The 114,367-nt window shown below is 35.6% G+C and overlaps 3 protein-coding genes across 9 annotated transcripts; 2 read left to right on the top strand and 1 right to left on the bottom strand.

The window, feature by feature from the left end:
- Positions 1 to 2,692: 2,692 nt before the first annotated feature.
- On the top strand, positions 2,693 to 10,485 carry LOC128242153 (uncharacterized). The gene is made up of 4 exons (XM_052959219.1): positions 2,693 to 2,920; positions 6,540 to 6,674; positions 7,604 to 7,735; positions 10,169 to 10,485. The coding sequence occupies exons 1-4, from the start codon at positions 2,779 to 2,781 to the stop codon at positions 10,342 to 10,344; spliced, it is 585 nt and encodes a 194-aa protein (XP_052815179.1). The 5' UTR covers positions 2,693 to 2,778; the 3' UTR covers positions 10,345 to 10,485.
- Positions 10,486 to 18,741: 8,256 nt separating this feature from the next.
- On the bottom strand, positions 18,742 to 35,329 carry LOC128243296 (low-density lipoprotein receptor-related protein 12-like). Its single transcript, XM_052960979.1, has 13 exons — positions 35,106 to 35,329; positions 31,774 to 31,800; positions 30,971 to 31,112; positions 30,271 to 30,488; positions 30,020 to 30,154; positions 28,564 to 28,746; positions 27,498 to 27,632; positions 25,898 to 26,010; positions 25,454 to 25,697; positions 23,343 to 23,462; positions 20,898 to 21,011; positions 20,351 to 20,476; positions 18,742 to 19,893 (listed from the first exon to the last, which is right to left on the bottom strand). Exons 1-13 carry the CDS (start codon positions 35,143 to 35,145, stop codon positions 18,773 to 18,775), a joined length of 2,718 nt encoding a protein of 905 aa, XP_052816939.1. The 5' UTR covers positions 35,146 to 35,329; the 3' UTR covers positions 18,742 to 18,772.
- Positions 35,330 to 37,501: 2,172 nt separating this feature from the next.
- LOC128242495 (uncharacterized) lies at positions 37,502 to 113,132 on the top strand. 7 transcript variants are annotated; one of them, XM_052959658.1, is made up of 19 exons: positions 37,502 to 37,581; positions 43,723 to 43,829; positions 61,517 to 61,614; positions 62,096 to 62,196; positions 68,505 to 69,975; positions 71,204 to 71,316; positions 77,899 to 78,009; positions 92,381 to 92,482; positions 93,189 to 93,294; positions 93,771 to 93,978; positions 96,288 to 96,416; positions 96,943 to 97,033; positions 97,648 to 97,819; positions 98,561 to 98,584; positions 99,873 to 99,941; positions 100,476 to 100,566; positions 101,937 to 102,041; positions 102,411 to 102,612; positions 108,917 to 113,132. In XM_052959658.1, exons 3-19 carry the CDS (start codon positions 61,524 to 61,526, stop codon positions 109,163 to 109,165), a joined length of 3,435 nt encoding a protein of 1,144 aa, XP_052815618.1. In that variant the 5' UTR covers positions 37,502 to 37,581; positions 43,723 to 43,829; positions 61,517 to 61,523; the 3' UTR covers positions 109,166 to 113,132. The 7 variants fall into 7 exon arrangements, with proteins under 7 accessions (XP_052815618.1, XP_052815621.1, XP_052815620.1 ...); XM_052959661.1 differs by lacking the exon at positions 43,723 to 43,829 and having other exon boundaries at positions 37,528 to 37,581; XM_052959660.1 differs by lacking the exon at positions 37,502 to 37,581 and having other exon boundaries at positions 43,503 to 43,829.
- The last annotated feature ends 1,235 nt before the right edge of the window (positions 113,133 to 114,367 follow it).

Raw genomic sequence — 114,367 nt, forward strand, 5'->3', positions numbered from 1 at the left:
ATGTATTTTTGATATAGTTTGTTCTAGGTTTTACAACAAAAAGATCCTTGTTATTTGAAGAACGCAAGCTATAGTGCTCATTTTGGGCAAATGTTAACAATTCTGTGAAGGAGTCAAACATTTCATGCTTTTGAAAACAAGTAATGAAAGATGATAATAGCACCTGTCTTCAAAAGATAGCAACCCTGACTGTTTCAATATGTTTCCACAGTGGCTAGTTCCCGACTTCATTATTAGCTTAATCGCTCTTTTCTGAATATTAGTGATTTTTGTGGTATCTGAGGAATGAGTAAGTCCCCAGACACTACAACAGTACTCCATGTTTGACATGATATATGCATTATCATACAATAATTTCATCTCGTCTGTAAGATAATATGCTGTTCTTCTTAGAAGTTCCAATTTTGAATTAAGCTTATTCACTACAGTATTAACATGTGTATGCCATGACAATGTCTGATCAACATGCACCCCGAGGACCTTTTGACATTTCACGTTTTCTACTGACAATCCATCTATTGATAGTTCAAGTTGCATTGCATGTTTTGCCTTATAATTAGAACATAGAATCATACATTTGGTTTTTGATGGATGGATTGACATATTATTTGTCTTACACCAACAGTTCACATTCTTAAGGCTTTTCTGAAGATCTGATTGAATGCTCAATATACTTAGACCTATTTTGTATAACCAGGAATCATCTGCATATAAGTCAATACATGAATTGGAAAAAAAATAAAGGCATATCATTGATGTATATGAGAAAAAGTAAGGGACCGAGTATTGATCCTTGAGGGACACCCGACATAGTTTTCATTTTCTCAGAATTCATGTTGTTCCCTTTCACAAATTGCATCCTGTTAGTCAGATAGGACCTAAATAATTTCATAGACCTTTCTGTGAAGTGATAACGTTTAAGTTTGTGTAAGAGTATTTCATGGTCAACTTAGTCAAATGCTTGATCAAAACACTTCAATTTGAAACAGAAAATGTTGGCAAATAAAACATTTAAATTTTAAAGAAATGTTACATAAGTTTAAATAAAGATAAATTTGGAAATTAACAATTTACCGTTTATTTAAAAAAAATGGTTATCCCGTTTTTCAAACCTTTTCTTGATATTGAAGCTGAATGTTCGAACACCTGCTTTCATACCAAACAAATTACAGACGAAAACAACTGTTCGAACAAAAATAGAATGTTATATCATCGTTCAAATGTATTTTGAACTGTTTGTCGTTGTAATTCAAAGTTCCCGAAAAATTCATACAACAATTTACATATTTACTGAAAAAGAAATTTTTACCCCACCAACGCATCAAAATTTGTCCATAAACTAGCGTGGTCTTCACCATTACCTGGAAATCAACCTGTTTAAGCAAAACAGACTGGTGTCTGATAGTAAGATGACTGAATACCCATGTATCATGAAACAAACTCTAAAACTAAGAAAACTGTTTTATATCCAATGATTATCCGATATTGTTTTGCTAACACATTCGACATTTCAAATGTTCATTCAATATATGGCGGCGTAGTAATTTGGTAATGTATTCATGCCCCGCTTAAAATAAAAGTGTTTTTGTAATCTTTTGGAACATGGATGCACTAATAAAACTTCATCGATTACTGTTCATAAAATATTTGCACTAATAATAATTAACTCGTGATCACAGAAAAACTATATTTTCACGAGTGGCTTCCGTTAAAATATGTATTTCTATGACACTCGTGAAATAAAATACGACCTTACACTGAAATAAACAAATATCCTCTATTTACCTTAATTTTACAATGCCCCCCTGTATCAGCTAGTGCTATCTGTGTGTCATACGACACGTGTGTGAATAGGGTTTTAACACTCCCAATTATTCATTTTTCTATTTCACATGCTAATAACGTCAATGCACATGAATTTAGTTAACATGCACATGCATCACTGGTGAGAAGGGCAACGCCCTCACAACATGTGACTCTTCAGCATCAACACATCTTTAAAATCGCTATTTCTGAATATGTTTAAGTACGAGGACGGTAATTGTACATGCAAAGATACTTCATTCTACAAACATTGTTATGTGGGTTTCACAGCTCTATATAAGCGTGTATAACAATACGACTAAAACACTGGAAACATACGTTTTACACTTTAGGTGCCTTATTTCTTCGTGGTATATAAGTTACTAGTACTTGTAAAACACGAGCGCCGCGGAGCGAACGACGTTGCTCGCCCGATGGTTCGAAGTACGGACGTTTTTCAACAACCTAGAAAGCTGTACATGAGTGTGTGACTTGTCTCTGGCAACATCAGTACCACGTTTCAGTTGATTATCTGATGTTGAGTTATGGCCAAGTTTAACGTGTTTGCATTACGGTGACCAGGACAACGACGCCACTGCTACTACACTACCCCGATCTGTCTCCTCGAAATACCGACGAGCGAAATATGATCTTCAACATGCAAAGAAAATTTATGATTGAATTATGTTTAATGAATCTCGTTCACAATGTATGATGTCGTGTAAAAGTTGATTGTTGTTGATAGATGACAGGAGTATGGAACAGTATAAATTTGATTGATTACGATAAAGTTTAAGGGCTAAAATTGAATAGGCCTATCTGCTCTCCTATTTTAATTTTACTTACAATATTAACGCTTCCATCCATTTTCTGTGCGTTTAGCAACTACGTCAGCTAACTTAACAGCTTCATTATATTTTGTACAAACACTCCTCGTTCCGTGTAGACTTGTTACTATTGCATGTCTATATCACGATGGAAATTACAGTTAGTGTAGCTTTCTTTGTTCTGTATTTATGTTCAGTAAACGCGCATGTTACTAAGAGCAATGGATATGGATACCATTTACCAAGAGGAGGAAACAACATCATCATCATCAACAACAACATCAACAGATGTAAGTTTTACAGCTTTGGAGGAAAACAAAGATTATTTGAAAGTTATTTCAATTGTTGTGAACTGTCGTCAGTTGTTGTCACCAAACGTTCTTATTATGCGCCGTTAAATAATTTACTAATTACACCAGACCTCTCACTTGAACTGTTTTAGATTGCCAACCCGATGGGAAATACCGAGTCATTTTCGCCCTGTAAGCTTCTTAAGTTAGACATCCATGCTTTTCAAGTCTCTTCTTCAAGCTTCGAGCTTTTGTTGTCATCATCGTGCTGTCGTATTATCGCGTTTTTATCGTCGTACGATCGCGTTTTCATCATCGTACTGTCGCTTCTGAGTGAAAAAAATGCTTATTAAGTACAATTTATTTATCATTGTTTTAGAAGAAAACGCATATAAAAGTGCTTTGAAATAGAGTCAAGTTTAGGCCGCTTTATTATGTTAATGTATAAATAAAAAACATTGATTTATCATTGTTTTTTTAAGAAATGCATGAACAATTGCTTTGATATAGAGAAGAAATTTAGACCGTAAAGCCGCTGGGCCGCTGGGCCGCTAGGCCACCAGACTTCAAAACCACGCCCCAATGCCGCTATCTTCACGCCGCTAGGTCGCTAGACCGCTTACTTCACGACATCTTTGCATACCACCTTAATAACATATTGGCTTAATGGAAGAGCCTGTTCTCCGACAATTCGTTACCCAGCGCCAAATCTACTAATCGCCGCAAGTATGTTTATTAAATATGTAACAAAAATAATTTTCCGTATAGGGTGTTAAATATAATAAAATATTGAAAAAGCAAATATAGCTAAAAATAATACTTAATTTTGAAGAATGTAAAATCGTCTAGACTGACAGCGTTAACATATCGATATTATAAACAAAGCTAGAAAATCTACACGGTCTTAATAAAACATGAATTCGCGATGTTTTTTTTCTTTGGAGAAGATATAAATTATATAGCCTTGTTGAAAATGGAGGTCCGCGCAATTTTAACAAATGCCTGGACGAAGCCTGTAGCGCATACACGCCCTCAAAATACAACGTACTTCATGTTATGACCCCATATGCACACATTTACGGTCAAATTCCAACGTTTTTCTCGCTCGCTCGTATGAATATTTAATCATATTTATTTATTATACCCCCTGTGAATTGTGGGTTCTATAAGAATCACGCGCGTCGTCACATCCGTCCGTTCCATTTTTGGTCCGGCCTAATCAGATTTTAAAATCATTTGGCGGAAGTGACCTACATAGTATAAGGATGTGTCACGCACAAGATCTTCAAAGTCAAGGTCACAGCGACCTGCTGAACACAGTACGTGTTCGTCCATCCCGTTTTTTGACGTCCCGTTTTTCCGGTCCAATGTTATATTTCATGGTCGGATTAAAAAAAACATATCTGGCAGAATTGACCACCATTGCATTAGGATATGTCACTCATAAGAACCGTGTCCTTACCTGAAAGGTCATTGTCATTGCAACTTTCTGAACCTGGTATGTATCCGTCCGTTCCGTGTTTGTCCGGTCCATCTTTCTCATTAATGGTGGCATTTTAAAATCATTTCGCAAAAATGACCACCATAGCATGAAGATATGTCGCGCACAAGACCCATGTCCATACCTTCAAGGTCAAGGCCGCAGTAACCTTCAAAGCGTAGTATGTTTTGCTACATAAGCCTTACTGATAAAAGTTTGTGTTTGTTCCATATCTCTCTCAGTCATGGTCGGATTTTAAAAATATTATGACCACCATAGCATGAGAATGTGTCGCGTACAAGACCCGTGTGCCTTCAAGGTCAAGGTCACAGTAACTATGAACCTTATATGTTTCCGTCGGTCCGTCCCGTTTTTGTCCGGTCCATATCTTCCCATGCATGGTCGGATATTTATCGGACACACAGTGCTCAGGGTGAGCTTTTCCCATTGCTCACATTCCGGCATCCGTCCGGCGTCCGTCAATAATTGCCTCAAACGACATTTTCTCCTTAACTGCTAGTTCAATTCAGACAAAACTTCACTGAGACGTTCCTTAAATGGTGCTCTTTCAAAAAAAATCAAAGACATTAATTCCATGCATAACCCACAAGGGTGCCAAGGCAACCAAAAGGGAATGCCATGAAGCCTAGAGCTTAGGTATTTGGTGTCTTACATCGTACAGTGGTCCCCTATCAAGGCTGTTCAAACTGGCCCCGTTCCTGGGTCACAAGTTTCTTACATACTTATACAGGGAACTCTTTGAAAATCTTCCTGTCTGAAACTGCTAGGCGCACACCCGTGAAATTTTGCATTTATCATCATACAGTAGTCCTCCACCAAGGTTGTTCAAATTTTACCCGGGGACAAAACTGGCCATATCGAGAACAAGAGTATTATCTACACACAGGCTACAAGTAAAGGCAGGTAGATGGTATAAGCCAGTAGCTAATCGTTATACAGAAAGAAAATGTCTAATGTGCTCGAAGAAGAGAATCATTTTGTTTTTTCCATGTAAACTCTTTACTGATAAAAGAAAAAAAAAACATACAGAAATAAGATAATGTTTATATACATATTCAACCGTGGTTGTGTATTAAGCAGCTGACAGAGAATAAAAAGACACGAGCTATTTGTTAGTAAAACAGACTGTATTTTATTAAATAACCCGGCAATAAGTATTTTAGTCTGTAGATGACCCGGCTAAATACATGTCTTTTAATTGGTAGATGACCAGGCCATATTTCTTAAAGTCGATAAATAAACGGGTCATAAGTCTTTTTTGTTGGTAACTGACCTGGTCATATGAGTCTTTGAGTCGGTAGATAACCCAAGATTTTTAGTCGATGGATACCTAGCCATAAGTGTTTTTAGTCGGTAGATTATCCGGCCATAAGGCTTTTTGTCTGTGCATAACATAAGTCTTTAAGTGGGAAGATAACCAAGCCATATGTCTTTTAGTCGGTAGATAACCCAGTCATTAGTCTTTTAGTCGGTAGATAACCCAGTCATTAGTCTTTTAGTCGGTAGATAATCTAGTCATTAGTCTTTTAGTCGGTATATAACCCAGTCATAAGTCCTTTAGTCGGTAGATAACCCAGTCATTAGTCTTTAAGTCGCTAGATTAGCCAGCCATACGTCTTTAAGTCGGTGGATAACCCAGCCATAAGTCTTTTAGTCGGTAGATAACCCAGCCATGTGTCGCTTAGTCGGTAGATAACCAAGCCATAAGTCTTTTAGTCGGTAGATAACCCAGCCATAAGTCTTTTAGTTGGTAGATAACCCAGCCATAAGTATTTTAGTCGGTAGATAACCCAGCCATGAGTCTTTTAGTCGGTAGATAACCCAGCCATGTGTCTTTTAGTCTGTAGATAACCTAAACATGTGTCTTTTAGTCGGTAGATAACCCAGCCATAAACCTTTTAGTCGGTAGATAACCATAAGTCTTTGAGTCGGTAGATAACCAAGCCATAAGTCTTTTAGTCGGTAGATAACCCAGTCATATGTCTTTTAGTCGGTAGATAACCCAGCCATAAGTCTTAAAGTCGGTAGATAACCCAGCCGTAAGTCTTTTAGTCGGTAAATAACTCAGCCATAAGTCTTTTAATTGGTTGATAACCCAAAAATGCTCATCTTTAACAGACGGTTACGGAGGTGTTACATCAATGGCACAGATGTACTGCTCCTACTGCCAAGCCAGGGGCTGGACCACGTGCATGCAGCGTTTCTGTTTCGCTGGCTTCGGCCCACCCCCAACTGATGTCTCTGGTTATGGAGGTAAGATACCACCATTCGTCAAGGCTCAAAACGTTACCCCACTCGCTCTCTCTGGGTTTTGTCGTTATTCGTACTGCACGGCACAAGGCTTGCGTGTCTGCAGCGAGCGGTTCTCTGGCTTAAAATCACTGCATATGTCACTTGCAATGTTGAGAAGGTGAACAGTGTGCATATATGTTAAAATGTTACCCAGTCTTATTCTGAGGTGTGACAGCACAGCGCTTAGTCGTGGGTTGGAGTATCTGAGATGAGCGGTTCTGTTTCTTTGACTTCAACCAATCCACCACTGATGCTCCTCGTTTTGGATACATGAATAATAGTGATCTCCATTTTGTCAAAATGGTACTATTACTCTCCGGGGATGACAAATATCCTTCAAACTTTTCATTCTGCCAAGCCACTGGCTGGAAAATCTGCTTGGAGCGTTTGCGGTTCGTATTTTCGAGAAACACCCCACCACCACTGATATCAATCATGGTTCAACTTATAGGAGTAACAATATTGGCCAAAATGTTACTCTGCGCACCTTGGATATGACAATTTGTCCAGACGTACTGTTTGTTATTGAGACAGATGGTACTTTTAAATGTCAAAATGTAACGCCGTTACACAATGTCAAAATAATCGAGGTGAAATGGTATGGAATGGTACGGTATGGAATGGTATGGTATGGAGATCGTAAGGACTTGAGAGATCCGCCATATGTCAAATCTTACCCAACAAACATGTTGAGATTGATTAAATGGTCGAGATGGATTGGTTATTGAGCTAACCTCCAGATTTATGTCAACATGTTTCTTGTCGGTATATAACCCAGCCAAATGTATTTTAGTCGGTAAATAACCCGGCCCTATGTATTTTAGTCGGTATATAACCCGGCCATATGTATTTTAATTGGTAGAGTACCTACTAATGCTCATTGTTTACAGGTTACGGAGGTGTGACATCAATGGCTCAGATGTACTGCTCCTACTGCCAAGCCAGGGGCTGGAGCACGTGCGTGCAGCGTTTCTGTTTCGCTGGCTACGGTCCACCCCCAACTGATGTCGCTGGTTATGGAGGTTAGTATAGTGAGATACCTCCATTCGTCAAAGCTTAAAACGTTACCCCCCCCCCCCCCCCCACACACACACACACTTTCTCTCTCTGTGTTGTGCCGTTATTCATACTGCACGGCATCGGGCTTGCTTGTCTGCAGCGAGCGGTTCTGTTTCTCTGGCTTAAAATCACTGCATAAGTCGACTTATTTATATTATAAGCTTTCCGTGATTAGTGTTATTACTTATTACTCATTATGCCCCGCCCCCCTTGAGCGCCATGTTGTCAGGGTTTGGGCTATTGAATGAAATTTGCATGGACCGAAATGGCAGCTGAGTTGTCATTGACATTGGATGCCTTTGAGGCAGTTTTAAGTTTGTGGGCGATGGGTGCAGGCATTGTCGTGTTATCACACAGACATTTTTTGCGTTCAAGGTTACTGTGACCTTGACCTTCGCCCGATGACCCCTAAATACAAAATGTGTCATCTACTGATCATGCCAAACCTTCATGTTGATGAACTTAGGTCCAGGAATTGTCACTGTGACCTTGATCTTTGACTCTATGACCCCTTAAATCAATAGGGGTCATCTACTTGGTAGGCGCAACCACCTCCAAGTCGAGTTAGAGGGCCATGGGTGCAGGCAATGTCGAGTTATCACTCGGACAACCATTAAGCATTCAAGGTCACCGTGACCTTGACCTTTGACCCGATGACCCTATAAATCAAAAGGGGTCATATACTAGTCAAGCCCAGCCTCCATATCAAGTTTGATGACCATAGTTCTAAGCATTGTTGAGATATCACTCGGACAATCTTTGACAACTTTTTACCATTAAAGGTCACTGTGACCGTGACCTTTAACCCGATGATCCCGAAAAGCAATAGGGTCATCTACTGGTCAGGCCCAACCTTCATGTCAAGTTTGATGACCGTACGTCCAGGAATTGTCGAGTTATCACTAGGACTAGCTTTGGTCTTCCGACGGAACGACCGACCGACCTACCGAACGGCCGACCGACATATGCAAAGCAATATACCCCCTCTTCTTCGAAGGGGAATACTTATTGAGGAATACTCGCGTATTAGACCGCGGGGGATTTCGCAATGATTCCTTGTCGACACTGTTCAGATTAAACACGAATTCCTCGTGCTATTCCTGCTACCATTTAGGATGACGGGTTGGATTTCGCGAGGAAGAGGTATTGTTTACATTTGTTTGTGTACTGGAAATTTCGATAATGATAGTTGTTGACAGTAAGCTATGACCATCCGAAAAAAGTTTTTCATCATTTTTATTGTATTGGAAATATCGATACTGATAGTTGTTGACAGTAAGCTACAAGGGATGATCAATAATTACGTAGACCACAGACATTCGTCGCCTGAAAAGGTGCCCGCATCGAACGGCACTTGCAGTGAAGACATCACCGGCGGTTGAGCGGTTGAGGGGGTGGCTGTGACACATACGATGTCGCCGACCCGACCTGTCAATGAGCTGACGGGCGGATAGACGTTCACTTACATGAGCTATATTGTTGGCATTCCTCGAGCCCCGAAGAATATCTCCGTTGACTTTAAGAGCGGCAGGAAAAAGCATTTGAACATTTCTAGCACCACATTTTTTCTGTGCGTCCTTAAAATCCGCTCATAGCTATTGCTTGGCAGTGCTTATTTCAAACGGGTAGTCCGGGGTCCGCAATACTATTGTCTATTAAGTTTCCTTTCATCGACTTGGCTTTGTTTTCTATTCTTTTGTACACAAAAGGCGACGAAGGCGGCTCTCAATGACATCGGCGGACGCCTTGGAATAAAACAGACATTGTTCAACATTAGCCAGTCTGTTGTGTATTGGGCTGGTGTAAGTTATAAGATCAAATAAACAATCCAGTTAATCGGTCAACGACATTCGTGTGATATCCCTAAGCGAAGGTACCGTCTCGGAGAACACTGACCATGTCCGCCATGATGGACGATTATACTTGCCGATATCCGGACAAGTGTCCGGACATGAGCAAGCGCTTGTCGCTCTACGTTTGCGTTTCTTTTCATTTTGCCAGAAAGGAGAAAATCTGTTTGAAGTGCTAGCCGTTGTGTGATCAACCCACAAAGAAACCACACTTGATAAATCCTGTTGAACACTAAATAATAAATAATTTGCCTGGGGGAGACACCAGTGGCCGCCAGTAACCACGGCCGATAACTACACCCTTATATATTATTATGGAAGAGCATTTAAGCACAAATTACATCTTGCTTTATTACTTTTACATCTTGCATTCTGACTTTTACACTTGCATTATGACTTGAAAATCTTGCTTTCTCACATGTACATATTGCTTCGTGACATCCTCTTATTTGACCAAACCAAAGAAATTACCAGTTGTATACCGGCCATTGGCAACATATATCCAATCATTCATGCAGTTATTCTCTCTCATTTGCTTCTTTCCAGGTGACTTCTTATCCAAACATATAACGATTGGAATCTGCAACTATTGCCGAAACTTTGGTATCTGGGACTGCGTAAACCTCTTCTGCTATGGCATCCCCGTGTATAGCCGGCATTATGCCGCCAGCAAACACAGTGGACGCCATTCACAATCATACTATGGACATCTGGCTGGTTGACCACTTTAACATGTGTATTCTTCTCCAACATGTAATGACCGATACCATTTTACCATAGAACAAGAAACCCCCAAAACGGCAAAGATAAAATACTGTTTAACATTGTAAACGTAATGTGTTTTTCAAATAAAGAAGCTTTTGTTAAAAAAGGATTTTCGTTTATTGAACTAAATGTATTACATTCAAATGCAAATTATGCATACAAGTAGTCAGGAAATATGTCACAAATTTAGTTGGAGTGGTATCGGGCTGTTTTCAATATGCAGAAATACCAAAACAAAAAATGGTCAGTAATTAGGACAACAGCATCTGAACAGCATCTGCTAATTTGCTAAAGTAAATACCAAAAGTGATAAGAAAAAAATATAATATATAGCTTTATATAAAGGTCTCGCTTTCGGAAGGTCTTTCACAATGGACAGACTCTGGTCACGTTAAAGTAAATCTCGCTTTGAAAATGCCTATTACCGGCGGTAAAATTTAAATTGACCTTGAAAGGTACAAAAACCAATCGCATGTTTTAAGGATAAAAACTATGAAAGAAAATGATTGATTCATAAATCTGAAGTCATAATGTGACTCATTACGGATTTCTATGTTCATATAGATTTTCTTTTATAGTAAGTATTTTTGTTGTTGTTGCTGTGGGTTTTTTTTTTGTTTTTTTTTGTTATTTGGTGTTTTGTAAAATAATTTTGTCTAATTTTCTACCTTTAAAATTACTTTCATCAATCAAAATGAATGGTTATTTATGTTAAATGTCGCTAAGTACTATCCAAGCAGGATATGAACACATAACAAACATGTTAAATGTAGTACAGATTGGTATGAAAAAAGACATGAAGATTGATACAAATAGAAACCATAAAAAGAGATAATTCAACAACATATCGACACTTAAAAAGAAACAATTCGTTATTATTCGCAGGTATACATACATGCACGCACGCACGCACGCACGCACGCACGCATGCACACACACACACACATACATATACTTTTTAAAAAAGGTGAGCATTTTCTAGAGGCGTGAACTGTACAGACCATTAGAGTTAAAGTACTCAATTTTACAGGCATTTCTTATTTCTTTAATGAATTATAAATACATTATTATAACATAAACATATAGATTGTAGTTATTCAGCATGAAACCACTTCAGAGTAGAAAATGATATTCATCTTCATTAGTATTAGTTAAACATGCTTCGCAATATATATCTACAATGAATATTTGGTACCTAACATGGATTAAACAGTACTATTTGGCCATATTGACGTGGATTAATAACCATAAATGGTGTTCAATGTTGATCTAAATAAGATCACAGAACGTTGTAGCGAATCGGATAACGTGTTATAAATGAAGAACCTGTATAGTGAATAAGTCCAATATATTTGTCCATACAATTGACTGACGTACTAAGTTGTTTACTGCATCCAAACCTCATGTTATGGTGTTTGTCAAATCGTAAGATTATTATGAACGTTCTTGAAATTGTTGGCCATGTTTTATTGACTAACAAGGAAACGATTTGAGCACTCAACCTGAAGGGCGGTGACAGGGCAAAGTACAAGAACAGACTGGCAATAAGATGTTTATAAGGCACTGTACTGTTGAATCTCTGTTTTAAGTACGATTACCGCACCGAGGAGTCTTTCAAGGAAACGGACAAAGATGTTGCGTTTATATTCCGGTAACGTGACGTTGACGCTGTTTTAACCGATGTTGCGTTGCATCCATTAATAGTATTATGTGATATCAGTTTCACATAAAGAGGTCATTGCCAACTTTGGAGAAATCCGCTGAAGCGAAAGTGCCTATAGAGTTATATAGGGAAAATATGGTTAAACAGTTCTCACGACTTAGTCTTTCAACAGATCAACTTACTTCCTACATATATGTTAGGATAATTCTTGTCCTTGAAGATGATGGTTTTGTATTAATTGTATGATTTTTACATTTTGGTCCTTTTTAAGGGTTTTGTTGGTCATTAAAAGTTACATTGAAATAAGAAGGAGCTAAAAATTGTTTTGCTATTTAAAGTTATTATAGACATCCGATCGCTTAGCTTCCAGCGGATTATGATGCAGATTTTTTTTCTCTTTCAAATGCACTTTTCGAAAAAAATGATTTTTTAAATATCTTTTGGTCCTTTTTGAACAATTATGTAAAGTTTGTAGAAAATCGATGCCCCAAATTGTGTATTCAACTGTACGATAATGGTTTTATAGCCCTCCCCGCGGCGTATTCACAGCAGGATAGAAATAATCCATCGGCACGGTTATGACACTGGGTATGACATGTGCAACGAAGTTTGTCATTTATAGCAATAAAATTATTCCATAAGTATTTCGGATTTTTTTTTCCTTTTATCATTATTATATAATTGAAGTTATATATGATACTCGATTATTCATTTACATTAGTAGTTAAGAAATGTCATTTAACGTTTTTGTGTAAAAAAGTAAGTAATATATTTATCAAAAATTATTCCCATTTTCAATCGCAATCACTATTAAAGACAGTTAAAACGTAACACTTTCCTTATAAAATTTTAATGTTTCAAGTTTCCGATTGGCAATTTTGAAAATACATTTGGGCTACAAAACATAATAAATAAGGGTATTCAAAGATAATAATTTAAATATCTACATCGAGTCAACATGTTCGTAAGTAATGCTTATTAAGTTCTATTAAACATTTTGGTCTACCATTTGCAAGCACTCAACCAAACATGTTTGTAATTTATCGTAAATATAATTATTTTGATTAGGCAAGAAATGTGTTACATGGAATTTTGTCAGCATATTTTTAGTAACGAGTGCTCTAGGTTTTCATTATGTGTCAAAATGCCATTAAATCAACGTGTTGTTATGGAATAAAAGGGTATACCTCCTTATTGTCAATACAACATCAATGGCATTTTAACTTGTATCGTTAAAGACCGGTACTAAATGATAGCAACTGCAGTTATTATTTCATTTCAGCTGTTCCTTTCCGAAATTTCACACCCAATTTTGTGTTACTCTGCTATTAGAAAAATTACCACACTGTTAAATTAAAGCTGTGGAAATGGCCCAAATTAAATGTCTTGATAAACGATCCATTATACACTTTAACAAAAATACACGGAATATAATATGTAAAGGAAGTAAGTTTATCAGAGATGATTTGATATTTCACTTTATCAACTAACGTTTCCCCCTATAGAACATCTCCACCTAAATCTAAAATCGCCCAAAACTGAAATTTTCTATCGCAATTTAAAATAAAAAGACGGGTCAACTTTATGACCCTCATAGATTATAACAAATACATAACCATGTTATTTGAAATAAATAAGGCAAATAAAAAGTGAATTTAATTTTATTTTTTTAAATTATAATGAAGAAAGTATAAAAAAAAATGTTGTTTTTTTGTGTGTAAATGTTTTTTTTTTTCGTTCTTAAACGCACTTTTAAAGCTGCACCCTCACAGATTGACATTTTTTATATTTTCTTTAGCTTCTGTCTCAGAATCAACCTAGTTTTTGGTATCAATGCCTTCAATTCAGTCATATAATGTAACTTACAACAGATCTCAATTGTAAAGAAAACTGCCGGAAATTTAATTTTTAAGCTATTAAACATCGCTCTTCGAACATAAATATGATAAACGGTGATCTAATATTGTCAGCAGTCTTGTATCACTGGTTTCCAGACATTTACGCAAACAATTGGCTCATTCCAACACAAAAGAAGTTGCCGAAAGGGTCATTCTGTGCGAGTGCAGCTGTAAGTGCCATAGTGGCTTTCTAGAACTCCGTGATAGTTAAACATGGCGGAAGACAAGCACTTTGAACAATTTTGGTGGACGACCACATTACATGCTAAATATCTTAGGCCTACTCAATCGCCGTGGTACAACTGTTTTTCATACAGCTCTCGATTACATAAACTGTTTTGAATTAGAGACACCTAAAAACCATTCTGATGAAATTATTTCAAAATTGGAATCTTTTCTGACAAGACATTAGCAACTTTTCATTATTTAAAGACATGTTGAGAAAACAAGCACCCCATGACAGACTCAATTATTATTAAAGGAACGATAAACAAATTCGGTAGATGGTAACACCGGGAATATGAATAAGTTCAATGCTGTACCAATATGTTCTTTTTTTCGGACTAACTGGCTTGAATTGAAGCAAAAGGTCTCCCAGGTCACAGAAAAAGGAAAACGTTTTCACCCATCGTAGATCTACTTTCTGATAAACGATGTGTTTTTTTTGGTCAGAAAATCCACTTTTAACAGCATAAAAATTAATAAAACCCTTAGACGGACTGTCGGGTACCTGTGCCTGGCTGTCTACTTTCAAAATACAATCCAATCTAAATAGAATTAACATTAATAAAACCCTTAGACGATGTGTCAAGTACCTGTGCCTGGCTGTCTTCTTTCATAATACAATCCAATCTAAATAAAATTAACATTAATAAAACCCTTAGACGGCGTGTCAAGTACCTGTGCCTGGCTGTCTTCTTTCATAATACAATCCAATCTAAATAAAATTAACATTAATAAAACCCTTAGACGGCGTGTCAAGTACCTGTGCCTGGCTGTCTTCTTTCATAATACAATCCAATCTAAATAGAATTAACATTAATAAAACCCTTAGACGATGTGTCAAGTACCTGTGCCTGGCTGTCTTCTTTCAAAATACAATCCAATCTAAATAGAATTAACATTAATAAAACCCTTAGACGATGTGTCAAGTACCTGTGCCTGGCTGTCTTCTTTCAAAATACAATCCAATTTAAATAGAATTAACATTGATAAAACCCTTAGACGATGTGTCAAGTACCTGTGCCTGGCTGTCTTCTTTCATAATACAATCCAATCTAAATAGAATTAACATTAATAAAACCCTTAGACGATGTGTCAAGTACCTGTGCCTGGCTGTCTACTTTCAAAATACAATCCAATCTAAATAGAATTAACATTAATAAAACCCTTAGACGATGTGTCAAGTACCTGTGCCTGGCTGTCTTCTTTCATAATACAATCCAATCTAAATAGAATTAACATTAATAAAACCCTTAGACGATGTGTCAAGTACCTGTGCATGGCTGTCTTCTTTCAAAATACAATCCAATCTAAATAGAATTAACATTAATAAAACCCTTAGACGATGTGTCAAGTACCTGTGCCAGGCTGTCTACTTTCAAAATACAATTCAATCTAAATAGAATTAACATTAATAAAACCCTTAGACGGCGTGTCAAGTACCTGTGCCTGGCTGTCTTCTTTCATAATACAATCCAATCTAAATAGAATTAACATTAATAAAACCCTTAGACGATGTGTCAAGTACCTGTGCCTGGCTGTCTTCTTTCATAATACAATCCAATCTAAATAGAATTAACATTAATAAAACCCTTAGACGATGTGTCAAGTACCTGTGCCTGGCTGTCTACTTTGGTGTCCTGTATTATACTGTTTAAATTGTGGCACGTGATCTGACTGCCATACGTGGTGCTAATTGAAAGGTCTCAACATACATGTCAATCCTATGGGCTAACCCAAGTACCGTAAGTGTTCAGGTCAGCTTAAAAAATGATATAAGCAAACAGACCAATTTTTTTAAAGCACTGTTTAATCATGAAGGTAACACATTTGAGCACTTGGGTATATTCCAAGCAATTTGATAAAATAGTAATAATAAACATAGTATATAAGTATATAAACAAACAAGACAACAAAATAAAACATGTACATTGTAACAAGATGGGCTAAACAAAACACAGTGGGGAAAACTAGTTATTTCTTTCAGGTTGTTTTCATTTATAACTGCTCTAATTTCTGCTCTACAACACCATAGTGGTACATTTGATAAGAATTTGTTCATAAAAAGTTTGAATTGTTTTAACAGTAACCACAGCTGTCATTTAGTTCTACCAGATGTGTACATCTACTTTTCATTCTATTTTTTTTCAACATAGAGTGATATGCATGTTAATCCAATCTCATTCACAGTGATCTCCCTTGAAGAACTAAATTACTGTACAACAAAGGGAAGTTTGATGTAAGAGCCATTCTGACTTTTGCGAATTAAATCTATGATCTTGTATAAAACACATTGAATAAACAATAAGAAGAAATGTTAATATGTAGGAACATGATTCTTTACAATCACTTTGGCCTATTGATATCAATAATTAGTTAGCAACACAAAAGATAAAGAAATAGAGGATAATTATTTGTTTCAGTATCATAATGTAATATAATTCATCAAGTGAGCATCAAAAAAAACATACATGTGTCACTGGATAGCCACAAGTGAAATATTCATTTTTTGGTGTTCAGTAGGTGAAATATATTGCGATCTTGCACTGAAGCAATTTTTCTTGGTATCATATGCCCAATACTGGTATTTAGACATTTAATTGCATTCATTTAATCAAAAATGTGTCAAACTACATGCACAAGTAACATGGTTTCAGAAATGACATGGTTAAAATTATGTCCCAGTCCTGTGCGAGTTTGTAAGTGAGTGCAGGCCAAAATTGCAAAATGGTGAAAAATACCAAATTGATATTTATACTGTTCGATAAATCTGTATAAACCACTGGAAAGCATAAAGCCATACATTTTGTTAAGGGCATGAAGTCATGTCCTTTCCATTAGAAAAACTGTAAGGGCATGTACATATAAAACATCACATAACAATGTTACGGGTAAAAAATCCCCATATTTTACACATAAAAGTTCACATTCATGGCATGTTTTGAATATAGAAGTTTTTGACCATCTGAGGATATGATGGTTAAATGCATATTGATATGATGAGATTTATAAATCTTCAAAATGTTGGCAAGTATGATATAAATAATTTACATTACTTTATCCAATTTAATTTCCTTTAACATGATTGTGATGAAAGCCAATGCTCCGAATGATTTCCTGTTCAATCAGTTCAAGTGTTCATTGTGAAAGCCATGAGAAAGATGCCCTGGTGGTATGAAACCCTGAACCTCTTGAGTGAGAGGTGGACACATATACCACTACACATATTTGAAACATTTACATGATGAAAGAGAAAGAATGTCCAGATCAATTTAAAGGAATGTTAGGTTTGTTTTACTGACCTGAATATTTTAGAGAAGGACTTCAAAGGTGTAAACACAATGATAACATTTTAACTTTAAAACAAATTAGGTCTCAATAGATAAATATGTTAATTATAAAACATTACTAAAGACATTATTTTGTACAACTAGAAATTATGTCAATATATATAATCTTATAACACATATTGGTAACCATGTCAAGTGCAATCAAGAAACAAATGGAAAGCTGTAACTTTAGTAGAGGAAAAACATACACAAGGCAAAACAGATGACAAACAAGAGCGCCACACAGAGAAAGCCAAATGCTCATCTGTTCAGGTTTTTTTCACAAAAAGGGCTTTACTGAACAATTATTCAAGGCCTTGTGCTATACCAAGATGCACATTGTCACTAACAACATGTGTACCTAGTTTCATTCGAATATCTTAAAAGATTGTAAGTTATAGCCACACTTTAAGACACCGATGAAAATGACACTTTTTTTCTTGAAAAATACAGACGGGCTAAAAATGACTTTTAACCTGTGAACAGCATTACCATGATTTGTAGGATAAGGTAACAAAAATAAAACATTCAGGGGCGGTATTCACAAAGCAATTTTAGGGTGAAATACATCTTAGATTATATATCAGAAAAAAGTTCTTGTAAAATCTTATTTTTTTTTCTAATAACAAGTCAAAAATGCTTTATGAATAAAAAAATATTTCTATGCATTATGATAAAGAACAAGTAACCATGGGAAGTGGCAACTGAAGTGTTAGTTTTTATATTATAATAATTATATTACTGGTCAGGGACACCTTCTTGCCTGGAAATGGATAAGAGGTAAGAGTATGCTAAAAGTTATGGTGAATGCTTATTTCTAACACAAGTTCACATGCTTAACATGCTCATTGAAATCCAGTGAAGCAACAGTGAACTGTACCGATAATTCCCCCACTATCTAAAAATATATATCAAAAAAATGTTTTCAACTAAACAATTACATATTTTATTTCTTTTTATTTCCTATAAATCTGAACGTGTTGCTCTTTTTAATGAGTAATTTTGGATGAAATATACTCCATTCTGTTGTGTAAAAAAGATTTGATAATCCCCCCAAAAAATATGGCACAACCTGGTGCAATTTCAATTTTGAGGATAAATTGCTGGTTTTCAAGGAATTTTTTTCTGTCTTGAAACTTCATTTAAACACACACTTTCATTTGTATAAAAAACAACAAATAATAATGCAATTGTTAAACACAGGATTAACAAGATAGGCAAATAATTGGTATGGGTAAAATGGTCCCTAACCAGTAAACAGAAAACAGTGATTCTAAGAGTGAGAAGTTTGGTCCATTGGCTGCATAGGGACATCATTTTCACTGAATGTCTCGGAACCAATGGAATCCAAGGAGTTGCGTGAGATATTCCTCATCAGCATTGATCCAGAAGGGACAGATATAAGGGGATTTGTGTGACGAGTGTCTGGTTTAGGAGTCGAATTCCTGGAATTGTCATGGTCATCATTATCAGAGTCCGAGGAATCATCGTCATCATCATCACTGCTGTCTTTCACCATCAGGTCTGTCGGTGAGCCATCTTGGTTTTCCCCACTCGTTATGGAAGCACTAGCATCAGTGTCTAAACTGGCATTATCACAGTGACTTTGGTGCCTTAGACCCCTGTCAAGTTCATTTCTATGTAAAGGATCTCCAAGTATACAAACATCATCTGATTCTTCCTCACTCTCACTCACTCTCTCCCACTGTGCTGATAACCTCTCACTCACTAAAATATTCTCATCGTCATCATCAACAGCAGCATTTGTGTCATTCATTTCCACCATTTCATGCCCTTCAGCAGAGTAACCTTGACCTTGAATACCGTTATCAACATCAAGGTCATTTTCAGTGTCAGATGAGTCAGATTCACTTTCAGAGGGCAGTAAGTGAGTTGTAGACGAAGAGTCTGTAACATCTATATTATTCTCATTCAGATTTTCCTCATCAATCACAATCAGCTGTGGGCCATTTTCATGAATAATATGGTTGCCATTTCTATCCCCATTGTTATTGCTATCTGCATCATTTTGGTCCACTAAGCCAGCATCTGGATTATCTCTAGTTGGCTGGTTCCTAGACCTTCTTCTATTTCCTCTACCACTTCGTCTGGATCTTCTACTAGAATTTCTCAGCTGATCTAAATATTCTTGTTGCACCTCGTCAAAATTCCTTGAGGTCAACATTGCCTCATGGTAGGGAGGTGGGGCACGTCGTCTCACAAGCTCGGCGTATAGTCGTCCCATGGGATTTTCTATCCTGTGATGGGGGGAGATGTCAATGGCTCGGAGAGAGTACAGCTTGCAGGAACAGCCCACTAGGATCACTAGTAACAGTGCACAGATCATGGACCCACAGATGGCTGCAATTATCACCCGCTTGGTTGTTACCACACCTAGATAAAACATTCAAGGTTAGATTTTTGCTCAATACCATTCATCATATAAATTTATTTTAGCTTGACTGTGATGAAAGCCTTACTTGAAGCAGTTGAGATTATTTTCAGGGTAGAAATAAGTACTGGTGTCCATTTATAGAGGCCATGAGAAAGTACCCTTGGTGGGAATCAAACCCACAACCTCTTCGGTCAAGGCAGACACCTATGTCAACTCTCACTTATTTACCAATACCTTTTGAATACATTATATAAATATTTTACTCATCAATCATATGGTATCATTTACAGTAATCAATAACTCAAAATCAGGACCAGTCTAATCCATAGCAAAAAAAATCAATGAAAATGTAATTTTACTGGAATTGCAATGTCAAAATCAGTACATGCCAAAAGACAAGAATGGCATAAAAAAGATACACAAGAAAAACAGTAATTAAAACAAAGTTTCACTTACGCGGACACTCCTCTTCATCGCTGCCATCTCCGCAGTCATCATGGTGATCACATGTCCAGTTCTGGTAGATACATCGACCATTCCGGCACAGGAACGTGCCATTCTGACTACCACACTGGGTTGGAGCTGAAATATGGGAGGTACCATTTTAAGAGAACTTGCAAGGGGATGCTAACAGTTGCCTGTTTCTACTAGTTGGACCTAGAAAAAAAAGGAAATATAATATGTCATGAAAAAATATCTTTGAATACCAAGTTTATATTGCAAAAAAAATAAACATCAAGGTGGCAAAAAGTTTTCAACACTTTCATGCTTCTATGCTCATACAGGTTTTGTAAACAAAAGTAGCCTGATACAGATTTTTCAATAACCCTTCCTGTTTTATCACTGTTGGATATGGAAAACAGAATTTATAGGCATATCAAAAAAAAAATCAAACTCTTATAATTGGTAATGAATTGGGTCAAATAGTACTACACACAGTCTCAAAGAAATATACATGCTGTCTACACTTGCATTGGAATACTAATGAATTCTATGTACTTACAACAGTTGTTTTCATCCGCATAGTTTTGGCACTTGGCTATTCCGTTACATCTTTCAGAGGGGTGGTAGCACTGACTGATGATTCCACAGAAATAATAATCAGGTTTGCATGTGTCTGAAAAAAATCATGATTTAAAACTCTTTGTATAAAACTGAATGATAGCATCCATAATATAACTTACATATAGGAACTCATTTCTTTTCCATTACTCTTCTTATCCTTAATAAATTTATGCAACTTAAAATCCATTACAATTTGACTTTAACTGCCATTCTATATATAATTCTAACAAATGAAGATGTTGATCAAATATATTATTGAAGAGGAAGACTACCACAACTATTCTGGCAGTCATATACTGTTATAATATAGCCAGCAGTCATATACTGTTATAATATAGCCAGCAGGCATATACCGTTATAATATAGCCAGCAGTCATATACTGTTATAATATAGCCAGCAGTCATATACTGTTATAATATAGCCAGCAGTCATATACTGTTATAATATAGCCAGCAGGCATATACCGTTATAATATAGCCAGCAGTCATATACTGTTACAATATAGCCAGCAGGCATATACTGTTATAATATAGCCAGCAGTCATATACTGTTATAATATAGCCAGCAGGCAAATACTGTTATAATATAGCCAGCAGTCATATACTGTTATAATATAGCCAGCAGGCATATACTGTTATAATATAGCCAGCAGTCATATACTGTTATAATATAGCCAGCAGGCAAATACTGTTATAATATAGCCAGCAGTCATATACTGTTATAATATAGCCAGCAGGCATATACTGTTATAATATAGCCAGCAGTCATATACTGTTATAATATAGCCAGCAGGCATATACTGTTATAATATAGCCAGCAGTCATATACTGTTACAATATAGCCAGCAGGCATATACTGTTATAATATAGCCAGCAGTCATATACTGTTACAATATAGCCAGCAGGCATATACTGTTATAATATAGCCAGCAGTCATATACTGTTACAATATAGCCAGCAGTCATATACTGTTATAATATAGCCAGCAGTCATATACTGTTATAATATAGCCAGCAGGCATATACTGTTATAATATAGCCAGCAGTCATATACTGTTATAATATAGCCAGCAGGCATATACTGTTATAATATAGCCAGCAGTCATATACTGTTATAATATAGCCAGCAGGCATATACTGTTATAATATAGCCAGCAGTCATATACTGTTATAATATAGCCAGCAGTCATATACTGTTATAATATAGCCAGCAGTCATATACTGTTATAATATAGCCAGCAGGCATATACTGTTATAATATAGCCAGCAGTCATATACTGTTACAATATAGCCAGCAGTCATATACTGTTATAATATAGCCAGCAGGCATATACTGTTACAATATAGCCAGCAGTCATATACTGTTACAATATAGCCAGCAGGCATATACTGTTATAATATAGCCAGCAGTCATATACTGTTACAATATAGCCAGCAGGCATATACTGTTACAATATAGCCAGCAGTCATATACTGTTACAATATAGCCAACAGTCATATACTGTTACAATATAGCCAGCAGTCATATACTGTTATAATATAGCCAGCAGTCATATACTGTTACAATATAGCCAGCAGTCATATACTGTTATAATATAGCCAGCAGTCATATACTGTTATAATATAGCCAGCAGTCATATACTGTTATAATATAGCCAGCAGTCATATACTGTTATAATATAGCCAGCAGTCATATACTGTTACAATATAGCCAGCAGTCATATACTGTTACAATATAGCCAGCAGTCATATACTGTTATAATATAGCCAGCAGTCATATACTGTTACAATATAGCCAGCAGGCATATACTGTTATAATATAGCCAGTAGTCATATACTGTTATAATATAGCCAGCAGGCATATACTGTTATAATATAGCCAGCAGTCATATACTGTTACAATATAGCCAGCAGTCATATACTGTTACAATATAGCCAGCAGTCATATACTGTTATAATATAGCCAGCAGGCATATACTGTTATGTATAGCCAGACTTATTTCAGGTTTGATCTAAATTTCAACTGAAATAATATGTCACATCCCACAATCATGGCTCAATGTCAATGTTTAATAACAGGAGTGGCGTGGAGGGAAGATCATCACTGCTCAGTTATTTACAGTTGAAAAAAGGGCAGAATTCATCAATTATTAAAACCAGAGTTATGTGTCTTGCTGTACATGTGCATTTTGGTTCTGGCAACATATGTACCAATTTTCAAAGACAGACAAACTTAAAATGAGTAAATGAAATATTTATTTACTTTATTCCAAAGGAAACAGTGATTTTCTCTCATGGCTTTTGTCTATCGGCCAAAATTCCATGGTACCACACTTACAGTAAGTTTCCAGTTGATAGAGTTTAGATTTTAAGAAATGTCATACCACAGTCCAGTTCATCAGAACCCTTGAGAGGACAGTCCCACACGCCATTACAATGTTGGTGGGCCTGGTCGTAACACTCACTTTCCCCGAAACATTCGTGCTGGGTTGGCAGGCATGTCCCTGTGTTCAGTAATCAGTAATTATACTTATAGGACCAAGTCCCTACTCTTGTGTTGTGTTGGCAGGCATGTCTGTGTTAAATAATCAATAACTGGTGGACCAAGTCTCTACCCTTGTGCTGTGTTGGCAGGCATGTCTGTGTTAAATAATCAATAACTGGTGGACCAAGTCCCTACTCTTGTGCTGTGTTGGCAGGCATGTCTGTGTTAAATAATCAATAACTGGTGGACCAAGTCTCTACCCTTGTGCTGTGCTGGCTGGCATGTCTGTGTTAAATAATCAATAACTGGTGGACACAGTCATAACATTCATGCTGGGTAGGCAGGCATGTCTTTGTGTTCAATAATTGGTCGACCAAGTCGTAACATTGAACAGTCCTAAACATACCGTAAATCAAATTGCATCATTGAAGAATAAAGTACTAAGAATACACTTCAGTTAAAAATAGAGGGAAAACCTCTTCCTAACAGCATTATCCTGACCCCTTCAACTATTACAATGGGGAAATACTGTTCTTTACCTTTGCATTAAAATCCTAACCATGTTTTCACCAGACAACAAAAACATTAACATATATAATCTTATAACTCATACTTTCATAGGCCATCCCCCGTTATTACACACTAAACTTAAGTTGAGCATTTTGTACATCGTTTCTATGGTATATTTTAAAGTAGTTTTAAGCTATATTCTAATGTCAACATTTAACCTACTTTAGTATGTGTACTTTAGTGTATATTAGGTGTGTTGTTTTAACCTCAATAAACAAGAGCCGTCGTAAGACAGCGCGCTCGACTACGCCGCTTTGACTTAGAATACAATAACGATGAAATAATACCAAGTTTGGTCTCTTTATGTCAAACCTAACTAAAATCATTCGATACATAAGGTGACTTTGATGCTGCCCTCCCACCAGCCCGCCAAAACAATGATGCAAGTCATTCAAATAACTTGATTTCCCATTATGAAAATGTGGTTAAGAATATACAAATATGCCTTTCAAAGGAAATTAAAGAAAAAAAATAAAAAAAAATTCAAGAACCACAATTTGTATTTAGGCTTAAAACGGAGTTATGTTTCTTGTTGTAAGATGGTCGTAAATAATTTTTAATTTTGTTTAGTGCATTTAATGAACGGTATAGAAGTTTTTTTTATTAAAATCCCAACTTCCCCTTAACTTTTACTTGCCTAAAACTTTAACCTAAGTCAATCAGGGGCCATAACTTGTAATAAGGATTTGGAGTTATGTAACCTCATTGGGTGATGGTCCTGAACAATTGTGTGAAGTATTAAGTCAATTGAATGAAGGGTATAAAAGTTATTAAACAATATCCCAACCTGCCCTAAAACTTTAACCTAAGTTCCATAGTCAATCAGGGGCCATAATTTGTATAAAAGATAATATGCAGTTATCTAACCTCATTATGTGATGGCTCTGAACATCTGTGTTAAGTATTAAGTCAATTGAATGAATGGTATAGGAGTTTTACGTGAAAATTCCAACTTGCCCTAAAACTTTAACCTGCCTTAAAACTTTAACCTAAGACAATCAGGGGCCATAACTTGTATTTAGGATAATATGGAGTTATGTAACCTCATTGTGTGATGGTCCTGAACAACTGTGTGAAGTATTAAGTCAATTGAACAAAGGATATAGAAGTTATTAATAAATATTCCAACTTGCCCTAAAACTTTAACCTAAGTTCCATAGTCAATCAGGGGCCATAATCTGTGTAAAGAATAATATGGAGTTATCTAACCTCATCATGTGATGACCCTGAACAACTGCGTGAAGTATTAAGTCAATTGAATGTAGGGTTTTGGACTTATAAGTGAAAATCCCAACTTGCCCTAAAACTTTAACCGAATGACGACACTGGGGCGAGTAGTATAGCCCACCCATTCTTCGAATAGTCGAGCTAAAAACAATCAATCATGCAGTAAAACATCCAGAAATGACATGTATAAACTTAAATAAAAAAATCAGTCACCTTTCATCTGATAGGTGAAATTAAATCCTTTGGCGAGTAATGGAAGGTTTCCAGATTTGAACACAATGTTAAGCCATGAGGATGTGCTAACGATGACAGCGGGTGGGGGAACCTGGCTTGTGAACGTTCCTATCTCATCGTAGGTAAAGTCCGGCCCATCGTAGATAGTCACTGATGTGTGGTCAGACATGTCAAGGTCAAACATCACTTTTCGCAACTGGATTTTAGAGCTCATTGGAGCTCCCTAAAAGAGTAACTTTTCTTGTACATGTATACGATATTTTCTGTGAATATCTTTAATAGTTTCTGAAGTTTTGCCAGTATTAAAGCTATGGGAGCTACTCTTCCTATGACAATGCTAATGCTTGCTGACAATTCCAAAATGTTTTCCCATGAAACAGAGAAGCCATTAAATAAAACTCCAAAATAAAAGGTTTTCCCTACCAGCTGGTGGATGACCCATGAGCAGTTGGAGTTGGGCAGATATCGATCTGGAAAGTGAGGGGAGGAAAACCAGCCGATTCTTTCCTCTAGACGACGGTTACACAAGCTTGATGCTGAAATACAGATTACTTTCTACTAACAGATGTTGTAATGATTAGGTGTTTTCTCTGCATAGTTTATCCTTTAATATGAGTCTATTATTCTGAAAATGTCCTTGAAATCATAAATTTTTCTTCAAATTTAAAAGTTACATCATTCCCCAAATAAATTTTCTAGTTCATATTTTGTGGGGGCTAAGGCAATTTCTCCAAATAATACAATTAAGCACATGCTATACATTGTTTTCAGGTTTAAATAGCCATCACGTATGGTTCTTTCTTGCATACCCGACGTGTGTTTCCGGTCATGTGACCAGTGCTGGAAAAACCCATCTTACATACCCCATGTAAGATGAGTCATGCGCATCAACGCGCCACTTCTTATTTCTTTTATTGTATGGTTTATGAAAAATATATTATGCCATTTCAATAAAGCGCAATCAAATATATATGTTTGCAAGACTTTTAATTCAAATTGAAAATAAATAATCATAAAAAAAACGCTATTTTTAGTTATTTAAAATTTCTGCGCTCTATGACGTCAGTAAACAACGTCGCACGCGCTTTTTTGGTGTAATTGTACCAAAGTTCGTTTTCTACGTCATTTTTTCCACAAATTGATAAATTAAGATATGCAAGAAAAAATATCAATCATGTTTTTCCGGTCCGGATCCGACCCTCGGGCATGCTGCGTGGCCGGTAACTCGGCAAGCCTTGTTACCGGCTTACGGCTTATTTTGTTGTAACTCTTACTTGATATCATCTTAGTATGAATTCTACTTATAAACAAATTTAAAATGATCAGAAGTATCTGTGATTTTAAATAATTTCAGGTACTACATTTCTGCAATACAATTCGGGAAATGGCATTGCTTTGTGGTATTGGACTCATCACTAGAGCAGGACTGGTGAAATAGGTTGGTCATTTTTTGCTTTTTTTACTGGAAAAATGTGATAAAAAGAATCTGACACTGATCATCAAATAATACGCAATTATTTTCAATCATTTATTCATTTATTTTAGTGACATTAATTATTTACCATTTCTTTTTCTTTCAATGACAGGAGCGATGCTATGACCAAACACAAGTGAATGAGCATCTACAATATCGTAACTTACTTAAATACTACATGTATCAATTGTCACTGACGTATAGAGCATGCTTCATGACATGCCGTTATGACATAGACATCACTTCCATCATATTGATGTTCTTCACAACTAATGAAAACATTCAGCCAAAACTTCAAAGGTTTAAATCAGCCAATAATTCACTATTTGTGAGGAAAATGAGTTTTGCGGATGAAAAAGTGATAACATCATTTTGGTGAAGTATTGTGCTTTATAAGAAGGCAATAATTGCTATCGGTATATTTATAATAAAAATGCATTGCAATCATTTCTTTTTTAATCCAATCACATGGAACAAATACTTGCTGACTAGATCACCCTCATCCCTATCCCATCAGATCATACTGATAAAACACCATCACCCACTTACAGCAGATACTAGGGTCTTCATCCTCCTGGTGTTTACAGTCTGCGTGCCCATCACATTTTAGTGTGTTGTGAAGACAGCTGTATTTTCGTAGTCCTGGTTGGTAACAGTAGATCTCCCCATAACCACACTGGTGATCTGATGGAAAACATTTATTTTATTGGTTAGGGAACACTGTTTGCCCGTACAAATTATTCACCCACCCTGTAAAACCCATGTTAAACAATTTAAATTTGATTGAATATCATACAAATGATATTCTCTGTTCAAATGATGCTCAATTGGGAAATTAACATTTTTCTCTGAAAATAATAAATTTACCATCAATATTGAAATTGGACCAGCTTGCAGTCTGTTCCTTTCAGCGGGGAATATCCATTTTTAACATTTCAACAAAATGGAAAATATTTCCCCTGCATATTTGTTTTAACAGAGCAACATGTTCAGAATCTTAGAAAATAGATAGTACCGTAGTTATTGTAGGCAATTGTTTAAGATTTGTTTTTAAAAAGTAACATTTTCTAGTTAGTGAATTTTTATTGGTCATTTCAGTGGATTTTAATGGGTATGTTTGTCCCATGATATTGTTGTTAAATAAACCTTCATTAAAAATCTTAATTTGCTAATTTCTAGATCAAGAGCTGAACTTTTTCAATGTAAAATTTCATTTGAACTTATTCAGTTCTTCTGTAGTAATTTAAGAAAAACACATCAATTTCTGGGCAAAAAAGGGGTTCCTAACAAGAACATAAATAACAAAATTTCACAAACGTTTTTTAGAGTCTGAGCACCCATCACATTTCACTAGAACTCACTGTGAATCACAAGCATATTGTAAACTTAATCTTATACTTAATGAGTAACTATTTATTTACTATGTAATGAAATGGGCCTTACCAAGAAATTTGTTTACTCGCTAATCACATTGAAAATTTAGGTGCTCCAGTGGCCCATATTGACCAGTGTTAGCTTTGATATATTTCCGTATAATCCACATATGAGAAATATTCCTTTCGAATATGTAAATAAATATTTCAGAATAAGATACCCTCTAAACTTGTTGACCTACCACAGTTGTTGTGTTCATCGGCCTCGTTGATGCAGTCAATATTTCCATCACACAACATGGCCGTGGGGACGCATGTGTAACGTTGGATCTTTAAGATAAAACACTTCACACACACCTGGTAGCCATGCTGGGGAGGCAGGGTCTGTGGACTAATAACATTGAAAAGCCCACCAACAGGCTTCTCTGGAAAGTGTAACAAAGTACATGTAGTTCAAGCATTACGTGGAAAATATTGTCTCTAAAATTAAACTAGAATGTGGTTTAAAGGCACAAATATCAATACTGAACAAACACAAAGCAAGAGACATAGTGCTTTAAAACAATAAACATTGCCCTTATATCAAATTACCCTCATTGGTAATAAATAAATCTGAGACTGAAAAAAGATTTTCAGATTTAAACAAGAGGGCTTTGATGGCCCTGAATGGCTCACCTGAGATGAGAAGAAAAACACAGCCTTTAAACATTAGTTGGGTAATACGCCCAGTTGACATAAAGTAGGTGATAAGTTGGCTCTGCGCCCCAGTATGGAGTTGAGATTATTTGAAATTGACAAAGATATAGTCTAAGATCACTACTTACCAAACACCTACTTTCTAAGATCAGTACATACCAAAAAACCTAAATCTAAACCATACACATACTGTGGAACAGTTTTTCAGAATTTCTAGAAGCTTAAGTATGTGAAATTGAGTTTCCTGTATCTAAAATACAACTGAATAAAAAGTGTACTTCAGAGAGATTTTTAAAATGTATAACAGGTAGTCAGCCATTTTTTGTTGTTGTTAAAGGTCAATCAAGACTCCTTGTTGTATTTTCGTAGATGGTCACCCAAGCCATCCTGTTAAATTTCAATAAATTTGACTTTAAGAGTATTCAAGGAAATGTTTTCAGAAAAACAGGAAGTTGGTCAAAGGGAATAATTTTAACAAACTTGATGGTGGACTACTACATGATGATACATACAAATTATCAATGGTCAGGGCCTAGCAGTTTCAAACAAGAAGTTTTTCCTATATAAATATGAAAGAAACTTGTCAGCCAGGGTTTTGACTCCAGGGCCATAATTTGAACAAACTTTGTAGACCACTAGACAATGTAACACACACAAAATCTAAGCCTTAGACCTCTTTGTTTTTGTCAAGAATATTATGAAGTTTTTCCTTTCGGTTGTCATGGCAACAAGAGTTTTGAATGGAGTTCATTTTCTTCAACAAATTTGAAAAGGTTTGAAAGTTTCATCAGGCAGTAGAGGTGTTGTTTAAAGCAATTGTTTACGCTGGACAAACACCAACCACAAACCTAGAGCTATGAAGTTGTTTATCTGAAAACGAAAGTCTAATAGCACATTTATAAAAGGCGTTCATTTGATTTTGCTAAAATTTTCATCTAAAAGCAAAAGGCTATAAAGACAAGGGACAGGGACCTCAAAAAGTGAGAAACCTGTGTTCTATACCTGTGGCTGTGGAATAAGGCAGGTCACAATTGAGCTCATCTTCCATGTCCCTGCACTCTGCGATGTAGTTACACCTCCAGGCCTCCATGTAGCATGCACCGTCTGAACATCGGTACTGACACTTCTCACTCTCACCTGCGGAAAAATTGGCTTCATTTTCAACATATTTTTAACAAATTGAAGAGTATGTTCTGTACTCCAAGTATTTATATCAACTTAATAGTACAAATATTTTCTTCCTTGTGACTCACTTGTGACAAATTCCAAGTTAAAGGATGGAGCAATATGGTCAGTCTTGTTGTCCCTTGTATACCGGACCCAGACATGATCACGGATAGACTGGTACAAGATTGGAGTGCTAGTGTGGTCAAACCCTGCAGACTGGTTACACACAAAGTACTCTGGCATTGGTCCTAGGTAAAGGTTGTAGCCAGACTCGCAGGCGCTCTTCCCAAAGAAGTGTTGAATCCTAAAATAGAAACAAATGCTCGTTAGTAGTATTATATACATTACAAGTCCTTATGGATGTGCCAAATGTGTATCATTTAAACATCCCTACGTTGGCCAAAACAAAATAGATTTGTTTCCAGTTACAGCTTGATAAAAATATGGGTTGGTAGGTAGGGGTTTTTAAATTTTGATATTTTGTACTAGTTCTTCTCATTTCATGTCAGATAACCATTCATGTTTGGTTTAAATGCTGCATTTCCCTGTGGTACCTATCAGTCACTGGTTATTCAAATCAAACAAACTAATTGCCCAGCATTAAAGAGAAGGGTCAGTAGGTAAATGCAAAACAAACCTATTTTTGTTATGAAATAAAGGATAAATTTGATGTAAAGATAAGATAATTCTCTCTTAGTTTCCTGAAGATAATGGAAAGATACAAACTTTTAATTAAACTAAGTGCAAAAGGACTGTTAATTAATAAATGTATATTATGATGCCAACCTTATAGTAATACTGCTTCCATATGGTGCCTGTATTCTCCACAGCTGGCAGAGATGGGTGTTGGTGAGGTTAGCTTGTGTTGAACTGATAAGCCCATGGTCTTCCTGTAGCTCTACAATCCTATCCCCATCACAATGTAGATCTGATGTGTGCAAAATAACATAAGCCGGTTACCATTTTTGCAATAAAAAACATGTTTACTTCTTGCTGTGTTGTCAAAGTGATCTGTGCCAATAAACATGTTTGCACACAGAGAGACTTCCGATATATAGTTTTTAATGGAATTATTTAATACTTCTTTAAAGTTCATCACAAAATTATGACCAACAATTCTTATATTGTTTACATTTACAATTTGTGGTATACATTATGCAATTTCACCCAGCAGTCATCTAAATTAAACTTTTGGATGAACAAGCCCGAATTCTTATACTCTTGCTTATTGGCATCAAATTTTTTAACAAACCCTTGAACAAGCCCTACTATATATAATTCAGAACTTAAGCAAGCGCAGATGAGCAGAGCTTGTGTTAATTTCGACTACTAACCCAGTGAGTCCACAAACTTTACAGTCCTTGAATTCATCATATAGGAACAAAATATGAAATGTACCATACACAGTTTTGTAATGAATGCATCAATAATTTTTATCTTGCAAGCAAATTGGCAATAGTCAAACAACAGCAACGTTTTATACTCATGATGATTTGTTCCTTAGTTTGGGTCAACCTTTTTCTTACCTGTATTTTAAGTGTGAATCGTTTATAATTACTAGGTAGAATTTTCAAATAACATGTATTTACCTGTAGATTCTGATATAACAGCACCAACTGAAAATAAATAAATTATAATCATTCAGTAATTTTTATACTAAAAAATATTTATTTTATTATTTTTAAAAATTGTAAATAAAACTTTAACAAATTGTTTTATAAACATTCATGTTATAATAAACTGATTTGATATTATATCATAATTAACAGTAGTAAACTTGATCAGGGTTCCCCCTGGGTTCTAAAAAGTTGTCGCCACTTTTTCGCGGGGGGTTAAGGGGGCCCCGAAGGGTCAAGGGCAGCGCCCTTGTGGGGGTTCCGAGGGGGCGAAGCCCCCTGAAGCTCATGGGTTTTAAGCATTTTAAGAGCCTTAAATTGCATTTAATTAGCACATTGTCGTGCAGAACATAATATAATATTGTTGTACATGAAGCACAAGATATTGTTATTGTTATTCTATTGATAAAATATATGGACAAGTACATAAATTAAAAAAAAAGAAACATTGCCAAAAAAGCGATATATACATATACATTTTTGTATGTTGATTTCAATCGAATGCCTGCATACAAAAGTGTCATAGAATTAAAGAATACAATTATGAAATTATGAGATAAACTTAAAATAAATGGAAACTTTAAAGAAATATACATTGTCAAACTAAGGCCATACTGTCCGAATAAAATAGTGTCTACTCTTTACTCCAGCCAAGTTATTATCAAATGGGATGTAGTTATATTTATTTGTAAGCATACCCAATGACTTCTGTAAATCTTTTTAACACTTTTCAAACTGCTTAATTGCTGCATTTATAGCAATTACATATTGCGACATTTGCATATCACATGTCTTTCCGACAACCGAAAATTGCATTTTTAAAACTAACCCGTTAATTACGCAACAACAAAACTGTTAAGCTAAATCTTAAAATTGTTTGCTAATAAGAGACATACTAGTTAAAGGATGGCATTGTTAATCCGTGAAAGCAATAAATTTCCGCAATAATTAGCGAGGTGTTGACTGGGCCGTGACTGCTTGCCCTAATTAATGGATTTGTTGTCGCACCAGCAGATGCGCTTGATTTATGACAGTGACAGAATCGATTATCAATGCAGGCCGCATGGGCTCTGCTTACGTCGTTTTAAGAAAATATTTAGAAAAAAAATATCCTTGTCTCCATAAATTCGCCAAATTTGAAAAGTTGTCGCCACTTTTGCAATTTTGTCGCGAATGGCGATCGCCAGCGGGAACCCTGCTTGATTCCTGTATAATATAATGAGATCCCTTTAGTCCTAACTTTGCTAAATTGCTTACATATTTGGCAGACATGTGACCTCTACTTGCAATTAGATAAAATTACCGTTTGGAGACCAACATATTGCCATATCACTGTCCTGATAAAATATATCGCTTTCAAAATAAAATGTTAACAAATTTGGCCTTCATCATCCATGTGATAACGTCCCGGACGTCCGGGATTGTCCTGGAAATCGTATCTCTGTCACGGAGTCATGGAGGGTGCATGTTTGTCCCGGAAAGTCATAAAAGAAACGAAAAAAATAATCTCGGAATCGGAATCGATTATCTTCATTTTACCAATGTAAGTCAGCTATTTTGCCTGTCCGGGACACTAGTCGTAAAACACAGGACATGTTGACACTAATCCGTTAATTGGTACGTGTGTCGTCGAGGTCATCGTCAATCACCCGATAAATGATCTATCGGCCTATTGTTGTGCTTAACGAGTGGGGGAGGGTTCTTGTATACAAATTCATTGTTTTCATATGGATTTGTTTGGTCTTATGAATGATAGCTTTTAATTGATGAATTGATATTTTTCACACATTTTACCAACAAACGAGCATGAAGGTAAGTTCAAAGAAAGTGACAAAATGAGTTAAAAAACAAAATTAATACACGGAAAACATCCCATATTCCTTTCAAATTTCAAAGTCGATACGTCGTTATACTTTAAACAACTTACGCGTCCATAAGGAATTTTAGTGTTTTGACCTTTTTTCCGAACTATCGTGTGTATTTTTACGCCGAAATAAAACTGACGATATGGGGTTTACAGGTGGTTATATAGAGTGCTTTAATCACGTGACCATGGTAAGTCACGTGATCGCTTTATACAGCCGATTGTTGACACGTCCCTCTATCAAAATTATATGCATCTCCAAACGGAAAAAAGCTCATCGACTGGAAAATCTTCTTTAACGTCTGGAAAATATTGTGTGTCATAAATTGCAAACGTTTTAAATGTGATGAAAAAATAAATATTTTGTAACGCATGTTCTCAAAAGCGCGGGAAAACAGGTGCCCGTATAGTTGTTTATTTCCTGTTTTGATGAAACCGAAAGTAGACTGCATATCCTCCTGGTTAGCCTGGGAAAATATCTGGTGGTTTTATTTTTTCAAGAAAATGCAGAAAAAAACAACCATGTCAAGTAAAATATACGTCTTGGCAGTCAAAATAGGTACATTTTCCCGACTTAAAAAACGACTAAAATAGCCCCAGATATGCTATAGAATGCACCACAGACGTTCCCCATTTAGAAAAAATTCCGGACCCCCCTAGTGTGCGTTGACATTACGACGAGTGTCCCGGAATCGACCCAAGAAATTATCACATGTATGCCTTCATATTCAATTTTTATATTTACAAAAGGGCCATGAACCTGTGACTGCAGTCGTCTCATTCAAGGGATATTTATGAAGATGACAAACTGTTACACACTGTGTGTAATAAGTACATTGTAGATGATGTTTCAATCTTGTTAATTGCACCATGACATGCCTCATGTCGCTTATAATGACTCTATCATTTGACAAACTTTCCCACAAAGCATAATATCCTTAATGGGTGGAGCAAAAATTTTGTCATCAAATCAAATGATTAGGGCTAGCAGAAACTTGTAGGTTAACAATTCTGCATGGCCTCAAAGATGCACATGCATCCTGTGACGTCATTCACTTGTATGCTACATTTCAATCATTAAGCGTATTAGAACAGCATTTTTTAGAAAACTACACAACAATTGAAGATGACTTTGCAACTACTTTGTGTTACTAAGGCATGCCTGATTATCAATCACTGTAAAGAAACAAGAGTTTGAAAAGTGTTAGTTATCTTGTGCTGGTTTGTGACATCAACAAGTTAACAAAGCAATTTTCAACTTATTCCAGAAAAATACCGTTTTTAATGGAGTGCCTAGTTCAACAAAACCACTTCAGAGAGACACACCTCAAAAACAGATACTTTAGTACAAATAAAGCAATTAGAGACAATCTGCTCATTCTTCAACTTTATTATTTGAATATGTATTTAATGCCTTTTAAAATGCCCGACCATGAATTACCTGTCAACACCCATACTGTCAAAATGACAATAAAAGGCATCCTGAAATTGTATTTAGTGATACTCTAAACCCGGACATAAGGGAATCACATTTCAACAAGGAAATATAAGTTAATGATCAACATATAGAAATAAATATATTGACATTATAACGACTTAAAATACAAATATTGTCCCATTAATAATGAAAATGTTGTTTCTATTATGTTTTTTTCTTAATTTAATTTCCGGGATCAATTAACCCAAAGGAAACTAAATTACCAAAAAGAAAAAGGTACGTGACGGGGCAATTTTGTGCTGAAACTGGGAGTTACATATTTTGTATTATTGGTCCAAGGTTGATGCGAGAAATAGTGAAAAACAACTTTTATTTTTAAAAGTTATAATTTAAAAGAACTTATTAATACGGCTGTACGTAATGAGGTATACCACCTCCACTGAGCTATGCATATTATAGTCACATATTAGTTGGAATGTAATGCTGGTTACCCATATCACGGACCTATATAAAACATGGATTGGTTGAAACTTTCAACGTACGGAACCATTTTCCAATTGAGATATTCAATACTCACTGATATCAATTATCAGATTGCAAAAAAGTAAATTGTCAAAGACTAACATAAAATTAATATAGTTGTGTAAGGCGCATAAGGTTACTTACTGCGTAATGTATCACATCGCTTACGACACAGCACGGACCTGTACATATGGTTAATAGGTCCATGGACACATGTATCTTTTGCAGTTTTTACGTATTTTTGCAATAGGAAATTCACTGGTTTTGGCTAACACTTAATTCCCAGTTAATCAAGTTAGAAAATAGCGTCATTTTGTCAAGGTTTTCTCAATAGCATGTATCAATTTGCTTTTAAATCATTCTCAAATAATTCATTTTATATTAAACCAAACGTGCCACTTAAAATGCATAGTTATAAGCTTACAAGGACTGTAATATATATTATATATATATAACTCGTAATAGTGACAAATGGTTTTATATAATGATGTTCCGCTTGAAACTATTGAGAATTTAACTTATTTTCGTTATGTTTTACCTGAGACCAATAACAACCCTACCCACATAGTATACTGCATGACATTTTTTGAATCACCCTACAATACCTGGAAAAGGCTTAACGCTTAAAATGTGGAGTGTGACACAAAACAATTGTATTTAAAACCAACTTCAGTAAGTCAACTGTCATTCTCGTACCAAAGAGCGACGATGCTATGCGTTAGATTTATCATTATCAAACCTCTGATAAATGAGAATGGTCAACTGCTTGATGCTTTCGTTATTTATATGTTTATCTATGCTTGTGAAGTCTGGACATTCATAATGTACTAAGTATAAGAGAGAGCACATCATGAATAAGTGAATAATCTATTTTATCAGTGGCTGTTTACGGGGAGTGACAAATACTTCGATCTCAAAACTATTTAATACTGATTTAATATTTTAAACAGTAAAAAATATTGTTAGTGTTCTGTATAAGTATTTACTATCTGATACAGACAACTGTGCTGCAAATGCTATTCAATAAATTTTGGCTGTGCAAAGGTTTGTTAAAACCCTTATTAGTGTACATTTGAAGAATGTCCATATTGCTCTCTTTAATTCAGCCCTTCAATATCTATGTTAAAATTGATAAACACTGATTTCGAATATTTAACTTATTTTGACTGTATATATTTGTGCTGTGTTTATGTCTTGCAACTTGGATAGTTCGCATGAACATGGCCGTTATGGTAACAATCAATCATGGTAATTTATCAAAGGTCTTGTTTGATATGCAATTGTTGATCTATTTAAAATGAATACCACTTTTTATGTATATGTAGGGCTTATACACACTCACGATGGAATTATTAAAATAAAAAGTATTATATTCATCAAGTTGTTAAGTCATTTACTTATGACTAATATTCCCTTTACAATGTATCATATTCCATAGTCCCAAAATTAACATTTATCATTTCACGCACAAATAAAGGTATACACGTACATTCTGTCCTCATTTTTGTTGAATGATAATAATTAATTAATTGCACGTAACATACGTTCAAAACTGAATGAAAATAAAACTATACTGTATAAAGATCCGTACGATAAATATATCTATTTATCTTCCATAAATGTCAACCCCTACTGGGGACCTAGACATTTGCGCTTCAAGCTGCAAGAATGTTAGTAATGGTTGTGAAAGAAGTAGAACTGATAAAAGCAAAGTTATTAATTAGAATAGGAGGTACAGATTAGGCTAAAAGGTAAAAAGCCCTCCTATGGCGAGACATGTTCAATAAATGAAATGGAGCATGCATTGATCACGTAAATATCTCATAGGAGTGTGTCACCTTGATTTTCTTTTTGGTAAAATTATCTTAGCCATCAATGTTTGACAATTGTGTTTACTGGAATCTTAGAAGTCTTAATTTTGTAGATGTTATTTTTTGTATCAACAATTATACAGAGAGTAAGTGCGCTTGTATATTCGTAGACATAATTTATGGAATCACAAATGTTGTTTAAATATGCATATGTTTTATTGAATGTTTGGTAATAACTGTTACATGATTCATTTCACTCGAATCGTTCTCAATCGTTCTCAATTTATTCACACTGTTACAACTTACAAGGGATTTTTTCGTGCTATTTAGGGAAAAGGACCCCGTGGTCAAATTTGTATAATACTGCGTTTTCACGTCCATCTCTAAATTCCCATACCACATTACTTTCATATAAAATGCCTAAAGTTTGGTAAAGTTAAGAAAAAATGATAATGGAGTGTGGTATTGTTTTTTGTTTGAGCAAAAAGCTGATCCTATTTTCTTTAAATTGAAAACGAAATACTCTCTTCTTTTATTGCTCTTACATGGCCCTCAAGAAACTGGCTGCATTTTGCCCCCCAGTCCAAATAATTGTACATTTACGGATTTTTTTTACGTTTTTTGATATGGCAAATCCTTGAATTACGGACACTACGGACCATGGACATTACGGACCAGACATTACGGACCAGATTTAGGGACACTACGGACCAGATTTAGGGACATTACGGACCATGTTCGGAATCTTACGGACCATGATTTAAACATATTTTTTTTTTTAATTATTCACTCATTAGTTTTTAATTTGTTAATAAATACTTGAATATGAGTGCTCAGTGTGACGTTATATCTTCCATATAACTGTGAAAAATCCCGTGAAGTTCGAATAGATCAATGGTTCAATATAAAATCTTGTGAAATTCCAAAAGGTGTTAAAGACCTACATGTATGTATTTATAACAATTATTTGAAAAATAATGACCAAATTTGAAAGATTGGCAGTAAAATCAGTTAAAAGCAACAGAAGAAATATTTTCCAAAACAGTTTATTTCCCAAAATAAATCGAGCAGAAATATTTTCCAAAACAGTTTATTTCCCAAAATGAATCGAGCACATATAAGAACATATCAGTGTTTGTTGCAATTCTTGCAAACTGATGTTTAAAACTGGCAATTTCTGTTGCCTTAATTAGTGTTTATTAGTTATAATTGTACCCGTAATTATCGGCGGTATATTACAAAAGAAACAAACATTATACTGACAACCTTTAATTGGCAATCATAAATGTGTGAAAACCCATTGTGACTGCGCACTTTCACTGAACCTTTCAATTAAAACAGATGAAACGGAAAACAAACAAATATGACGATCGAAAGTTTATTTCAGAAAGCAATCGATCACATATGAAAACATTAATATTCAAATTTACAATTATAAGATAAACACATATTTCGTTCGTTATTATTCACATTATTATAATATTTTATTAAAAATACATTGATGTTTAACATTGGAATTTCATGGGATTTTTCAGTTACATTAAAGATAATTGTCATACTGAGCAATTATATTCAAGTATTTATTAACAAATTTAAGACCAATGAGTGAATAAATTAAAAAAAAATGTTTAAAAACATTATAAATCATGGTCCGTAAGTTTTTGAAGATGGTCCGTAATGTCCCTAAATCTGGTCCGTAATGTCTGGTCCGTAGTGTCCGTGACCCAAATCCTTCACATACAAATTGTTTAGTATCAAAAGTGGGTAGTTATTCCGATTGGGATTCCGGGTTAAAGCTATTAACATCTAAAAAATATCATTAAAACAAGAAATATTACCAGATTATGTTATTTTATATCAGTTCCATACATAAAAATGTCATATCCTACGAATAATTGAGTTTAATTTTTTTTTTCATTTCTTCCTGTCACAACATAGCGATATATACATGAAGGGCACCTGCAAGGCTTCAAGACACAATTTTTAAACAATCAGAACATTTCGGCCATGGCCGAGTTGTTACGATTGTATTTACGAAGTCTATCTTGAAGCTTGTCAGAGGTGGCCGAGTTATTACAATTGGGTCGAGTTGTTCCGCTTGGCATAATTGTTGTCTGTGTCAGTCAACTTTTGTTTTGTTGGAAAGGTAAATAATGTGTTTCAATGCATTAAATGCTTGTTTTGTGCAAAATAACTTTTCACTTACATGAAAAATATGAATATAAACCTTTATGATCAATTGAAACTATTAAATACTTCACTTAATACAATTTCAATATTTTTCAAAACACCCCCGTTTTTTGCACCCCCCCCCCCCCCCCTATTACCACATTATTTGGATTTTAATTGAGTATCAACAAAGAACAATTATCTTTTATTAGTTTGATATGGAACAATAAAAGGTACAAACTTAGTAATGCAAAATGAGTGATTAAAATTGTTGTACAGTTTACATTCCAAAATAAACTAGAATATCTACAATATCATAACACACATTATCAGCTAATAATGACTAGGACAACCTTGACAGAAAGCCTCATGGTGGTCCGTTTATTTTCAGTCTGCTTCCAAAAAATGATATGATAATCTTTTTTTTTAACTGTGGTTTAATAAGTTTACCGAATCAAAATCACAGATGATGCAGTTTTCCAAATTTTAATTTTACGCCATTACAGTCCATTTCAATTTATTTGCGTATTCTGCCTTCACAGATTTTTAAAATAATTGCGGTTTCTATGATTTTGATTGCTGTTTACGAAAATTTACACCTTATCAGTTACTTTGTAAATATAAAAAAATCTCAATCAGAAGATTTGTTGATTAATTGTGCAGTAAACAATAATGTGTGGGGACTTGGTGTTGGACCCATAATATATAAATAGAAATAATTAGATGGATATCTCAATTAATTATTGATTTAATAATCATGTATAATTGTTGCTAAAGCGGAGTCACCAAAATTGCTAACTGATATCATGAATGATAGAAAATGGCATTCAGTCAATCAGAAATTTTACCTATGCTTTTAAAATAACACTAATTGGTTGTCAAATCCTTTTTGGTTCTAAAGCAAATTCTATGATTTTGAAAAAGAAACAATGAGATATTATTATGTAAATTTACGTAAAATATGATATGATATAATTTTATTCGAGTGATTGTTGGTTGTTGAAAATCACCAACTTCTGGAACAAAAGATCGCTTTATGATGATCCTAATCATTGTTTTATCCCAGAAGAGGTGTGTTTGTTTTTTCTCATTATGTTCACCAGACAGTACTTTAATTGTTTTTGTTTTTTTACCAAACAACAGAAAATTTTATTTCAATTTTAATCCCTAATAATTTGTTTGATAAAACATGCTATATTAGGTCCACAAGGAAACAGCTTAACTTTGTGTTTAAAAGCTGTCAGAACTTCTCAGAAGTTGTATTGATTCATCATCTGTCTTCCAGAGAGAAGTGAATATTTCAAATGGTAATCAATAGTTAAATTTCATTTGGATGTTTTGGCATTTATTGCTTAATATTCACTGAATCAAAGATCAGTTCAAGCAAGCTGTAACAGATGTTTTTGTTGATGAAGACAGATCATAATGTAAGTTTTAAAATTAGGCCATACTAAAATGATTCTGTGTTAAACGTCCACCGTCCAGTTCGAATTTCAAATACATGTATACCTACTTGGCAGGAAAAAACAAATGTTCAATTGCTATAAAAATACAAACTTACTTTTTATAATGACAGATGTCATTGATAGAAGATTTTTCATTTGAAAAAAATATACAAAGAAAGCACAATATACATTTACAAAGTTAATGGATCTAGAAAAACGGAATTATGTCTCCCCTATTCATGGGGAGACATATTGTTTTTGCCCTGTCCATCACTCAGTCAGTCCGTCAGTCCGTATGTCAAACTTCGTTTCCGCTCAATAAATAAAGAACGCTTAGACCCAGAAACTTCATACTTGGTATGCTAGTTGGTCATGACTAGTAGATGACCTCTAATGTTTTTGAGATCACTAGGTCAAAGGTCAAGGTCACCGTGACCTTGAGGTGAAGAAACGGTTTCCGCTCAATAACTAAAGATCCTTTGGGTCTTGGAACTTTATACTTGGTATACTAGTTGTTCATGACTAGTAGATGACCGCTTTTAATTTTGATAGGTCAAGAGGTCAAGGTTTAGGTAAAAAACGATATGTTGGCATTGACCTTTGGCTTAAAAATGTTTTCTGCTCAATAACTTAAGAACGCTTGTACCGAGGAACTTAATACTTGGGTCACCATGACCTTGAGGTGAAGAAACAGTTTCCGCTCAATAACTAAAGAAGGCTTGCCCCCAGGAATTTCATACTTGGTATGCTAGTTGGTCATGACTAGTTGATGAACCCAATTGATTTAGTGATCAAAAGGTCAAAGGTCAATGTTACCTTCAGATAAAGAACGATGTTGGTGGTGACGTTTTGTTTAAAAATGGTTTCTGCTCAATAACTAAAGACCACTTGCACCCAGGAACTTCATACTTGGTATTCTTGTTGGTCATGAATAGTAGATGACCCCAATAGATTTTGAGATCAGTAGATCAAAGGTCAAGGTCATGAAGAATCGGTTTCTGCTCAATAACTAAAGATCCTTTGGGTCCAGGAACTTCATACTTGGTATGCTAGTTGGTCATGACTAGTAGATGACTCCTATTGATTTTGAGATCAGTAGGTGAAAGGTCAAGGTCACCGTGACCTTGAAGTGAAGAAATCGTTTCGCTCAATAACTAAATTAGCTTGCACCCAGGAACTTCATACTAGGTATGCTAGCTGGTCATGACTTGTAGAAGACCCCTATTGACTTTTAGATCAGTAGGTCAAAGGTCAAGGTCACAGTGACCTTGAGGTGAAGAAACGGTTACTGCTCAGTTACTAAAGAACGCTTGCACCCAGGATCTTATGCAGTAGATGTTCACTATTTAATACGGTTGAATAAACCAAACTTCACTGTTGGTTTGTCTCCAGTCCAAAATTACAAATTTCATGTCCATCAATTATTTTTTCTCAGCTACGACCACACAATAGGGGAGACAAGCGCTTTTTCAAAAAAGCAATCTCTAGTTTATCACTGTATCAGACAATACATGACTTGGGTCATTTTAATTATAGATATTTAGCTCTTGAAAATCATATATGTTAAAGTTCTTCGCCTGATTTAGATTTTGGTAAATGCTTATATTGTTTTTTATATTTAAAAGACTAAAAATCTACCGTTATTTTTTTCAGTTTTGAAGGGGTCTGGTCAGTTCTACTAATGTTTTTTGTAATAATATCTATTTAATCAAGATTAAATTTGGATAACATTTACAGTCAATATTTGAACAACTAATTACTTATTAAAAAAATAGTTTTTTGGTCATTTGTTGTCTTATATCTCACTATTTTCATAGTGTAGAACACCTAGTTAGTTAGATCTAGACCAAGTACCTATTTTGGTCTTGTTATCTTAAACATCACCATTAATGCACCTGCTATGCTTAAATGGTGATACCATTTTGTACATGTATCTAATTATTTCAGTAGGCTATAGACAGACTTTAAGATAAGTAAGGCTTAAGCCTTAAGAAAAAAAGAATACCAAATTTTATTTATTTAAAAAAAACCATTTAATAAAGTGATGATTGCACCCAAAGTCCTTGATAAAACTTGACCATAACAAGCTATTTCATTTCACTAAATTACTAACTTGAATTTGATAAAACTCGTTTTTATCTTAAATAAAACATCCTTTATAACTTTCAAATCCCTTTAAAAGGACTGATATTCACAATTTATACTGAAACTTAGCTTGATCCTGTCATTAAGGAAAATTAACATACAAAAGTGCTTGTTTGAGAATTTTTGGTGAAATCGTTAAGAAATACGTTCATTGTGTCTCTGGTGCCATATTTTATAAACTATCTGTACTGCAGTTATAAAGCCAGTCACTAAGACTATGGAGTACTGCTTTACCAAATAGAGAAGATCAATTCAGTATGCTCACAGCCTGTGTGGCTAACTAGCTGTACTAATTATAGGGGAAGGAGTAGGAAGTTAATTTGACTCAGGTTTTTAAACTTCATAGTGTCTTTTGGGCTGAAATTTTTAATACTTAAAAGTGCTGTCTCTTTTGGACTGAGGATTTTCAAACTTTGAAAGTGCTGTGTCTCTTGGACTGTTAAAAAACTTTATCATGCACTTCAGACTAATGTTTTTAAACTTTATCGCGTCTTTAGGACTTAAAAGTTTTGCTTTTTTTTCAAACAGGACTAATGAGGATGTGGTCATCAAACTTGTCCAACGAATAGAGATAAAAACGTGGCATATTCGTGTATCTTTCTACATGCTGACTGATATCAAGCTAGGTGTTTAAGGTAAGAGACATTTCAAATTTGAAAGGTCATTGAGAGTTAGAATAAGGATTTTACGAAAAAGGTACATATCATTCCTAGTATATAGTTTTTTTGGCAAATTAAAATTGTACCCTGTTTGAGAGCTTTTGCCTTTGTTTTTTCATCTATGTATACGTCAATTCTCATGTCGAAATGGGAACCAGTTGGTTGAGCTATGACTGTGCTTTTTGATGTTGTATTTTACCAGATCGACCAAAACAATTAATTCCCCACTCTCCTTTTGTTACTATTACATACGCACAATGATTTGTGACAAATTATCAAAAAGCCAAATTAAGAGTACCTTATGTTGATATCATTTTGGTTAAGGTTATTTATTTGAATGCTTATTATTGCCGTAAATGTCCTATAAGACGCACATGCCCTAATGGGAGTCTTTTGGAAAGTTCAAATTTTTCCTATTCGGCTCTAAACTTATATAAAATTCAATTTCTTTTGATGAGAAGCCATTTCTTGATATCCCACCTGCTCAGGATGCTGACATTGTGCAGTTAAACCCATCATATCCTATCATATAATCTAGGTAATACACCATCTACATGGATAAAGGAGTGAATAATTTCTTGTTCTTGTAGAAAGTATTCTGTCAATCTATTGGTGCCACATGTTTAGTGGACCATTTTATTGATTTGCAGAAGAGTCACAGGCTTTCAACTCCGCCTACCATCTAGGTGATGGGTAATTGTGACAAGCATTGACAGTATTTCATATTAATGACTGTATACATGACTGATCATTGCTGTCAGCAGGTCTTAAAATGTTTAAAGAATTATAAAAATCATTCTTATTTACGCGCAGGGTTCTCAGAAAAACACGCTCCCGCTGCATCTAATTGGACATTTACATTATTCTAGAATTTTACTTTTTATTGCAATATTCAATGTCTATTTTTTTATTAGTAAAATGTAGGTTTTCTGTCACTTGTATTAGGCCAAAAAAAAAAATATGTCTGGTTCAGGAAACGTTGTCCCAAAAAATTAGGAGGGTAGGCATTTTTTCCATTTTTTTTTTTTTTTTTTTTTTTTTTTTTTTTTTTTTGGACGTATGTTGTCTATGTGTAGACGATGCACAGAGCAGTCAGATCACTTTGTAACTCCCAGCATGTGGTATTGTGATGTGTGCTTGTTTCAATGCAGTCATTTAACCACATAATAACAGAGCATTTCAACCCTGTAAGGACCACAATGGAAATAAGGTTTTATTTTAACTCTTTTTTGTGTTATCCTTGACATAAATGTTATATATGTTTATACATGTTTAAATTTGTATTTGTCATGTTATATGCAATTTTTATGTCGAATAAATCTATCTAATCTATCTAACCATGTATCATCTTTGTTTATTCACATTATTTTCCTTTTCTATGCTTGCTGTTTATGTACACTATGCCTTTTAGTCACCCTCTGTACAATGCTAACCTGCACAAAGAGTTCACAAAAGAGATTCATGTACAACCTAGTATTTTATAAAAATTCAATTTTTTAAAGATTTCTGTCGACAATTTTGTTTAAAATATCTTGTAAAGATAAGTCACTTTAATACATCTCTTTTGTGAATTCTGTCATTGTAACAAATGCACATTGTGAGTGGTGTTGCACAAAATCATATAAGGCATTAGCTAGGCAACCTTAGTGCACTGAGGACCTAGGGGTCCAGGTTAGAAGAGCAACAAAAGTATTATCCAATACTTTGACTGTTGATATATTTCCCAAACACAATTATTAAAGTACAAAATGCGTACATTCAATGACATGGCAATTTTTTCACTGATATATATTTATTGACATTCACTGAAAATCTTCTGATACTTTTACTTAAAGGAGTTGGTACTTTTTACTTTATAAGTTTTCAAACATATGACAGTGTACAATTCAACACTCCAATGATAAAATGTTTGTCAAAAAATCTAGCAGTGATAGATACAGTTACTAGTCACTGCATTTTCAACTACATGTACTGACAGAAAGCACATGGAAAAAATCTTAAAAAGAGTTTTACAGTTTAACATTTGCCCATTATGTATTCATATTCTTCAATACATACACTCTAAAATTATTTTGACTTTGGCTTTCCATATTTTCTCTGCACAATGGGCTCTTTCTTCAATTCTCTGCATTTCTGACAGATAGGCAGTACAGTTTTGTATAATTTGTTAAGCTCTGCATCTGTCTCAGATTCCAAGTCAGCACAGTAGGTACACAGATCCTTGCGACCAAGGTCAGCGCCGTAGTATTAATTTTAAAAGACATCAAAAATACAAATAATAAATTCGATCTTTTTTTCAAAAGCAAAGGAAGGCACATTTCACCTGCCAAAACGTTCCGCCCGGGCCTAAACTAGTTGCGGCTTCATATTTGGTGGCAAACAGTTTGGGGTTGGTTGGCCCATGGAGCTCCTCGAATACTTCCGAAGCTGTGCAACCATGCTGGACCGCTCTCATGACCTGCCGCTCTGCTCCATGTTCACATTTTTGGAGTTTTATGGCCATCAAAGTGGCTGGTGAACACGCCATGGGCGCCGCCATTGTTGTGCGCTCTATTAACCCAAAGATCGATATAAACGCGCTCTATTAACCCAAAGAGCAATAACTACAGAAAAGAAAATTTTCAATACGCAGTATAGCGGTTTTCGGCCGCGATTTCGAAAAAAAGTTTAGGGTCGGCGGGTAAAAAATAGGGTCGGTCGGGTTTCCTGAACCAGACATATTTTTTTTTTGGCCTTATGTGAGCAAATTACAAACTGTAAATGTGAGTCAAGTTAACTACAGCTAGGTCATTTCAAGTGGCAACCTAAAGGTTGATGGTGATGAAAATACTGCCTTGTCCAATGAATGGGCAATGCAGACAAATTGTAAATGTTTGGTCTGGATATGTGGCCTCTGGAATATAATAAATCAGTGGGCTTAATTTGATTTATGTAACAAGTGCATATTTATGTCAGTTTTTTCAAGATAAAATGTCTCCAAAGTGTTGTCCTTCTTAAAGGCCTAGTTTATGCCTTCTATAAGTGCCCCCCCCCCCCCAAAAAAAAAACCCCTGTGTATTTGTACACAACCTCTGTGTATTGATCTTTATCTAATTGCCTTATTGTCTTATCAGGTCTCTGATCTGAATGTCCTGCTGTGCAGATTTAGAGGTTTTATTTATAGAAATGGACCCTAAATGGCCTTGAGCCAATAAACGGATAAACAGGAAATTGGCCCCTACTATGACACCACCACAATTTGCAGTAGATGCACAGCAGGGGATTGTCAAGCCAAACATTCCTTAAACTAGGCCTTTAATCATCAAGAAGACCAATAATAATTGCTAACTTTCTTAGTGTTGAGCGCGTAATGCCTTTATACTATATATATATATAGCCACAGCGCATGCATATACTTCTATACTACCGACATGAAAACAAAAATGATGAAATAAGTACTATATTGGCCTTTTTGCACTTTAAATTCGGCATTCATTTAAAATGTTTGAAAGTAGAGAAAAATGTTTCAGGATTGATGACCTTTTCTTCAGATTCTCTTTAATATTTTGCTAGATGTGTGTTTATTATACTAGGTACAGTTAAATAAACCAATGAATTATTGTAACTTTCACTTTTGTTGTTATTAATGTTTGAATAAAGATGTCCTACTTCTCAAAATGAAATCTTGGCTTTGTTTTGGCGGCCGGGCCTCCATCATACATTAGTTTCCGCCCAAAAACTTCAGCTAGCATTGATGGATCAGTGCTCCAGCCAGGATTTGAAAAGGGCAGGGTGGAGTTTTGATACGGTCAAGCTAAATGAGTCGTGTAGGGGTTATTGGGGTGGTTGTGGGAGGGGTCCACCCCTGTCACAATATGTGTTTTTTTTTTGGGGGGGGGGGGGGGTCTCCCCCTAGAATTTGTTTTGTTTTCATACTCAATTTAAATCATTTTCCATGATTTCAGACTTATACAAAATAGTGTTGTTGTTTTTCTCAAAATTTAGAAGGGTGTGTTTTAATATCGAAATTAAAATTTTATCTTTTTGTCTGTGGTAGTATGATTGTACTTGTTTGGCATCTTCTTTAGTGCAATGTCACATATTTCTTTTAAAAGTTTGTAAAAAGAAGACAAAAACAAACACAGTTAAACATCAAATAAATAGATACACACAAAAAAAACAACACATGTGTTGGGGACGAATCTTAGTTTGGTACGATCGGGTTTGGGTACGAATGTTACATTCAGCCTGTTTGCTATTTAATTGTCTTTGGTAAAATAATGTTTAATATGCTGATGTTTTAGAAATAAATGACAATAAAAATCACTACCCTGGTTTAAAAAATCACTTATTAAACATAGAACATTGATAAAATAACTCCAAAAATCGTTCTGACAAAATGGCGGTTTAGGCGAATTTTGACAAGATCGTGGACATGATAAGTAAATACTACATAAAGCATCAACATAATTTTGTGGGCTACAAAGAAATGTTCATCATTAATATTTTATAAATAAACTTTCAAAACATTTACTGAAAAGGTGATGTATTTGATTGTATTAGCGCCACCTTTCTGATGTTTACAAATCGGCAGTGGCCGTCTGCTTCAAATCAACAATGTTTAATAAAAATAGCAAGTATCGTATGTACGATACATTAACAAATATTTTAAAAGATTTAATTGTGCTTGACAACTTTTTTCACCATCCCTTCGCATTTTCTATCGCATTTTACGAACTTTCATGAATAAATGAACGAGATCTCAACGTTTATTCTGATTGACTGACATTCAATAGCCCCGCCTCCTGCCGATGTTTCCTTATTTGGCTCATCCTAATTATTGGATTAAAAGATGACCGATTATGAATACACAGGTCGTCTGCTCACTACACAAATACACAATTAGCTGTCAAATGACTTGGACAAGGCACATGGGAAGATGAAAGGGCAGTACAGCATATTTTAAGCAGTCATGGGAGCATGGAGACACCTAACGGGAACACTATTGTCATAAGTATTACGTAATTTGTCTCAATTATGACAGAGGATTAAGGGCTGCCGCTCTTTCGTAACTATTTCAATAGTAAAAAGGGCACAAACGGAATAATTTGCGATAGTAAGTAGAGCATTTGTGAAAAGGTCACTTCTTAAAAAGGGGGCAGGGTGGTAAGAAAAGGGGCACGGGCGCTGCACCATTGAAAAACGGGCTAGCTGGAGCACTGTGGATGGTAATGAAAGTTTTTTGTGAATATATATGCAAAAAGTTACAGAAAGGCAGCTTATGTGAAGAGCTAACTTGGGATTGCTTGGAGGTGGGGGGGGGGGGGGGTTCAAGGTTTAACTGTTTAGTGTTACAACAAATAGAAAATGTTTTCAACCTAATAACTTAAGAGTATTGATGGATAGTAATAAGTTGATGTGCAGTTAGGTTATGTGAAGGACTAGCTTGGGATTGAGGCCGGGTGGGGTCAAGGTCACTGTTACTGAAAGTGGAAAAATGGTTTCCCCCAAAATAACTTAAGTAAAGATTGATTGATAGTGATGCAAGTTGGTGTGCAGGTAGCTTATAAATGAGACCAGCTAGCTTGAGATTGTTTTTGATGGGTCAAGGTCAAGGCCACTGTTACTTAAAATAGATAAATGGTTTCTGGCCAACAGTTAAAATTAATGGAAACTCAACATATTAGATACTTGACCAGAGGAATTTTCTTATTTTTGAGAAAAGTAAAGATAAAGGCTGCTTCTTTTCCCTAACTTGTACAAGAAATTGTTTGGCTGTAATTTCTGATTGCCTATTTTCATCCCATTGCGGTGCTTCTAGTTTTCTCATTGAAAAGCATTATAAATAGAAACTTAAATCTTTATGACTTGTCTTCAAACATATAGAATGAACTTCAAGTATCAACATACAATCCTTTTGCCAGTTTTTTCCTTGTGCAGGATTTGAAGAAAACTCGACAGGGAGTATGCATGAAAGCTGTTGACTGTTTTCAATGCTTTTTAGCTCACCAGAGTACGAAGTGCTCAAGTTGAGCTATTGTGATCGGTCTTTGTCCAGCGTTCGTCCGTCCGTCAACAATTGCTTAAAAAACATCTCCTCTGAAACTACCAGTCCAAATTCAATGAAACTTTACAGGAAGCTTCCTTGGGTGACCATCTACAAAAATACATCAAGGGGTCATGATTGATCAACAACAACAACAACAACAACAACAACAAAATGGCCGATTTACTATTTTGCTTTAAAAAACATCTCTAAAACTACCAGCCCAAATTCAATTAAACTTTACAAAAAGCTTCCTTGGGTGACCCTCTACAAAAATACAACAAAGGGTCATGATTGATCAACAACAACAACAACAACAAAATGGCCAAAATGTTAAAATCTGATATTTATGTAAAGTTTACTGTTGAAACAAGGGCAGCAATTCTTGCTTTATGGTCTCCCTTTCTGTTGGAGATTCCATTACTTTCTATTTTTAGTAACATGGGAAAAGATTTAAAAAAAAAAAGCCTTCAACATAGTCACTTCAAAAGTAATTATTGTTCTTTTTTAGGTTCATAGATTCAAATTATTATTATACACTTTATTCTTTAGAGGAAATTTCATTTTTACTTAATGATAAATTTAATAATCAGACTTTTCCATTGAACTTTATGTAGATTATTCTAAGCTACAATTTTATCTTCTGTGTGGATAGTGAATAAGCCTTAATGTATTTCAAGCAAATTATGGTTTTGAAAATGTGAAGGAAGGTGATGTTGTCCTAGATGGAAAAAGCAATGATATTAGTGGAAGGTGCTGAAGGTGTTCTGATATTTGATTTTTAGACTTTAAGGCAGTTTGTTGATTTTATTGGATGGTGCACTGTTTGTTGTTTGTGTATCTATACTAAAAGTTTCAGTGTGCAAGCAATTTAACATCGTTTTGTTAGTGTGCAGGCAATTGAACGAAGTCCTGTGTGTGTGCAGGCAATTGAACAAAATCCAGTCAGTGTGCAGGCAACTGAAAAAAGTCCTGTCACTGTGCAGGTATGGGTACCAAGTGCTGTCAGTGTGCAGTCAATTATCAAGTCCTGTCAGTGTGCAGGCAACTGAAAAAAGTCCTGTCAGTGTGCAGGTATGAGAATCAAATTCTGTCAGTGTGCAGTCTATTGTCAAGTCCTGTCAGTGTGCAGGCAACTGAACAAAATCCTGTCAGTGTGCAGTCAATCACCAAGTCCTGTCAGTGTGCAGGCAACTGTGACAAGTCCTGTTAGTGTGCAGGCAACTGTGACAAGTCCTGTCAGTTATTATCCAGGCAACATGTTTGACCTGTATGTTTTTCGATATTCTTTGACACATATATCAAGCTATTTTGATTACAAAGGTTGAGCTCTTTTTCTCAGGTGAGTGATTTAGGGCCATTATGGCCCACTTGTTAAGATTGTGGTCCTTTTGTTAAAAAGATTGTTTGATTTCACTTTTTTTAATTTTTTTGTACATTCATAGAACGGACTCAAAAGTACAATGGTTTGCCTAGGCCTCATCAAGACCTGATATTATACATGTTTTTTTTAATGTTTTAATTTTGATTAAAAAGTCAATTACAGATTGTCATAATCCTTTGTACAGAAGCTGATGTTGGGCCCCCAGCGATGATTATTCAATTATATTGGATTAACTCACCATTGCTACTTTTAACTGTGTCCTTGGGCCATAATACGAACCCTGTCTGTAATAGTGTTTATTGCCAAAGAATCATGTTATGATGATGTGTTTATGAAAGTTGACTGTATACCAGCTATTTCTGTATATCATGTCTTATACACAATCAAACATTATGAGATGTGTGTTATCTCTCTATTCTTAGGAAAATTCCAGGAAAATCATATTTTTATTTTATTGTAATATTTTTGTATGATTTTATCATAGACTTGAACTTCATGGTGCTTTTAACTGAGAAGTTGAAATGTTTCTAAGCAATTTACTGATTACTTTTAAGTGTGGTTTAACTTTTCTTGCTGTGGATTAAGCTGTGAAGGATTTTTTTCTGCTGGTCTCAAAACAAAATTCAATATGGGTGCTAGATTTCACTATTTATTACTCAATAAATACCATGGAATGGCTTAATGCTTAGAAATAACCCAGACAGGGGGAAAATTCAGTTAAACCAAGTTTGGTCCAGGAGAAATAGCATACAACAGGGAGAAATAATGGTCAGAGATACAGTTAACAGTGAAAGGTCCCGGGAGGAAGTTCTTATAAGTAGGAAATAATGTCTGGATCAGTTTAAGGTAACACCTTCTATCTGATAAAGAAAATCTATGTGTGTACTTTAAATGGTCTATTTGGGTAATAGACTTGATATTTATGAGGAAGTGAATGTTTTCTCCATGCAAAATTTATAGTTCGGAAGTTTTCAGTTTCTGAATTTTTTTTTAACCAGAAAGTATGTGTCATTTATATAAACATTTTCCTCATGCATTTTTTAGTTGTAAGATTTTTAAAAGTCTATTAATTTTTCCTGCAAAAGGTTAGATATATTTTACATCCCATTGATGATAAGCTAGATGTGAGGCTTACATAGTGATGAACATACAAGATAAGTGTTCAGGCTCATGTCTCTGCCAATGGGATCGTCAGACAAATTCACATTTAATCTTTTACAGCTCTGACAACCAAAAACTAGAACATTAAGCAGATTTCAGCTGCCAAATCTCAATTTAGTAATGAAAACAACATTCAAATTTCCATAAAGTCATGAAATGGTTTTGCTAATTGAATGAGAGATTTAGAAGCTTTCACCTGTGCACTGGATAGTATAGAGGCATTAGATAGGCATTTTGCGCGGAACACTAAGAATGTTAGTATTTGTTTTTGATCTTTTAAAGTGACACTATTATTCAAAATCAAAACATAAAAATGTATAACAAACATAGATTTTGACTGATAAACCTTTCGCTACTAACTAGATCATGCATTTATGGAAAATATTAGTTGCTGATAACAAGATTGTAACTTTGTATTTAAAAGAAGAAAGCGCAAAAATATTAAATGATTGGTGAATGCAAAAAGATTTACTGTGGTCTACTATAGTTCTATATGGTAGAAATACCGTCTTTTATGCTCATTTCTTTCAAATTCATATCGGTATCCTTCATAATAACCATTGTTTTCGACATTTGTTCATCCTTTTTGGAATATTTTAAAACAATATTATTAATTGTGGAAAATCTTATTTGGGAGTAAGAGTGCATCTTTAAACGATAAGTCAGTGCTATATATACATGTGATATTGAACCATAAAACATTCATGGCTGATATGATAACCAGTAGTCATCCTTGACGAAGCTCCAAGTAAGGCTTGGACTTTGGACCCTTTGATGAAGACTACTCAGTGTGGGGTTCATTTTGTTTGAAAGTAGCAAGAAAATTGATTGAGAGGTAGGTTGGGATTTCGGGGACCTCCCTATCAGGTCTCTAAGGGGCAGCAAAAAAAGGAGCCGCTTGGGCTTACACTTATTGCCAGGTATTTTACTCGACTACCAGAAGCCTGTTGTATATCACTAGATCTACACAGGTTATTTTTGTCTAGTTTGCTTATCATAATTAACAATTTGATTATAGTTAGTAGTTATTATTGGACCAATTGATGAACATTTTTGACCGAACCAAAAATTTGACCAGTATTTCACATAAAGCTGTTGGTCTATCAGCCATTGCCTATTGTAATTCCTCTCATGAAAGATATCATTTCATTTCTCTGTGTCTTGAAACACTTTCACTTAGTTCTGGGTTTTGCACTGAAATTACAAAAAAAACAGCATATTATTTATGTAGAAACGCTTGATAACCTAGGCAGTGGGTATTGTGTCACTGTGCAGCCCGGATTGTGTTAGTGCAGCCAGGATTATCTGATAACATAAAAATGCACATTTCAGTCTGTTTGCATTGCAGGTTCGGTTTAGAACGTTTCATTAATTATTTGTTATCTATAAAAACATTGAAGTCTGCAATTCTAATGTGTTTTATGGCCTCATTGATAGAGTTGCCATAAGAGACATGTATATATAAAGCACAAAAAAACTCATGACAGGAATGATTTAAGCATTCTGTATTTGGAAGACATTTCTGTTTCTTATCAAAGTATTTGGCTTTTATTTTCTGCAGTTTTTTTTAGCTCTACTGGCCAAAGGCCAGAAGAGCTTATGCGATGGTAATGTGTACGTAATATGTTCGTCCGTGCGTCCTTGCGTTCGTGCGTCTGTAAACAATTGCTTGTGAACATGATACAGTCTTCATTTTTGATTGTATCTCGATGAAACTTGTACAGTATCTAGATATCCATTAGAGCTCGGTTCCTTTCGAAAACCAGCCAGATCTGCCCATGCATGCCTAGATTATGGCCCTTGATAGTATAAAAAAGTGCTATTGTGTAAACAATTGGTTGTGAACACGATACAGTCTTCAGTTTTGATTGTATCTCGATGAAACTTGTACAGTATTTAGATATCCATTAGAGCTCGGTTCCTTTCGAAAACCAGCCAGATCTGACCATGCATGCCTAGATTATGGGCCTTGAAAATATTAAAAAATCAGTTCGTCTGTAAACAATTACTTGTGAACATGATACAGTCTTCAGTTTTGATTGTATCTTGATGAAACTTGTACAGTATTTAGATATCCATTAGAACTTGGTGCTTTTTGAAAACCAGCCAGACCTGCCCATGCATGCCTGGATTATTGGTCTTGAAAGTATAAAAAATGCTATTTTAAGCTAAGTCTATTTTTAGCCAAGTCTACATGAGCGAGGTCTATTTTTAGCCAAGTTTACATGTAAAGTCACAATTGCTTGTGAAGGTTTGTTCAAATTATGCCCCTGGGGTCATTACTGGTCATTACCAGTGCGGCAAATGCAAACGACCTGGGCGGAGGCCCAGGGAAGAGTTCTCTTTTCTTTGTAAGGGACAGACTCCCCCCCCCTTAAATAAGTAAATATTAAAAACCTTTTTGTCTGAAACCACTATGCAAATCCTTGCTATTTTGAACAAGGCTTTATTTAGTGGTCCACTACCATGGTTGTTCAAATTATGCCCATTGGGTCAAAACTGGCACTGCCCTTGGTGTCACAATTTTCCTTATTTTACTTATTTAAGATTTTTTTTCAAAATCTTCTTATTTCAAACCACAAGGCCCATACCTTTGATATTTGTTGTGGAGCATCATATGATGCAATTGAAAACATTTGAAATAATGCCCCTTGGGAAAAAGCTGGCCCCACCCCTTTTGACTTATTTATTAATTTTTAAAGCTACAGTAATGAAATTTTGACCATGTGAACAGTTTTGCAAACAAGCATAAATGTTGTCCTCGGATGTCCTTGACTTTGACCTTTGACCGACTTTTTATTTTAAAGCTACAGAAATGAAATTTTGAGGATGAGTACAGTTTTGAAAGTAAATATTTTTTACCCTCAGATTACCTTTACTTGACACAGATTAAAATAGCTCATGCAACTAATCTGCTTACAACACTTCCTGTCCTCAGATGTTGAACGTGCAGCGTTTTCAGCTAACCCAAACACTAAAAGTGGGCTATATATCTGTTGCCTTTTACTCAAACGTACATACTCTGGATTGAAAATGACCACAAGAGCCATGCCAGTAGAGCATAGGCCCTTTTGGGCCTCTTGTTTTTGAAGATTAGATACTGTGTTGTATGCAAAAACCTTACACTAGCCTGATCATTAGCCTGATAACTAGAAAGACATTCAATTTATCAAGGGACACAGAGTACACATTTTACATGTGTATCAAGGTCCATATCAGTGGCTTTAAAAATCATCAACTTGTGCCCCTTGATAATGTGTTACAGGGTTAGTAGGTGACCTGATATGGTCACATATTGCCAGTGACAATGCGCACATATTAATCAAGGCCCATAACTCTTGAAAGAATATATGTCCATTTAGTGCCCTTGTTGGACTGCACAACAATAGATGAGCATTGGCATTATCTGTGTGGCAGTCATGTTAAACCAATGAAATAAAAGGGAAAGAAGGTTTTGTGATAGGTTTAAAGATAAAGTAGCATTTGAGTTATGTGTATAAGGCATGTTTATGTTCAGTCAACTTGCCCTTATCTGAACTGCCATGCATTTGTGCAAGGATTGTGTTAAGTAACTAATTCGGCAATCATTATCTAATGGTTTGATAGATTATGTTCACACAGGTTAAACCTATTAAAAGGGCTTTTAGTTTGAAACAATTTCATTTAGGTTGCTGATTGAGGTTTTTCTTATTTTTATTTATCCTGAGCTGTGTTATAAATGTTGACTGAATAATTAAAGGATATGAATTGAGTTTGTATGTTCAACGATTCATTTATTGGGAAAATGATACTTGTACTTAAAATATATGTTCACACTAAATGTATTTGATTGTAGAATAGTGTGTAAAACTGTATATATATATATATATGTATATAATATATATATATATATATATATATATATATATATATATATATATATATATATATATATATATATATATATATATATATTATTTGACAATGCTTAAGTATGGTATGTATTTTTAATTCATTTCCTCTCAGAAATGTGTCATTATAAAATTGATGATACTAACTATATGATCGAGCAGTTGTTTATTATAGAATTTAATGTATAAACAAATTGAGTTCAATATATATGTAAACAAATTGAGTTCAATATATATATATATACAAATTTAGTTCAAAATAATTATGTACATACAAATTTAGCTCAATATATAAAAAATTTCATATATATACAAATTTAGTTCAATTAATATACACACAAATTGAGTTCAATATATATTTATATACAAATTGAGTTCAATATATATACAAATTGAGTTCAAAATATATTTATATACAAATTGAGTTCAATATATATACAAATTGAGTTCAATATATATTTATATACAAATTGAGTTCAAATATAAATACATATAAATTTAGTTCAATATATTTATATACAAATTGAGTTCAACATATAAGTTACTGGTTTAGTAGGTGACCCGATATGGGATATAGGGGACAAAGGGAACTATATCCTGTGGTTTCCTGCATCCCGTATATCCCATATTGGGTCACCTACTAACCCCATATTATATATCACCTCAACAACCTGTTTACATGTTTCATTTATTCATCGGAATATTCATTGGAATCGGAAAATAGACGCCATTTTGGTACGATATTAATTTGGTGACCCAATATGGAAAAATACAGTTTAATATTTATACAAATTGAGGAAAAAGGGATTTTTTTGCACTTAGATTACAATAGTTATTAAATACATTTAAAGCTCAAAGATGAAATATAATCATAAATTTATTTAATTGATTGTAAAATTTCATTGCAAAATATATTGCAAAATATATAGATTCTTGTATTGTCTTGTTTCTCTTTGTGGTATGGTCATAAGGTCTTCCTTTTCATTTACCTGTAAATAGCTACTTAATGGGTATGCTAATATTTACCCGAAAGTGGCTACCAGCCATCAAGATATAGGACTTTATGGTTTGTTTTGCATTCGTTTGTTCCACTTAACTCTTAAAATTAGAGGTATGGTAAACATCCAAATGACCTCGGATGTATATTGGTATGAAAATTTTATGCTCAGTCAGTTTCGTTCTATAGAATACTACAGTGTGGTATCGCCTTACATGTTTACGTTTGATTTGTTTTCCGCTTCTGTGGTTTATTTTGTATAGTGATATATTTCTATAATTTTTCTGAATGGATTATGCTATTGTTTAAAAGTTAAAACATTGATATTACAATTTTGGTAAGTGGACATTATGGTCAGACTATTGTGAAAGTAAATAGGTAACTTAGGACATTTTGGGGGATAAAAAACCCATTTTGAAATCTAATATTTTTCACAGTATTTTAAATTTAAAGACAATTACACTTTAATGGAATGCCTTTTTGCCTTATTCCACTCTAAAAATTGCATGGTGTAAAATTCCCAGAGTCAAAGCTAGAAAATAGCATTTGAGTGTAACAGGAATTCTGCATGTAATGTTTGTTCTGTAAACTAATGCATCCAGAATTGGTGCAGGAAGTAAACAAAACAATCAACGATCCTATTGCCTATATTTCTACGTTGTTCTTTTAATATTTACTTTTGTCTAGTCCTTTGTAAAGATAAAAAGTTGACGTTCATATTGTATAACACGTAAGGAGTTATGATGTCATTTGTTTATTTCAATGTTATGTTCCGATTTGATTAGCGCCACATCATTAAACCAATGGTAACAATGTTACTTATGTCAGCTTTTCTTTTATACAATTTAATGTATGTTGTCTGTTATATTTCATTAAGAACAAATACACAATTGCAGAAGATAATTTTTAATCGTAAAAAATAATTATATAAAATGTAAATAGAAGTATAAATCAGCAAAAAGACAAACGTTTTTGCATACGTTTGCGCTTTTAGGTACCTTTTTTCACTAATTAGTAGTCTCAACATATGTTGGTCATCTGGACTGTATTTTACGAAAGAGCTGCTGGACCGGTACAAAATTTGCCTGACGTGTCCGGCGGACATGCACGTTTCGGGAAGACTGACTTTAAACCATGTGCTACAAAAACCATTTATTCTTCTGTCACACATTAAAACTTTATCTCTTAATTTTAGATGATAAACAAAAAAATAAATTGATAAAAAAATATGATTTTTATATTTTTAATATGTTGTTTATTAAAGCTGTTGCTGCGTAAGCGAAAACTTCGGAAGATGTCCTATAACTTATATAATGGGTGGAGTTATTTACATCATTTAGTTTGACTGCTGCTATAAATCGATGCAGTGACCTGTCAGATCGAGATAGATGATCACTGCACTTTCGGTGTTAACTGCACATATGTTATTATTTGAATAAACACATGGCATGCACCTCCTTTTATCTTATGGCTACCAACTTGCTTTGACTGAAATTCCCAGGGTCAAAGTTGATGCCTTAATTCTACAATCTGGGGTCATTTACATTTGATTTCCATGCATCTATTGAAAGCCTTGAATTATCCTTGTCATTCATTTTAGTTCTATGCAGCAACAGTATTAAATTATAGGTGTCCATTATTCTGCTGTTATTTTGACATCTGTGGTATAATAGTTTATGTTGCAATTAATTGTATGACAGTTTACATTATGTCATAGGTATTGTTTGATTATGCAAAATTTGTCAGACTGATATAAAGGTTTGTTTGTCTAGCTTGACCTTTGCAGTTGACATTCATGTTTTTATGAGGAGTAGCTGTGAGCTAGCCAAGTCAAATTCATTTATCTGTTCCTTTTTAAAATAAAAGTAGGTTGTTTAGCTGGTCTGGGCTTTTTTGTAAAGAAAATGATATAAACGAATTATCAGTGTTTTGGTGTCATCGTTTAGGCCAGAGTTTTTTTATCTTTAGATTTACGGGAGATTTTTCAAAAAGTTGGGTAAGGAGGAGGAAATAAAAATAAAAATAAAATGCATAAAATGTCCCAAAGGAGAAATAAATAAAATTAAAACGAATTTTTCTCCGATTTTTTTTATTTTTTAAATCTTCTTATATCATGAAGACAAAACACACCTTACTTGTGTCAGCTATTTCATAGGCTGAAAAAAGGGTGATAGATCACCATAAAGTTTCAAAAGCATAATTAAAAGATCCTTTTAATCACTGAAAATATTGACCTCAACACTGTGAGTTCAAGCGCTCATTGAAATTAATTGTATATATTTGTTCGAATGCATCTATGCATATGAGGTGCATATATTATCAACCCATGGATTTTATGAAACATGTCAGTGTAATAAAGAAGTTTAAATGGCCAATTCTAACCTTTTGCCCACAATATAAGCATATCCTTTCCATTGTGAAGTAATAAAACATTGAACACAGTTTCAGACACGGTATAATAAGGAGGTCAAATGTGTTTTTCTGTCTTTAACGAAATAGCACCGTGACAATTTAGCGTGATGTGGTTTTTATATAGAAAATGTAACCAAAAAAGTAGAAGCCCTGATGGAAATTCCTCTTCACTTCAAAGTTTGACAGGGCTTACGGATACATAGACAGTCAAAATCTACATTTATGTACTTCACCAAAGAAAATTCGGGAGCATTAAGATAAATTTTACAAGTGTTATATGTTTCAAAAAAACAGGTCTAAGAACTGATTTTAGAATCAGTCCTGAAAAATATCCTTCTAATTCCAGCTATGCCCGTTGGCAATAAGCAACGGATAAGTTTGACTTCTTGCACTGACTGCCAGATATCTTATGTTCAGATTTTTTTTGTTTTATCGGAAACACACACTATGGTATTATTACATCATTTTCAGTATTCTATAACGATTTAAATTCTAAATCATTATTAAACTAATTAAGAACTACGAATATCACGATACCTTGTGTTTTTCTCTTCAAATATGTGATCGTGAAGCAGTGTGTTCAATGCTCCCCAGAGTCAAATTCAGACGACAATATCCATTTTGACTATGATGAACACGATATCATTTTGCAGTTTGTGTTTGTCAGAAGCTATACATTTTTGCGCTGTAATCCAATTCATCCTCGTTAATATACGACGTGCGCCAACGACTTTTAATAGACAAATATACAACCCACGAATTTCTGTCTCCTTATTTTGACCGGAAGTTTCGCAATCATTCCACGAAACGCGAACAACATACTGAATCTACAAAATAATCACAACAAACACGCTCTAAGTTCACCACGGTTTTATTTAAATAATGAAACATAAACATCGGAACGTTTTTGAGGTAAAACATTTCTATATAGCTGCAGAAATTGTGAGAAATAAGGGGTATGACAAAAAGTACTTTCACTTTTGACAGGACGTTGTTATGGTAACGGGTACCTGTTCTGTTTCCCCGCGTATTTCCGACTGGTTTACGTGGTTTGTGCAGTAAAAAGACCGATAATGAATGACAATTGGTACACCAGTTGGTTCTGAGATATGGGTTATAGAACACTAATTTTATTTTTTTCTTAACCTTGGAGCAACGTTCGTCGGAAAAAATAAAAATAAAACTACGAAAATGAATTTTATTTTTATTTGGGTTTTGCAATATTTAGGTACGGCGCTCCCGTAAATCTAAAGATATAAAAACTCTGGCCTTACTGCAAACATTTGACCCTGGCCATAATTAAAAAACATTCAAGATATTTAAGGAAACAGAGACAATTCACACATGTATAGCAAGGTCCATAACTCTGTCTTAAATAATTGTTGAGTTATGCCCTTTATTCGACTGAAAACAACAGACAAGCATTGGGTTTCACTTCGCGGCCACCTTGTTGTACTGGTGCTTCTCATAAATAGACTTGTAGTTTCTTCAAAAAGTAGTGTACACATTCTTTTATCTTTGATTCATGAGTGAAATGTTTGTGCCAAGCCTTTTTTGACAATAATTTTTGTCGATTTTCAGCGGTGTTTCCATATAAATTAAAGGTTAATATATGAACTGAATTGGATGTCATTATAAATGTGTTAAAAAAGGTAAAATACTATGTCACCGAAATTAGACTTTTGATATAATACTTCTAAGATTATTACTTGGCTTAAGAAATTGTATTAAGCCAGACTTAATGAATTTCAGCATATAACCATACAGTTATATATCCATGTTGTATGTTTTCAGGCCAGTGATGATGGGGAAGGGTATTGAAAGGGAGGTAATTACGGCCCTGGTTCTCTCCTGTCTCACTGTGGTGGTACAAGCAGACATAGGAAAGGGTTGTAAGTACATTTAACACCTTAAATCTTATTCATAACTCAAAAATATGTTTAAGATAATCACATGAAACCTTGTATACATGTAACAATTGACAGTTTGTAGCAAAGCCCATAACTATAACTAGAACAATTGCTGAGTTATATCCCTTGATTTTCTGAAATCTTCACACAAAATCTTTAACCTGGTGGTACTACACACCTGTATAGCAAGGCTAACTACTCTGAATTTAATAATTGTTGAACTATGCTCTTTCATTATCTTAACGTAATGCAAAAGGTTAACCTTGGCCATATCTCCAAAATCATTCAATATATATGCATGAAACTTGGCATACATGTACCAAGTAGCAAGTTTTAAGCTCATTTAAGTAGTATACGGTTATTTCTTCACACTAGAACTCTCTGCTACTTCTTAAACATCCAAAGTGACTTTTTTCTTAAGTTTCAGTAAAGATGTAACCACACTATTTTGCTTGAATTTTAGTTGTGAATAAAGGGCCTCCGGACCTGAAGTTTCAACCTGCGGGGCCTGACTCCAAGAATGCAGCAGAGCGATTGGATACACTTCAAAATGGAGCGGTTCAGGTATAATGAAATATCAAGGTTTGCCTCTCACTCAAAAGATTTTTGGATTTGAGCCCCATTATGTGAAAGTTCTCAGGTCTCTTAAAAGGACGCAAGAATTGGTTTCTCCTTGGATAACTTTTCCAATACATGACTGAAATAATTTTACATGTCAAATTATTTTGGATTAGCTTAAAAGTGTTCCTTTATGTACTCCCAGCCACTTACTGCTGCTGTAAAAACATTTTTATAATTAATTTAATGGTAATGAAATAATTTAACAATTAATCATTTGTTTTCTTTGATTTCTCTGAAGAATTATCTACAACATACAATATATAATCAATAAAACAGACTCTACATTGGACCATGTGCATTCGATAAAAAATAAATACTTAACTACTTGCCCATCATGACGTCACATTTCCGGTTTCGATTTTACTTCTGGTAATTTATTAGCTTACTTTATCGCAATCATTTCACTTTGGAAAATAAACATGATTAATATTTGAACCTGAAGAATCTTACTCGCCCGGGCAACGAGTGTAATTTGATATTTTTTCACACCCAACATCGATATTCAACTGCAAAATTGAGCTGGCGAGTGGACTTGTCAAGTGGACTTGTCGAGGCCTTCACAAGTGATTTATAACTGCTGTTACCTGTCTTCAAAAATTAAGTTTAACTATATTTGTATAAACTGAGAGGTTAATCATGGTTCAACATCTAGAAGGGATTCTTTTTCATTGTGGAACCTGACCTGTGGAATTCTGTGTAGTTAGAAATCATTAAATAAATAGTTTTAGCTCTAATTGGTATTTAATCAAATATATTAAGGCAAGTTTCCATACAAATAAGTTGAGTATACCATTTTCAGCCTTATCTTTTAAAGCTAATTTAATTTTAATGTTAAACCATACCATGTATTTATGATTTTATAGAGTGTTTACCCAGGTTTCTCTGATGTTCTGGTCAGCTTGTCAAACTGTTAACCTAACATCCTACAAATTATCGAAACATTCAATCTTAAACCTTAACGCAAGAACTCAGTTACTTCTTCTATTTCTATATGCAGTTATTGAGTTTTTGCAATAGGGTGACGATTAATGTTGTTTGTATTTCAGTGCCGCCACTAAAATGTCAGTAAACCAGTGTACTACAGTTTGTTGGGGTAATGAACTGTAAAAATACAGCCAAACCTCCTGTCCAACAGGAGTTCAAAGACAAGAAACAAAATCGCTTTGGCATTTAAGGTTAAAAACACTCAATGATATTTGAAATTACTTAAGGAAGAATAAATCTGGATACGTGATGATTAAAAAAGGTTCTATCAGCCTCTAAACCCTTTATCATGCTGCAACAGTGTTTTCACAACAGCTGAATTGTTATTTAAGCAGATTTAAGATTAAGAGGATGTAAAGGAAATGATCCGTGTTGATTGGTTTATAGTTAAGTCTGTTAGCCTATTAGAGGCACTTATAAGATGAAGTTTTGAGATGATTTTTTTCTGGATACTGACTTCCAGTTGCTTTCCTTAAGCAATAATGGTCTGAAACACATGAAATGTTATAATTAAAGGCAAACTTTTACATTATTTTTAAAATATAATATTTTTACAGTTATTTAATGTCAATAGAGATGTTTTAACCCACTTGCGAGCCTTTTTTTAATCTCCAGTTATGTGACGCAGGCTTGTAATGGAATGTCTTTGGTATTTATTTATGAAAAACAAGCAATGGGGTCCATGTATATACGTTTTTTTCGTTTTTCGTTTTTTACAATTGAAAGTAAAAAACGAAAAAGGAACATACATATCCTTTTTCTTTTTTCTAATGATTGAAGAGAAAACCAAAATTGATTGATTTTTCCTTTTCCGTTTTTTAATTATAATCACGGAATACAAAACAAGGAAACTATTTATACTGTTTTCTGTTTTTTCGTTTTACAAAGTTTAAAGTGAAAAACACGTTATCCTTTATATACCGTTTTTTCTTTTTTCTTTTTTTATGATTGAAAGTAAAAAAAGAAGAAGGAATATTCAAATCATTTTTCGTTTCAATTGTGAAAAACGAATAGATAGATTGCCCAATAATCACTACCTTGCAGCCTCGCTATCTTTCTTTGATTGTATATTTAGATGCATTTTGTACAAGAGTATGTATTATGCAGTTGTTGTTCATGAGTGTGAAGGTCAGTCAAGTAGGTAAACACAGACTATGCCAGAGTTATGGGAACTGCTGTTTCTTTTCATTACCAACAATAATTACCAACTGGTCTGATTTAAATAAAAGGCCAATTACTTTAAACAAGAGCAAATGTTAACTTTTTTTTTTTATTCCTGTGTGAGTGTATTTCCACTTATATATGTTATTTAACAGATATGTTCACTGTATCCATACACGCTATTTATATAAATTACCACGACAACCAAACTCCTCCTATAGTTTCTTCTTAGACATATTATGACAATACTCTTGTTTTCAACATCATTATTATTTGTTCAGATTGAATTGGTATAATGTCACTTAAAGCCTTCTTGCTCTCACCTGGCGTTGTACTGTAGTATTTTCAGCTGAGTAGACAATAATAAAGTGTCATCGGTTACATTTTGAGTGATTGTAAATTTACTTTGGCAACTTTTACCCTGTACAGTATTGTAAGGTGATATAGAAAAATGACTGTCGTCTTGAATTGAAATAGGTTTTTACCTATTTATTAAATTTAGTTCTTCATTTATTTGATTTTAGAAATAGCTGTTTGCTGAAATAGCTGTTTAATTGCTAAATATCTTTTAAACTTCAAAGTTGAAATCACTTGAGCTTGAGTTTCATATTTTCTTATATAAAACTAATAAATCTTTATTGTCACCATGAGTTATATTTTCTTGAAAATTCTGAAAGACAAATTAACAGATTTACATAATAATGATAGAAGGTATAATAATTTGAAATAGACTTGAAGCATACGACCATGTAATCGTCATTGTCTTGATTTGTTCTTGCATATTAAGCAGTTAGTAACTGAAAGTGCACCCCTACCCAAAGGTTAAATATTTGCAATTTTATTTCATACCATTTATTTGTCTGTTTATCTCTGTATATTTGGCTAAGGTAGATTGACTTCTGAATTATTTATTCCATGCTCGTATGATTACCTTGCGGACAACAAAGGAATTCTTCCCCTCTTTTGGCTTGAGAAAGTGAGAGTTGCCTTAATGCATTGTTTGCATAGAGGAGACCTTGATCTAAAAATCAAGAAACTTTGTATCTCTGTTGGATCAGTTTGAAGTAGGTTATATACAAATTCAAATTATACAAATATGTTCTAAATGGTTTGTTGGTCATAGGCTTTGCATAGAATCAACTCTCAAATGAAATTAATCAGATCGTAATTGTTGATAATTAAGGTTTTGCCTGTAAATATTATACTCATCGTGCAATTTTTTTTGAAATTATCTTTTAATGGTTACACAGCAAGTTCTACTGTTTACAAATAAACTTAGTGTTTTAAGTATTTGATGCAATGAATGATGAAAGCTTTAAGTCTGCCCAAATCCGACAAGTGAATTTCAAATCAAGTGCAACATCTATAGCCTGTCAAACAAATTCCCACTCAAAGAAAACTGATTGCAGTAATCAACTATTTGGCATAATTTTTACTTTGACTTATACAGGAGTAAAATAATACTGAGGTGGGTTCATACGCATGCAATGCTTCCATACATGTACAGTCTGCATAGGTTTTACATATTCTGACCAATTTAATCCTAGCTTTAAATAACTCACACAAGGACGGCATGGTTAGAAATGAATATCTTTGAATTGCCAAAAACTTGTTGTTTGAAATCACTTTTAGGGTGTTACAAATTGTCTTTTTGTTGCAAAAAGACATTGTGAACATTATTTTATTAACAGATTCACAAGTATGCTTCGCTACATTCATTTGCAAACTGTTAAGTATTTCTCTATAGCATTAAAGAACAAAGCTAACACATATGAAGTATTATGTATGTATGATCTGGTGAATTTGCCATGATGGTTTTAAATAATTCATAAGTTGAGATCTTGAGTACAATTGATTCGGGCACCGCGTCTTATCTTTCATGATCATGCCATATTTGTAGTGTCAGTGAGTGTAAAGTGGAGAGGGATTGTTGTTACTACTTATTGACATTTAGCGCTAGCTAATGATCATCCAACTAAGCCTGTATGTGGCAAATGGAAACCACAATGATTGCCCCTTATTTGTCAATTTTCTCAAAATTTCAAATGTCCTCAATGTCATTGCTGCTATTTTCGGTTCAAATAAAACCAGTTAGAGAGTAGATCTCAGACACTTAGAAGCTTTTTCAAGATACCTTCCTGATCTGTTGAGATAGCCGATATTTTTTTCTAAACAGAAAACTTTTTCAGAAACTTTGTCAGAAACAAAAAATGGCTGATATTAAATAACAAATCTTTCTTTGTATATGGTTTTGAAATAGGTGTTAAAAGGGGGACAGATTCTAGTTTGAACGTATTATTTCTCGGATATTTTCTGGTTATGACGTCATATTTTTTATTTTTCTGTTAAATGTTTGAATATTTTGAACATTTAATAGAAAATTCCAAGCGTTCCATTTCCATTCAATAATATTGTTAAAAAAATATACAGCTCCCTTTAACCAAGTCCTAGCTTGATGTTCCATGACATATGACATACCTTGTTTGTTGCATATACACAGCATTGCTTTTAAGAAATATAAGCAAAGTGTTACTTTTTCTGAACAATTGATACATCACAAAAATCTGACTGATTTCAACAGGCACTTGATATGTTTCTTTCAAAACAAAGCCAAAATCATGATTGTCCGAGATCTTGACCTGACTGAGATCTATCCCCCTACGTTTAAACAAAAGCCACAATTTTTTCACATTTTTTTTAGGTAGAAGTTTTGGAAATAGATGAAACAGGGTCTGTACAGTAAATTAATTGTGTTTCGGTTGAGTTTTTATTTAAAGGATGTATATGAACTAAATTTCAAAATAAAGGCCATGTGCATTCAAGCATGTATATCATTATATAGGCCTTATTGCAGATACAGTTTTAGGCAGATTTTGCACCTATCCATTGTCAGATAGTTCAAATTGCAATTTCATTTTTTATGCCCCCTTTTGAAAAAAGTGGGGTATATTGTTTTGCACATGTCGGTCGGTCTGTCTGTCGGTCGGTCGGAATACCAAATGGTTTCCGATCAATAACTTGAGAACGCTTTGACCGAGGGACCTCATACTTGGTATGTGTATTGGTCATCACCAGCAGATGAACCCTATTGATTTTGAGGTCAGTGGGTCAAAGGTCAAGGTCAGTGTGACCTTTACATGAAAAACGGTTTCCGATCAATAACTTGAGAACGCTTTGACCCAGGAACCTCATACTTGGTAGGTGTATTGGTCATGACCAGCAGATGAACCCTATTGATTTTGAGGTCAGTGGGTCAAAGGTCAAGGTCAGTGTGACCTTAACATGAAAAACGGTTTCCGATCAATAACTTGAGAACGCTTTGACCCAGGGACCTCATACTAGGTAGGCTTATTGGTCATGACCAGCAGATGAACCCTATTGATTTTGAGGTCAGTGGGTCAAAGGTCAAGGTCAGTGTGACTGTAAGCTGAGTCGGTCGGTCTGTCTGTCTGTCGGTCGGTCGGAATACCAAATGGTTTCCGATCAATAACTTGAGAACGCTTTGACCGAGGGACCTCATACTTGGTATGTGTATTGGTCATCACCAGCAGATGAACCCTATTGATTTTGAGGTCAGTGGGTCAAAGGTCAAGGTCAGTGTGACCTTTACATGAAAAACGGTTTCCGATCAATAACTTGAGAACGCTTTGACCCAGGAACCTCATACTTGGTAGGTGTATTGGTCATGACCAGCAGATGAACCCTATTGATTTTGAGGTCAGTGGGTCAAAGGTCAAGGTCAGTGTGACCTTAACATGAAAAACGGTTTCCGATCAATAACTTGAGAATGCTTTGACCCAGGGACCTCATACTAGGTAGGCTTATTGGTCATGACCAGCAGATGAACCCTATTGATTTTGAGATCAGTGGGTCAAAGGTCAAGGTCAGTGTGACTGTAAGCTGAAAAAAGGTTTTCTGATTGTCCATATTTTATTTAAGTGTCCAAATCCTACTAACAATTTGGCTCCCAAGGGGGCATAAATGTTTCACTAACATCTCTTGTTTGAATTGTGAGATGAACTATCCAAGCGATACTGCGCAACAACCAGTATACAGGGAAAGGACCAATATATTCCATGATTGATCTGTTTTGCCTATCTTTTCAGGATAAAAACCAAGAGGCCCCAAAGCTACAGAAAATAGGTGATAAAGTCTACACTGCTCAACAGCTGGACAATTTACAGCAGGAATTGCAGGGATCTCATTTCAAACGCATTGATTCACCTAATGCTTTAAACAATAATGCAAATGAAAGAAACAGTAACACTAACATAGTGAATAATTTGAACAATAATGTTAACAACATCAATAACAATGTAAACCAGGTCCAGAATGGATTACCTCAGATAAATAAGAATAATGTTGATGTAAATAATCACTATGTGGTTGGTGGTCTTCCTAATGAAGTAAATAATGACCTTAACGAAAGAGTTGACTTAGGTGCTAGTAATGTTCATGATCTGGATAAGTATAAGGAAGATGACACCGATACTGTAAACGTGCTTAAAAGAGGTAATAAAAATGTTTCAAGTGATGCGAATGATGCCGTTCCTGCCCAAGATGTAAATGGCAAGAGAAGGGAACAGGTTCAGCAAAATGCTCTTCAGAATAGAGTAGTTAATGCTCAGGATGATGTGGTCAAGGAAGAAAATTTCAAACAACCTGCTAATAACAATGTCCAGAGTGATATGGCAGCAGGTATAAAGGAGGAGGTTGCTCTCAGAGCAGAGAGAGAAAGCTTGGATAGTAATGCAAAGCCTGTAGAACATAACCAAGATGGACTTGTTCAGAATCCTGACCTTCAAGGTAATAATGGTCAAAGAGAAGGAGCAAGAGTAGTTCGTAAAGAGAGTGCTAATGATGAGAATGCTAATGAAAGAAGTGACAATAAGGACAAACCAGCTGTTCTAGATGACACAAACAAAGGAGTATTTGATGTGGCCAATCAGCCTGTTAAGGTAAATCCAGATACATTTGACACAAACCAGCAAGGTGGTGCAGAACCTAACAATGTTAAGTTTATCAATGGAGAAGTTGGGAATAACTTTAATGAAGTTCCAAGGAATCCTGAGATAGTAGGTCAGAACAATAACAATGGTCTTGCCAACAATAATAACAAAGTCCTTTCAAATGAAGATGAAGAAAAGCCAGGTAGTATGAAAGTTGTTTGGGATTGGAGTGATTTTGCTGTGAACTTTGAGCAGTATGTAATGCCTGAGCAAAAAATTCGCCGGGCTCCACACGCGACAACAGGGGAACCCTGGCCTTTGCCACAATATTACATTGCAAAGAAGGACAAAATTTACCGAGTGGATAAATTCAATTTCCGATTTGATATCTCAAAGGTGAGGTGTGATATCATTGAGAAGGCAATAGAACGATACAAGCCGTACATTCTGGAAGACGCAATTGAGGATATGTACGATAACTTCCAGCATTCGCAGAGCACAATGTTTGAGGATCCGGCCCTCAAGTATGATACCCCATTGTTCCTCAATGCTCCTGTGGTGTCAAAGGTGCTCGTGAAGATACAAAACCCGTGTACGAAGTTTCCACACGCCAAGATGGATGAGTCTTGTAAGTAAAGCTTACAATGGCAACACAAATACATGCTAGCATGTAGTAACATGAGCCTTGGTTCTGGGTAATACGAAAAAAATAAGCATGCACTGTTAAAACTAATGAAAAGTATTATTTTGTGGAATTTATGAAGCAGAGTTTGAATTTATTGGCTATGGGCAAATCATAGCTTTGTATTACAAAATGCTCCCTCAAATTCTCCTGGCATTGATTCATTTACACCATGCAAAACAAAAAACAGTGATTAATCATGGTGTTTTTTACCCTGTGAGCCTAAAACACTTGTATGCGTTATTCCATTGTTTTGCAAGTTTCATTTCCGCTGGATTGCGTAGGTCATTGGATGTAATAACTATAAACATGCCTCTTTCAATTGGAGTGCTTCCACTTTTAAAAGGAAATTTTGGAAATCTTAAAACGGCACATATATCATTCTTTTGAAAGCCGACATTTAGGTTGGCTAAAGGAAGAATAAAATTTCTTGTGCAGCAATTATTTTGTGAGAGTAGATACTTATTATATGAATTAATAGAATTATAAAAACCTGCATTATTAATGGTTCAGGTTTGTGATAACAAAGACAAGTTGAATCATATTTCTACAAGCATAAATCAGGCAAAACAAATAATTTTTTCTTACAATAAAACTACTGCTGCAGGAATCAAAATGCACAAGCTCCAATTCTTATATGTATTATATAACAAGCCCTGCTATAAAAAATCCAGAATTTGAGCAAGCCCGGAAAGCATTATCCCCCACTGCTGCTGCATTTGACACGGATACTTGTTCAAGGACAAGAGAGAGGGAGCAAATTATATGATTGTTTACAATTAAACTATGTCAATAAGTATACATAAACACATACATTATTTTCAAGAAACTCTTGGCTAATGGCATTAAAATTTACAAAAAAAATCCTCTATGCTATCAACCATAAACTTGAAGGTCTACAAGAACTTTCACATATTAATCTTATTCAATTGTTACCATCAGTAACAAAAACAGGAAAACTGAATGAGTTCCTTATGATTTACATTCATCCTATATTGATTAATCCCTCAAGCATGACAAAATAGGTGTTATCCCTAAATTTCAAGATGGTCAGATTTGGCATGTCTAATATGTTGGTCATTCTATTTTCAGTCACAAGAAATGACCCATTTTCTGCTGTTTGCGGTTTACATGGATGTATGTAAATAATTATGTCACAATGATTCTGTTCCAGATGACTTGTTTGTGAAACGTACAGGGATCCATATCTGGGCGAACGAGGTTTGGGGGGCTCTCCGGGGCCTTGAGACACTCAGTCAAATCATCTTCAAGGGCTCAAACCAGCTGGTAAGGGATGTTACATTTGTTAGTTAGCTAGACTGTCTGAATCATACAATGCTGGTATTGTCCAAGCCTTGGTGATACGACAGTGGCGGCCATATTGTGCAAAAACTCCAACACTGTTGAAGAAAATTAGAATGGAACTTGATTCAAATGTGTAGAAAATATGATTAAAAAAAGTGTTGCACTATTTCTTCAAGTGACCAAAATGAATGAAATTGACTGTGTCAAACTCTTGCTAGCTTTGTGCCGAAAGTTTCCGTATAAATTACATGCTGGCAGGGTCATATACCTGCATACGCCCTCTCTTATAAGATGTACCTGGATTAACATTATAATCCTAAGTTTGTTAAGAAATCTTAACATATTTATGCTTAAACATACATTCTGTTGTGCTATGGTACACTTTGGATGAACATTTGAAGGAGGAAAAGAATGTTGATTGTATTAAAGGAATCCTTTCGTTGAGAACTTGATGTTCTTGTTTTGAAATAAAAACAGTTTAGGGGGCATGTGTTATTCACTGTTTTCTTCCTGATATAGAAACACTCTTGATAAATGGCAGCCAAACTTGGATGTTTTTTTCTGCTTTGCCTTTTTGTATGTTAAACATGATTATAGTGTCCTCACAAGGGCTTGTAATGGCTTGTTTTCACTTTAAAGTGTTTTAATCTCGCTATCCTTATACCTTTGAGTGATTTTTTTATATATTTTTTACTGGAAGAGAAATCCCCCGCAGGAAGATGTAGGGTGTGCGTGCGTTATTACGTGCATGTTTGTGTGTGTGTGTGTGTGCGTGTGCGTGTGCATGTGTGTGTGCGTGAAACCTTTAAACTTATAATTAAAAAACTGGTCACCATATTAAAGCGTTTAATATTCACTCTATAGCATTCATTGACAATATGCATATATTTATAACTTACTGCAAAGAATATCTCTGAGACTGCCATAATTGTCAAATTATTCTCCTTGACCAGCTGAGGGAAGACCAACGAGTTACGGCACACTTATTAAGCTATATTTAAGTCATTGGTTAACAGCTGTATATGGTATGTCAGAGTGGCTGTGCTCTTGTTTACAGTTAGACCAACTTTCCTGACCATGCATACTTTAATGTGACAACCAAGCTAATTGATATTCATCAGCATTGTTGGATGACTGATTGTATGTGTTATTACATGAACATTAGCGAAACTATTGTCGCATTAGATGGTTGAAGTACTTTTTATATGGTCATGTTACTAGCTAAGTTATTGGGCATCCATTGATTAAAATGTCTCAGAAGATAGATACTAGGCTACTTATCACTAATTAATTGATGTTGCATAAACACACAGTATGTTAAGATAAATAGCTACCCTGAAATGTAAGTTAATTATTCATTTCAGTGGTGGAAACTTGCACAAGTCCGCAATTAAAGATTTTATGTAGCAGGGCTTGTTGACGTTTTTAATGCCAAGCACTATTATTTATGTAAGAATTTGGGCTTAGAGTCTCCTTATTAACACTTAACCGTTCATATATTTCCATATTTGGACACACATGCATACAAATATCCCATATTTCTTCCGTATTGAATGATTCAAACATCCCATGTTAAACGTTAAGACTGAAATTTGTGACAAAGGTATAGATACTTAAAAGGAAATGATGTAAATAATACTTCAGTGAATAAAACTAAAACACTTTTTAGCATATTTATTTGCAACATTATAATAAATCACCACAAATGTTCCCCAGATTAAGAAGATGTGCAGAGCACATTTTACAACTCGGTTGGTTCAAGGTCAAGTTCACACTAAGAGGTCAAGGGTCATATGACTATAATATGACTATTTTTTGTGTCCTATGTTCAGCATATTGAGACTATGTGCAAAGCACCTGTGACAACCAGCTCAGTTCAAGGTCAAGGTCACACTTATGAGGTCAAAGGTCATGACTTCATTTAGGGTCCACTCCATATCTCGTGAAGAATTTGACTTGCCACAAATGTTCACCATATTGAGATGATGTGCAGAGGGGGAGACATCATTTTTTTTTTTTTACAAAAACAACTGTTTAGTTTAATATTTTTCTTCACACAAAACGAGATATTTTTGGATTCATAAACAGCTGGGAATGTACAAATAAATCTTTCTGTATTGTAAAAAACAATGTTAAATAACCTACAAGTATCTGATAGAAAATTTACAGGAGCAAAGTTTACAGGAGCAATCAATGTTGTTGTTTTTTTTTATAAACAACAAGTGTCCAATTTCAAGATCATTGGATCTGCTTTCAAGTAATTTGATGGACTTTGATAATTAATGTGTATTGTTTTCTTCATTTAATACAGTAGAATTTATCCCTGGAGGAATTGCTTTAGTTTCAGATATGCTTTTGTGGTTTAGAGTTACAGAATATGGTTGAATAGAATTCTACTTCTAATTGTGTCATACAAAAATAAAATATCTCTTTATAAGGCGAGCAAAAAAATATTTAGTTACTCAGATTCGCCAATGTGTTTATTCGCAATTTTTGGGAGAAAAAATAAAAACGAAATTCTGACACGTTTTAAAAAAAAAATCCCTCCTCATATATTTTTGAAAGTTTGAATAACAAAGAAGCAACAACTTAATACCTTTCCCCTTAACATGATTTTAATTGATTTATTATTGGTGTGAGTGAGTTTGAACTATTATACTGTGAAATCATTTATATTCGTTGGCATGAAATTTTGTGGTTTGTCGAAAAATTACAATTTCGTGGGTACTTGAATTCGTGGTTTTTCATTTTTGAAAAAAAAACACAAAAAAACTGCAATTGGCCTAGATCGACTGCATAATCTCCATGCGCTTGCCCGTGATTTCCGTCTTCTACGTCACTTGGTTTATGACACTCGCTAAAGTGGTATGACATGCCAATTAGTGCATATATCCACGTCAATTATCGATTTAATTGGAAATTAAGGTCATAAAAGAAGATATACCCTGATCCTAAATACAGATAGGTGAAGCCATTGAATGCCAATTAAGAATTTTGCAAACTGTGAAAACACCGAGAAGGTCTGTATATTTGAGTAAACAATCCCTAAAGATAGCTGATGTTTACAAATTCAATCACTTTTGAAATTCATCTCATTTCAATATTTATTCACACGTTTTTTGTTTAAGGCCACACCAAATTAATGTTTAGTTCCTCGGATTTTTGCCAAAAAAAATTGGAGCGAGCGAGCGAAAAAAATAAATAAATAAAAGTTTGTCAGTTTTCATAAAAACCGAAGCGAGCGAAGAGCGAAAAATATATTTTTCCTTATATTCAATATAAATAAGAAAGATTGTTCCAAATAATTGCCCTTAAACCCATTTTAATGCCATCTTGAACTGAACCTCTAATGGACATTGGGAAAATGTCGGAATACATACTATTTATTCATCCGTGTTTAGTACAAACATTATATGAATAAATCTAATTTCTTATATAATTAAAACATACTTTAATATGACAATCATTCATAATAATAAATAACCCTGCTTTTGTAAAAAGTTTGAAACGACTTCAATAAATCTACCTGAATCAGTTTAACATCATATGCAACTGTATTTAGACATAACGTAGGATTGATTTGGGATTTGAAAAAATGATCACTTACACAGGCATCATCAAACATCAGACTCCATATAACATAGACTAAATTTTGTTTTTATTATCACAGGAAATGCAATGACATGTGATTATTAAAACAAAAAGAACAAGGGTATTTTTTTTCACAGTACTTTTTTGGTTATTTAGATGTTTTTATGCACCAGCCAATTGTATATGCCCCCCCCCCCCCCCCCCCCCCCCCTAAGTCCGTTAAATAGCAGGGACTTTGACTTCAGGTCTCTCAAAACCCGGGTAAAATACCCGACCTGCAGGGACACACTGCTGGTAAAATCCCTGCCAAATGGCCCCGCAACCCCGAATACCTATGTGAGGCCCATTCCTGACTATTTTCAATATGAAGACAAAACCACATTCACTAGGCACTGCGGGCCACCTGAAAGGTAAAAACACAGCCCATTTCCTCTGCTGTCCCCCGTATACCCCTGGAACAAGGGCGAGGGGTGGGCGGGGCAGTGGTTACAATTGACAAGTGCATTACAATCCCGGATTATGCTGCAAATAAAAACAAAATATAAGGTGATAGACTTAGGCTTACTTATGTTGAGGTATATCCAGACCAGTGTTTATATCGCTATTTGTGAAAAGATATTTGTTCAAAACTGTTGTTTTGTCAGAATTTGATCAAAATTGAGCTTGATACATCAATTTGGACCAAACAATGACACATGTTGCAGTTAAGTTGACCTGTCCGATTTCCATTCAAAACGAGTCACTAATTACGCAATATAATAGCTACCAGTCTTAGATACCAGTACACATTCTTTATTGCATAATGATTGCTTTAAATAATGATCCTTTAGTGCATGAGGCGATCAACAATGACTTCAAGCATGCTCAAAACATATTTATTGTCAAAAATAAGATTTTATTTCCAAACTTCGAGCCACATTGTTTGTACCGGAAGCCGCCATTTTGATTGAATTTTTTGAAACCCATGCTAAACCGATAGATATACAGTATAAAAACACTACGCATCGGTAACTTCCCTTTACAAAAACACGAAAACTAGCGTAGAAAAATTATACTTGATTATTTTTAGCCTTTTAATAAATTATTACCTGAAAAAAATCTGCTTGGCAATCAAAATGGAGGTGCGGGCGCACAAAAAAAATAAAAAAATTTTTTTTACATTTTCAAAAAAATAGGAGCGGTAAATCCGCGGAACGAAATATCAATTTGGTTTGGCCTAATAAGTATATTGAACGCGTTGTTTTGTACATTGTCACGTTGGGTGCTCAGTGACCTCCAATGTAATTGATTAATTATTTCATTACAGAAAAAAATCGAGAACCGACACTCATCACTCACATCTTGTAAACCTGGATAGTTTTATGAACAGCACATGTTATGGCACGTTCTTCTGTCATTTGGTTCATAAAAACACATTAAAATAATTTGGTTTGCTATTTGTTAAAGGCAGATATAATATATTAACAAAACAATGATAGTAAGATATACAGTGAGACGGATATTTACAATGTATACTGCGGCCTCTGTAAGGAATAAACTAAAGTATGTACATAACATGGCAATTGAAAAAGTGAATAAAGGGTCTATATTTCGTGGGATCTTGAAATCGTGGATCACCCAAAAACAACGAACATTAATGCCCCACGAACATTAATGAATTCACAGTAGTTAGTGTCTAGCACTATAAGAGTTTTCTGTCAGAGATGGTGTGTTGAAGGTTTCATAAAAAATACTTTATATTTGGAAGAAATGACAGTTATTTAGTATAATATCTAAATCATATAAGCTTACATAAGCGTTCTCTGAAAATGATTATACATAGCAGTGATATTTCTTAGCATTAGGCCACCATTACAACAAAAAAATAAACAAATGGTTTCACTTCTTAAAGGCAGGTAGATTTTTTAGTCAGTCTGGAAACCCGAAGCACACTATTTATTAATTGTTGCCTAAAGCATACATGGCCACTAATTATTTATCCGTTTGCTTTATTTGCTTGTAATTTTTCTCAGTGATATCTAGATTGTGCAGTATTGATTCTGGCTGACAATGAAAGGCTTAGCTATTATTTGATATGTATGATGCAATGAAATATTGGAAGAAACCTGTAACAGTAATTGCTTTTTTTACTATAGGAAATGTAGACAGTGAAAAGCATTGACTTTTATACTCCCATGAATAAATGAATTAAAGGCAACATTAATAATATTCTGGTTTTGGTTTTGACACCTGGTAAAACTTGAATGCTTGGTTCTGGTTACCTGAGCAACCCTTTTTTGCTCAAATATTTGAAGAATAAGTAGGCCGTACTTCTTGCCCTGGCTTTGGTGTCCGGCTAAAGTTTTAGGGCTAGCGTGCTAGTTGGCATTTTCACTTCTAACTCCAATACCCTTCATACAATTTACTTATTACTTTACACAGTTGTTCAGGACCATCGCACAATGAAGTTACATAACTCCGTACTATCCTAAATACAAATTATGGCTCCTGACTTAAAATGGTTGATGTTTTAGGGCAGGTTGTCTTCATACTTTTCACAGTAGCCATCACGCAATTTAATGACATAAATCTCTATAATTATTGCCCTTGGTTGTCTTTTTTGATTGTGACAGGCACATTTTTATATTTTAAACCAGATTTACACAAAGTACTTAAAAACAAAAAAATGTTATTTTTCATTTATTTTTACCTTATTGTTTTACAATCATTTATGATATCAACTTCAAACTACATGGACTTGCTCACAGTAACAGTGTGCTCTTTTATGACAAGTTATATAACTCCAACTTGTCAAGGTCAATGCCTTTCAATGCTTTTACAAAATTGCAGGTTCAAGCTCCATTTTGGGCATTAAAAAGCCGAAGGCATTATGAATCCTAACTGAAATGTGTAATAAAGCATATATATAGTAAAATGAGCAAATGATGTATAAATAATTGATAGGTTGTACAATGTATACTATATTATTTTCAGTTGTACATTCGGGACACTGTGATCAACGATTACCCGAGGTTCTCGCATCGAGGGATGATGATCGACACATCACGTCACTTCCTCTTCAAGGAAACCATCCTTGATGTCTTGGTAAGAATTCTTAACTATTAGTATAAATGCTCATGCATTATTTTACAAATTTCCACAAGATATGCTGACAAGCTTCATGAACTTGCCAAAATTGATGCAAATCTCTCCTTGCATGTATAGTTTTAAGTGTCTACTTAAACTTGAAAATCTTAGAACTTTACTTGGAAAATTTTCAGGTAATTAAATTATTTTTGTTCTCCGTTCAGTAGTATTAAAATATTTCAATGAAAATTTTCAGGAATTGAAAGTGGCATTTATTTCATCTTTGAAATGAGACAGAAATGGCCTAGCCCATTATTATAAATAAAATCTTGATATGTTTTAGAAATTCTCTTTAATTGTCTTTAACACCCTGAAATAAACTTAAGTTATGTATTTGCTTCCAAATTATTATTCATTCTCAGCTTTCTTGGGATTTTTCTCAAAGAAAAAAGTCAAGGTATGGTCGTAGCCTTAGTGTTGTTTTCGGTCTTTGTGGTTGTCATGTATTTTTATTATGGCATAACTAAAAAACTGAAAAGATATTCATTTGAAACTTGGTACATAATTATGTTACCAATGACAATACCCCTTTGTCATATGCCCATATCTTGAGTACTTGTGAAGTGGTGCTTGTTGATTGCCTCAGAAAACTACAACGTATGAGTGTTGTTATCCACTTGCATTTCACCTTTTTTTTCAGTGACTTTTGTGATTTATGACATTTTTTGAAATATTGTTGTTTGTATGAAGACTTTCCTTACAGAGTCTATTAAAACTATAGAAGTACTGTATTATATGTATGACGCATTTTCATAGAATGATTCAGCACATGTATATAATTTTATTAAACATAATTAGATGTAATACGATCACAAATAAGGAAGTCCTTGAAAACCATCAATGAGAACAGCAAGCCTCTTATTATGGAACTTATAATCACTTAGGTTTAATAGGTTTTGTATTGTTCTTCCTTGACATGCTAGCAGAACATGAAATGTGTTCAAGGACTGTCACCTCAGCTTAAGTCTCAGTTTAATATATAGTTCCTCATATGTTTAAAGATGAAACAGTATGTCAAAAACCTAATTGTTCTGAAAAGTCAGTAGTAAAAATCAGCACAGGTCCGCATTTGGCTTGCACTGGTAAAGCACTTTCCAAGCTTGCTGAAAGTCTGGATTTTAGATAACAAGGCTTGTTAATGAAAGAATGCTAAGCACTAGTGTAAGAATTCTGCCTGGTTCATCCAATGTCTTATTTTGATGACTCCAATTGTTCATTAGTTAATATTTGCACGAGGCACTTCACTTCTGAACCAGTAGCATCTCTCCAGAGTTGAAGAACGAGGACATTTGAAACTGCTGGTTTTCCCAAAATTGGTGGTTCCCCTTGAAAATTCCATCACGCTCAAAGGAAGGGTGTGTTTTTCTCCAGTATTTTTCATTGTATCAGAAATTATAGCTAAACATGTCCTTTTCCCGAGCCGAAGATGTCTTCCTTAAGTTGTTAAGTCTCAATCACCATAAAAACCATGTAGTTCTTGAGGTCCGGCTGATTCTTTCATGATCTTTTTTTTATTTATAAACCTTTTCTTTCTTTAGCCAAAAGCAGTTTTGGTCATTGCCCTTGTCTATTACCCAAATCAGTAAAATCTTGTTTGGTACTTACTTAAAAAATCATTTGCAAGTGCCCATTTTAGCAACAAGGGGGGGGGGCAGAAGTTGAAATTACCCATTCCCTGTCACCCATATATGTCTCATCTGCCTCGTAATTGTCAAAAAAGAAAGTGTTTGCTTAGGTCAAAAGATATAGTACACTGTAGCCTACTACTGTCAGCTCTTTTCCATTATTTGTGTCTGGTCACATGATTTTTGGCCCAGAGTTCATTTTCCCCCAAAAATTGAGAGTTCATTTTCCCCCAAAAATTGATTGATCTATTTTTATTTATTTTTTAGTTTCATTTATTCTGAGTGATTTATTTACTTAAACAAGGTATTTTGACTTTGAGAAAAAAATAGTGATATAACACATTCCTATTTTAAAGAATTTCTTGTTAAATGCATATACCTGTAAGCATTTTTGTTAAAGCCTTTATTGTTATGCTTTGACAACCTTTTTGGAAAATGACACAGAAGTTTCAGATGGTCAAATATGATACTTATTCTAATTTTTGTATTATAAGATTGAACTTGATTTCAATGATAATTGGTTTGTCAGATTGAGCTTGGTTGTTAGAAGTGGACAGACACCTGTCTGTAGGGATACATGTTTATAGTTTCTAATGGACAACTTTTTAGATTGTAAAAAAGAGAATACTTATTTATTACACATTTCTTACAGCTTTCCTTAAACTATGTTGTAAAGGAACAGTGTTGATGTCGGTGAATACTTAAAACCCTGATATCAAATATCTTTAATAAAGAAATGTTAGCCAGATAGCTATACAAAAATCAATAAACTATTCACTCCCTTTTTGCTTATACTGGTCGCTGGTCAGACACTGATTATTTTTTTTGTCAAGGGAAAGAACTGTGATTGAAAATCACCCATATCTGTCGTACATTTTAATGCTTAAGAAGCACAGGGTACAAGTCACGGGTTTACCGCAATACGCCCATAGAAATCCACCTTACATATATGGAACTTTTACCACATATCTCCTAAATTGCCTCCTTGGACATTTAATGTGATTTCTTGCTTTTTAGCAGCCATTTAGGTGGTGGGGGAAACATGCTTTATTATGCCCCCTTTTGAAAAAAGTGGGGTATATTGTTTTGCACATGTCGGTCGGTCGGTCGGTCGGTCGGTCGGTCGGTCTGTCTGTCTGTCGGTCGGTCGGTCGGAATACCAAATGGTTTCCGATCAATAACTTGAGAACGCTTTGACCGAGGGACCTCATACTTGGTATGTGTATTGGTCATCACCAGCAGATGAACCCTATTGATTTTGAGGTCAGTGGGTCAAAGGTCAAGGTCAGTGTGACCTTTACATGAAAAACGGTTTCCGATCAATAACTTGAGAACGCTTTGACCCAGGAACCTCATACTTGGTAGGTGTATTGGTCATGACCAGCAGATGAAGCCTATTGATTTTGAGGTCAGTGGGTCAAAGGTCAAGGTCAGTGTGACCTTAACATGAAAAACGGTTTCCGATCAATAACTTGAGAACGCTTTGACCCAGGGACCTCATACTAGGTAGGCTTATTGGTCATGACCAGCAGATGAACCCTATTGATTTTGAGGTCAGTGGGTCAAAGGTCAAGGTCAGTGTGACCTTTACATGAAAAACGGTTTCCGATCAATAACTTGAGAACGCTTTGACCCAGGAACCTCATACTTGGTAGGTGTATTGGTCATGACCAGCAGATGAACCCTATTGATTTTGAGGTCAGTGGGTCAAAGGTCAAGGTCAGTGTGACTGTAAGCTGAAAAAAGGTTTTCTGATTGTCCATATTTTTATGCCCCCTTTTGAAAAAAGTGGGGTATATTGTTTTGCACATGTCGGTCGGTCGGTCGGTCGGTCGGTCGGTCGGTCGGTCGGTCGGTCTGTCTGTCTGTCGGTCGGTCGGTCGGAATACCAAATGGTTTCCGATCAATAACTTGAGAACGCTTTGACCGAGGGACCTCATACTTGGTATGTGTATTGGTCATCACCAGCAGATGAACCCTATTGATTTTGAGGTCAGTGGGTCAAAGGTCAAGGTCAGTGTGACCTTTACATGAAAAACGGTTTCCGATCAATAACTTGAGAACGCTTTGACCCAGGAACCTCATACTTGGTAGGTGTATTGGTCATGACCAGCAGATGAACCCTATTGATTTTGAGGTCAAAGGTCAAGGTCAGTGTGACCTTAACATGAAAAACGGTTTCCGATCAATAACTTGAGAACGCTTTGACCCAGGGACCTCATACTAGGTAGGCTTATTGGTCATGACCAGCAGATGAACCCTATTGATTTTGAGGTCAGTGGGTCAAAGGTCAAGGTCAGTGTGACCTTTACATGAAAAACGGTTTCCGATCAATAACTTGAGAACGCTTTGACCCAGGAACCTCATACTTGGTAGGTGTATTGGTCATGACCAGCAGATGAAGCCTATTGATTTTGAGGTCAGTGGGTCAAAGGTCAAGGTCAGTGTGACCTTAACATGAAAAACGGTTTCCGATCAATAACTTGAGAACGCTTTGACCCAGGGACCTCATACTAGGTAGGCTTATTGGTCATGACCAGCAGATGAACCCTATTGATTTTGAGGTCAGTGGGTCAAAGGTCAAGGTCAGTGTGACCTTTACATGAAAAACGGTTTCCGATCAATAACTTGAGAACGCTTTGACCCAGGAACCTCATACTTGGTAGGTGTATTGGTCATGACCAGCAGATGAACCCTATTGATTTTGAGGTCAGTGGGTCAAAGGTCAAGGTCAGTGTGACTGTAAGCTGAAAAAAGGTTTTCTGATTGTCCATATTTTTATGCCCCCTTTTGAAAAAAGTGGGGTATATTGTTTTGCACATGTCGGTCGGTCGGTCGGTCGGTCGGTCGGTCGGTCTGTCTGTCTGTCGGTCGGTCGGTCGGAATACCAAATGGTTTCCGATCAATAACTTGAGAACGCTTTGACCGAGGGACCTCATACTTGGTATGTGTATTGGTCATCACCAGCAGATGAACCCTATTGATTTTGAGGTCAGTGGGTCAAAGGTCAAGGTCAGTGTGACCTTTACATGAAAAACGGTTTCCGATCAATAACTTGAGAACGCTTTGACCCAGGAACCTCATACTTGGTAGGTGTATTGGTCATGACCAGCAGATGAACCCTATTGATTTTGAGGTCAAAGGTCAAGGTCAGTGTGACCTTAACATGAAAAACGGTTTCCGATCAATAACTTGAGAACGCTTTGACCCAGGGACCTCATACTAGGTAGGCTTATTGGTCATGACCAGCAGATGAACCCTATTGATTTTGAGGTCAGTGGGTCAAAGGTCAAGGTCAGTGTGACCTTTACATGAAAAACGGTTTCCGATCAATAACTTGAGAACGCTTTGACCCAGGAACCTCATACTTGGTAGGTGTATTGGTCATGACCAGCAGATGAACCCTATTGATTTTGAGGTCAAAGGTCAAGGTCAGTGTGACCTTAACATGAAAAACGGTTTCCGATCAATAACTTGAGAACGCTTTGACCCAGGGACCTCATACTAGGTAGGCTTATTGGTCATGACCAGCAGATGAACCCTATTGATTTTGAGGTCAGTGGGTCAAAGGTCAAGGTCAGTGTGACTGTAAGCTGAAAAAAGGTTTTCTGATTGTCCATATTTTATTTTCTTATATAGTAGACAGTAGAAATTTATATGTCACTAAATGCATGAGTTGAAGTATCAGTTTTCAGTGAACATCTAGTTTAATTATGCCCCCCTTCGAAGCAGAGGGGTTATATAATTGCTTTGCACATGTCGGTCGGTCTGTTGGAAGACCAAAGCTTGTCCGAGTGATAACTCAACAATTCCCGGACCTATGGTCATCAAACTTGACATGAAGATTAGGTATGACCAGTAGATGACCTGCCTCATATGCATCCAATGACAAATCAGCTGTCATTTCAGTCCATGCATATTTCATTCAATTGTCCAAATATTTCTGGCAACTTGGCGCTCAGGGGGCATAATGTTTGACAAACATCTCTTGTTTAATCTTAAAAAGATCTTTTCCCCAAGCCAAGGAAAAGTTTAAGTTGCTTAAGTTGTTGCACTTCATGGTGCTCATCTTCATTTATTATGTTTTACCGGGGTACATTAATTCATGCCACCCCTGCTTATTCCCATCGCTTATTAGAAATGTTTCAATTAATGTTTACCCTCAATCGAATTATGATTAAAAAAAATACATATTCATACTTGAACTTATTCAGCTGCGTCTTTGATGTATCGGTTAAATAATCATATTGTCAAGGTTTTGTCATAGCCTTGGTTCCTCGCCTTGGCTATTACTTTCCTTGTACAAACATTTTTTACACCTTGGGTATAGCACAATTTCTTTTCAGAATATTAACATGAAACTTAGTCCACATGTTACCTGAGTGACAATAATGCACATTGCATCATGTGTTTGAATGTGAAGAAGTGAACCTAGCTGATGGTGTGTCAAGATAACGCAACAGCTATCGTGACATTTGAAGTGATATGTTATCAACTTCTTCGACTCTCCTTGTGTTCTAAAAACGTCTGCAAACCTAATTACTTGAATCTTAAGCTCCTATGAGAAGTCCATATGGTAGTGCATTCATCACTAAAATGTCTTAAAGAATGTAATAAATGTCAATGGCTGTAAACGGGTTATTCATCTTGGGCAAATGTACTCTGAGACCATTTTTTGTAGCATTATATCGGATGATAAAGGTCAAGAATGGCTCCATTCCATTACCTCTACACCTTGAATGTATAAAGCTAAATATGGGCATGTTTTACTGTAGAGTTGGCCTGTATTTGCTTTTAAAGGCAAGTATCCCTATTAAAGATGTTCCTTCTAATGATGTCGTTGTATACCAAGTAGCTATTCAAAATCCTTGACTTCAACGGCAAAATTTGAGGCCTCTTCCAAATTGTCTGTTACTCTATATAAATAGAAGACAAGCAATTGTTATGCAATGCCACATTGGCCTTGTACAATAGTGTAGCATTTCCTATTTAGAAAGGTTCTGTCATAAACTGTTAATTATTTAAGAATTGTTGCTCCTGAATAGTATTAATGATCCACCGAAATTACACTGTTGTGGGTTTGAATTATACCTGCAAGGCCAATTGACGCTATAATCAGGATCATTCTTGATTTTATTATATGTTCTTATTCTAAGTGTCATTATACCTAAAGGCATATTTTTATGTCCAAGTTGTGTCAAGGAAGGAGAACAGCCTCATGGATTTGCTATACAGTAAAACTGCGGTCAGCCCAGACATTGGGGTAAGAGAGCCAAGACATTGGGTCAGAGAGCCCAGACATTGGGGTAAGAGAGCCCAGACATTGGGGTCAGAGAGCCCAGACATTGGGTCAGAGAGCCCAGACATTGGGGTCAGAGAGCCCAGACATTGGGTCAGAGAGCCCAGACATTGGGGTCAGAGAGCCCAGACATTGGGGTCAGAGAGCCTAGACATTGGGGTCAGAGAGCCCAGACATTGGGTCAGAGAGCCTAGACATTGTTGTCAGAGAGCCCAGATATTGTGGTCAGAGAGCATAGACATTGGGGTCAGAGAGCCTAGACATTGGGGTCAGATAGCACAGACATTGGGGTCAGAGAGCCCAGACATTGGGTCAGAGAGCCTAGACATTGGGGTCAGAGAGCCCAGACATTGTTGTCAGAGAGCCTAGACATTGGGGTCAGAGATCCAAGACATTGTGGTCAGAGAGCCTAGACATTGTGGTCAGAGAGCCCAGACATTGGGGTCAGAGAGCCCAGACATTGGGGTCAGAGAGCCCAGACATTGGGGTCAGAGAGCCTAGACATTGGGGTCAGATAGCACAGACATTGGGGTCAGAGAGCCCAGACATTGTGTCAGAGAGGCTAGACATTGGAATCAGAGAGCCCAGACATTGGGTCAGAGAGCCCAGACATTGGGTCAGAGAGCCTAGACATTGGGGTCAGAGATCCAAGACATTGTGGTGAGAGAGCGTAGACATTGTGGTCAGAGAGCCTAGACATTGGGGTCAATGAGCCCAGACATTGGGGTCAGAGAGCCAAGACATTGGGGTCAGTGAGTCCAGACATTGGGGTCAGAGAGCCCAGACCTTGGGGTCAGAGAGCCCACACATTGGGGTCAGAGAGCCCAGACATTGGGGTCAGTGAGCCCAGACATTGTGTCAGAGAACCTAGACATTGGGGTCAGAGATCCAAGACATTGTGGTCAGAGAGCCTAGACATTGGGGTCAGAGAGCCCAGACATTGGGGTCAGTGAGCCCAGACATTGGGTCAGAGAGCCTAGACATTGGGGTCAGAGATCCAAGACATTGGGGTCAGAGATCCTAGACATTGGGGTCAGAGAGCCCAAACATTGGGTCAGAGAGCCCAGACATTGGGGTCAGGGATCCAAGACATTGTGGTCAGAGAGCCTAGACATTGGGGTCAGAGATCCAAGACATTGTGGTCAGAGAGCCTAGACACTGGGGTCAGAGAGCCCAAACATTGTGGTCAGAGAGCCTAGACATTTGGGTCAGAGAGCCCAGACATTGTGTCAGAGAGCCTAGACATTGGGGTCAGAGATCCCAGACATTGGGGTCAGAGATCCCAGACATTGGGGTCAGAGAGCCTAGACATTGGGGTCAGAGAGCTCAGACATTGGGGTCAGAGATCCCAGACATTGGGGTCAGAGATCCCAGACTTAGGTGTGTGTCAGAAAGCCCAGACTTTGTGTCAGAAAACACAGACTTTGATGTCAGAAAGCTCAGACTTTGGTGTCAGAAAACACAGACTTTGGTGTCAAAAAGCACAGATTTTCAAAAGCTCAGACTCATCATTTTGAACATCGATCAAGTACTGGGGACAAATTTGATCTACACATAAATATGTAAATTACGTTCTTAAATTTACTGATATATCAGTCTGTTTTATATGGATTACGTCTTTCTTGACCTCTATTCCATATATGCATATATACCTCCTGTCAGAGTGCTGTCCTAAATACCTGTAAGTATTGTATGACTCTTGTTCTGGGTGAAAGATATTCCATTCAAACATTGTCAGTCACCTAGGTTCGTGTTTATAAATTCTGTATTGAATGACTACTTATATAATATTGTATGGCAATAGTTGTCAAATATAAGTTGCCTGATCTTTTAGATTAACAGGGTTGGATAATCTGCAGAAATAGCACAAGCTTTTACAGAATAGCATTTGAAATTTGTTGCAAATGTGGCCAGCTTCCTGTATATTCTGCATGGTCAGAGGATTAGCAAGTGTTGCCTGTCAAGGAATCATTTCTCACTTGTCCTGGGTCCTGGCAGGTTAATTTCTCATATTGTCTGTCTGCCTAGGGTTGGTCATTTCAAGGGATTAAATACTAAGGCTTGAAATGATTATTTCATGGCATCGTGACAATCATAGGTTGGTTTAATTGCTAACATTGGGTTTTTTTTTTTTTTCCAAATTAATCAGCGCCATCATAAGTTTTTACCAGTGGTGCAAATGGTCACATGATCAATACCCACTTGTTGGAGATAAAAACTATAAAAAGACATAAGATCCAGGCACGTTTGTTTAAATAAATCTTGTTGAAGAAAGCGTTAGTTATTGAAATGCCAAACCATCAAGGTGACATCCCAGTGGTTTTTTTTCCACTATGGAGGGAGTTCATATTTATTTTCCTCTAACTCAGCTTCTTTTCAACCATGTTTGGCTCAATAGCTTTGATTGATTGCAGGGCAAGCTGTGAAAAAACTGCAACCTACAAACCAAAATGGAAAAGGTCAAATGTCTGCATATATTCTAAGATTTTGAAGCCTTCAGGATGCTGTTATCACATGAGTAATCAAGTTTGAGTTTTTGTATACAGGAAATTATTCCCTAGCCGGTATTAAATGCCAAAACATTTTTCTGTCAGTTGATGTTTGTTGACTAGACAATCTATTTTCAGGAATCTGCAATTCTTTTCAAGGATTGATTTACAGATATTAAAGGATGAAAATCTATAGGTTTGATAAGCTTTGCAACTTATGTTGTCATGTTTAGCGGGGGATGATCACACAATTGTGCCCACATGTTGTCATGAATAGCATGGGATGAATGCTCCATTATGCCAACATATTGCCATGAATAGCCAGGGATAGAAGTACCATAGATGCCAACTTGTTGTCATGAATAGCTAGGTATAAGACACTATTATTGCCCACATGTTGTCATGAATATCCAAGGATAAAAGTACCATAAATGCCAACATGTTGTCATGAATAGCCAGGTATAAAAGAACCATTAATGCCAACATGTTGTGATGAATAGCCAGGGATAAAAACACCAATAATGCCAACATATTGTGATGAATATCCAGGGATAAAAGCACCAATAATGCCAACATGTTGTGATGAATATCCAGGGATAAAAGCACCATCAATGCCAACATGTTGTGATAAATATCTAGGGATAAAAGCACCAATAATGCCAACATGTTGTGATGAATATCCAGTGATAAAAGCACCAATTATGCCAACATGTTGTGATGAATATCCAGGGATAAAAGCACCAATAATGCCAACATGCTGTAATGAATAGCCAGGGATAAAAACACCATCAATGCCAACAATTTGTTATGAATAGCCATGTATAAAACACCATTATTGCCCACATGTTGTGATGAATAGCCAGGGATAAAAGCACCAATAATGCCCACATGTTGTGATGAATATCCAGGGATAAAAGCACCAATAATGCCAACATGTTGTCATGAATAGCCAGAGATAAAAGCACCGTTAATGCCAACATTTTGTAATGAATAGCCAGGGATTAAAGCAGCATAAATGCTAAAATATTGTAATGAATAGTGAGAGATTAATGCACCCTTATGCCAACATATTGCCATGAATAGTCAGGGATAAAAGCACCCTTAAGGCCAACATGTTGTCATGAGTAGCTAGGGATAAAATCACCATTAATGCCCACATGTCATAATTAATCAGGGATGAACTCACAATAAATGCCCACATGTTGTGATGAATATCCAGGAATAAAAGCACCAATAATGCCAACATGTTATGATGAATATCAAGGGATAAAAGCACCATCAATGCCAACATGTTGTGATGAATATCCAGGGATAAAAGCACCAATAATGCCAACATGTTGTGATGAATAGCCAGCGATAAAAGCACCAATAATGCCAACATGTTGTGATGAATAACCAGGGATGAACTCTCCATTAATGCCCACATGTTGTCATGAATATCCAGTGATGAACTCACCATTATTGCCCACATGTTGTCATGAATATCCAGGGATGAACTCACCATAAATGCCCACATGTTGTCCTGAATAACCAGTGATGAACTCACCATTATTGCCCACAAGTTGTCATGAATAACCAGTGATGAACTCACCATTATTGCCCACATGTTGTCATGAATATCCAGGGATGAACTCACCATTATTGCCCACAAGTTGTCATGAATAACCAGTGATGAACTCACCATAAATGCCCACATGTTGTCATGAATATCCAGGGATGAACTCACCATAAATGCCCACATGTTGTCCTGAATAACCAGTGATGAACTCACCATTATTGCCCACATGTTGTCATGAATATCCAGGGATGAACTCACCATAAATGCCCACATGTTGTCCTGAATAATCAGGGAAAAACTCACCATTAATGCCCACAAGTTGTCATGAATATCCAGGGATGAACTCTCCATAAATGCCCACATGTTGTCATGAATAACCAGTGATGAACTCACCATAAATGCCCACATGTTGTCATGAATAACCAGGGATGAACTCACCATAAATGCCCACATGTTGTCCTGAATAATCAGGGAAAAACTCACCATTATTGCCCACAAGTTGTCATGAATAACCAGTGATGAACTCACCATAAATGCCCACATGTTGTCATGAATATCCAGGGATGAACTCACCATAAATGCCCACATGTTGTCCTGAATAACCAGTGATGAACTCACCATTATTGCCCACATGTTGTCATGAATATCCAGGGATGAACTCACCATAAATGCCCACATGTTGTCATGAATAACCAGTGATGAACTCACCATTATTGCCCACAAGTTGTCCTGAATAACCAGGGATGAACTCTCCATAAATGCCCACATGTTGTCATGAATATCCAGGGATGAACTCACCATTATTGCCCACATGTTGTCCTGAATAACCAGGGATGAACTCACCATTATTGCCCACAAGTTGTCATGAATATCCAGGGATGAACTCACCATTATTGCCCACATGTTGTCATGAATAACCAGTGATGAACTCACCATTATTGCCCACATGTTGTCATGAATATCCAGGGATGAACTCACCATAAATGCCCACATGTTGTCATGAATATCCAGGGATGAACTCACCATAAATGCCCACATGTTGTCATGAATAACCAGTGATGAACTCACCATTATTGCCCACATGTTGTCATGAATAACCAGTGATGAACTCACCATAAATGCCCACATGTTGTCATGAATAACCAGGGATGAACTCACCATAAATGCCCACATGTTGTCATGAATATCCAGGGATGAACTCACCATAAATGCCCACATGTTGTCATGAATATCCAGGGATGAACTCACCATAAATGCCCACATGTTGTCATGAATAACCAGGGATGAACTCACCATAAATGCCCACATGTTGTCATGAATAACCAGGGATGAACTCACCATAAATGCCCACATGTTGTCCTGAATAACCAGGGATGAACTCACCATTATTGCCCACATGTTGTCATGAATATCCAGGGATGAACTCACCATAAATGCCCACATGTTGTCATGAATAACCAGTGATGAACTCACCATTATTGCCCACATGTTGTCCTGAATAACCAGTGATGAACTCACCATAAATGCCCACATGTTGTCATGAATATCCAGGGATGAACTCACCATTATTGCCCACATGTTGTCCTGAATAACCAGTGATGAACTCACCATAAATGCCCACATGTTGTCATGAATATCCAGGGATGAACTCACCATAAATGCCCACATGTTGTCATGAATAACCAGGGATGAACTCACCATTATTGCCCACATGTTGTCATGAATATCCAGGGATGAACTCACCATAAATGCCCACATGTTGTCATGAATAACCAGGGATGAACTCACCATTATTGCCCACATGTTGTCATGAATATCCAGGGATGAACTCACCATTATTGCCCACATGTTGTCCTGAATAACCAGGGATGAACTCACCATAAATGCCCACATGTTGTCCTGAATATCCAGGGATGAACTCACCATTATTGCCCACATGTTGTCCTGAATAGCCAGGGATGAACTCACCATAAATGCCCACATGTTGTCCTGAATAACCAGTGATGAACTCACCATTATTGCCCACATGTTGTCATGAATATCCAGGGATGAACTCACCATAAATGCCCACATGTTGTCATGAATAGCCAGGGATGAACTCACCATAAATGCCCACAAGTTGTCATGAATATCCAGGGATGAACTCACCATAAATGCCCACATGTTGTCATGAATATCCAGGGATGAACTCACCATTATTGCCCACATGTTGTCATGAATAGCCAGGGATGAACTCACCATTAATGCCCACATGTTGTCATGAATAGCCAGGGATGAACTCACCATTATTGCCCACATGTTGTCATGAATAACCAGGGATGAACTCACCATTAATGCCCACATGTTGTCATGAATATCCAGGGATGAACTCACCATTATTGCCCACATGTTGTCATGAATATCCAGGGATGAACTCACCATTATTGCCCACATGTTGTCCTGAATAACCAGGGATGAACTCACCATAAATGCCCACATGTTGTCCTGAATAATCAGGGAAAAACTCACCATTAATGCCCACAAGTTGTCATGAATAACCAGTGATGAACTCACCATTATTGCCCACATGTTGTCATGAATAACCAGGGATGAACTCACCATTAATGCCCACATGTTGTCATGAATAACCAGTGATGAACTCACCATAAATGCCCACATGTTGTCATGAATAACCAGTGATGAACTCACCATTATTGCCCACATGTTGTCATGAATAGCCAGGGATGAACTCACCATTATTGCCCACATGTTGTCATGAATAACCAGGGATGAACTCACCATAAATGCCCACATGTTGTCATGAATAACCAGTGATGAACTCACCATTAATGCCCACATGTTGTCATGAATAACCAGTGATGAACTCACCATTAATGCCCACATGTTGTCATGAATAACCAGTGATGAACTCACCATTATTGCCCACATGTTGTCATGAATAGCCAGGGATGAACACACTAATTTGCGCACATGTGATGTATAGCCAGGGCCATCATTAATGCTCACACCTGAATTACCAGGGATGAGTATGCCATGGATACCCATACAGTAGAATAAATAGCCAGGGATGAACATTTGAGTATGCCTAGCCAAGGACAGAGTTTTTTCACTAGAATTTTCAGCTCAGGGTTTACAAATCAGTGTTCTCTGGTAATTATATAGGGTATGGTAAAAATGGTTTGCACTCAATGAAAAATTATTTTGGGGAGTCCAAGGGATGCACAGTGAGTTTAAAATGGGAGTTCCAAGCTTGAAAATTGATCGAAGAACTCAGGTTTTCTGTGTCAGGATAATCCCTGCAGGGATGAATAGCCAGGGTTGAATTCACCATTAATGCCAACGCTTAATGTATTTGCAGGAGGCAATGTCACAGAACAAGATGAACACTCTACACTGGCACATGGTGGATGACCAATCATTTCCCTTCTACAGCCAGGCATACCCTGATCTCAGCCACAAGGTGGGACCCCTGACTGTGCAGTTACAGTTATCATTAGCTTGTTTTAATGTTGATGTTTTTCGTAGAAAAATGATAGTTATAAGTATCTTCCATGGCCAAGAGTGTAAAATAGGTCATCCTGACCCGAGCGTAGGGTGTTTCATCTTACACAAGCGGCTATGGTAGATGCTTTTTCTCCCACCTCAGTTAAACAAAATTAAGTAAAAATGTATTTTTTACTTGAACTTTTTTGTGCGTATTTAAAATAAATGTGTATGAATGTATGATAAATCGTAGTTGTCATGGATAAGCGCGCAGTGTTTCAGATTATGTTAATAGTCAAATTGGTCTTTAAATAGTTCTGAGAAGAGTTAAGCATTATCTCTTGAAAGGTGCGTGAAAACTTTTTTATGGTGACAACTGAAGCGAGAAATAAATTAATTAGCATTCTAAATATTGCCACAAGACAAGGTTTCCATGATGCTACAGACGACTGTCTTCAACAAGGGAGGTAATTACAATGTGATGACCATAACTGGTACTTTCTAGCATGGTTAATTTTTTGGATCTACTAATCTATGGTGGGAGAAAATTTCATCTATCATTTTAAAGGATTCAACTTTAGTAAATTTACTGAGCCACTCATAGAACATACACTTTTCTTAGAACGTTTTGTCTTATCAGTCTTTCAGTTGAGTATAAATATTGAAATATGGAATGTTTTCAGGGCGCTTTCCATCCAACATTTGTGTATATGACGGAGGATATAGCTGAGATTATAGAGTTTGCCCGGTTGAGGGGAATCCGCGTGGAACCAGAGTTTGACACACCAGGTAAGAATTGAAAAGTTACAAACTATGATAAACAGCTCCAATGTTTTTTATTTGAGAAGTTGAGGGTTTGTCAAAGCTTTAGTGTCCTAGACGTCATCTTCATTTATTGTGTAATTAATGTAGAAACTTGATTGTTGGCCATAACTTGAAAATCATTCAAGATATTTATTCAAAAGGTTGCGTGATACCAATGGGAATATGTACATGTGTAGACAGTTCCATCACTCACTATTTCTGAAGTACTTGAGTTGTAGACAAAATCAACTGCAACAGACGACTGCAGAGGAGTCTCAGCACCTGCTTGTGGTCCTCTTGTTTATCACATCAAATTTCAATTTGGTCAGTTGCTGTTAAGGTACTTGTTTTAATATTCCAGTGTTCAAGCTTAAAAGAGAGAAATGGGATCGAATATTGGCAATGATTTTCTGTAAATGTGTTTTTAAGACCATTGGTAAATTCTTTTTCTTTCCCCATAGGTCACACCTACTCATGGGGCCTGAGTCGCCCGGATCTGTTAACCCAGTGTTACCAAGGTGACCACCCTGTGGATGGTTACTTGGGCCCGCTTGACCCAAGCAAAAATGAGACATTCCGATTCCTCAAGAATTTCTTCAAGGACGTTCTTACAACATTCAAAGACCAGTACCTGCACATCGGAGGAGACGAGGTTCCTATGACATGCTGGTAGGTAGTTTGAAACTGGGTAATCAGAGGTCAAAAACCAGGCCACTAGGTCATATCATAGAAAAACTTTGTAAACACTGTGGAGGTTACATTCTCTCTTTGATCACCATGAAACTATGTCAGAATGTTTGTGTTTATGAAGTCTATGTCACACTTGAATTGGATCAGGTGAGCGATACAGGGCCTTCAGGGCCCTCTTGTTTAGTATAATCCCTGTGTTTGATTTCATTACTGTAGAAGGAAATTTTGATTTACGTGAATTTATTAGGTCATAAACTTTAAGCATAGCAAAGTATTTGTCTGCTGGTGTTTGATGACGATTTAATAATGATGTCACAATTATTTAACTTCTCGAAATTGACCAAACTCTAAAATTTAGGAAAAAAGAACCTTGCTGAAATTTAAAAATCTTAAGTAATATTTAACTAAAAAAATGGTTTTTGCACCATCAAATGAATGTAGATAACTTATAAACATTTTTTCAACATGAGCACAAAATGATTGAGTGTACTTGTGGAATACCAATTTATTAGCTGAGGTGTTTTTCGAGGAATATAAGTTGAGGTTTTGTCATAGTTGATGTCATTGTCACGAACACCACCATAGTTCAGAAACTTTATTCTTGGCCACAACTCAAAAACTGTTCAAGATATTCAAATAACTCTGTGACCCTCCCTAGCAGATGTGTGGCAATTGTTCTTCAAGCAGATTCCAGAAATTGTTATTTTGATTATATGTTGTAGAATCTAATTTCTCCTTTCCTTTAATAACTAACTTTATGCTTAGTGTCATGTGCTATAAACAGAATATGTCTTCATTTTATTTTTGTGAAATGGTTTAAATACTTCAAAAAATAACACATTTTGAAAATGAATTGTCATAGCCTTGGTGTCACCCACAGTATCTGTGTGATAAAACTTTAACATTGGTCATTACTCTTCAACTGAAACTTGGTACACATGTTTCAAGAACCAAAAGGCACATGTATAGCAAGGCCCTCAACTCTGCCTTTAGGAATTGTTAAGTCATGCCCCTTTTGCAACAGATAACTAACCAGCAGTGGTGTTCACTGCACAGCACGCTTGATAAATGCCTATTGTCGATTTGTTTAAATATTTTACAGACAAGTTAGTTAAATAGTTTGGTAAGTGCTGGGTTCACAAATTGGATTTGAAGTTAAATATGGGTTCTTATTTCAGCACAGTGATTAAAGAGCTTTTATACTTATATAGTTTGTTTTGCTTAGGTTTTAGCCTGAAAATATAATTTGACATTATACTGCTCTTTGTAACATGAATGAAACAATGAACTTGTTAAATATTGTTACAATGTAGCCAGTTAAGAAGAAAAACAAAACAAATGAATCTGGCCATATGATATAAAACTCATATTTCTTATTTTCTTTTCCTGGTTATTGAAAAATAACAGTTGATTATTACATGATAGACTTAATGCTTCAAATACGGAGTTTTATGGAAATTTCCAATATTTTAGTCAATGCAATGTATGAAATGTATATAAAGAGCTGGGAAGAAAAATCAATGACGCGTCATTTCTGGCATGACCTCATTCAGCTATACTTTTGTGCGCTTTTTCAATTAAATGCAATTTAAACACTGTTGCTAATGATTTACAAAATAAAAAAAAAATTGTTTGCTTCAGTGTAAGATATATTTTTCCTTGTGAACACCAAAATTAAATATTTCACTTTTGACTCAACGCTTTGACAAAAAATAAGTGCTAGCTTAGGTGAAATATATTGCTGTCCTACTGTAAAACAAACAACTCTCCTCTTATCTATTTCAAGTTTTTATGTTTAGGAAGTGAAAACAGCCCAAACCCATATGAAGATGATGGACATGTTTATTTTCTCTTTATTGTGGAACGTCACTTAAAGTGAATTATAGTGTTTGATGTGGGAAAACATTATTTTGCATGTATCGGTGGGACCATTTAATGATACAAGATTGTTATTTATAACTTTCCTGGTTTGGTAAAAATCAACCTCTGTTTTAACCTCTTTGACCTTGCATGCTATTTTATGTAAAACCTTGAATTATCAATATCAGTGTTATCATTTTTGGCTAATTTAATCTCATTCAAACTCAAATGCTTTGAACATGAAGTTTGTTAAATAGCTTGAACTTCCTGCATAAGCATATTTTGAGTACTAGAAGTAAAACTGCTAATTATAAAAAAGTTTGTATCAAGTCTGAAAAACTTATTCTATGCATGTTATTGTTTATGACATTGTTGCGAATGAAAATTAATCTGGTGATATATCATTACCTGAAATTCATATTTTACAGGCAGTCGAATCCGGAGGTGACAAAATTTCTGGCAAAGCTAGAAGGCAAGACAGAGGTGGAAACTCGGCAAACCGACCCATACTACTACAGCTACGATATTCGCAAAGTGCTAGAGTACTATGTCACACGGTATGTAATGTCGTATAATAATTATTTATATCATAAATGATGTCGCCATCATAAAAAAACATAATTTTTTATTTACATTCATAAATAGATGTGTAAAACTTTTGACCGGCCCTCATAAATTAATTGCATTATAAATTGTGTGTGATAGAAATTTAAATGCATATGGTAAAAAAGAATTGAGCAAAATGGCATAAAACGAGCAATTAACATATACATTTTCACTCAATTAAAGAGCCCACCAACCCACCAAACTGCTGGACAGCTCTGGTAACTATGTTCCAAATGAGTTCATGGTGCTGTTGATATAATTAACAGGGCACCCCAAGCAACAAACATGCATGCTAAACAAGGCATTTACTTCAGGTCATTTAAAAGAAATCAACTTTTTAGCATTCGCCTGCTAAGGATGGTTATATAACTTCCTATTTAGTGCGAAATTGCATTGCGAGTGTAAGTCGGCTGATGACAAGCACAATTTGCTTAAATGACAAGAAGTATAATAGTATTGTAATTTCTACTTTGCTAGGTTGATCAAGGACTTGAAGAGCATGACAGTCAAGCGTCCTGCAGGTCTGCGGCTCGTCTTCTGGCAGGAGATCATGAACAATAACATTCAGGTACTATTAAAGTTTAGTTTATTCCATATGAACAATAACCTTCAGGTACTATTAAAGTTTAGTTTATTCCATATGAACAATAACCTTCAGGTTCTGTGATAGTTATGTCTTCCCCCAATAAATGGGGAGACATATTGTTTTTGCTCGAGTTGTATGTCTGTTCATAATGTTTCAACCAGCTCAGATCAAGGCCAAGGCCACTCTTTGAGGTCAAACGTCATATAACTATATTTCTATATATATATAGTCCGCTCCATATCTTTTGAACTGCTTTAACAGTTCAAATGTTCATCACATTGAGAAAACGTGCAGTGCCCATGTTGCAACCAGCTGAGTTCGAGGTCAAGGTTACACTTAAAGGCTTCATAACATTACATTTCCCTATTTCACAACCATTTATGGGGAGACATCTGCTTTTATTGTGTTATACCAATAACATCATCAGTTCTGTATTGTTTAAGTTGTCCGGTTTTTGGTAATTTTAGCTGCCAAATGACTTGATCATCCAAGTCTGGGCGGAATGGAGGAAGTTGAGCGTGTGATATTGCTTGGCCTGAATGTGATATATTGTGATTGCTGATACACTATCTATATTGTCATCATTTGTATTTCAGCTCCCGAATGACTCGATCATCCAGGTCTGGCTGGGTGGTATGGAGGAAGTTGAGCGTGCCATATCCCTTGGCATGAATGTGATATATTCTACATGCTGGTATATCAACTACATAGAGTATGGAACCAAGTGGATCAAATATTACCAGTGTGACCCTGCTGATGCTTCATATGGTTAGTTTATAGGTCCATCAAAAACAACAAAAAGTCAATCACATCCCTATTATTACACATATAAGGATCCTGGTTAATAGTACATCAAAATTACCCATGGGTCTGTTCAATTTAATTTCAGGCTCTCGTATAGTTGTATTTCGGGGGCAGGTGGGGTCGGGGGTCCCTTGAAATGGATATGGATGGCTTTGAAAACAATCCTGCTTGGGGCCTGATGTTTCGTCAAAGCCCTGGCATCATTGTTGTCATTATTGGTATTGTTATTATTGGCATGCAATATGTAAACCATGGCCATAACTCAAAAAAATGTTGTTCAAATGAAACTTGGTACACATGTTGTTAGAGTAATATTTCTGTCTTTTTAGGAAATGATGATATAACAATGGTAGACAGTTTTACTGACAAACATTTTTCCAGACTGTCAAGATTTTGATTTAAATTCCGAATTGAATCTGAATCTATTCTATTGGTTGGCAAAAAGTTATCATTTTGAATAAATACTAATAGCAGCAGAATTTTTTATTTTTTTGTTAAATCTTATTTGTTGACCTATCCTTAAGGTTTTTATATCATTAGAAAGGTCTAATGATTCATATTTCAAAAATGCAAGCAGATCTTTGAACTTAGGGATCAGAAAAAAACCCTAAACAAAATAGTAATCGGAATTCAAGGTTCATATGTTCAATTCAAGGTTCATATGTTCAATTCAAGGTTCATATGTTCATACTGTTCATATTTCAGGAAAATTCAGCCCAGTAAATGTTGGTAATGTCACCATACAAGCCAGTAAGAAAGCTTGGGTTATAGACATATGTGCTTCACAATATAGCATAACTACAGACTCAAGAGTTTAGCCTTGTTATAATTATTGCAAGGAATCAGGTTCTAGTCCTTGAGAATAAGTGCACAATGTTTTATCTTCAGTTTTTGGCAGGCCCGCTGACATGAGCTCCACATTGCTGCCACAGTGGCAGAACTGTTTCATGATTGTGGCAGTGATGGGCTCATAAGTGTTGGCGTTTAGCCCATAAACCTCTAGTGTTGTGTAGGTTTTTTCCAGCAGCATCATAAAACTTGCCATATAAGCCTTGTTGATGTGAATTCCTTCCGTGGTATCAATACTTCTGATAGTAGTTAAATACTAGTTAGCAAGGTAAAACAGGGAGGATAAAGGCTTAATGGTTATATATGGTGATATAATAAAAAGACATCAGAGCGGTTGTTTTCTTTGAATCTTTAATTCTAACATCAATTCACTATACCAACACAAAGGAATGCAGTTACAAAATCAGTAAAAATCTCTTAATGAATGTCTTTGAAGTTCTTCCTGCTCACTCATTAGGAGTGATCTAGTAATTAATATTGGCAGAAATCAACAAGGATGTGCTGTGTTATTCTAGGAGATTAAAGATACCTTGCTTTTATGTCAACTTTCAACCATTCAGAATATTTAAAAAAGAGAGAATCTATATATTGATAAAACCTGTGTTCTGATTTGTAAAATTGTGTAATAAAGAAAAGACTAAAAAATAAAAATACTAAGTTATAAAGGTAGCCTCATTTTAGCATAATAATCAAAGGATGTGAATTTTGATTGTAGTTTATATGTAGGATATTGATGGGTTCTGTTATTAGATTGTGCAGTTTTGTGAAAATATGAACTATGGCTGGTTTTGGAAAATAAGTTAGCTTATAAATGTAAACTGTAAACAAATGTATGTTTATATATTCAAAGAAATAAACTATAGTATGTTTGGTTATGAAGTTAATTGATAAAGATGATTTCACTCACGAAACTTAATAAGTTTGCCTTGTTTAGCATAATCTGGATGAAATATAGTATATGTCAAATAATAAATATCTGAAATAATTGAAAAAAGATATAAGAATTTAATTTCTACAATTTAATATAGGCATGAAGGTCTTGCATTCAAATATATAGCAAACATTAACATTGACATGACTTTTGAGTTTCACTTATACAGTCAGCAGGTCGAGATGCAGATGTACATGTATTGGAGAGGTCAGGAAGAACTAGTGTGACTCTTTTCAGTTTCAGTTCCCACTGACCTTGACATAAACGCTGACAGGCCTAAAAGTAAACATACCCATGCATCTGAGGGTAATCTCTTCTTTAAAACTTTCTTGATAGCATGAATGCATTTGCTTTGCTTCATGAACAAGGTGAAGGTGGGATGGATCATTTCTAGAGAACCATCTATTTTCAGCATCCTGTGTTTATTTTAATAGGCCACAGTTAATGAAAAGTTTGTTTGGCATTGTCAACACCATGTTTATTTGTGGGCAGGTACGCAGGTTGTTGTTGTGTTGTTGTTATTTTTACTTTGTAAACCCCTTAATTCCTACCTCAATTTTATTGAGTTGTGCAGAAAAAAATGTGACCACTGGAGAGGCTGAAGACATTTGGGATGCAGGTATTTTTGTAAGCCATTCAAGTAAATACAAACTGTGGCCTTAGCTTTCTCAATTATCCTCTTTTCTCTCCTGTTTGTTTCATTATTTGTAGTTGCCATATCTTAATTTTTGTGATGCCATAACTGCCAGCTTCATTTTCATCTTGATAAGTTTGGTTGAAAATGATCATCATTTAGTTAATTTACAGCAGTAACCACCCTCTTTGTATTGTGTATTTCAGGGTTCACCATAGATGAGAGCAAGGTTCTGGGCGGGGAGGCGGCTCTCTGGGGAGAGTACCTGGATAACGAGAATTACATGACTACCATGTGGTATGTACTTCTTCACAATGGTAACTTTGCGGTTACTGCCTCAATGGCATACAGGCTTAATCTCCATGGCGGTGTGTAATGTAATAGTAGGTAATTTCTATTGGTTATGACAAGTAAGTGCATTCTGAATGGCTACTTTATATAATGATGAGTAAGAGCAATTTCCATAGCAACTGATAATGATGAGTAAGAGCAAACTCAATAGCAACTGATAATGATGAGTAAGAGCAAACTCAATAGCAACTGATAATGATGAGGAAGAGCAAACTCCAAAGCATCTGATAACGATGAGGAAGAGCTAACTCCATAGCAACTAATAATGATGAGTAAAAGCAAACTCCATAGCAGCTGATAATGATGAGTAAGAGCAAACTTCATAGCAACTGATAATGATGAGTAAAAGAGAACTCCATACCAACTGATAATGATGAGTAAAAGCAAACTCCATAGCAACTGATAATGATTAGTAAGAGCAAACTCCATAGCAACTGATAATGATGAGGAAGAGCAAACTCCATAGCAGCTGATAATGATGAGGAAGAGCAAACTCCATAGCAACTGATAACGGTGAGTAAAACCAAACTCCATAGCGACTGATAATGGTGAGTAAAAGCAAACTCCATAGCAACTGGGAATGATGAGTAAGTCGGAACTCCATAGCAACTGGCAATGATGAGTAAGAGCAAACTCCATAGCAACTGATAATGATGAGGAAGAGCAAACTCCATAGCAACTGATAATGATGAGGAAGAGCAAACTCCATAGCAGCTGATAATGATGAGGAAGAGCAAACTCCATAGCAACTGATAATGATGAGGAAGAGCAAACTCCATAGCAACTGATAACGGTGAGTAAAACCAAACTCCATAGCGACTGATAATGGTGAGTAAGAGCAAACTCCATAGCAACTGGGAATGATGAGTAAGTCGGAACTCCATAGCAACTGGCAATGATGAGTAAGAGCAAACTCCATAGCAACTGGCAAAAATAAGTCTGTTCAAACTCCATAGCAACTGGTAATGATGATTTAGTGCAGATTCCATAGCAACTGGCAATGATGAGTAAAAGCAAACTCCATAGCAACTGGTCACAATCAATATGTGCAGTCTCCATAGCAACTGGCAATGATGAGTAAGTGCAATCTCAATAGTCAGTGGCAATAATAAGGTCAATGTCCACAGTTAATAGTAGTGCCAAGTTATTTTCATGGGAACTAGAAATCAGTACGTTCAACTTCTTTTGCAACTAATATTCGTTATTGAAATGGAGCAGCTGTAGATTTCTGTTTCAAAGCTTTTTTATTTCAGTTGAGTTTATTGAATACATACTTAAATTAGTTTTCTAATGTCCTTTGTTTTGTGCTTATTCAGGCCAGCAGGATCAGCGACAGCAGAGCGTCTGTGGAGTCACAAGGATGTGCGAGATATCGAGAGTGCTGCAACCAGACTGCAGGAACACAGGTGTCGTATGCTCAGGTATGTGCAGAGGGATCAAAAATGGTGGCATAAATTAGTGTATCACGTATAGTTTCAGGTTTAAATTACAAAAAGGAGAAGTTTATGCTCGTCTGTTTTTCAAAGTAAAAACGTGGCGGTATTGTCATAGCCTTTGTTTCTTTGCCTTTGTCAGCGCCGTTATAGTTGTGCAAAAACTTTCACCTTTGGCCATTACTCAAAATCTGTACAAGATGTTCAAATAAAACTAGGAACACATGTTGCTAGAGACAATACACACATGTTTAGCAAGGTCCATAGCATTGACTCTAATAATTGTCCAGCTATGCCCCTCTGCGCCATTCTTGTTATTACTTTGCGAACATTTGCATATTTTTTCTACATTTACAGCCGAGGTTTGCCAGTAAGCCAGATGAGTGGGTCAGACTATTGTCTTCGTCGAGGCCGCAAACGGCACCTAGAAAATGAGACAATGGCCAGTAACTGCACCAACAACCAGTGTGGAGTTGCGGCCCCTGAGAAAAGATACGAGGTGGAGAATATTAAAGTGGAGTTTGAGCAGAAAGGAGGCTCTATGGCCGACTGTTCACAGGTATTGCCAGGCGGTTTGAGTACTTGGCCACCACTGTGTTGTTGTAGTTTGTTTCTATAACATTGTACAACACTAAAGTAGCTTACTAATAGGACTGACTATTCATGTACTTATTTACAGAGCATGAAGTGGGGTCAGGTTATCTTTTCTCTTCTTCACATAGCATGAAGCAGGGTTGGATAATCTTTCCTGTCATTCCAAAATCATACAACAGGTTCCAGTTATCTTTCTTTTTTATTCACACAGCATAAAACAGGTTCGGGTTATCTTTCTTCTTATTCATATAGCATACAACAGGTTCGGGTTATCGTTCTTCTTATTCACATAGCATACAACAGGTTCGGGTTATCTTTCTTCTTATTCACATAGCATACAACAGGTTCGGGTTATCTTTCTTCTTATTCATATAGCATAAAACAGGTTCGGGTTATCGTTCTTCTTATTCACATAGCATACAACAGGTTCGGGTTATCTTTCTTCTTATTCACATAGCATACAACAGGTTCAGGTTATCGTTCTTTTTATTCACACAGCATAAAACAGGTTCGGGTTATCTTTTTTTTTCTTCATATAGCATACAACAGGTTCGGGTTATCTTTCTTCTTGTTCATATAGCATACAACAGGTTCGGGTTATCTTTCTTCTTATTCACATAGCATACAACAGGTTCGGGTTATCTTTCTTCTTATTCACATAGCATACAACAGGTTCGGGTTATCTTTTTTCTTATTCACATAGCATACAACAGGTTCGGGTTATCGTTCTTCTTATTCACATAGCATACAACAGGTTCGGGTTATCTTTTTTCTTATTCACATAGCATACAACAGGTTCCAGTATTGCTTCCTCTGTTTGTTAAAGAGTTTCACACAGCATGAAACACAGGCTTTTCTCATGTAGATACTACCAAATTGCTTAGCGTAATTTGTATCCTATATTGGTGTGCATTATTGCAGTTATGCATTGGATTTAAGGTATTCGGTGTACAAATAAGCATGTCATTTCACCGAGCCAGTGGCAATAATGTTCCAGTTTGATGCCTGGTGACTCCATATAATTATGGTATCATTTGAAAGGGTGTTGATGGTTGCTTAGTAATAGGCAAAATAAATGACCTGGAATACATTATAGATAATATTACCTCAGTTTGTATACTAAAGTTGTTCTGTCAACTGAAATGAGATATGTAACAATCAGATTTTCCTCGTCTCTCTCTCAGGGCACACTTAACTTGGTATGTAATATCATTTTTAATATAAATTTCACATATTCTTGTTGCGCACATAAAGCCCTTTCAAATGATAAAAGTATGATATGGGGTCATCAGGCATCCAACATTCACATATTTGTACCCTGGATGCCTAACATCATTGATACCTGTGAATTTTTTTGGCCGTCTTGCAAAGTATTTTTAAAATGCTTCATTTCTTCCAGCATAATGTTTTTATTGAGCCTTTTTTATGCCTTTACAGGATGAAAAAGACATTTTAATAGCTAATGGTGAATCATACAGTCTACAGAATTAAAAACACTTCCATGTATATTGTCGTGATTTAATTTCTTTTGTAGACAATTTGTTATGTTTTGCTTGTAAGTAACCGGTGTTATGAAATATCAGGGATTTTCTTCTTTGCATTTCTTTACTTGATGCATTCTCTGCAATTGTTAATTTTCAGTGGCTGGTATTAAACACGAGTTCTGTAGATTTAAAACAAACTTTGGTGTGGTTCCTTTGCATGATGGTCTGTGAGCCAAATTTAAAACTGTTTAAATCTTGTATGGTGGTAATCAATTATGCATGCATGCTTTGAACTTAATATTGGTATAGAACAATCTTAGTAGAAAGCTTAGGCCCAAGAACAATAATTGATTGATTTTCATCCCCTGACCAAAACCCTGGCCAGAATTGGTATAAGCTTGTCTGTTTTTGGAAGTAAAATAGTGGTGGTATTGTCATAGCCTTGTTGTCATTGTCAACAGTGTCAGCGGCATTGCCATCGGTGTCAGCCACATTTTCATCGGTGTCAGGGGCATTGCCATCGGTGTCAGCCACATTGTCATCGGTGTCAGTGGCATTGTCATCAGTGTCAGCAGCATTGCCATCGGTGTCAGCCACATTGTCATCGGTGTCAGTGGCATTGTCATCGGTGTCAACAGCATTGCCATCGGTGTCAGCCACATTGCCATCGGTGTCAGTGGCATTGTCATCGGTGTCAGCGGCATTGCCATCGGTGTCAGCCACATTGCCATCGGTGTCAGCCACATTGTCATCGGTGTCAGTGGCATTGTCATCAGTGTAAGGAGCATTGCCATCGGTGTCAGCGACATTGCTATTGGTGTCACAGGATTGTCATCAGTGTCAGCAGCATTGTTATCCTCCAAACACCTGGCCATAACTCTAAAACAGTTGATCAAATGACGGGTGGTCCAGATGTTCCCAGTGACAGTATGCACACATCCAGCAGGGCTCATAACTCTGGTTCCAATCATTGTTGACCTCTGTCCCATGATGTTCTTGTTTCACAAGAATTTGACCTCTGCCAGAAGTGGCTTGTATTTTAGAAAACAACACCAAACTTTAAACATTCTGATTCTGGATGAGAATCTAAAAAACATTTTTCTTTGGCCTAAGCTGAATAAAAAGAATATGAGACCTTGTTCTTGCAGAGTCTGAGAGACTGCATGTTTCGCTTACTTTGGGGCTCCTCTGATGTAAGATGTATATCATAAACAAATATAAACAGTAGATACTGCATTGATGAAACAGTGTATGAAGGCCACACAACCGCTTGACAATACTGTTAACACTTCATATACCCAGTAGCACATATTACCTTAACCATTTTCTTACTCCCCTGTAGTTATAAGAAACCCACCAGCTTGTTTTCAGTGTTTATCTTATTAACAGAGATAAATAAATAAGTGAACAATTAAGCCATTAATTTCGAAATCAAATACTTGTTATGAAGTGTATCGTGTCTGTTCCTTTAGAAATATACAATATGAAGATATTATAACATGATATTCATGTGTGATTTTTATAAAAGTTGTCATCATAAAACGATTGTGATATAAAGATATACTGAAACAAAACCAAATTATAATCATATAGCGTACCTTGCATAGAATTGCTCCCTTTTTTAGCAGTTTATAAATGAGTATATTTTCATCAAATAAAGAGCAGCCATGTGTTACATTTTAAGTGACTTATCTGACCATACCTATTACCATGTAAATAAGAATTTGTTTTGCCTAGAATATTGAAAATAAAACTTTGGAAAAGGTCAGTATGTATTTAAAGACACCAAATGTTGGTATAATATAAGAAATAGTAAACACGACTTCAGGCCATATGGCATTATACGGATGGGCCAATCAGAAAGTGAGCAGACCTCTGCATATATACATTTTGGGGGTTGACTGGCCGTCCTCATAATGCCATATGACTGGCAGTGATGCTTTATATTTCTTCAATGCTGTACCCTTTTATGTTTAACTCTATTATATGTCTACTATTCGGCATCTCAATTGCAAAGTATATAAACTGTAAAATTGAGCACTTTTCATTTGAGAATAGATGATTGCCCATGTATGTTGATATTGTTTTCCTGTGATATAAACAATGTTCACAGGGTGGCAATACAGCACCAGTGGTTTTTTACCATAGTAGATTTTCTCTATTTATTATTCTTGCATTTGATAGACTTTTGAACGGAGTAAGATATAGTGTGTGTTTTTATGCCCCCTAAGGTGGGCATATTAAAATTGCACCGTCCGTCCGTCCATCCGTCCGGCTCTGTAACTTTCCCTTGTATGGACAGATTTTAAAATAACTTGCCACATGTGTACCACAGACCAAGACGATGTGTCGCGTGCAAGACCCGTGTCCCTACCTCAAAGGTCAAGGTCACACTTAGTGTTTATTCACAATGGAGTGCTGCATATAAGGACATAGAGTATAGGTTGTCGTGTCCGGGCTGTAACTTTCCCTTGTATGGACAGATTTTAAAATAACTTGCCACATGTATTCCACATACCAAGACGACGTGTCGCGTGCAAGACCCGTGTCCCTACCTCAAAGGTCAAGGTCACACTTAGTGTTTATTCACAATGGAGTGCTGCATATAAGGACATAGAGTATAGGTTGTTGTGTCCGGGCTGTAACTTTCTCTTGTATGGACAGATTTTAAAATAACTTGCCACATGTGTGTCACATACCAAGACGACGTGTTGCCTGCAAGACCCGTGTCCCTACCTAAAAGGTCAAGGTCACACTTAGTGTTTATTCACAATGGAGTGCTGCATATAAGGACATAGAGTATAGGTTGTCGTGTCCGGCTGTAACTTTCCCTTGTATGGACAGATTTTAAAATAATTTGCCACATGTGTTCCACATATCAAGACGACGTGTCGCGTGCAAGACCGGTGTCCCTACCTCAAAGTTCAAGGTCACACTTAGTGTTTATTCACAATGGAGTGCTGCATATAAGGACATAGAGTATAGGTTGTCGTGTCCGGGCTGTAACTTTCTCTTGTATGGACAGATTTTAAAATAACTTGCCACATGTGTTCCACATACCAAGACAACTTGTCGCGTCAAAGACCCGTGTCCCTGCCTCAAAGGTCAAGGTCACATATAGTGTTTATTCACAATGGAGTGCTGAATATAAGGACATAGAGTATAGGTTGTCGTGTCTGGGCTGTAACTTTCCCTTGTATGGACAGATTTTAAAATAACTTGCCACATGTGTTCCACATACCAAGACGATGTGTCGCGTGCAAGACCCGTGTCCCTACCTCAAAGGTCAAGGTCACACTTAGTGTTTATTCACAATGGAGTGCTGCATACAAGGACATAGGGTATAGGATGTCATGTCCGGGCTGTAACTTTCTCTTGTATGGACAGATTTTAAAATAACTTGCTACATATGTTCCACATACGAAGACGACGTGTCGTGTGCAAGACCCATGTCCCTACCTCTAAGGTGAAAGATACACTAAGTGTTTATTCACAAGGGAATTCTGAATATAAGGACATAACAGTGTAGGTTGTCAAGTATGGGTGGTATTTTTTTATGTTCAGAGGCAATTTAAAATAACTTGCCATATGTATTTGACACGTAAAGGCAAGATCAACTTTTCATGTACTGACCTTGTTCATAGGTCAATGTCACATTCGGGGGCATTCGTCACATACTGTGACAGCTCTTGTTTATATTAGTTTTAAGCAGTAATATGTTTCATTTTGATGTTCTGTTCAAGTACAAGCCGATAGTTTTAAGCATTATATTTTTTCATGAACATAATTATATTGAAACAAGACATAATATACATATATCATATGGAAGGATTAAACAGCTATTAAAAAGCTGATATTATTAATACCTTTCTCTTAGTGCAACCCATTATGCTTTACTATTGACTGATATGCACGATTAAGGCACAGTGTTTCTTAATAAAAGTACCATAAATCACTGTGTTAGGAGAGCATAGATAGGATGCAGGCAAAAAATATGAGAAAAATCAGGAGAAAAAAAATATTACCATTAATACCATAGATAGGACTATTGTGAGAAAATATGATTTTTTTTATTGAATCGTAAAAATGGCTTATTAAATAGTACAGTACATGTACATATATGATGAAACAAATTGAAATAACAATAGCACAAGTGGTATAAAGCATAGTTTTACAAAGTTGTACATAGTTAACTGCAATACTGTAATTCTATGTACATAATCAATGAACAACAATTTCATGCTGTCATCCTGATATCACGTGTTATGGATAAAAAAACACTTATCACAACAGTTTGAACATATTGGTTTGTACAGCAGCTGTTAGGCAGGGAGAGTTTTTCTCACCTATGAACGATCGTTCATTGACAGTGCACAATGACATCTTACTGTATGCATGTCTATTTTTTCAATACAAAATCTACTGTACAATTTTTAAAACTATGTTTATTTGTTTTCTTCTGCTGATGCTATCGGCACCCGATTTTCCACCACTGATAAAACTAAATCCTCAATTGATGTAACATACATAGGAAGTGAAATGTAAACAAACACCTTTTATTTCATTTATTTCTCTATTAAAGCAATTTTGGACAAAAATGGACTTCAAAAAATATGGGCAAAAGCCTAATACTTTAGATAAGGTGCAGACATTTTTTTATTGGGGGGGGGGGGGGGGGGGCGGGGGATTCTGGGGGCAAAAAATGTGTTCTATACACAGTGATTTACGGTAGTTTATATCTTTACAAAGTGATCAATTATAATAGAAACCTTTGTATATTTTCAGGCATGGGTTCAAGTAGGTAGTCAGCTGACGATGGCGCTCCTAGTTCTAGTCCTTGTTGCTGTGGTGATAACATTGTCATTCACTCGGAAAAAGATTCCCCAAGTTAGAGTGTGCAAGAACAAGACAATACTCATGGTGTTTATAACGCTAATACTGCTATATTTCATGTGTTCAACATCCATATGGATGCAGGCTATGGAGTTCAAAGGCTCTATAGAAAAACGTAAAAGCTCAAATGTTCAGACCTGAGGAGATGTCAAGTTGTTATTTAGTTTAGAGAAGATGGTTTACCTGCCATTTTCACATTGACTGGCTAAAGATGGTTGAAACCGTTTTCATACTTGTATATTGACGATGGTTTACCTGCCATTATCACGCATAATGAGGGAAAGGTGGTTTCTATACCAAATTAAATGTTGGAAGATACTTTTCGTATTTATGCCATGTTCAAACTGATTTGTGAATATCATGGTGTGTGTGCCATTTTCACACTGTCCATTTTCACACTAATCACAGCTTGAGTTGTACGGTTTACCTTTTCAAACTAAAAGAGAGGAAAATGGTTTGTTTGTGTGTGTGTGTGTGTGCGTGGTATTATCTCGCCATCCTCTGCTTGAGTTTTCCATTTTCACACTAATTATGGGGCAAATTGCACTTATGCCGTGTTCACACTGATTGCCACTGGATATCATCATGTTCATCAATCTTATCGTTTTTCACATTTATCAGAGCTATAATGGTTCCAACAAGTCCCTATGTGCCAACATCACGTATCAATGAGACAGACCCCTCCATAGGACAAGCATTGACAATTTATAAAACACAAAGGGACTTGTCACATTTTTCAACGCCAGACTAAAGTTGGTAAGAGAAATAAAATTGCAACAAAGTTTGAGAAAATAGTCACCATTATAAACCCTGTAAACAAGTACCTTAAAGATTGTTTAACGAGTCATTAACCACCAAGTCCTACTGCTTAAAAATAAACTGCATAACTAAAGATATTTTAGAGGGCTGAGGCATCTAGCAATGTTTGATCTTGTTGATAAAAAGTGTAAAAATAGAATGAGACCCTATCAATATGCAGATTGTAATTATTAAGAACAGAGAATCTGTTTTCATAATATTACAAGTATATATATATATTTAGTTTGTCATCAGCATGAACCTGGTGTTTATATAACTACATTGAGATGTTGTATGACCCCTCAATAACTCCTTAATTGTAAACATGTACAAAATGCAAACATCATAACTTTGTCATTTTACTTGACCCTTTCCTTCTTAGATACATGTCTTTTTCTCTTCTATCAATAGCCTCATAGACACGACTTTTTACTTTAAAGTTATATAAGGAAGTGATGAAGGAGGGGCAGCTGATGTGGTCACTTCTATGAAATCATTTTGCCTGTCAACAAGACCAAAAGTTGTAAGGTGTGGCTCATTCACTCATTGTGTTAATTAAATGGCTTCATATTTGAATCTATCCAACATCATTTCAATTAAAAAGTCCCATTTTGGTATTCATTATTTTGATCTTTATTATAATTGTGCGGGTTAAGAATGAAAACCAAAATAGAAGTACATTATAGTACTAAATATTCTATCTTCAGTATATAAGATGGATGTGCTCTGCTTGTATCCTCACATTGATAGGCTGAGGCATTACAAAAATAAATGTGCATAATTTTGGTTTCCCGACCAACCTTAAATTTTTGCACCAGACCCTAATTTATTATTGCCCTACTGGACATTTATTTTAGGTGTATTTTGGGGTAGTATATTGTATACATACAAGCTTGAAATGTATGGCAGCTGACACCCTAAACTACTTAAATGAAGCAAAAAAATCTTTATTTTTCTGTCAAGTTTATAGTATCTAAGTTCCTCACAGTCGATACAAATATAATGTGCCCTTTTCACCTTCATCACTTTTCCACTTTTCTGCAACATCCCGCCCTTTTTAAGTTCTGCTTAAGAACCCTAATTTATTAATTATTATTATACGTTGTGAGGTCAGATAGCATTATACTGTACCAGGCTCTTTCTGTACAAGTGTTTTGTGTTTTCTCTGCATAATTTCATGTAACTGAGGTTTTTTATGTTTAGAAATATTATCTTTGTTGCTTTAAATGACTGATACAGAATACTTTGGTAAGCAGTTTCAACCCACAGAAAATGTGTTATAGTCCAGTATTGTACATGTATATTTTTACTTGTGCTTGCATATACCGGTTGTGAAATTAAAACAATTATATTGGTTACATGAGATACATATGTATGTTGATTCAATTTTTGATACTTTACTCAACAAAATTAATAAAGAATAAGTTATTAAAAGAAATGTTTTCTCATATTTAGATTGGAGTTAAACTACCGCATATACCAGCAACCTCCGAATAGGCTTTTGTCAGATGTTGATTTATGATCTATATTTCAACAATTGTATGTTGACCCTTAATTATTTTTTTGTGAGCATATTAGAAACATTATTTCAGATAACTTGATTTTTTCACTTTTGAAAGAGATTTTATTCCTGCAGTGAACAGTAAGTGTACCTTTGATATATTGTATGTGGTATAAGATAGGCATTGCATAAAAATCAATAGACAGGGAAACAATGTACATTCATGTAGATCTTGATTAAAAAAGGTCAAATATTGTTGCCTGTATTTTGATTGGAATTTTTACTAGAATGTCATGCAGTTCAGTCAGTCATTTCACCATGTTATAGATCTGTTTCCCAGAATCAGTTTGACTGGCTCAGGTTCTTAGCTGAGTAATAAAGAGCTTTAAAATAACATCTAAATTCTGGATCATATTATGTCTTGAATGCAGTAAAAGAAAAGAGCTAATGCATTTCCATGAACAATTATCTTTTTAATACATGTGTTTCTGACTACCTTAAAGGTAATTAAAATTAAAATTGAAAATGCAGACCATTAAAGAGATAATGTGTCGGCTGACAAATAATTTCTGTGCATTAGAAGGTTAAATATTTATTTCATCATTAACTGTGTAGGAATGTAACAATGTTGCTGACTCAAATACTAATGTTGGTACTTGTATGGAAAATGTTCATGAGACATATAGTAATAATATATATAATATAGTTTTTATAATGCATAAACATTTTCAAATTGAAAATTTTTAGAAACTGGTTGTAACATGAATGTTCATTACTATGCATACCACAGACCCGGTAACTTCCTACATATTTCCTTGTATTAAGATTGTTTCTATAGATATTATTTCCCATACTTGTGTTTGATGTTCTTACTCTATGCAAACTAGTTCAGTGTTTATACCAACTATAAAACAGTTAAAATATTGTTGAAGAAAAGGTTGAAAGGTAGAGTTCTATTCAATATGCTTTAAATTTTTAATTAATTTCAATAAAAACAAGAATGGTTGCTATGACATGTACTAGTAAATTCACGTTCCAGGGCTGTTCCTTTAGTTGTCATAGTATTTCTCATTTGGATGATTATGCATTTTCATTTCAGTAACTTGGACAATCGCTCGATATTTTAGTTGTATGCAGATTTTGGTTGTTTAGTGTGTTCTGTGTTTATTATTTATTAAGTATGCTTCATGATTTTACCTTTACTAACTTCAATTTTATTTTTTTGATACGTTTGTTATCCAGTATTGCCTATATGTAGTGCATTGATTTCACTCTATGTATATTGCCCCATTTTGTTACAAGCTTATGCATATATACAAATATTTAACCTACATAGCTTTTACCATGCATGTACATGTGTATTAAAATACCTTTACCATGCATGTACACAAGTATTTTAATAGATTTTAACAGGCAGGTACACTGGTATTTAAATAGATTTAATCTTGCATGTACAAGTATTTATTTCTTGGCATTTTCATTTCTCCTTTATTTATCATCTTCTGTCCATTCGAAAAATGAAATAAATTGAATTATTTTTATTATTAATGTCTGCTCTTATGAACTGTAAATGATCAGTAAAACTTCACCCCATTGTTTCATACATTCATTCATTACTCAAAGTTGTAACTTGCATTGAATTTGACTATGTTACTGTTTGTTCATATCATTGTTATTCTGCCCAAGTTGCGTTGTAGCAACATTTTATGCCAGATGTATTTGTGCTATGTACAATCTTGATTTAATATGTACTGTGTACATCAATGTTATGTATATAGGCATGACTGGCAATAAACCTGTTGAATTTCATTCCAGTCTTCTGTTTTTCTTCCCAGGCCATGGCAATGTGGTTAACTTAATAGATTCTAGATCTGAGGGTAACAGGTTTGATACTCACTGCTAAGAGTGTACTAGTTATCACTGCTAAGAGTGTACTAGTTATCACTGCTAAGAGGGTACTAGTTATCACTGCTAAGAGTGTACTGGTTATCACTGCTAAGAGTGTACTGGTTATCACTGCTAAGAGCGTACTCGTTATCACAGCAAAGAGTGCACTAGTAATCATTGCTAAGAGTGTACTGGTTATCACTGCTAAGAGGGTACTAGTTATCACTGCTAAGAGTGTACTCGTTATCACTGCTAAGAGCGTACTCGTTATCACCGCAAAGAGTGCACTAGTAATCATTGCTAAGAGTGTACTGGTTATCACTGCTAAGAGGGTACTAGTTATCACTGCTAAGAGTGTACTCGTTATCACCGCAAGAGTGCACTAGTAATCATTGCTAAGAGTGTACTGGTTATCACTGCTAAGAGGGTACTAGTTATCACTGCTAAGAGTGTACTCGTTATCACCGCAAGAGTGCACTAGTAGTCATTGCTAAGAGTGTACTGGTTATCACCGCAAGAGTGCACTAGTAGTCATTGCTAAGAGTGTACTGGTTATCACTGCTAAGAGTGTACTCGTTATCACCGCAAGAGTGCACTATTAGTCATTGCTAAGAGTGTACTGGTTATCACTGCTAAGAGTGTACTCGTTATCACCGCAAGAGTGCACTAGTAATCATTGCTAAGAGTGTACTGGTTATCACTGCTAAGAGGGTACTAGTTATCACTGCTCAGAGTGTACTCGTTATCACCGCAAGAGTGCACTAGTAGTCATTGCTAAGAGTGTACTGGTTATCACTGTTAAGAGTGTACTAGTTTTAACCTAGTTATCATCACTAGTGCGTACTAGGTATCACCCTAAGAGTGTACTAGTGATCACCCTAAGAGTGTACTGGTTATCACCCTAAGAGTGTACTAGTTATCACGGCAAAGGGTGTACTAGTTACTCCGACTTGGAGTGTACTAGTTATCACCTAGTTATCTCCATTACAAGTGTACCAGTTATCACCCTGAAGAGTGTAGTAATTATCACTGCTAAGAGTGTTCTAGTTATGACCACTATGAGTGTACTAGTTATAAAGGCAAAGGGTGTACTTGTTACTCCCACTTGGAGTGTACTAGTTATCACCTAGTTATCTCCATTAAGAGTGTACCAGTTA

This window comes from Mya arenaria, chromosome 8 (assembly GCF_026914265.1).
Source record: "Mya arenaria isolate MELC-2E11 chromosome 8, ASM2691426v1".
Taxonomy (NCBI): domain Eukaryota; kingdom Metazoa; phylum Mollusca; class Bivalvia; order Myida; family Myidae; genus Mya; species Mya arenaria.

Coding starts and splice junctions, on each gene's coding strand:
- LOC128242153 (XM_052959219.1), top strand. CDS start 2,779: ATGGAAATTACAGTTAGTGTAGCTTTCTTTGTTCTGTATTTATGTTCA. Junction 2,921..6,539: donor CAACAACAACATCAACAGAT/GTAAGTTTTACA, acceptor CATCTTTAACAG/ACGGTTACGGAGGTGTTACA. Junction 6,675..7,603: donor TGATGTCTCTGGTTATGGAG/GTAAGATACCAC, acceptor CATTGTTTACAG/GTTACGGAGGTGTGACATCA.
- LOC128243296 (XM_052960979.1), bottom strand. CDS start 35,145: ATGCCTTTTATTGTCATTTTGACAGTATGGGTGTTGACAG. Junction 31,801..35,105: donor GACAGTATGGGTGTTGACAG/GTAATTCATGGT, acceptor ATTTATTTTCAG/TTGGTGCTGTTATATCAGAA. Junction 25,698..25,897: donor CATGGGTCATCCACCAGCTG/GTAGGGAAAACC, acceptor TTACTCTTTTAG/GGAGCTCCAATGAGCTCTAA.
- LOC128242495 (XM_052959657.1), top strand. Junction 98,585..99,872: donor ATTCAGCCCAGTAAATGTTG/GTAATGTCACCA, acceptor GACTCTTTTCAG/TTTCAGTTCCCACTGACCTT. Junction 102,613..108,916: donor CTATGGCCGACTGTTCACAG/GTATTGCCAGGC, acceptor GTATATTTTCAG/GCATGGGTTCAAGTAGGTAG.